The sequence below is a fragment of the Heterodontus francisci genome, chromosome 8, assembly GCF_036365525.1.
Source record: "Heterodontus francisci isolate sHetFra1 chromosome 8, sHetFra1.hap1, whole genome shotgun sequence".
NCBI classification, from domain to species: Eukaryota; Metazoa; Chordata; class Chondrichthyes; order Heterodontiformes; family Heterodontidae; genus Heterodontus; species Heterodontus francisci.
In genome coordinates, this window is record NC_090378.1 from 35,889,246 (window position 1) to 36,011,141 (window position 121,896).

Here is a 121,896-nt window from a genome sequence, read left to right on the forward strand (position 1 = left end):
TGTATGATAGTACATAGTTCCCCCTTTCCTCATATAATAACCAGCTGTTCCTATACACACTTTTGGTGCAATAACCCACAGTTTCTACAGCGATGCATCATAATAATAACCTGTTGCTCCTATCCCTCAAGAAAACATAATAATCTGTTTCTTCTTTACCCACAAGTGGCATGTTAACTTATTGCTCCTTTTCCCAAATGTACCATAATAACTGATTGATCCTATACACACAAGTAGGCCAGAATTAACAATGAGGAAGTGGCCCCGCCCACCAGCATTGGAAGGCACGCTGCTATTTTACGTTAATAGCCTGCACTTCCACCCCTCTCAGGCAGGATGTCCCGCCTCCAAGAACAGCTGGCCAATCAGAGGTCTGGCAACTCTTCAGTCCTAGCAGCATCACCGCGAGCAGTGGCTAATGCTGGGACTGCACCCAGCGAGAAGAGCCACCATGGACATCTGCCTTGAAACAGGTAAGTGGGGTCTGGGCTCGCCAGGGACAATCGGCCAGGCCCCTGGGAGTGGGGAGTGGGGGGTTCCATTGAGAGAGCAAGGGGGTGTTCCAGCCAGGGTGATCCTTGCTGCGAGGGAGACCTTCCATGGCCCACAGGATGCCCAATCAGGAGGCCCGCCCGGTCCGCAAGGAGGCTGCCAGGTATTACTGAGCTGGCTCCTCAGGTGGCAAAGTGCCCATCCTGCACTGATAAAATACTAGTGGTGGCGGGATGGGGCCCTTAAGTGCCCATTAACTGGGACACACATAAGGGCCTCAATTGGCCTAAGAGTGGGCAGGTTGCCTGTCACCTCCCCCACCTCTGATAAAATACCAGCAGAGGCAGGTAGGCAATGGGCATGGAACCTGTGCCATCCTACACAATTTCATGCCCCCTCCCCACCTCCGAGCCCACTCCTGGGGTGTGGGGTTGGGGGGTGGTGGTTAAATTCTGGCAGTAGTTTAATAATCTGCCACTCCTATGCTCAGATGTGGTACATGTATTGCTGAATCATTAGTGAATCTCTATTGGATTTTTGTATCTTTCTAAACTGAAAATGTTCCATTTGAAAATAATTAACACAATTCAGTTTGGTATTTAATTCATGAGTGTGTACCAGTCACACAAGTGCCTATCACCAGAACATATGTCTTGTGTCTTGTTATTTTTACCAAGCTAATGGACTAAGCTCAAATGCTAACTGTCTTCACTGACAAGTTTATGAGAATTTAATAAGGCGCGAATGGATGAAATGAGGTGGCAGACAGAGCTCAATATTGCGAGCTGGCTTATTTTGTCGAATACCAAAAGTCTAGTTCCAACCAGTTTACATGACCGTTGAACAGGCAGTATCTACACACCCCCTATTCATGCTCTCACAAAATATACACAAGGATTTTTGTGTTTCATCTAGATTCGTTGTTCGACAGGTACTGATTGAATTCTTTGGGACCTTTTTGTTATCACAATTAGTGTTCGCAAATTAAATTGAGTGACCCTCAAAAACTCGGTACATTTCCCTCAGCATTGCTTGCAGGCAGAAGAGTGAGGCTTAGGAATGAGTGGGTGGGTAGGAAGGAGGTACAACAAAGTGACAAGGGCAAAGATTTGGCAGCGATCAAACTGTAGTCATGAGCAGGAGGGAGACAGGATGGAAAGCAATTGGCAGGCAAGGTCTGAGGTTCAACAAGGAGCATAGAAAGGATTGAGCGTGAGATTCCAATATACTGAAGGGAGCAAGCACCAACCTAAGGCTAAGAATTGTGACAGCTCAGAAGGCCCAGGGACTGTGTGGTAAGACATGGGAAAAACAATGGGCAGGGGCTGTAAGTAGGGAACTGTGATGGCAATTAGCAGAGAACTCTTCGGCCAACGTCCTCCAATCTGTTTTTTTGGTTAGCTCATAAACAACACTAAGAAAGGGCAGCCCCGATATGCTAACATCTTCTTTACCCTGTTAGGAGCATACAGCTGCCTTTGCATCACAATATGCCTGCTATGTGCTTCTACTGATAATACCTACAGTTAATTTTTTTAAAAATTAATATTAAATAAACTATTCATAGAGTTATACTCATAGAGTCATACAGCACAGAAACAGGCCCTTCGGCCCATCTTGTCTGTGCTGACCATCAAGCATCTAATTATTCTAATCCCATTTTTCAGCACTTGGCCTGTAGCCCTGTATGCTATGGCGTTTCAAGTGCTCATCTAAATACTTCTTAAATGTTGAGAGGGTTCCTGCCTCTACCACCTCTTCAGGCAGTGCGTTCCAGATTCCAACCACCCTCTGGGTGAAAAAATCTTCCCTCAAATCCCCTCTAAACCTTCTGCACTTTACCTTAAATCTATGCCCCCTGGTTATTGACCCCTCCGCTGAGGGAAAAAGTTTCTTCCAATCTAACCTATCAATGCCCCTCATAATTTTGTATACCTCAATCAAATCTCCCCTCAGCCTTCTCCGCTCTAAGGAAAACAACCCCAGCCTTTTCAGTCTCTCTTCATTAGCTGAAATGCTCCAGCCCAGGCAACATCCTGGTGAATCTCCTCTGCACCCTCTCCAGTGCAATCACATCCTTACTATAGTGTGGTGACCAGAACTGTACACAGTGCTCCAGCTGTGGCCTAACTAGCATTTTATACAGCTCCATCATAACCTCCCTGCTGTTATATTCTATGCCTCGGCTAATAAAGGCAAGTATCCCATATGCTTTCCTAACCACCTTATCTACCTATGCTGCTGCCTTCAGTGATCTATGGACAAGTACACCAAGGTCCCTCTGACCCTCTGTACTTCCTAGGGTCCTACCACCCATTGTATATTCCCTTGCCTTGTTAGTCCTCCCAAAATGCATCACCTCACACTTCTCAGGATTAAATTCCATTTGCCATAACTCCGCCCATCTTACCAGCCCATTTATATCTCCCTGTAATCTAAGGCTTTCCTCCTCACTATTTATGACACCACCAGTTTTCGTGTCATCTGCGAACTTACTGATCATACCTCCTCTATTCACGTCTAAATCATTAATGTACACTACAAATAGCAATGGTCCCAGCACTGATCCCTGTGGTACACCACTGGTCACAGGCTTCCACTCGCAAAAGCAACCCTCGACCATTACCCTCCGCCTCCTGCCACTAAGCCAATTTTGGATCCAATTTGCCAAATTGCCCTGGATACCATAGACTCTTACCTTCTTAACCAATCTCCCATGCGGGACCTGATCAAAAGCCTGACTGAAGTCCATATAGACTGCATCAACTGCTTTACCCTCATCTACACATTTCGTCACCACCTCAAAAATTCAATCAAGTTAGTCAGACACTATCTCTCCCTGACAAAGCCATGCTGACTATCCCTGATTAATCCCTGCCTCTCCAAGTGGAGATTAATCCTGTCCCTCAGAATTTTTTTCAATATTTTCCCTACCACTGATGTTAGACTCACCGGCCTGTAATTACTTGGTTCATCCCTGATACCCTTCTTAAATAATGGTACCACATTCGCTGTCCTCCAGTCCTCTGGTACCTCTCCAATGGCCAGAGTGGATTTGAAAAAAGATCACAAAGATTAAATGTTTGCAAGTGAGTTAAAAGCTATGATGTTATCCCAATGTTCCTCTGCTGTTCATAAACGTTGGTAGCTCACTATTTATAATGTTGCCTGCAGCTCTCATTTGAATTCTGGTCTTGTACAGCCCCACTAGCCATCTGTGATCTGTATATGGACTAAACAGTTGGAATTTTGCCTTAGAAATATTCTTTTCATTGTTTTTCCTTCTCTAGTTTGGCAACTGAACAGGGTTCCGTTATTCGACTACTGCAACTACTAAACAGTTCCATCCTTTGATTCTTCCTTGGTGTCTCACAGCTTCCTGGACTCTCCTTCTTGTCATGCAGGCCCCTAGCTGCCAAGAATGAGGCACATTAAATTCGCCACATGGACATTAAATTTCAAATTGTTGCTGGGAAGCAGCAAAGGCCTGATAGAAGGGGTTGCCAAGTCCCTGGCTGGAAAGATATTTTTGTATATTAACAGACAGTATTTATAGACAAAGGACCATTCCTTGCCCACCCAATACACAAAGCCAGAAGTGGTTATACCAGTCATGTGACTACCCTGCTGGCCAATTTGGGGAGTTTTAAATTGTAGAGACAGTGTTTGAACTGGCAGAAAGCAGAATGTTCCTGGACTAAAGAAGACCTCCTGTCTGCCTGTCTGCTCCCATCTCTTTCTCACGGAACTCCTAAAACCCACTGAAGACACATGAACCCCCAAGAGAGAAAAGTCTCCTGTAGTGAACAAGGTTTAAGAAGAATACTGGGCCCCAAAAAAAAGCAAGAACCAACTTTAATCAAGGACTCTACAGTGAGCTCGAAGAACCGTAACAACAACTCTGCAGATATTGCCTCAAACCTTTCCACTTTATTTTTCTTCTACTCCTTTCTGTCTCTATTTGCATGTGTGTATCACGTATGCATGCTAGCGTGGGCGCGTTGTGTATCTGTAGGCGTTAACCGAATTAGAGTTTAAGTTTAAAAAAATTTCACCTTTCTTCTTTAAACCTAAGAAAGCCTTTCTTTGGTTTCTTTGCCTTATAATTGGAAAGCGGTGAACAAGGATTCACCAAGGGGGAGCTAAAATAAGTATGTTTAAAAATAAAACCCTGTTACAGTAAGACCAGGTGAACCCTAGCCCTCTTTCTCACCTGGTCATAACACACACCTATGCTTCTGATAGAGCAGCATAAACGAGGAGTTCAGCAAAAAGCACAAATCATATAGATAAATACAGATGAGGGAGGCCATTGGAGCCCACCTTAGCTCATCCGCCAGGGGGAAAAAAGACTTAATTCCAGAATCACACCATCTAAGGATATTTTGAATGAATCATTTTTTTTTAATCCACTGCACTATCCAGAAAACAATTTGCTCTTTGCATGAAGACCTTCTTCCTGACATCTGACCCAAATTGTCCCTTCATCAGTTTTAACCCATCACAGAAAGAAACATATATAATCATTGTCCCATCTCTCTTTGGGACACCACATTTCAACATCAATATTTTGCATCAGCACAGCACATTACGAAATATTTTATTAAACACTTATTTTTAAAATTAAAAGTATATAAATTGATCCTATTTACCATTCATTGTAGTGCATGCTGATGTACAACACAGGGGAAAGAGAATGTTAATTTTAATCTCTGACCTGAAGGAATGCAGCATTATGTTACAAATAATGTAACACATGGGCCTGCACTTTTTGCAATTTTTTTTTCCGTTTATATAATGCTGACTATAGTACGTATATTCTAATAGTGATAACATGATTTTGTTCAATCATTATGGTCATTACCAGCCCCGAGGTGTTTCCTACACCCCAGTGAGCACCTCAGGGCCAGTAATGATGGCCAGAACGCCTGAATAAACTGAGGTTTGTGCAGAATTAACCCTCAAAGCACTCAGTCAGCTTTTACTCTGCTATCATTCTCTCATGTGTGTAAATTGAAATTGTTCTTCTCCATCCTTCCCCTTTGAATTGTAAAATGTAAACTAAGCAAGAGGTTCGGGGAAAGCTGTCTGTAATCTTGAGGGATCCGTATCTGTGTGGTACTATAAAATTGTTATAAATTATACAACACTATTTAAAAAAAAACATTATGAAAGATTTTGGAAACTGTTTGGTATTTGGTTGAAAGCATACATTCTAGGCACATCACAGCCAGCTCAGGGGGTCTTCAAAGGTTCATTGCAAATGGAACCTAAATTGTTTCAGCAATTTCCAAAGATAACAGCTGTAATATTTCTGTAAAATTCTAATAGTGATAACATGATTTTGTTCAAGTGATTTAACAAAGAGATAGATCAGTCAAAAAGAAAAATATGGATGGTTTCAACCCTACTAGCCTGATGGGACCTGGGAAGCAAGCAACTGAAATGCCTGGGTTACTTACTGTCCATATTTTCAGTGTTGACAAATGTTTCTGGATAGGCGTCTAGGCCACCTACCAAAAGCTGTACTATATACTGTGTGTGGCATGACCAAATGTTAAGTTAGGTTAGGTTATGCATTCAGGATCAATAAACACCACTCTAGTGTCACCTGAAATGGTTACAAGCCACAAGAAACACGAAGGAATCTCCCTGGCAGCCAGAGTAATTCAGTGAAATCTCTATTCTGGTGGCCAAAATAGGAAAATAAGAGAAAAACAAAACCAAAATCAAAACTAAAAACAAACCAAACAAAGCCAAAAGCAGAACCAAAGGAAACTCTAGGCCGTTAACTATAATACCTGGACCTAAATCCCTCTGTCACAACTCCACCTCACTCTGCCAAAGCTTTGCTCTGCCTTAACTCTTTACAATTATACAATCTATGTATTAAATTTGAGTAGGACTGATAAAGCTGGAGCAATGGTGTAATCACCCTCAATACCCATTCCCCTCTGGAAGTACCTATCCATACAAGCACAGGAGATGCAACAATTGCCCTTTCACTTCCTCCCTTCCCTTGGGGAAACCAAATGCAGATTGGGTGATTGCTTTGCTGAACACTTCCATTCAATCTGCAAGCATGACGTGTAGCTTCCGACTGCTTGCCATTTTAATTCTCCATCCCACTCCCATTCTGATTCCTCTGGCTTCGGCCTCCTGGCTGGTCTAATGAAGCTTAATGTAAATTCAAGGAACTGCTCCTCATCTTTCGATTAGGCGCTTTGCTGCCTTCCGGCCTCAACAATGAATTCAACAACTTTTGATCATAACCACTGCTCCCATTTTCTTGGCTAGCAAGTGCTGGTAATGGTTCTACCTTAACCATTTACAGCTGAGAGTTAATGTTTCAGATCGATGGTCTTTCGTCAGAACTGACAAAATCTTTTGTTTCCTTACTTGTCTTATTACCACCCACTTTTTCTTTCCACCATCATTCCTTTTGTCATTTAATCTCTCCTGCCTTCCACCCTATCACAGACCTTCCCTTTTGCTCTTTCCTTCCCTTACCCCCATCCCTGCCTCTGTACTGGCTTATAAACTGTGAAATCTCTAACTTCTTCCAGTCCTGATGAAAGGTCACTGACCTGAAGCATGAACTCTTTCTTTCTCCACAGATGCTGCCTGATCTGCTGAGTGTTTCCAGCATTTTCTCCAGCCAATGGAACATGGTGTTAAGTACTCCATGGAACATGAAAAATAATTTGTGGAAACAACATGATCATGTACGGGTAGAAAAGTAGTTTGTATGGAAAATAACATATGCTGAGAATAGATTTCAAGCCTGTGATATAATCAGTCTTCATCTTATTCAAGCAGTCCAGCTGATGAGCCACAAGAGTAAGGTGACCAGCCCAAAGGCCTGTGCACCACCATGTGGCTAATTACAGGTATTGCTGGAGACATGCTGGAGTAGGCCGAATGTTAGGAGTGCGCCGCAAATCGCGGCGGCGCACTTTGATTTTGGCGGTCATCACGTGCTGATGCGCCGTCACTGAGCCCCCCATGATATTTTGTGCGGGGCTCATTTAAATGGAAGGGACGGAGCAGCCACCGCCGATGACGTAGAGGGGGCAGTTGCTCCATCCCCGCAACAGCATCTGGGGCAACCGCGCAGGCACTGGTGCCATTTTCAAAGGGCTTCAAGCCCTTCGAAGAGATTTGAGAATTTAAAGTAGTATGATGGTGACTTGTGTTTAAAAAAAAAATTAACTGAAAGCTGGAGGCCCTTTCCCAACCCCACCCATGTTTTTGGGCCTATATCACCAAAAGTAACTTTATTCCCAACCCAAACTTTTCCCCCCAACCTCGTAACATTTGCCCTTCAACCGCCTCCCATCATCCCCACAGCCAATAAAAAGTGTTTTCCCCTTCCCCCCTCCCACCCTGATAATTTCACTCCATCCGCCTCCCCACCAGTGTCATGCCTTGGAACTCCAAATGGAGTTCCGAAGGTGTGGGAGTTCCAGCCAGCGGCCGGAATATCAGCGTGAGACAGCCGCCGGGACAAGGTAAGTTAATTTGCATGCATTAGCCTTCATTAACGTATTGAAATGAAGGCTCCACCATCGGTGGTGGCAGGGCCTTCTCAGCGTCTGGGGTTGTGGTGGACCTTTCCCAGAAGAATTTTCTGGGCCCCCCCCCCCGCCACGATCCCCGATGCCAGAGGGCTTGAGAAATTCAGCCCACTACTGGCTTGTACAGTTCAAGAGGTCAGGTCTGGATACCCTACTGCTAACACTATTCATATATGATTTGGAGGAGCCTGATGCTTGAAATATAAGTTAACTTGATAGCGTTCAAAGGGATTTGGACCAAAGAGCCGCAAGGACTAAGGAGTGGGGAACCGATTTTAATTTGGATAAATGTGATGTAACACTTGAGAAGTACTGAGGGAGTGCTGCACTGTCAGAGGGTGCTGTCTTGAGTATGAGACTCTAAACTGAGGCCCTGTCTTTCTCTCTCAGGTGAATGTAAAAAAGATCCCAGAGCAACGGAGTTATCCTAGTGTTCTGATCATTGTTTATCCCTCAACCAAGATCACTATAAAAACTGATTACCTGGTCATTATCACATTGCTGATTGTAGGATCTCGCTGTGTGCAGATTGGCTGCCACATTTCCTACATTGCAAACAGTAACTACACTTTTAAAAGTACTTAATTGGTTGTAAAGCACTTTGGAATGTCCTGAGAATATGAAAGGTGCTTTAGAGATACAAGTCTTTATTTTTTCATGTTAAAGCAAATAACATGACAAAATTGTTATATTTTGGAAACCTAGCTCTCTACATCTGGAGAATTGAATCTGCTGCCTTTTTCACATATTCAACTCAAAAACACGCCAACCCATAAAGGAAACTTAATAATTCTGCATACACCGGGGTTAGAATCTGGGGCCTGCTGTATCTATTGAGCTCAAGAAAATAGCTACACTTACATTCAAGTCCATCAGCATTCTATGAAATGTGACCTATTTTAACTTGTCCGGATGATTCAAACTAATTCAGAATACCTTGGGAATCGAACCTCAGTCCTTCAAAAGCTACTTAGCCTACCACTTCACTCAGGCAAAGCTTTTTATTGACAAATAGTGAAAATGGAAAAGGAAAAGAACTTGGTTCTTCACTTAACGTTTTCAGTCATTGTAAAACTGTTATTGCCAGAAATAATCAGATATTATAGTGCTTCTTGTGCGCATTTAAATTTAAATCAAATAAATTATTGTAACCATATGTAGATCATTTGTCAGACAATATTTGGAATACTGTGTGTAATTTTGGACACCCACCCTCTAAATGGACATTGAAGTTTTGTAGATGGCTACAAGAAGAGCAACAAAATTAATTCCAAGACATGGGACTAGATTCTGGGAAAAGATGAACAGGTAAACTTGTTTCCATTAAAACATAATTAAGAGGAACATAGTCCAGGTCTTTTAAACTTTAACAGGCATAGATAATGCAAACCTAAGCAGCATATTTAACTGTTAGCTTAGTTAGAAACACAAGGACAAGATTAATAAACCTCAAACAAGGCAGAAGTAGTCCCCCAGCCACTCCATTCTCCACTATGGAGTAGTGGATATGTGGAGCAAGTGATCAGCAAAAGTATTTGACCTTTAGGCTGTGGGTAGATCCATGGAAATTTCAATATTCCTTGGCCAGCCTATTTTTTTTGGAAGTTTTCATGTGGCACACTGCAATAAGACAAATTATGTATTAACTTCAATTAAATTTCACAGGTCGATTTATTATTGAGATATTAATCCTCTGCAGTAAAAAGTACACTTAAAATTGAAGAAAATTTAGGTGGGTACTGAGTAATTTCAATTCATATCATGAAAAATTACCTTTGATCTTTTTATTTAGATTGGCAAATTGTTACCTGAAGGAAGATCCACTATGCAGCTCCATTTTGTCAATGATGGTGAAGCACGCAGAGTGTCTCCATTGAAAGCAGTACTGATCATCTCAGATCAGCCTGACAACTGATTGAGCGAATGAATGTTGGGAAATCCAGCTATTAGGTGGACATTCAGAATAATACTTATACATACTTATTCGAGGTAAGTCATTTAGGAGTGAAATCAGGAAGCACTTTTTCACATAAAGGGTAGTGAAAATCTGGAACTCTCTCCTCCAAAAGGCTCTGGATTTACATCAATTAAAGTTTTCAAGCCGGAGATCTATAGATTTTTGTTAGGCAAGGATAAGAAGAGAAATGGAGCAAGGGTGGGTAAGCAGATCAGCTAGGATCTAATGACGCAATAGGTTCGACGTACTGAATGGCCTTGTCCTGCTTCAATATATAGGCATGTATACACATATTCATATTAAAACAATATGTATACATAAATTCCAGATGCAAAACAATCTTTAGAAATCCAATCATTTCTTGATGGACTCTTCAGATCTAGGGGAGGAGTCAGAGATTTACAGCCACTACCAAATCCATTAGAAGCAATGACCCTCTCATTGACTTCAGGATGTCTGCTAAAGGAATTGACTTCCAATTAACTTCAGAGCCTATTCGCAGCAATTAGACCTTATGGTGCTAAAAGACATGCAGCTTCACCTTAACAGCAGAATTATGCATTGAAATAATGCTTCTATCCTTATAAAACAGGATATCCTTTAATTTACTGGAGGATCCACTGGCATTATACAACATGAAAAATATTTATTCAATTGATTATCTGTGGGATCCATTGCCATTTCAATACAGCATCATGGGGACACATACAGAAAGAATTCTGCTTCATGTAAAGGTAATAATTACTGACCCTGTGGATGGCATGACCAGCAGGATTTCCAGGGAAGCCCAGGATCCACCAGAAGTGAACAGAATAAACCATTGAACCAAGTAGGATACGGATCCCAATTTCTCCCCAATGTTTGCTACCACAATATTGTATTTCCACCCCATTAATATCAGAATTTCTGTTCTATAGCAGTCATTTTAAAATATGGGACATGTTATAATACCAGGTATTTATATTGTATTTAATTACAGTGGCCATATAATTATATACTAGTAATTTTACACAGGATATTTATTCAGGTTTTAATCTTAGAATCACAAGATTGAGAGAAGAGAAGACATTCAGCCCATTAAAGGTCATCCACCCAGAAAGAACTGACAGGTCTCCCATCCACAGAAAATGATTCCAGGGTTTTTGCTTCCACTATCTATCCAGATATCTGTTCAATGTGTTGATCATATTTTATATGAAGAACTTCACCAGTTTGAATCTGTGCATTTTGTCTGGCTGGCATAGTTTAGATAGAAAGTTGTGTTTTGGATTTACCTCTTTTTTTCTCATTTACTATTGTAACTCATCCTTTGAGGTTTCTGATTTTGAGGTTGGAGCGCCACAAGTTGTTTCTGTCCTTATAATAATTCGGTCTTTGGGATTGGTACACTGGTGCTTCCTTACACCATTTCCAGAGCTTGAATGTCACTCTTGTGCCTTGGTGTTCAAAAGTTTATGGCCATTTACATATTTAATCTAACTTATCTTTGGGTGCCCCTTCAAATTTGACAGCTTTCCCTCCTGCCTAATAGTTTAGTACCATTTGTAACTTGAATAAGAATGCATCAAGCTTCTGAATCAAACTATTAATGTAAATTAGAAACAGTAGTCAGAAACGTACACCAATCCCTGGGGTACACCACGCAGCACATTCACACATCCTGACATCACTGCTCTAACAAGTACTTGTTGCCTCCAACTCCTTATCAACTTCTTTTTCATTCCTGGAATTTTCCTTGAATTTAAGCATAAATTTCTGTGTCAACACAGAACTTTGTTAAATAATTTTTGGAAGGCTGGGTACAGCAGGTTATAAGGCTTTCCACAATCAACTTGGGATCGCACTTTCTTATATCAAGGAGGTTGGTCAAGGTGCATCTTCCCTTTCTGAAGCTGGAGTAGTTTTTGTTCAGTAGGTTATTCTTTTTGTTCAGTAGGTTATTCTTTTTGTGCTGACAGTGGCTACCAACAATCTCAATAATTATTTACACAGGAGGTAATATTCACATTTTAGAATTAAACAAGCGGGATGCCATTACAAGTTATCAAAAATTGATTTGTAGCAGATTACTGGGAAATGACATGATAAATATAGAACTACAATTCCATTAATTAGATTATACAGATGCTGCTCTTCCATGAGAGACATTTTCAGAAGATTGATTGATTCCTGATTTATTTAGATCACAAATAATGGCTTTTACTCAATTTGGAACTATTTAATAAAGAGGAGATTCATTGCTACTAAAGCATCCCAATCAACTGAATTGAACAAAATGAAAATGGGTATGCAGTATATTTAAACACAGGACTCCTCAGGCGTTCAGCCTAAGTGCATTGTACGTGAGGCCTGCATCATCATCCTTCTCTGGAAGTAAATCCAGTCCCTGGACAACCAGCGTCACTGGTCTTTAAATATATATATATAAATTCCAAACTATACAATTGTTCATGCCAGAAAACATCTTAGTAACCTCAATAACAAATTATGGTTGGCTGCTGATACTGGAGGAAGATGACCAGCGCCACCCTGTGGCCATTGCCTATCTGCATTTCAGTTTATTTAATGGCAAGAGGCTGACTCAAATCTTGCTGGAGCAATCACTGTTAGACATTTTCCTGCACCCTTCAGTTTTTTTGTGTTGTAACTTACTGGAAGTGTAAGCTGATAACGGAGCAATGGGATATTTAGGACTTTAGTGATCTTTAGTGAATGATGGGACCAACATTGATTTAAAGATTGAGAAAGGAGCAGAGGAATGATGAGTTTTTTTATTCATTCGTGGAATGTGGGCATTGCTGGTTAGGCCAGCATTTATTGCCTATCCCTAATTGCTCTTGAGAAGGTGGTGGTGAGCTGCCTTCTTGAACCGCTGCAGTCCTGGGGTGTGGGTACACCCACCGTGCTGTTCGGAAGGGAGGTCCAAGATTTTGACCCAGCAACAGTGAAGGAATGACAATATGGTTCCAAGTCAGGATGGTGTGTGGCTTGGAGTGGAACTTGCAGGTGATGGTTTTCCCATTCATCTACTGCCCTTGTCCTTCTAGGTGGTAGAGGTCATGGGCTTGTAAGGTGCTGTCGAAGGACCCTTGGTAAAGAAAAGTCGATTCGAATGAATCAAATCAGGTACAAAAAATAAAGAGAGGAAAAGCAATTGGATTAATGGAGAGAGAAATAAAAGAGACAGAAAGGGAAAATAAGGAAAATTAGTTTCGAATACATAAATTTTTTAACAACTATTTGCTACATGCAGGAATGAGACTCAATAATTTAAATTGTTCCCTTTCTGAGCTGGAGTTACCCCTTATTCTAGCTTTAACTTTCTGACTAATTGAAATTCTGTTCCTATTAAGAGTGTCATCTGCATCTTCCCTCACCCTCCAGGCCCACATCTTTACAGAAGTGGTATCTGGTGACATTACTGCATTACTGCGTTAAAAGGAGTAGAGTTAATGTTTTGATAAACCATACATCTCATTACAGAATTTTGATACACTTCATATGCCTTGGTGTAACAACTGCTGATATACTCTGATATACATTCAAAGTAATATTCTACACAAAATATCAAACAACACTGAATTGTTACCACTAAAATTCCATCCCTTGGACATGGGAATTAAGAGAAGGCACCAAGTAAAATTTAAAGAGAAGCAGTATATTCCTTTTAATGGTATTTACAGATGTGGATGTGCTCCCGAGCGCTGTACAGCCAATGAAGTACTTTTGAAGCCAAGTCACTGTTATAATGTAGGCAACAAAGCATCCAATTCATGCACAGCAAGCTCCCACAAACAACAATGAGATAATGACCAGCTCTAAATAAATCAGCATTAAATTCAGTGCTAGTTGTGGGCAATCAGCCCAAATCGACGAACTACGGGTCCCTGCCACTTTAAAAAACAGCCCATTAAAGCACACCACAACATGCAGTTTCCGGCACAAGTGCAATCGCCAGAAGTTGAGCTACCATTCCGATTCTCAGAAACGCGAACGTCTCAGTGTTCGCCACTATTGGCACCACAAAATTGGGCCATTCTCTGTTACAATCCAACCTTTCACTATTGTCTGATGTAACAGACTCATCACTGTAACAGATTGTTACAACCGACCGCTCCAGTCAAAGCCCCCAATCAAAATATACGATTCTGATTGTGGTGGGAGAAACGCACTGATAATTCAATCCTGTCGCTCCACAGATCGCCTATTTAAAACTTTCCAAATTAAAGAAAGACCCAGCCAGATTGTACCATCTATTAACTCCCTGAATGAGGCTAACCAAACCATGTGTCTTTAAATCAACAAATTAACTCTTTTTAAAAATTTATTCATAGGATGTGGGCATCACTGGCTATGCCAGCATTTATTGCCCATTCCTAATTGCCCATGAGAAGGTGGTGGTGAGCTGCCTTCTTGAACCGCTGCAGTCATGTGAGGTAGGTACACCCACAGTGCTGTTAGGAAGGGAGTTCCAGGATTTTGACCCAGCGACAGTGAAGGAACGGCGATATAGTTCCAGTCAGGATGGTGTGTGACTTGGAGGGGAACTTGCAGGTGGTGATGTTCTCATGCATCTGCTGCTCTTGTTCCTCTAGGTGGTAGAGGTCGTGGGTTTGGAAGGTGCTGTCTGAGGAGCCTTGGTGCATTGCTGCAGTGCATCTTCTAGATGGTACACACTGCTGCCACTGTGCATCGGTGGTGGAGGGAGTGAATGTCAGTGCATGGTATGCCAATCAAGCGGGCTGCTTTGTTCTGGATGGTGTCGAGCTTCCTGAGTGTTGTTGGAGCTGCACCCATCCAGGCAAGTGGACAGTATTCCATCACACTCCTGACTTGTGCCTTGTAGATGGTGGACAGGCTTTGGGGAGTCAGGAGGTGAGTTACTCACTGAAGGATTCCTAGCCTCTGACCTGCTCTTGTAGCCACGGTATTTATATGGCTACTCCAGTTCAGTTTCTGGTCAATGGTAGCCCCTAGGATGTTGATAGCAGGGGATTCAGTGATGGTAATCCCATTGAATGTCAAGGGGAGATGGTTAGATTCTCTCTTGTTGGAGATGGTCATTGCCTGGCACTTGTGTGGCGCAAATGTTACTTAATTAGAAGAACTAAATTCTTAAACACTATGAAGATATAAACAACATTTAAAATAGAAAAAATTAGAGTCCTTGCAAACTTACAATCCAATGTTGCTTGAAGTCCTCACGGAACGTTGCTTGAAGTCCTCATAGCCATCCGATGGGGATAAAAGTTTCTTCCACAGTAGAACAGTCCATAGTCTAACTCCAGCAGTAGGTGATGCTTTCCTTCTTCGCCGATGGATTTCTTACTATAGAGGGAGTGCAGCGAAGGTTTACCAGGCTGATTCCTGGGATGGCGGGACTGACATATGGGGAGAGATTGAGTCAGTTAGGATTATATTCGCTGGAGTTCAGAAGAGTAAGGGGGAATCTCATAGAAACCTATAAAATTCTAACAGGACTTGACAGGGTAGATGCAGAAAGGATGTTCCCGATGGTGGGGGAGTCCAGAACCAGGGGCCATAGTCGAAGGATACCGGGTAAATCTTTCAGGACTGAAATGAGGAGAAATTTCTTCACCCGGAGAGTGGTGAGCCTGTGGAATTCGCTACCACAGAAAGCAGTTGAGACCAAAACATTGAATGTTTTCAAAAAGGAGTTAGATATAGCTCTTGGGTCTAAAGGGATCAAAGGGTATGGGGCGAAAGCCAGAACAGGCCACTGAGTTGGATGATCAGCCATGATCATAATGAATGGTGGAGCAAGCTCGAAGGGCCAAATGGCCTACTCCTGCTCCTATTTTCTATGTTTCTATGTTTGAACAATTAACAACTTGCGACCACTTTCAAAAGAATCAATCTGACTTTAGAGTTTTTGAGGGATAAAAGATTGTCACATTCTAACTTCCTTTCCTTCAGTTTAAATTACCAGAAATCTCTGTTTTGGTTTGACTTTCTTAGAATTTTGAGAGATAATAATAATTAAACAGACTAAAATCCTATTCCTTCAGTTTAAATGGTTGAGAGCTCTTTCTTCAAGTGCTAAACACCATAGCTGTCTGTCTGTGTCCTCTGTGTCTGTGTTGTTAGAACAAACTCTCTTCAACTAAAAAGCCAGTTCAAAATTGAATTGTAACAAATGTATCGCTTAATACTCACTCCCAGTGGCTGCATCTATGGTAACGAGAATGCACCCTTTGAATCGCAGTCTCCAAATGGCTGTTTCTAAGACAACAAAAATGCACCTTCCTGTAACTGCTGAGGCTTGCTGGTTCTTAAAGCAATACTGATCCTTTGCAAACCTTAAAGGCAAACTGCATATTCCTGGAAAAAACAACTACAGGACCATGACACAGATAAACAGATTATCTGGTCATTATCTCATTGCTGTTTGTGGGAGCTTGCTGTGCATGAATTAGCTGCTCTGTTTCCTACATTATAACAGTGACTTGGCTTCAAAAGTACTTAATTGGCTGTAAAGTGCTTTGGGACATCCTGAAGTTATGAATACAAGTCTTTCTTTACATTTCTATCATATTCTGTTATATGACTTCCATCACTATATAATGCTCGAATATAATATGCTCCATTAACATAGTACTGCATGATTTTAAGGAGAAGATTTTAATATTCCTGCCTGTGGAGGTATTGCACAATGAATACAGGAGGATTAGGTAAGGAGGAGATAATGCCCATATAGGAAGCTTTCTGACTTTCTTTCCATATAAATTGATGGACAGAAACTCCTCCCCATTGGATTACCCTGTATTTATAACACCAAGTTCAAAATGGGAAAATCTGTCCCAACATGCTCATCAATGTAAATTCTGTAGTATATCCCATACCTCTCTCAATAAAACTACACTACAGCTCAAACTATAATGCACCAATATATCTGCCCAGTAGTATAGTGCTCTCTTCCTCTAAGTCAGAAGGTTCAAGCCCAAGTCCAGAGACCTGAGCACATAATCTAGGCCGACACTTCAGTGCAATAATGAGGGGGTGTTGCACTGTCAGAGTGGCATCAATCTGAACAAGACATTAAACCAAGGCCCATGTACCTTCTCAGGTGGATGTAAAAGATTCCTAAGAACTACTTGAAAAGCAGAGAAGTTGTTTTAGTGTGCTGACCAACATTTATCCTTCAGCCAACACCACCAAAACATTTATTTCATTGCTGCTTGTGGGACCATCATGTGTGCAATTCATCTGCTACATTTCCCCCTGTTTCAATAGTGACTACATTTAAAAAGTACTTCATTGGATTTGAAGCACTTTGGGATGTAGTGAAGGATGCAATATGGTTGAAAGTTCTTCCTCTAACACAATAAATCCCTCACTACATCAAGCTCTTTATATGCTACCTGGATTATAGCACAATAACCCATATTTCGTAGTTGTAATGTTGGCAAAGCTGTCAGCATTTGTTATCATTACCCTGTGAAGCTAATAGTAATTTCTGGTGTCTGCAAATATGCAGTTAAATGCGGAGGTCCCAGGTGTTGTTTTCAGTAATTCCTTGCTCCTCCACAGGGTGCAGTGTTGCAGTCCCTGCAGATGACAATCTTTAGAAATCACTGAACTGACAAGAAATTCTCCTTTTATGCTGCAATATTACTGTTAAAAAAAACTGAAAAAGTTACACCTTGTTAGTGATGTGTTACTGTCGTTCCAATAGCATACTAAATTCATAATTACTGCTGAACAACCTCTCTGTCCCTGGGAAACTAATTTTGTATTTGTCAATGTTAAATTTTTCCATTATAATAAAAGTTCCATAGTTTTCTAATTTAATATGTGTTTTCTTTTTTACAAGTTTATGATATTTAAGCTTCTAATGTATATGTCCCAATCCTTACTTCCCTCTTGGTAAAATTGATAAAACGTCAAGGATAATCGGTGCATTTTACTTCCTGATTTACTGTCTGTGAAAAGTCTTCAATGTGATTGCCTGTTTACCCTGCTTGATGACAACATTGTTGCTGGGCATCTGGATATCCCCCTTCGCTTGACTCCAGATTCAAATTAATGTCAGGAAAAATGAAATCCACACCAAAGAGATCACTAGATCTTTGTGGGCAGCTTTATTCGAGGTCAGTGGTGACTGCTGTAACTTGGCTGCTGACCACAAGATCCAGGTAGGTGCGTAATCCTATTTTTACTACAATCCTTTGATATATCACAAGCTTGTTGTAGGGCTCCCATACACTACCGTTACAACATGCCTTTACTCTTTAGCTCTAATGTAACAGCCCTGGCTATATCCCTCAAATAACACTGGTCTAGGTATAGCATTCATTGATGTACCTAGTACCACTCACAGTAACACACTCTGACGGAACATAATCACCCACTGAAATAAGACATCTTTGAAATACTCTCTGTTATTGCATTTGCATTTCCATCGTGCTCTTCAAATACAGCTAAGCATCTCAAAGTTAAAAGATGAAGGAAATAGTGAACACCCAGCATAAGCAAAAGTGGAAAATTTAGCTAAATAGATGGCCAAGGTGCAATTAAAGAACAGTTTTTAAAGCAGGGAAGGAGAAGCAAGTTGGGAGGAAGTAGGAAGGGAGCTGCAGAGAGTAGGAATTTAGAGACTGAAAGAAAGGCCTCTCGTGCTGAAGCTCAGGAATATAACAGTCTCCTTACAACACTATCAGCACAAGAATTGCATTGGTTCGAGAAGGCAGCCCATCATTACCTTCTCAGGATTACTAGGAATAGGCAATAAATTTTAAAAATCAAGTTAAAAATCCAAAATCATTTAACCCTAATTCACAGATGACATTTCCTTGGTCTTAATAGGACTGAAACCATTGAACTCTCGAGCATATTTGATCAGCTACACAGAACAAAATGATTCCCTTTTGTTAAAGACACACAGAAATTTGGGCTGATAAGTGGCAAGTAACATTTGCACCACACAAGTGCCAGGCAATGACCATCTCCAACAAGAAAGGATCTAACCATCTTCCCTTGACATTCCATGGCATTACGATTGTTGAATCCCCCACTATCAACATCCTGGGGGTTACCATTGACCAGAAACTGAACTGGAGTAACCATATAAATATCGTGGCTACAAGAGCAGGTCAGGGGCTAGGAATCCTGCAGCGTATGACTCGCCTCCTGACTCCCCAAAGCCAGTCCACCACATACAAGGCACAAGTGAGAAGTGTGATGGAATACTCTCTACTTGTCTGGATGGGTGCAGCTCCAACAACACTAAAGAAGCTCAACACTATCCAGGAAAAAGCGTCCCGCTTGATTGTCACCCCATCCACAAACATTCACTCCCTTCACCACCGACGCACCGTGGCAGCATTGTGTACTATCTACAAGATGCACTGCAGCAATGCACCAAGGCTCTTTAGACAGCACCTTCCAAACCTGAGACCTCTACCATCTAGAAGGACAAAGGCAGCAAATGCATGGGAACACCAACACCTGCAAGTTCCCCTCCAAGCCTCCAAGCGGAATCATACCTTACAGACAATGTCCCAGACACTGCCATCACCATCCCCGGGTATGTCCTGTCCCACCGGCAGGACAGACCCACCAGAGGTGGTGGCACAGTGGTATACAGTAGGAAGGGCGTTATCCTGGGAGTCCTTAACATCGACTCTGGACCCCATGAAGTCTCATGGCATCAGGTCGAACATGGGCAAGGTAACCTCTACTGATTATCACCTACCGCCCTCCCTCAGCTGATGACTCAGTACTCCTCCATGTTGAACACCACTTGGAGGGAGCACTGAGGGTGACAAGGGCACAAAATGTACTCTGGGTGGGGGACTTCAATGTCCATCGCCAACAGTGGCTCGGTAGCACCACTACTGACCGAGCTGGCCGAGTCCTAAAGGACATAGCTGCTAGACTGGGTCTGCGGCAGGTGGTGGGGGAACCAACACGAGGGAAAAACATACTTGACCTTGTCCTCACCAATCTGCCTGCCGCAGATGCTTCTGTCCATGACTGTATGGTAGGAGTGACCACCGCACAGTCGTTGTGGAGACGAAGTCCCGCCTTCACATTGAGGATACCGTCCATCGTGTTGTGTGGCACTATCACCATGCTAAATGGGATTGATTTCGAACAGATCTAGCAATGCAAAACTGGGCATCCATGAGGCGCTGTGGGCCATCAGCAGCAGCAGAATTGTACTCAACCACAATCTGTAACCTCATGGCCCGGCATATCCCCACTCTACCATTACCATCAAGCCAGGAGACCAACCCTGGTTCAATGAAGAGTGCAGGAGGGCATGCCAGGAGCAGCACCAGGCATACCTCAAAATGAGGTGTCAACCTGGTGAAGCTACAACCCAGGACTACTTGCATGCCAAACTGTTTAAGCAGCATGCAATAGACAGAGCTAAACGATCCTATAACCAACGGATCAGATCTAAGCTCTGCAGTCCTGCCACAGCCAGTCGTGAATGGTGGTGGACAATTAAACAACTAACTGGAGGAAGTGGCTCCACAAATATCCCCATCCTCAATGATGGGGGAGCCCAGCACAGCAGTGCGAAAGATAAGGCTGAAGCATTTGCAACAATCTTCAGCCAGAAGTGCCGAGTTGATGATCCATCTCGGCCTCGTCCTGAAGTCCCCAGCATCACAGATGCCAGACTTCAGCCAATTCGATTCACTCCGCGTGATATCAAGAAACGACTGAAGGCACTGGATACTGCAAAAGCTATGGGCCCTGACAATATTCCGACAATAGTACTGAAGACCTGTGCTCCAGAACTTGCCACACCCCTAGCCAAGCTGTTCCAGTACAGCTATAACACTGGCATCCACACTGCAATGTGGAAAATTGCCCAGGTATGTCCTGTACACCAAAACCAGGACAGGTCCAACCCGGCCAATTACCGCCCCATCAGCCTACTCCCAATCATCAGTAAAGTGATGGAAGGTGTCATCAACAGTGCCATCAAGCGACACTTGCTTAGCAATAACCTGCTCAGTGACACTCAGTTTGGGTTCCACCAGGGCCACTCAGCTCCTGACCTCATTACAGCCTTGGTTCAAACATGGACAAAAGAGCTGAACTCAAGAGGTGAGGTGAGAGTGACTGCCCTTGACATCAAGGCAGCATTTGACCGAGTATGGCATCAAGGAGCCTTAGCAAAACTGAGGTCAATGGGAATCAGAGGGAAAACCCTCCGCTGGCTGGAGTCATACCTAGCTCAAAGGAAGATGGTTGTGGTTGTTGGAGGTCAATCATCTGAGCTCCAGGACATCACTGCAGGAGTTTCTCAGGGTAGTTTCCTAGGCCCAACCATCTTCAGCTGCTTCATCAATGACCTTCCTTCAATCATAAGGTCAGAAGTGGGGATGTTTGCTGATGATTGCACAATGTTCAGCACCATTCATGACCCCTCAGATACTGAAGCAGTCCGTGTAGAAATGCAGCAAGACCTGGACAATATCCAGGCTTGGACTGATAAGTGGCAAGTAACATTCGCGCCACACAAGTGCCAGGCAATGACCATCTCCAACAAGAGAGAATCAAACCATCTCCCCTTGACATTCAACGGCATTACCATCGCTGAATCCCCCACTATCAACATCCTAGGGGCTACCATTGATCAGAAACTGAACTGGAGTAGCCATATAAATACCATGGCTACAAGAGCAGGTCAGAGGCTAGGAATCCTGAGGCGAGTAACTCACCTCCTGACTCCCCAAAGCCTGTCCACCATCTACAAGGCACAAGTCAGGAGTGTGATGGAATACGCTCCACTTGCCTGGATGTGTGCAGCTCCAACAACACTCAAGAAGTGTGACACCATCCAGGACAAAGCAGCCCGCTTGATTGGCACCCCATCTACAAACATTCACTCCCTCCACCACTGACGCACAGTGGCAGCAGTGTGTACCATCTACAAGATGCACTGCAGCAATGCACCAAGGCTCCTTAGACAGCACCTTCCAAACCCGTGACCTCTACCAACTAGAAGGACAAGGGCAGCAAATACATGGGAACACCACCATCTGCAAGTTCCCCTCCAAGTCACACCCCATCCTGACTTGGAACTATATCGCCGTTCCTTCACTGTCGCTGGGTCAAAATCCTGGAACTCCCTTCCTAACAGCACTGTGGGTATACATACCCCACATGAACTGCAGCGGTTCAAGAAGGCAGCTCACCACCACCTTCTCAAGGGCAATTAGGGATGGGCAATAAATGCTGGCCTGGCCAGTGACGCCTACATCCCATGAATGAATTAAAAAAAAGCCGCTCACCATCCTGACTTGGAACTATATCGCTGTTCCTTCACTGTTGCTGGGCCAAAATCCTGGAACTCCCCTCCTCACAGCACTGTGTGTCTGCCTACCCCACATGGACTGCAGCTGTTCAAGAAGGCAGCACACCACCACCTTCTCAAGGGAAATTAGGGATGGGAAACAAATGCCGGCCTGGCCAGCGAGGCCCACATCCCATGAACCAATAAAAAAAATACTTTTAGTGAGCTATTTAAAAGAAGCTTGGAATGACTTTTAGGCATTGCTGAAAATGCCACTCCAAATGCCTATTTCCATTGTCTCTCGAGATAAGGAGGCCCAAAAGAAAGAAAGAAAGAATATTTTGCTATTTGAAAATTGAAATGCAGTTCAGCAAATAACCTCTCCAGACTGTTGGAGATGTAAGGAGGAAAATATAGGCACAAAATGACATTTATACCAGGGATCCTGAAGGTCAAATCCTTCAGTCTGCTCTATCACCAGCAAACACCTGTCCTCCCATGACTTTGTTTGTAACTGCTAGGAGAGAACTCTTACCATCTGTTCATTCCAAAATCAGCTAAAAGAAAAGAAAATACTTTTAAATTAGAAAAGTCATGTTTTACTAAAACCTAAGCACATTATACAGTGATATAATAACCCATTGACACTCCTGATTTGAATCAAATGTTCCTTAACAAATCAGACTGCAATGTGTGAACTTTCCTTCGCAAACGTCTGACCTTGTGTCTCTTTGCTATAACTACAATTATGCATTTCGAATGTGCTAACCCTTCACTTTCTGCTGCCACTTTGTGGTGAATGCTTAATATATATCAAGAGGAAACTAGAAATGTTGCGGTGATATCATTTATATTTATAACAAAGAAAATAAAGAATAAGAAAAGGCATTGGGCACATCAAACGCACTCCTTCCATACAGCATCGACAGCCTATCCGACCATGAAGTGTATCCCCTCAGTTTAGCATTCTGAGGTAAAGTTCTATAAAAATATTCCCTGATCACCTAAAGTATTTCAGCAACACTAAAAAAATTTTAATTTCCATTCCCATTTTTCTCACTATTAAAACTTTGAAATTACCAGTCGGCTTCCCCATTGTCTGTTCTCTACAGCTCCCGTCTCAGCCACATTGGGAATTGGGAAGGAACACCAGAATTTTATTTCTTTATTACTATAAGTTGTTTTCCTTTCCCCTAAAGTGCAGGTTAAACTAATATGGAGAACACTGTTAAATGCATATAATGGGAAAAAATTCAAAGAATACTTACACATTTCAATCCAGCCAGCTCAGCGTAGTAAAAACCCAAATAGTTTCATGTGTCATTAATTCTTCAGAGGTCCAAGCTACATTCTATTACTATAATAAGTACCGTAATCATTCACAGACATTAATATAATTATATTCACTGAGCCACAGCAGACCGTACCAAGGCTAGGTTACACATTTTATATTGTATGTTTTATCAAGTGCTGACAAAGTGAGAAACTACAAATAAAGAATGAATGGTGTCATTGAATTGGACATGATCCTTAATTCTCTGACAGTGACTAAAATAAAAATAAAATATAATTATCATCAGAAAGTTACACAGCTTGTTTTATTAGATCAGTAGTCAAGTGCACAACCTGTCCTAAATGAAGAGGACATGTTGTAAATGTTTTTATGATCAATCATGTTTGTGAGTGCACTTCTTTAATTGCTTTGATATTGGAAGAGTTGGGTTCTGCTGATTAATTCAATGTATGTTCTGAGGCAACAATACAGATGTAATACAATTAGATGGTGAAACATTGAGGCTACTCTCTATTTGGAAAAAAATGCATTTTTTTGTCTGCACAATAGGAAACACATATTAAATTATCATCTGAAAGTGAGACAAGAGGTACACTGATGTCAAAAGATGTAGACAATAGTTCAAAAGTCTCTCAACCCAGAACACAAGACCAGCAATGGGGAGTTTAATATCAAAGTAATATCATAGATTTTGCAGTCAGTGGTGAAGGAATAGCAGTCGCCATTCATCAGCTTACAGCTACCCATAGATTTTTCATGGGCTTTTGACCAGCGACTTATGGTATTTAGTGATCATGTTCAGCATACTGCCCTCTACAGGGAATCTATGACATGTGCATGCAGGACAAGTAACAGCATGGCTCATTAACCAATCAGATTGAAGAATCCTTACAGAGACACACAGAGTTTAAACCAGAAAGTAGAGATTAGAATATTTACTTCATTGTAAAATCCTGCACAGAAAGCAAAAGAAAAGAGGAAAAGAAAGATGGGATTAAGAGAGAGAGAGAGATAAAAGAGTCAAAGAAAAAGTAAAAACAAAACTATTTTAATTTTATTTTCTTTTAAAATCTCCAACAATAATTAAATTCTAATTCAATGTGTCTCCACACTTTTAAAAGTAAATTTGCAGGGCCAGAGATGTTGTATGGCAGTAATTAAACTTATTGTGCCATTTAAAATACACTTACATCTAATTACACTCAACCTGACTTTTTATGATGTGTTTATTGGGTAACTAACAGGTAAGTACAGCACCTTCATATTCGCACATGGATTTAAATGTCAAGTCTAATGGTAAGATCCCAGTGTAGCACAGTTTGTGGAGGAGCTGGGAAAATTGGACAGCAATCTTTGGATTCATGCATTTAGTTGTAAATGTCCAACTCTGAAAGTTGCTGTACAATTTACTCCATAATAACGGTGAGCGCTGATAACCTTGCATTACTCTTTATGCAAAATCCAAGCCATTGTGTTTAAGTTCAAGGATAAGAAAAAAAACGAATCTCCACCCAACACACTCCCACTACCACCAAATGGCAAAGCAATACTAATATCCCTCAAGATGTCAGACTTGTCTTCTCATGGTGGCAAAAAATTAGTGCAAAACAAATACGAGTTGGTTCCCTCAATTGCTTGGAAGGAAAGTACTGAGACTATTGTACTGGGGATTTGCCTTCATGAATTACAAGATTGGGTTAATCCTAATGTTATGCCTTGGCTCCCAGATCCTGATCAAATGTTTATCCCTTAATCTATAGAAACACTGAATTGTCACTATGTTCCTAAGTAGTCTCTTTTACCACACTAAGAAGATGTAGTTCACAGTAAATATGATTTATATACACTGTGAGTCACAGTAAATTCAGCTCCCAGCTACTCTGTTGTAGGAAATCATGCTAATGGATTATTTTAATGTTTAGATTAGATTAGAGATACAGCACTGAAACAGGCCCTTCGGCCCACCGAGTCTGTGCCGACCATCAACCACCCATTTATACTAATCCTACACTAATCCCATATTCCTACCAAACATCCCCACCTGTCCCTATACTTTCCTACCACCTACCTATACTAGTGACAATTTATAATGGTCAATTTACCTACCAACCTGCAAGTCTTTTGGCTTGTGGGAGGAAACCGGAGCACCCGGAGAAAACCCACGCAGACACAGGGAGAACTTGCAAACTCCACACAGGCAGTACCCAGAATCGAACCCGGGTCCCTGGAGCTGTGAGGCTGCGGTGCTAACCACTGCGCCACTGTGCCGCCCCTGTTGAAAAGGTAAATGAGATCAGCACCAGTTACCAAAAGAAATGCAGCATGCACAGCAGGGGAAAGTAGTGCAGGTCGCAAGTAGAGGCTGTTAGGAATGCAAGCAGGAAAGGTTTTATTAAAGAAACCATTTAAGGTTCAGGACTCCATTTTATGATTAAAAGACAGTTTTTGCAGAATCAGGTGATAACTGTAGCCACTCACAGAACAACTGAAATAGCCTTTGGAAGGCTGCATCAACTGTCATCATAGAAGATAGACTTTTGTAACTCTAACCTTCTAATAGACACATCTATCTGTTTGTGCATGTAAGGAAAGATTTAGTTATGTGATCCATTCTCTGCAATGCTGAGTTGATGTCAGCTGGTGTAAAGCAAGAGTAAAGGTCATGGAGCTGAGGCTAAAAGGTGAGACCATTTTCACCAAAGCTGGGAAGAACTGGGGACTAATCACCCTGCAACTGAGCTCAGCAATTGTAACACAAGGTCTCCCATAGCCTTCGTATCATTGTGTGTGTTGTCAGTGAGCACCAGTCTCTCTAATAAAGTCTATAAACAAGGACTGTGCAGCTAGAACTTTATTTCCGAGCACAGGGACAACAGTTCCAAGCTTGTATCTTTTGCAGTATTCATCAACATTTCAAGGTGCAGATGTGTGGAGACAGAAGATAGGAAGACTGAATGAATGAGAGGGAAGGCAACAATCAGAGACATGGCTGGATAGTTCATCACCATAACATTTCTCCAGATTTTATGAAAAATACACACATTTGAAGAGCAAAAAGACAGGATTGATTTTGTGTTTTCAAGTGTAATCTTCCTCCCATTACCCTCAGAAATATAGATCAGAAAAAAATGCAGGCTTCCCACATTATCAGCAAGAAAATAAAAGAAAACAATTGCCAACAGAAAAATAATGAAAACGATGCCAGAGCCTGGTCCTGGTAAGACCAGCAATTCTTGGATCAAACAGGCTGAACTAGATGAAATGTCCATGAAAAAATGTGTCAAACTTTTTCTGAATGTGTTTGCAAAATGCACAGCAAGACAACGCAAACTAGATTGATGCACATTGTGACAAAAATCCCACTACTTTCTAACAAGGTAGAGCAAATCTTGTGAACACTTTTTATTGAAGGCACTGCCTATTTAAAGGCAGAGTGTATGGTGTATATGACTAATTATCTGTCTAATGACCATAATGGAGAATTATCCAAAACTGATGGGTGGTTGATGGTCGGCACTGACTCGGTGGGCCGAAGGGCCTGTTTCAGTGCTGTATCTCTAATCTCTAATCTAATCTCTGATCAAGATAGCATTCCAGTTTTAAGTGGTTTCGAGGAAATACAAAAACACAAATATCAGACGTTAAGCTTGTTTCTGATTATTCAATATTAGAGATAAACAGACATCAAGGCCTGGATTCGCGCCTGGAGGCAAGTTGTGAGGTTGGGAAATGCAGAAGAACAGGTGGTCTGAATCTCCTGCAGATTTTAACTGCAGAGCTCCTTTAACTGACCCAAAAGCAGCCTGATTGCAATGATGAGGCTCTTTGAGTAGGAAGCCTGCTTCACAGCACCAAATTCTGAGAGCAGTTTGGTGTCTTGCGGGGAGTGAGAGAGCTTGTGTAGCCCCATGGTTGTTGGTGGGTGGGGGGCTCATGGAATCAGCCCCTCGCCTCCTTTAGGCTCCTAGGTTTCCAGAGGCCCGGGAAACCTGGCCACTTTTCGTTAAACATAGAATAACTGTTAAATCAAGCTACCTATCTGCATTTTATTATTTAAATGACCAACCCACACTTCCTGAGAGCAGATTGGTCCTCTGTCCTTCTCCTATTTCTGGTAAATCCAAAAGTGGACTAGTTCCAGTTCCTGCTTTTTTATTTAACCTATGGCATGATACCAATCCAACCATTTTGGGGAATTAAGGTTCATACCTAAGTATTTGCACAGGTTAATAATCAGCCTAAATTGACTATTTTAATAATTCCTATATACTCAAGGAAAAAGAATATTCAAGTGCTCAATGGGTTGGTGAGAAAAATGTCTTTACCAAGGAAGAAGATTCTGGAACATAGGAACATAGAAGCAGGAGTAGGCCAATCAGCCCATCGAGCCTGCTCCACCATTCAATGCAATCATGGGTGATCATCCACTTCAATGCCTTTTTCCCACACCATTCTCATATCCCTTTATGTCATTGGTATTTAGAAATCTGTCAATTAAACATACTCAATGACTCAGCTTCCACAGCCCTCTGGGGTAGAGAATTCCAAAGATTCACAACGCTCTGAGTAAAGAAATTTCTCCTCATCTCTGTCCTAAGTGGCTTCCCCCTTATTTTTCAATTGTTTCCCCTGGTTTTAGACTCCCCAACCAGGGGAAACATCTTACCTGCATCTACCCTTTCAGTATTTTGTAGGTTTCAACGAGATCACCTCTCATTCTTTGAAACGTTAGAAAATACAGGCCCAGTTTCCCCGCTCTCTCTTCATAGGACAGTCCCGCCATCCCAGAAATAAGTCTGGTGAATCTTCATTGCAATAATATCCTTCCTAAGGTAAGGGGACCAAAACTGCACACAGTACTCTAGGTGCAGTCTAACTAAGTTTCTATACAATTGAAGCAAGACTTCACTACTCAGGTACTCAAATCCTTTTGTGATAAAGGCTAACATACCATTAGTCTTCTTAATTGCTTGCTGCACCTGTATGTTAGCTTTCAATGACTTATTGATGAGGACACCCAGGTCCCTTTGTACATATACACTTTCTAATCTCTTACCATTTAAGAAATACTCTGCACATCTATTCCTCCTAGCAAAATGGATAAACTCATATTTTTCCACATTACTTTCCTTCTGTCACGTTCTTGCCCACTCACTGAGTCTGTCCAAATCCCCTTGAAGCCGCTTTGCATCTTCCTCACAATACACATTCCCACCTAGTTTTGTGTCATCCTTGAACTTGGAAATATTACATTTGGTTCCCACATCCAAATCATTGATATATATTGTGAACAGTTATCAGTTTCTTGGTCCTCCTTTGCTGTATTCTAAAATCCTCCCAATCCTCAGGTTTACTACTATTTATGGCAACTTTATAGGTCTTTTCTTTGAATCTTATACAATCCTTAACTTATTTTGTTAGCCACGGTTGACTGCCTTTATTTTTGGGGTTTTTGTGCCTTGAAGGAGTGTATAGTTGCTGTAAACTATGTAGCAATTCTTTGAAGGCTATCCATTGTCTATGCACTGTCATACCTTTTAATGTATTTTCCGAATCCACCTCAGCCAATTTGTCCCTCACACCTTCATAATTTCCTATGTTCAAATTTAACACCCTGTCTTCAGGAGGACAGCATGCCAGGGAATCTCCGAGATGCCATAATTGTGACCATCTTCATAAAAGGCAACAAGACCGACTGTGGTAACTACAGAGGGGTATCCCTGCTGTTTGCCACAGGGAGAGCCAGCATAGGAGTCCTTCTCAACCACCACCTCCCTGTGGCTGAAGAGCTCCTACCGGAATCACAATGTGGATTCCGTCCATCAAGAGGCACAGTGAATCCCCCACTATTAACATCCTGGGGGTTACCATGGACCAGAAACTGAACTGGAATAGCCATATAAATACCATGGCTACAAGAGCAGGTCAGAGGTTAGGAATCCTGCGGTGAGTAACTCACTTCCTGACTCCCCAAAGCCTGTCCATCATCTACAAGGCACAAGTCAGGAGTGTGATGGAATACTCTCCACTTGCCTGGATGGGTGCAGCTCCAACAACACTCAAGAAGCTCAACACCATCCAGAACAAAGCAGCCTGCTTGATTGACACCCCATCCACAAACATTCACTCTCTCCACCACTGACACACAGTGGCAGCATTGTGTACCATCTACAAGATGCACTGCAGCAACGCATCAAGGCTCCTTAGACAGCACCTTCCAAACCCGCAACCTCTACCAACTAGAAGGAGAAGGGCAGCAAATGCATGGGAACACCACCACCTGCAAGTTTACCTCCAAGTCACACACCATCCTGACTTGGAACTATATCGCCATTCCTTCACTGTCGCTGGGTCAAAATCCTGGAACTCCCTTCCTAACAGCACTGTGGGTGTACCTACCCCATATGGACTGCAGCGGTTCAAGAAGGCGGCTCACCACCACCTTCTCAAGGGCAATTAGGGATGGGCAATAAATGGTGGCCTAGCCAGCGATGCCCTCATCCCATGAATGAATAAAAATAAAACATGATCTTCACAGCAAGACAACTCTAAGAAAAACATAGGAAGCAGCCGCAACCTTAATACATGGCCTTCTTTGACCTCACAAAGGCCTTCGACTCTGTCAACCGGGAGGGTTTATGGAAGATCCTCTTCAAATTTGGCTGCCCGGAGAAATTCGTCACCATCCTCCATATGTTCCACGATAACATGCAAGCTGTACTCCTTGCCAACGGATCTGCTGCTGACCCAATCCGAGTAATAGTGAAAGAGGAGGTAGTTAAGACATTCGATGGGCTAAAATTGATAGACAGGAGGTATTAGATAGGCTGGCTGTTGATAGGTCACCAGGGCTGGATGAAATGCAGGGGCAAGTACGGGTGGAAATTGCTGAGGCACTGGCCATAATCTTCCAATCCTGCTTAGATACAGATGTGGTGCCAGAGGGCATAAAAATTGCAAATAGAGTCATATACAGCACAGGAGGCGACCATTTGGCCCATCCTTTCCAAGCCAGCTCTCCATGAGGCTATCCGGTCAGTTCCACTTCTCCTCCCAATCCTCGTAGCCTGCAAGTTTATTTCCTTCAAGTGGCTATCCAATTTCCTTTTGAAGTTATTGATTGTCTCCTCTTCCATCACACTTGTGGGCAGCAAGTTCCAGGTCATTACCACCCACTGCATAAAAAAGCTTTACCTCATATTCCCTCTGCATTTCTTGCCCAAAGCCTTAAATCTGTGTCCCCTAGTCCTTGTACCATTAGTTAATGGGAACGGTTTTTCTTTGTCTAACTTATCTAAGCCTGTCATAACCTTATACACTTCTATTCAATCTCCCCTCAATCTCCTTTGCTCTAGGGAAGACAACCCCAGCTTTTCCAAGCTAACCTTGTAACTGTGCCATTCAGTAAATATTGCCTTTCCCTATTCCTTCTGCCAAAATGCATCACCTCACAGTTGTCAACATTAAATTCCATCTGCCACCTGTCTGCCCATTCTGCTAGCCTATCTATGTCCTGTTGCAGGCGATTCGTATCATCCTCACTGTTTGCCACACCTCTCAGTTTGGTGTCATTGGCAAATTTTGAGATTCCACCCTGTATTCCAAGATCCAAGTCATTTATGTATAGCAAGAAAAACAGTAGTCCCAGCACTGATCCTAGGGGAACATCACTGTCTACCATCCTCCAGTCTGAAAAACAACCATTTACTACAACTCGCTGTTTTTTGTCCTTAAGTCATGTTACGACCAGGTGAGAAAGAGGTCTAGGGATTCCCTTTCAGCCTTCCCCTGGTCTTACTGTAACAGGATTTAATTTTAAACACGCCGTGTTTTTAGCTCCCGCTTGGTGAATCCTTGTTCACTGCTTTCCAATTATAAGGCAAAGAAACCAGCACAAACAGGCTTTCTTAGGTTTAAAGAAGAACAGTTGAAATTTATTAAACTTAAACTATAATTCGGTTAACACCTACAGATACATGCCACACCCCACGCTAGTATGCATACGCGATACACACATGCAAATAGAGACCGAAAAGAGCAGAAGAAAAATAAAGTGGAAAAGTTTGAGGCAATATCTGAAGAGTATTTGTTATGGTCCCTCAAGCTTACTGTAGAGTCCTTGATTGGGACTTTTGGGGCCCAGTATTCTTCTTAAACCTTGTTCACTGCAGGAGACTTTTCTCTCTTGGGGTTCATGTGTCTTCATTGGATTTAGAGGCTTGTGAGAAAGAGATGGGAGCAGAAAGGAGAGAGATCTTCTCAGTCCAGGAGCAAACAGACTTTCTGCCCAAACTGTTTGTACAAATTCAAAAAACTCAGGTTGCCGAGCAGGTTGGTCATGTGACTAGCTGGTTTGACCATGTCCGTTTGTGTATTCGGCCATCTTAGCAGTCAACCTGGAATATGAACTCACCCACCTTCAACGTCTGGTGATCAAAAGTCCATTGTAGGTTGAATGTCAGGGAATGGCTGCTTTGTCCTTCCAAACATCATCTGTTAATATGCAAATGTGTTTTCCAGCCACAGCTGATCTGTTCAACTCCCTCACTCCAGTAACAGTTTAAAATCAGTGTGCCTCATTCTTAGCAGGTGGGGGCCTAGTATAACACTTCCATACCCAGTGGAATGAAATGCGACTTGAGAAAAGTGCATTTCATTAAAAGGATCAAGAAAAATGTAAGATACAGAAAAAACTATGCATGTCTCTCATTCATTCCCATTCATTCATAAATCCTAAAACTTATTGCAGCCTGTCTTCGCTTGGTGCCAGTGCTGCTTCAATTGCCCCCTTTTTGGGATCCCAATAAGCATGTGGTTCTTTTTGTTTTGGGAAGTATCTCTTCCGTTTACCCATTTCCATGGCTGCCTTGGGTCTTTGTTCCTGCTGAGGTAATTTTTTTTTTAAAGAGTCAGTAATGGGCGGGTCTATCCTAAACTCTTGATCAGTGCTTTGCTGAGTCATGCAAAGGCTTTTGACTTCAGGGGATGGGTGGTTTGCTTTTTTTCTGACTGTGGGGGAGGATTCTTTGCTCATCTCCCTTTTGTCCCAGAGGACACTCCTGCCTGCAGGTATGTGTGCAGACTCTACTGCACTCCACTGTGGCACTTTGACCAGGTGAGGCATCACCTTTCCGGTTTCTCTGCCCCATAGAGGTCTTTTGTTGTCTCTGCAGGCTCCTGTAATTGCTGTTAGCAACTCTGGTGGGGTGCTTTTAGTGTCTGCATTTACATAGGAGGATGTTGGGTCTAACTTTTCGAATTTTTCGGGTTGGCTGAGCAGACAGTAGGGGTTTTCATCCGTCTTTCCTCCCGGACTTCCTTTAACCTGCCCTCTTGGTCATTTTTTTGCCCTTCTCTTTCTATCCTTTTGCCAGCCTTGTGACTGCCTGTCCTCTTTTGTTCTCGGCGGGGGTCCCTTACAGTTCACCAGTCCTCTGCTGGAGGGTCCTCCTAACACCATTTCAGGACTTAGGGGTGCAGGTTTCACTGTAGGTTGAGGTTTCCCCTTAACCTGGCACATGTGGCAACTCCTACTGCATCTTTGTGGAGTTTTGGCCAGTCAAATTGCTATCTTATGCGGGCTTTGGTCTTTCATATACCGGCATATACAGGCATGGTAGTCTCATGGGCCCTTCTTAATATTTCTGTCCGGTACCTCTGCGGCACCACTAACTGGTGAACTACTGTCCACTCCTGGCTCTCAGGTCCGTGAGGAGAGCTCCATTCCCTCATCAGTACCTCATTCTTTAAATAGTAGCAATCAGGGACTCCCTCTGCTTCACTGTCAGACTGGGCAGGCTGTGCTAACTCTCGCGATACTGGGTCAGCTCGCTGAGCCTCAGTTAGGGAAAATCCATTTAATTCATTCGCTGGGTCTCCTAACTTTCAAAAGAAAGTCTCAAACAGACAGACCTAGTCATCTGCCTGCAGTGCCAATGCAGTCTCATCTGGGGGAGCTGGTTTGGCCATGGACCGAGTTACGACACAATCAGGGAAGATGCCTCGGACCTTCTCCTGTAATTGCTTGGTCTCTCTGACCTTTTCTGGTCTTTCTAACACTACTGTGGAAGCTACTATCTTTGCCCCGCCAGATCATTACCCAGGAGCAGGTCCACCCCGTCCACACGCAAACTAAGGACAATCCCTACGGTCACTAGTCCCGAAACTAGATCACATTCTAAGTGCACCCGGTGTAAAGGTAAGGGCCGATACTGCCGTCCGCACCCGTTCACTAACACCCTGGCCTTCACGTTAGGTTCAAGGTTAGGCCTTTTCCCCATAGAAGGGATTGGGTTGCCCCTGTGTCCCAGAGTATAATTATGGGCTTGCTGGCCACATTCGAGGGGTATGGGGTTACCCTCCCTTTAGACACAAAACATTGATAACCTTCAAGGATTTTAGTACTTTTTCCCATACTCGCAGTAGCAGTTTCCCTGGGTCTGACTGCTGCTACAGTTCAAGCTGCAGCTTGTTCTGCTGTGCTTTCCATCAGGTTCACTTCTTCACTGAGCGGGTGTGCCCTGATTAACCCTACAGGTTTTCCCTTTAGTTTCCAGCATCAGCTCTTAAACGCCCTGCTTTATTACAATGGAAGCACACAGGTCTCCAAGTCTCACTCTTGCTCACAGCACCTTCCTTTTTGGCTAGAGGAGGGTCCCCTGTGTCTCCTGCTTTCCTTTCTCTTCCAAGACTGCTTGGGCTCCTATCACCTTTCCACCCTTTGGGATTTGTGGGGGTGACTAGGAAAGGTTCTCCCCGGGATGCCGACTTATAAAGCAAACTCATCGGCCAGGATGGCCGCTTTCCGGGTTCTCTGGACCACTGCTCCTCTACATGGATCTTTATGGAGAGTGGGAGAGAGTGTTTAAATTCCTCTAACAGAATTACTTCTGAGATTTCATAGCTGTACTTTGAAAGCTCTCAGCCACTGGTCAAAAGCTAGCTGCTTACTTCTTTCAAACTCCAGATAAGTTTGATTAGCTTGCTTCTTGAGGGTTCTAAACTTTTGGCGATAGGCTTCGGGTACTAATTCATATGCCCCGAGGATAGCATTTTTTGTCAGTTCATAATTTGATGAACTCTCATCTGGCAACAGGGAAAAAACCTCATTAGCTTTTCCAGTTAGCTTGCTTTGTAATAAAAGAGGCCAGGTCTCAGCTGGCCATTTTAGCTGCCTGCTAGTTTCTCAAAGGACACAAAAGAATTCTTCTACATCTTCGTCATTGAATTTTGGAATTAATTGAGCTAGTTTTAACAATTTTGTACCCAGCCCTGAATTACGCTTCTCCATATTGGCTATGCTTTCACTGGGGTTACTCTGTCACCCCCTAATCAACTCAAGCCACTTCAACTCTCTGCGCCTTCTTTCTGGAATATTATTTCTCTTTCCCCCTCTAGCTTTCTCTCTCTCCTCTCTTTTTCTTCACGTTCCTTCTGGAAGGTTGTTTAGGTATACAAAATTATGAGGGGTATTGATAGGATAGATAGGAAGAAACTTTTTCCCTTAGCGGAGGGATCAATAACCAGGGGGCATAGATTTAAGGTAAGGGGCAGGAGGTTTAGAGGGGATTTGAAGAAACATTTTTTCACCCAGAGGGTGGTTGGCATCTGGAACACACTGCCTGAAGGGCTGGTAGAGGCAGGAACCCTCACAACATTTAAGAAGTATTTGGATGAGCACTTGAAACGCCATAGCATACAAGGCTACGGGCCAAGTGCTGGAAAATGGGATTAGAATAGATAGGTGCTTGATGGTCGGCTCAGACACAATGGGCCAAAGGGCCTGTTTCAGTTCTGTATAACTCTATGACTCCTTCTCCCACTCCTGCCTCTCTCTCTCTTTTTCCTATCTCCCCCTTTCTCTTTCCCTGTCTTCTAATTCAAGTTTCCTTTGTACCAATTGTATCTTTGCTAACAATACCCTGTTGGAATCTGCTTCTAACCCTGTTTCTGCTTCTTCAGATTCAAGGGAAAAATGGTTGGCCATTAGCCTTAGGAGTTCAGGCTTCCTAGCCTTGCCACGTACAGTGATCCCACACTGCTCAGCCATTTTCCTCAACTCCTCCATAGACAGTGCTTTTAACTTATCCCAAGTTACTTCATCCTAGCTTGGAGAGCTACTAGTTTCAGTTGCAGACATGTTAGTATTCAAGCACACAGAACTACAAGAAAATCTGTATTGATATCTTGTTCTTTTTTGCTTGGGAACAATTTGGCTTCCCACTTCCAATTTCTCTTGTTTGTGGGTAAAAACCTGGATGAGCCCCCAAACCTGTTACACCCAGGTGAGAAATAGGGCTAGGGGTTCCCTTTCAGCCTGCACCTGGTCTTACTGTAACAGGATTTAATTTTAAATAGTGTTTTAGCTCCCCTTTGGTGAATCCTTGCTCACCGCTTTCCAATTATAAAGCAAATAAACCTGCACAAACAAGCTTTCTTAGGTTTAAAGAAAAGTTGAAATTTATTGAACTTAAATCTCAAACTCTGATTTGGTTGACACCTGCAGATACACGACATGCCCACACTAGCATGCATAAGCGATACACATATGTAAATAGAGACAGAAATGAGCAAAAGAAATATAAAGTGGAAAAGTTTGAGGCAATATCTGAAGAGTTGTTGTTACGTTTCTTCGAGCTCACTTGTAGAGTTCTTGATTGTAGGAAGATCTTGCTTTTTGTTGGGGCCCAGTATTATTCTTAAACCTTGTTCGCTGTAGCAGACTTTTCTCTCTTAGGGTTCATGTGTCTTCAGAGGCCTGTGAGAAAGAGATGGGAGCAGACACATAGGAGAGATCTTCTCAGTCAGGAGCAAACAGACTTTCTGCCCAAACTGTTTGTACAAATTCAAAAGACTCAGGTTGCTGAGCAGGTTAGTCATGTGACTAGCTGTTTTGACCATGTACATTTGTGTATTCAGCCATCTTAGCAGTCAACCTGGAATGTGACCTCCCCCCCCCCCACCTTCAACGTCTGATGATCAAAAGTCCATTGTGGGTTGAATGTCAAGGAATAGCTGCTTTGTCCTTCCAAACCGTCTGTTAATATGCAAATGTCTTTTCCAGCCATGGCTAATCTGTTCAACAAGTCCTCCCCTCACTCCAGTAACAGTTTAAAATCAATGTTCATGACAAAAGTAATGTGTCTCATTCTTGACGGGTGGGGGCCTCGTATGACAGCCAATTTTTTTTATCCAATTAGACATTCCATGAGCCTCAATTTAGTTAACCAGCCTTTTATGTGATACCATAAACAGTTTCTTAAAGTCCGCATAAACAACATCCACCGCATTCCCTTCATCAACCTTACATACGAACATACGAATTAGGAGCAGGAGTCGGCCACTCAGCCCTTCAAGCCTGCTCCGCCATTCGATAAATTCATGGCTGAACTGATTACTCCACATTTCCATCTACCCCCGATAATATTCCATCCCCATGCTGATCAAGAATCAGTTTCTTCATCAAAAAATTCAATTAGATTAGTCAAGCATGATCTGCCTTTTACAAATCCATACTGGCTATCCTTAACTAACTTGATTCGCTCCAGGTGTCTTGATTTTTTCCCCCTGATTATTGTTTCTAAAACCTTACCCACCACTGATGTCAAACTAACTGGCCTGTAGTTGCTAAAACTGTCCTTACTTGAATAAAAGTGTCACATTTGCCACTCTCCAATCATCTGGCACCTTACCCATATTCAGGGAAGATTGGAAGATTATGGCAAGCCCTTCTGCTATCTCCACCCCACTTCCTTTAGCAACCTGGGATGCAAGCCATCTGGATCAGATAAATTATCTACCCAAAGCAAAGCCAGCCTTTTTAGTACCTCCCCCCCTCAATTTTTACCCTATCCATTGGCTCAACTCTCTTCGCTTCTACAGATATTTTGTCAATTCCACTTCCTTAGAGACCACTGATACAAAGTACTCAGGGGTCGGTGTTAGGACCCCTCCTTTTCTTGATATACATTAATGACCGAGACTTGGGTGTAAAGGGCACAGTTTCAAAATTTGCAGATGACACAAAACTTGAAAGTATTATGAACTGTGAGGAGGGTAGTGATAAACTTCAAGAGGACACAGACAGGCTGGTGAAATGGGCGGACATTCGGCAGATGAAATTTAACGCAGAAAAGTGTGAAGTAATTCATTTTGGTAGGAAAAACGAGGAGAGGCAATATAAGTTAAAGGATACAATTCTAAAGGGGTTGTAGGAGCAGAGGAACCTGCACTTTAGGTGCACAAATCATTGAAAGTTGCAGGGTAGGTTGAGAAAGCAGTTAATAAGGCATATGGGATCCTGGACATTTATAAATAGCAGCATTGGGTACAAGAACAAGGAAGTTATGATAAACCTTTCTAAAACACTGGTTCGACCTCAATTGCAGTACTGTGGCCAGTTCTGGGCAAGACACTTTAGGAAGGATGTTAAGGCATTAGCGAGGGTACAGAAAAGATTCAGGAGAATGGTTCCAGGGTTGAGGAACTTCAGTTACATGGATAGACTGGAAAAGCGGAGGCTGTTCTCCTTGGAGGAGAGAAGATTAAGAGGAGATTTGACAGATCAAAATCATGAGGGGTCTGGACAGGGTAGTTAGGGGAAAAACTGTTCCCACTGGTGGAAGGATCCAGAACCAGAGGACACAGATTTAAAGTGATTGGCAGAAGAACGGCAGCACTAGGAAAATTTTTTCATTTACGCAGGCGATAGGTTAGGATCTGGAATGCACTGCCTGTGAGTGTGTGGTGGAGGCAGATTCAATCAAGGCATTCAGACAAGAACTGAATAATTATTTGAAAATAAAAAAATTGTAGGGCTACAGGGAAAAGGCAGGGGAGTGGAACTAGGTGAGCTTCTCTTGTAGAGAGCCAGCACAGACATGAAGGGCCGAATGGCCTCCTTCTGTGCTGTAACCATTCTATGATCACATCAGTAATTCAGTATTGTAACTTACTATTGTCAGTAGAAGGAAAATGTTAAAAAACAGAAACTGAAGGCTAATATTGTTGTAGAACCAAGTGTCAATTTACTTAGTGCATTATGATATTCCTGTCTTCAATAGTTTGAGAGATTTTTTTTCCTCATATGTCCCATTGTACCAACACAAAGTTTAGTGGAGATACCAGATTACAATAAATTTCCAATCTATTCAACAGACCGATGGGTTTTACAGTTTATAGTGAAAGGTGTGCTGGTGAACAGAGGGGTACAGCATAACCAAGATCTTTCGAACACATTAAGCACATCAGCACTTGACTTCAAGTTTTTAATCTTAAAATTAAACTATCAATTAATCCCATATTAAACAGATGCCACGCAATTCCAAATACTGGTGCTGTGTTCCAAGTAGAGCAGCATCTGCTTGGAAGGTTCAGCTGAAAGCAGCTATACTTGAAAGGCTGCTCCAATCACTGATGTAGTTAAATGGTCCTCTTCTTTTGAGTAACTCTTTCCACCTCTCTCATCAAACGCAGGCAGAGTTCATCGTGCCAAGGTAAGGCTACACACTGCACAGCTAACGGGAGACCAACAGCTCCTGATATGCCCTAAAATGCAGGAGATAAGAAAAAAACAGCAGCAAAATAAGATCATATGCACATGAGATAAATAATTTGTACAAATACTTATCTTAAATTGATTATACTGCTAATTCTGCTTTGGTTAGGAGAGGAGGAGATTCAATTCTGACAGAACTGTGCTTGTTTGTGAAGGAAAAACCAAATGTAAACATAAATCATATGGCATTAGCTTCCCCCATTCATTTTCACATTTGTTTAAGGCAATTCACCTTTTAAGTCTGGTTAGATGCAGGGTAATCTTGCGACTTTCCTCTCCAGCCTGATTAGAGAGCGGCGCAGTGGTTAGCACCGCAGGCTCACAGCTCCAGCAACCTGGGTTCAGTTCTGGGTACTGCCTATGCGGAGTTTGCAAGTTCTCACTGTGACTACGGGGTTTCTGCTGGGTGCTCCAGTTTCCTCCCACTGCCAAAGACTTGCAGGTTTATAGGTAAATTGGCCATTGTAAATTGTCCCTAGTGTAGGTAGGAGAATAGAGGGGATGTGGTAGGGAATATGGGATTAATGTAGGATTAGTATAAATGGGTGGTTGATGGTCGGCACAGACTCGGTGGGCTGAAGGGCCTGTTTCAGTGCTGTATCTCTCTATGAGGAGAGTAAAGTTGCCTATTCTGCCCCTTTGTTCACTCCAGTTCAGGGACAGTATAAATTAAATACAAGTTCCATTTATAAATTTCTCATCAAACACTCCAAGGGCTGGTATGCAACCCCCATCCTGTCTCAACTCAGATGAGCATCACTATACAAAGTTATTTCCTTTTTTGTTGAAAGTGATATGTTTTCCCCCCAAAAAGAAAATTATTGTCTCCCCATCCACCTTTTCCCAGAATAATCCTTCAATTTCCCACACCAGTCAATATTATGACCTTCATTCGAGACTGCCAATTTAGTCCCAAGTCACCCTCACTAGGAACCAAACCAAAATTGTAACAAAGTCAATTTATTGAGGAACTCAGGTCAGAAGTGAAACGAGTGTTCCTGCCAACTGTGCCAATTTATCTGACTCTCATCCACACAGACCTACAGCAGCAGAAGCTTCCCGACGTGGTACCAATATTGTGATTACGAGGATCTCAGACTTGCTTCAGGCACACCAGCAGCAAAAGGGTATTTTGGCCATTGTGAATTGTGCTGGCACAGAGTGAGCTCCCCAATGTTTTCTACAGTCCCTTCTTTTAAACGCAACACTGGAGGCAACTCCCCTGCTGTTCTTCAAAATAGTGCCTTGGTATTTTTTCACATCCACAGGAGAACAGAAGGGGCCTCGATTTAACATCTCATCTGAAAAACTAGCACCTCAGTACTGCACTGTAGTGTCAGTCTAGATTTTTGTGTTCAAGTCTCTGGAGCAGGACCTGAACCCACAAACTTCTGACTCAGAGGTGAGAGTGAGCTAGCAACTGCTAATGTACAGGAACGAGAGAAAGATTTTGTCAGGCAAGGAGTTCTAAATGGTGCAGTCAAATAGTAAAGTTGAAACCAAACAAAAGGGAACACATAAGTTTCCAATCCAAAGAAAGGAGCAACAGTACAATGGCAAGGAACCAACAATAGTAAGAAAAGGTGACAGCGCTCATCAAAAAGGTCAGTGCTGGCAGCTTTAAAACTTATGTTGTTGCTGTGCACCTGCAGAAATGTGCAAAGTTCCAATATTAAAAAGGTGCATCGTGCTGGCCTCCTGTTATTTGGCAAAACACAGGAATTCTCAAGAGCAGAAAGCAAATAACTCCAAATCAATGTAAAAGTGAAACTTTCACTGTGGAGCAATGCAAGCTGCCTGTAGACAGTTCAGCCCCATTGGAAAACCCAGGTCTACTAAAGTTCAGCAAAAACAGGTGCAAGACCAAAGATACCAAATTTCACCATTTCCGCCCCAGGTACATCAGCTCAAGAGCTGACACCAGAGAAACAAAGGTGTTTAAAAGTCTGCAGAGTACATGCTGATGGAAGGTTGTACTACAAACTAGCAGGATGTGACCTCCAAACCTTAAGGAGAGGAAAACAAAGATGAAATAGCAGATGAGGTATCCTGGACTACTTTCTGGATAGATGAGCTTTTAAATGCAGAGATTTTTGAATCAGGTCTTGCTTTTTCCAATCAGATGCACTCACCTTTTTGAAGGTCCTGTCCCAGAGGTCATTGCAGTAACCTACATAGCCTTTCAGTTCCTCTTCATCCTTTTTGGTTACTGTACTAACTGGCACAACACCAGCTGGGAAATTTAATAGGTTGAAAATAACCTTGTAGCTGGTTGTAGCTGTGGAAACAAGTACGGTATCTTTATCTTCAATATTTCAAATGAACGGTACACAAAATCAGGAGTGGTTAAAATAGAAGCCATCGTTGGACTGGGTTTTGCCCTTTTAATGACGGTAAAACTGTCAGTGTATGCTTTTGTTTCTCCACTAAAACTAACAGCAACTTTGGGAGTCTGCACATGCACAGAATAACAGAAATACAACAGTTGCTGTCAGTGATACTAAGGTATGCACAGGTTATGCTGCTGAGGCATCCCCAAACTGCAATCAATGGGATATCAGTAAATTGAGGAGAAATTTCACTGTTACGCTGTTGGTCTTGCAGTAAAACCCCTTGAAAAAGTTGCGCCTTGTTGAGTGTGGTGTAACTGTGTTTTTAAAAGGCATACTAACCTCGTAATTCAGCAAAACAACTTTACTGACCCTGAAAAGCTAAGTTTATATTTGTGGAATGTCAAATTTTCCCATTGTGATAAAAAAAATCCCACTAACATTTAAAATTATATTTTTAAGAGTTTGTTCACATTGGATTTAGATAGAAGCTAAAATATCATTAATTTCACTATCTAAAGTTTAAATTGGAAGTGAATGATAAAGTGCTTTTAACCTCTTGGTTTGCTGGTTGTGAGAACACTTCAATGTGGATTGGCTGCTTAGCCTGCCTGCTGACATCACTGCTGCACATCTGGAGATCCCCTTGACTTGGAAGTCAGAATTAAACTGCCCCGGGAAAGGGGATGTCGGCACTACAAACGTTGCTCAATCTTTGTGGGAAGCTATCTTCGAGATTAGCAAGGAGGAAACTCGAATGGAGCATAAATGCTGGCTGGTTGGGCCAAATGGCCTGTTTCTGTGCCATATACCCTTTGTAATTTACTGGTCTGAGGCTGCTATCTGTTTGTCCATTGCAGTTGGATACACCAGAGTTATACTGTTTCTTTTACTTGTCCCAACACCACTGCCTTTTGCTTGCACCATTATCCCTTTTGTCATTCTGCCTTCCAAACTATCACAGCCCTTCCCTTTGCTTCTTTCCTTCCCAACCACCCATTTCCTGCCTCTGTACTTGCTTCAAACTAGTTACGTCTCTAACTTTTGCCAGTTCTGAAGAAATGTCAATGACTTGGCACAGTGGTTAGCACCGCAGCCTCACAGCTCCAGCGACCCGGGTTTGGTTCTGGGTACTGCCTGTGCCGAGTTTGCAAGTTCTCCCTGTGACTGCGTGGGTTTCCTCCAGGTGCTCTGGTTTCCTCCCACATGCCAAAGACTTGCGGGTTGATAGGTAAATTGGCCATTGTAAATTGCCCCCAGTGTAGGTAGGTGGTATGATAATTGAGAGAAGGTGGGGATGTGAGAGGGAAATGGGATTAATGTAGGATTAGTATAAATGGGTCGCTCTGAACAGGCTCCAGAAGCTGGCCGAGCGCGTCTACCCTGAGGCACAGTGTGGCTTTCGTGCAGAGAGATCGACTATTGACATGCTGTTCTCCCTTCGTCAGATACAGGAGAAATGCCGTGAACAGCAGATGCCCCTCTACATTGCTTTCATTGATCTCACCAAAGCCTTTGACCTCGTCAGCAGACGTGGTCTCTTCAGACTACTAGAAAAGATCGGATGTCCACCAAAGCTACTAAGTATCATCACCTCATTCCATGACAATATGAAAGGCACAATTCAACATGGTGGCTCCTCATCAGAGCCCTTTCCTATCCTGAGTGGTGTGAAACAGGGCTGTGTTCTCGCACCCACACTTTTTGGGATTTTCTTCTCCCTGCTGCTTTCACATGCGTTCAAATCCTCTGAAGAAGGAATTTTCCTCCACACAAGATCAGGGGGCAGGTTGTTCAACCTTGCCCGTCTAAGAGCGAAGTCCAAAGTACGGAAAGTCCTCATCAGAGAACTCCTCTTTGCTGACGATGCTGCTTTAACATCTCACACTGAAGAATGCCTGCAGAGTCTCATCGACAGGTTTGCGTCTGCCTGCAATGAATTTGGCCTAACCATCAGCCTCAAGAAAACGAACATCATGGGGCAGGATGTCAGAAATGCTCCATCCATCAATATTGGCGACCACGCTCTGGAAGTGGTTCAAGAGTTCACCTACCTAGGCTCAACTATCACCAGTAACCTGTCTCTAGATGCAGAAATCAACAAGCGCATGGGTAAGGCTTCCACTGCTATGTTCAGACTGGCCAAGAGAGTGTGGGAAAATGGCGCACTGACACGGAACACAAAAGTCCGAGTGTATCAGGCCTGTGTCCTCAGTACCTTGCTCTACGGCAGCGAGGCCTGGACAACGTATGCCAGCCAAGAGCGACGTCTCAATTCATTCCATCTTCGCTGCCTTCGGAGAATACTTGGCATCAGGTGGCAGGACTATATCTCCAACACAGAAGTCCTTGAAGCGGCCAACATCCCCAGCTTATACACACTACTGAGTCAGCGGCGCTTGAGATGGCTTGGCCATGTGAGCCGCATGGAAGATGGCAGGATCCCCAAAGACACATTGTACAGCGAGCTCGCCACTGGTATCAGACCCACCGGCCGTCCATGTCTCCGTTATAAAGACGTCTGCAAACGCGACATGAAATCGTGTGACATTGATCACAAGTCGTGGGAGTCAGTTGCCAGCATTCGCCAGAGCTGGCGGGCAGCCATAAAGACAGGGCTAAATTGTGGCGAGTCGAAGAGACTTAGTAGTTGGCAGGAAAAAAGACAGAGGCGCAAGGGGAGAGCCAACTGTGCAACAGCCCCAACAAACAAATTTCTCTGCAGCACCTGTGGAAGAGCCTGTTACTCCAGAATTGGCCTTTATAGCCACTCCAGGCGCTGCTTCACAAACCACTGACCACCTCCAGGCGCGTATCCATTGTCTCTCGAGATAAGGAGGCCCAAAGAAAAAAAAAAAGAATGAGTATGAATGGGTGGTTGATGGTCTTGTTGGGCCAAAGGGCCTGTTTCGGTGGTGTATCTCTCTATGACTAACATTGTTGCTTTGCCATTAAACACATAATCCAGGCTATTATGTTGTATTAAAACACAAGAAAAACCAAGGACAAGAAAAGGACTATTAACATGTTAAAAGTTCATTTTCAGAGGTCTCCTTATTGTGTACATTTGTATTTGCAATCCTCCAATGTGTTGACATTAAGAATACTTTTTTCATCTAAAATATTCTAGAATCATTAAAGCTCCTGTTTCACAAGTTGTTACTACTGCAGGTGATTAGCTGTGGAAAGTAAATTATCAGTCAGATCCTTTGGAACTACTTGTGAAGCTAAAATGCATGCCAAATCACCTGCCCAACCTATTATCTCTTGTGCATCAGTGATTGTTACAACCAGGTGAGAAAGAGGTCTAGGGGTTCCCTTTCAGCCTTCACCTGGTCTTACTGTAACAGAATTTAATTTTAAACACACCGTGTTTTTAGCTCCCGCATGGTGAATCCTTGTTCACCACTTTCCAATTATAAAGCAAAGAAACCAGCACAAACAGGCTTTCTTAGGTTTAAAGAAGAAAAGTTGAAATTTATTAAATTTAAATTCAGTTAACACCGACAGATACATGCCACGCCCCACACTAGTATGCATACGCGATACACATATGCAAATAGAGACAGAAAAGAGAAGAAAAATAAAGTGGAAAAGTTTGAGCCAATACCTGAAGAGCATTTGTTGCGGTTCCTCGAGAGTCCTTGATTGTCGGTAGGTCTTGCTTTTCATTGGGGCCCAGTATTATTCTTAAACCTTGTTCACTGTAGAAGACTTTTCTCTCTTGGGGTTGATGCGTCTTTAATGGATTTAGAGGCTTGTGAGAAAGAGATGGGAGCAGACAGGAGAGATCTTCTCAGTCCAGGAGCAAACAGACACTCTCTGCCCAAACTGTTTGTATAAATTCAAAAGAACTCAGGTTGCCGAGCAGGTTAGTCATGTTACTAGTTGGTTTGACCATGTCAGTTTGTATATTCGGCCATCTTAGCAGTCAACCTGGAATGTGAGCTCCCCAACCTTCAACGTCTGGTGATCAAAAGTCCATTGCGGGTTGAATGTGTCAGGGAATGGCTGCTTTGTCCTTCCAAACACCGTCTGTTAATATGCAGATGTCTTTTCCAGCCATGGCTCATCTGTTTAACAAGTCATTTTTTAACTCCAGTAACAGTTTAAAAATCAATGTTCATGACAAAATTAATGTGCCTCATTCTTGGCAGGTGGGGTCTTAGCATGGCAGTGATTCAGGAAAAGTAAAAATGACTGCTATTCCTGATCACTATCTCCCAATCCTTATTGGTTTGGATTGCGTGTTGGGACTGAGCGAGGACAGATCAGGCTTGTCTGATATCCCACACTGAAAGAACAGCCTGCTGACATTCAATTTCACAAAGTCAAATTGTTGTTGTTGTTGTTAGGATCTTTAACATAAAGAAATGTCATAAAAAGTACTTCGCAAGTAGCTGTAAGGAAAAGGGCATTAGGGAAATGAGAGATTCAGAGGGATGACCAAAAGCTCACGATTAGTTCCGGAGATGCTTTTAAAGGTAGAGGAGAATTAAGATTTAGGGAGGGAATTCTAGAGAGAGTAGGATCAACGCAGCTGAATGCTTTGCCACTCATGCTGGGCAACATGATGGGGATTGCACACAAGGCCAGAAACAGAGAAGCAGTGTGTTTGGAAAAGAATGTGTGTCTGGAAGAGATTTGTTGGGCAAGGCCATGGAGGTGCCGCCACTGGAGAACCAGAGTGCTGGGTGACCAGGACTTAGCGCAGGACAGGATACATGTGGCAATGTTTCAAGCAAGATGGAGTTTAAAGAGAGTGGAGGATGCAAGGCAAGAAATGAAAGCATTACAGCAACTGAGCCTAGGGGTAAGAAAGGCATGTACAGGGGGTAACACAGGGATACAACAACAACAACTTGTAGTTATATAGCACCTTTAACATAATAAAACACTTAAGGCACTTCACAGGGGCAAGAAATGCAAAGATTACACCAATTACAACTCATGCAACAAGGTATAACTTTTTCAAGGGTATTCACTGTCAGACATCAATGCAAGATTGAAATTTCTCCTCAATTCACAGATTTCCCATTGTTTGCAGTCTGGGGATGCCTCAACCGCATAATCTATGGAGCTGTACTATCACTGACAGAAAGAAATGTGGACTTTTTATATTGTGAATTTTATGTAGTTTGATACATGTTTCGTATAAGCTCTCTGTAAACAAAGAGTTAACTGCCGGTATGTGTTCTCTGATTGTAACTGTGTTGTACTGCCAAAAGAACAGTTTAAACTGATCAAGTTGCTTGCATATTGTAAAGCTGGCTGTAATTCAGTTTAAGAACAGGCTGTGATCGAATTATATGTCTGATGGGCTTTTACCAAATACAGTAATAGAGGTACTAGGGCAGGAATTGAAGATAAGGATAAAAGACCAGTTCTGAAGAGGTTCCTTCACAGCCTCACAGAAGACACCAAGAGACAGAACACAATATCACCTGTGCCCGAAAGGTTCCAGAGGCCAAGGGCTGTGAGCAGCTTGTCAGCTAAATCTGTTTTATAAATTCATTTGCTTAATAAACTCTTGATCTGTTACACAAGTACTGCTGTTTGCAGCATATTTTGTCTTGTCCAAGAACCCTCCATTTTAGTTATAAAGTAAACGTTGACACTGAGCCATATAAGGTGATATTTGGGCAGATGGCAAAAAGCTTAGTCAAAGAGGTAAGTTTTAAGGAGCATCTTAAAGGAGGAAAGTGAGGTAGAAAGGCAGAGAGGTTAAGGGAGGGAAGTCCAGAGCTTAGGGCCTAGGCAACTAAAGACACAGCCATCAATGGCAGAGATGCTCAAGAAGCCAGAATTAGATGAGAGCAGATATTTCAGAGGGGTTGTGGGGCTGGAGGAGATTACAGAAAAAGGGAGGGGCAAGGCCATGGAGGGTCTTAAAAATAATACTGAGAATTTTAAAATTGAGGCATTGTTTGACCAGGAGCCAATGTAGGTCAGCAAGCACAGGGGTGATGGGTGAACAGGACTTGGACAGCTGAGTTTTGGCTGACTTCACATTTATGGAGGGTAGAATGCAAGATATGAGATAGAGGCTGAAATCACTGAGGATGAGAAGTCGTAAAAAGCAGTGAAGATACTAAGTAAGCAAATGTTTTATCATGCAGATGATGCAATGCTGTGATTATGGAAGTAAGTAGCCTTGATGCTGGAAAAAGTTTGGGTTTTAAAGCTACACTCACGGTTGAACAACATGCCAAGGTTGTAAATGGTATGGTTCAGCCTAAGAGAATGGCAGAGGAGGAATGGTATTGGAGACAAGGGAGTGAAATAGATGGCGATGGTCAAGTTATGTTTCATTACAGAGAACTTGAAGTTTTAAAGAACCATCACCACTTTGGGAGAGGAACTATAGTTTATATAGTTTTGTAATCTAGTGAAATATGCCTTGTTTTCTCATGCTTCGAATAATTCCACTTCTTAATAAATCTGATTCATAGTTTATAGCCTGAGACATACATGGTCTGTAGGAGTGTTATTTACCCATCTGTCAGAAAGCTCCAAAAGCTTTGGGAAATTTTGTCCTGTGTTGAATGAGATCATCAGCAGCATAATGGCTTCATTGTTCATCCCAGGATACTGCCTCCCTGATTACTTTGTGTATTGTGCTTTAGTTCATAAGAAATGTGCATTAGCCCATGGAAAAGACTTTGAAACTGGGCATATTAAATCATATCCATTTGAATCACAGAAATAAGCCTAGTATTCCTGTTCCAGTGATTCAGGTAGATGTTAAATATTCCAAAACCGTATTCAAAGAAAAAAGGAACAAATTCTCCAAGTGCCTCAGCCACTGAGTCTTCTCTCAACCAGTACTATCAACAGGTTAACTAGTCTTTCACCTGATTGTTGTTGAACGACATTGCTTTGTATAAAATGGTTGCTGTCCAGTTTACCTAAACACATTGGCTGCAATTCAAAAAGCAAAAAGGCCCAGTATTAATAACTATGTCAAGATGAATTCAGCTCTTTTATTTCACTGAGCAATGCCTCGCAGTCACTTCTGCAAAGAGGGTCTCAGTATTCAGCAAGTGACCAAAAATATGTAAACTAATAGAAACAAAAACAAAATTAATCAGAATTACATTAGATTGCAGTTATACTGCTCAGAAGTAAATCTAACTCATGCAGCATTGTTGCTCAACATGCATGTGCAAAACTCTGCTCCAGGCAGTTTAATTTTAAATGGTTTTAGAGCAGTTCCCAAAACAATGAAGTAAAGCTCCGCTTCCATTCACAAGTGCCCAGAAGGGCCAACAGACTTGCTAGGCCTGACACCTTGACAGAATTATCCTTCTCACCAAAGGATGTGGCAGTAAATGTGAACTATTGCATTTGACTTTGGATACCATAGAGCAAATTAGTTGCCTTTACCACAGATACTTAGTGATAAGATTTTATCTCTGTGCATCACCAGCCTGACAAAGTAAAATTATTCTATTATTCGAGGGAAACCACATTATTCTGATAAAGGGCTTATTCCTGAATCGTTACCTACCTGTTAGTTTTCCTGCAGATCCGATAGCGAAAGCTGGACCTAGTGCTGGGCAGAGTAAGACATCAAGGTTCGCGCTTTTCCAAGTGCCAATGTACTCCTCACAATAGGCCTAGACAAAATACCAAAACTTATTTTCCTTCATGGTGACAGTTTATTTTATGGATGTTTTATGCTACATCATGCAAACAACTGCGAACATGTGGCCCTGATCTTAGCCAAAATGAATCCACCCAGCGATAAAGGGGCAAATAAGTGATTAAAGTTGGGAAAATCCACTTATTGGCTGCCATTTTTACTGTGAAGCAGGTTTAGGTCACAAACGCATCTGCTGGAAAGATCCAGTTGGCTCATCAATTAATTCAAATAGGGGTCCGAATGTGTCATTTCAATCCTGATGCAATTTTAACTAGGCCGGTCAGAAACACAGCGACATTTGCTTCACAAACTGACTAGATGAAGAATTTAAAGGAGCATTCACCAGCAGGCACTTAGGTCATAAGGATCTGTATGCCATTGTGAGCAGTGCATTTCCAAGCCAGTTTTACACTTCCAATTTGCTTCCTTCTGATTTTCCCTTTCTTACCTACCCTCATTAAGCACTCACTGGTCATCATGGGCACTGTTTTTGCATCATTTGTGTGAATGGATGAGGAGCAACAGCCTGAAGAATAAAGTTCAGACAGCAACTGGGCCTGTTAGAAAACAGCAGGTGAAGCAAGTGGGGAGGGAGGGGCAGGGGCTGCTCCTTAAAGGCCTTATCCAGCTCACAGGGGTTATTGGTCAATACACACTTTTGAGGTAATTTGACCCTTGCTGCCCAGGTATCATTCTGGTAAAAATACGCTGCACTCCCTCCAAAGGCCAATATATCCTTCCTATAGTGTGGTGCTCACAGTATGGGCCCCCGAAACGGGAGTGGAGGCAGGGGGGTAGGGAGAATCACAACTGTGGCGGGTGTTGAGGGCCCGACACCTCCCCGTTGCCAAGCGATCTTACCGGGGGTGGGATAGGCCAATGACAGCCTTCCCGTCCAAAGGCCAATTGAGGTCCTTATGTGGCCTATTATTGGCCAATTAAGAGCCTCTTCCCGTCGCCGCTGGGATCTTACCAGCGGCGGGGGTGCCTCTGCCAGGTGGGGAGGGCACTTTGTAAAATGATGTGCACTCGCTGCGGGCTTTGGTGGGGGAGGAGGAACTCCCTCCCCCGTGGGCAATCCATGGCCTAGAGGACCCCCATCGGGAAACTCCCCCTAGGATCCCCCTCCCCCGGACTACATGATCTCCCCCTCACTGGGGCCTTCCATAGTGGCCCCAGCGACCCTGCCTCACCTATCCCTTCTCCGGGGTTCCAGCACTGGGCCTGGGGCTGAGGACTCTGCAGTACCGGCACTGGCTCGGTGGCACTGCTGATAGTGCTGAGCTGCCGGCCCTGATTGGGAAGCTCATGGAGGCGGGATCCCCATCTTTAAAAGGGATGGGGATGCCAGCTCCTGAAACTTTGATTTAAAAAAAGACCAGAGGATTGTTTCGACAGGGGTGGGGGTGGGTTGTTGGTGAGCAGGAAAAGGCCAAGGCAGGGCTCCCCCCACCCTTTCAGCCTGGCGCCAGGAGCCCCACCTCCTACACCAAATCCCGCCCAACCTCTCGATATCTCAATAATTTTATGATTCCATTCACACTGCTTACAACGTCGCCTATAGTTTTGTTATTGGCAAATTTGGATACTTGGCTTTCTAAGTCATTAATAAACATGATGAATAGTTGAGGCCCCAATACAGATCCTTGTGGGACGCCAGTAGACACACCCAACCATTTATAGTACCTGCCCATTATCTCTACTCAGTCTCCTGCCACTCCAATTTCCCAACCAAGTCCATAATTTGCCTTCAATTCCATGAACTTCAATTTCAGTTAAACAGGTTCTTGTAGGGACTTTGTCAAATGCCTTCTGGTAGTCCATATAAATAACATCCCTAGACATTGTCCTGTCCACTACTTTAGTCACCTCTTCAAAAAATTCAATAAGATTCATCAAGCATGACCTATCTTTACAAATTCATGCTCACTCTCACTTCAACTGAAAATTTTCAAAAAGGCGTTCATTCACACTGCCCTCAATTATAAACACTAGCAATTTCCTGACAATAGATGTTAGGCTAACAAGTCTAAATTCTCTTGTTCCGCTCTCTCTTTTCTTATATAGTGGAGTGGCATGCCCAACCATCCAATCTAAAGGAACAGTTCCTGAATAGGAGAGAATTTTGAGAGCATCTGCAATGTTCTCACCTACTTCCATTAAAACCATGAGATAGAAACCAGCTGGTCTTCGGAATGTTATTCTTTAGTGTCATTATTTTCTTCATTACTCTTATTTTGCTTATGTTAATTTTGGTGAGTCCCTGTCCCTGTTATGTTCGTTTCTTTGGGATTTCCAAATCCTGTCTGATCTCTTAATATTGCCTGTCCCCTTATTGGTTCCAGGACATTTAGTCATAGAAAACTATCCTGAATGCACGAAATTCACTACCTTTCTGACATGTGTGAGTCTGCTTTTCCCATTCTGCATAAAAGCTAATAAAATCTTCCTAAATTGCCAGCATTTATTGCCCATCCTTAATTGCCCTTGAGAAGTTGGTGGTGAGCCATCTTCTTGAACCACTGCAGTCCATGTGGTGTAGATACACCCACAGTGCTGTTAGGGAGGTAGTTCCAGGATTTTGACCCAGCGACAGTGAAGGAATGACAATATAGTTCAAAGTCAAGATATTGTGTGACTTGCAGGGGAACTTGCAGGTGGTGGTGTTCCCATGCATCTGCTGCCTTTGTTCTTCTAGGTGGCAGAGGTTGTGGGTTTGGAAGGTGCTGTTGAAGAAGACTTGGCGAGTTGCTGCAGTGCAACTTGTATCTACACTGCTGTCACTGTGCGCCAGTGGTGGAAGGAGTGAATGTTTAAGGTGTTGGATGGTGTTGAGCTTCTTGAGTGTTGTTGGAGCTGCACTCATCCAGGCAAGTGGAGAGTATTCATCACACTCCTGACTTGTACCTTGTAGATGATGGACAGGCTTTGGGGAGTCAGGAGATGAGTTACTCGCCACAGAATTCCTAGCTCTTGTAGCCACAGTATTTATGTAGCTGGTCCAGTTGAACTGGAGAGTTTAAAGACAAATACATTTATTTATCTACTTTTTAAGTTTGTGGATTTTTTTTTTCTTTTTCTACACACTAACTTGCACTAAGCATTAAAACACTGGACAAAAATTTAAATGCTTTCTGCTTCAAGCTTACATGAGCCATTACAAGTATGGGAGGCAAAAAGCAGCTTCTCCTTCCTCCTGTGCACCAAATTTCCAACTCTAGCACTGTGCTCTGCAATCAATTGTGATATATATGAATGATTTGGATGTAAATGTAGGGGGCATGATCAAGAAGTTTGCAGACGACACAAAGATTGGCCATGTGGTAGATAGCGAGGAGGATAGCTGTAGGCTGCAGGAAGATATTGATGATCTGGTCAGATTGGCAAAAAAGTGGCAAATGGAATTCAACCTGGAGAAGTGTGAGGTGATGCATTTGGGGAGGTCAAACAAGGCGAAGGAATACATGATTAATGGGAAAATACTGAGAAGTGTAGAGGAAGTGAGTGAATATCCACAGATCCCTGAAGGTATCAAGACAGGTCGATAAGATGGTTAAGAAGGCATAGGGAATCTTTTCCTTTATTAGCCAAGGTATAGAATATAAGAGCAGGGAGGTTATGCTGGAGCTGTATAAATCATTGGTTAGGCCACAACTTGAGTACTGTGTGTAGTTCTGGTCACCTCATTACAGAAAGGATGTAATTACACTAGAGAGGGTACAGAGGAAATTTATGAGGATGTTGCCAGGACTGGAAAAATGCAGCTATGAGGAAAGATGGGATAGGCTGGGGTTGTTCTCCTTGGAACAGAGAAGGCTGAGGGGAGATCTGATTGAAGTGTACAAAATGTTGAGAGGCCTGGATAGAGTGGAGGTGAAGGGCCTATTCACCTTAGCAGAGAGGTCAGTGACTAGGGGGCATAGATTTAAAGTGATTGGTAGAAAAATTAGAGGGGAGATGAGGAAAAGATTTTTCACCCAGAGCGTGGTGGGGGTCTGCCTGAAAAGGGTAGCTGAGGCACAGACCCTCAATTCATTCAAAAGGAGTCTGGATATGCACCTCAACTGCCGTAATCTGCAGGACTAGGAGCCAAATGCTGGAAGGTGGGATGGAATAGGTGAATTATTTCAGCTGGCACAGACACGATGGGCCAAGTGGTGTCTTTGTGATTCTATCACTTTGTGCCAACCACTCAATCACACTGTTGAGTGGCTGGACTCCTGAGCAGGGGATGCAAAAAAAATCAAGAGAGAGCTGGCACGAGTTCAAGCTAGCCTTAAAGCCAGACTGCACCTCTTAAAAGGGTGGTACATTTTGGTGGAGCAGGTGTTGGAAGCCATTCTAAACACAGTCTGACCTGGGAAAAACAGAAGAATGGGACAACATGGCAGAGAATGGGCTCCAACATTTTCTGATGCTGCACTGGAAGCCTTGGTGCAGCATGTAGAGAGAAGAAATTAGAATTAGAACATTACAGCGCAGTACAGGCCCTTCGGCCCTCGATGTTGCGCCGATCATCTGACCTACACTATTCCACTTTCATCCATATGTCTATCCAATGACCACTTAAATGCCCTTAAAGCTGGCGAGTCTACTACTGTTGCAGGCAGGGCGTTCCACGCCCCTACTACTCTCTGCGTAAAGAAACTACCTCTGACATCTGTCCTATATCTTTCACCCCTCAACTTAAAGCTATGTCCCCTCGTGTTTGCCATCACCATCCGAGGAAAAAGACTCTCACTATCCACCCTATCTAACCCTCTGATTATCTTGTATGTCTCTATTAAGTCACCTCTCCTCCTCCTTCTCTCCAACGAAAACAACCCCAAGTCCCTCAGCCTTTTCTCGTAAGACCTTCCTTCCATACCAGGCAACATCCTAGTAAATCTCCTCTGCACCCTTTCCAAAGCTTCCACATCCTTCCTATAATGCGGTGACCAGAACTGCACGCAATACTCAAGGTGCGGCCTCACCAGAGTTTTGTACAGCTGCATCATGACCTCGTGGCTCCGAAACTCGATCCCCCTACTAATAAAAGCTAACACACCATATGCCTTCTTAACAGCTCTATTAACCTGGGTAGCAACTTTCAGGGATTTATGTACCTGGACACCAAGATCTCTCTGCTCATCTACACTACCAAGAATCTTCCCATTAGCCCAGTACTCTGCATTGCTGTTACTCCTTCCAAAGTGAATCACCTCACACTTCTCCGCATTAAACTCCATTTGCCATCTCTCAGCCCAGCTCTGCAGCCTATCTATGTCCCTCTGTAACCTACAACATCCTTCGGCACTATCCACAACTCCACCGACCTTCGTGTCATCCGCAAATTTACTAACCCACCCTTCTACACCTTCATCCAGGTCATTTATAAAAATGACAAACAGCAGTGGCCCCAAAACAGAACCTTGCGGTACACCACTAGTAACTAAACTCCAGGATGAACATTTGCCATCAACCACCACCCTCTGTCTTCTTTCAGCTAGCCAATTCCTGATCCAAAGCTCTAAATGTCATCTATACACAGAGAGCCAGGAGCACTCTAGACAAACTGCGAAGGCAGTGGGCCCAGATAGCTGAGGCGGTCAATGCCAGCAGACCAGCCCCGAGGACCTGGATGGAGTGCTGCAAGAACTTCAATAAACTCACACGAGTGGTCAAGATCAGTGAATGTACCTTCAAATGCCATATCCCACCAACTGCACACCTCTACCCTCAGACACTGCTCAATTTACTACACCCACCTACCAACAATCTCTATCAACCATGACTTATACCTCACATTCATAGCTTCACTTCCCCCTCACATACTTAGCATTGCTGCAAGCCTCACACCCACACCTCACAGCTCGCACACACAGTCAGCTATTCAACAATGACAACTACATCATCCAAATGTATTGCACAAAACTCACTGGCACATTTTCCTCTCTCTTGCAGGAAAAAGTAGTGTATAACCAGAGGCAGCAGGAGCTAGCTGGCAGGGGACAGGCACAGCTACATATCCTGACTGGCATGGAGCAGACAATGTTTGCCCTCATTGAAATGACCATGATTGAGCCAGTGGTTGGGCTGAAACCATTGAAGATGTCAGTATTCTCATACGGAGTCCTTTTTCTCAAATCCCCTCCCCTAACTGCAACCCTATTCTTGTGCCTTTCTCCTTTCAGATACCCAAGAACTGCAACCTGGCAACCTGAAAGAGCAGGATGACAGTGAAGAAAAAGCACTATCACTCGCTCTCACAATTGCAGACACCAGCTCAGGTACTGACCCTGCACATAGTTTAGAGGATAACATAGGGGCAGAATCTGCACAGTGAACCACCAGTCAAGGCAGGGGACACATGCAGTACAGGCACCAGCTCACTGGAGGGAGAGGTCAGACATGAGTTCTGCTGTAGAGGATTCAGATGAAGACTGATGGTGTAGCCTACAGAAGACGACTGATGGGAAAGGACAATGAAACGCTTGGTGCATTCTGCCAGAAAACCTGCGGTTAATGTCAAGGACCCTGGAGGAGTCTGGCATCAACTTGACATAGGGCTTTGTACATATCTTGGAGCCCATCCTCTCCAGAGTGGAAGTGGTGGCCAAAACCTCCTCTCTTCCTTAGCTGGTTGGCATGTCGTTGCTGGCAAGAACTGTGCCCTCATGATGCGGAGGTTGTGCAGCATGTAACAGACCACCACACTCTGCTGGACACCTTCAGTGTAGTGCAGGAAGTAGAAGTCTCATTTAAGCCCTCAAGTGGTTGACTATCACATTTTGAGTGGCAGCATAGCTTTTGCTATATGCATGTTGCCCACGTGTGCATGGGTTGCACACCAGAGTCAGAAACATGACATCAGAGAACGTTCCTGGTCAACCAGTAGCCACCCTCTAGTTTGTCGTGGCAGCTCATACAGCAGAGTGGACTGCTGCAGAATGAAGGCATCATGACTGTTACCAGGATACCAGGCACTGACTTGCACCAAAAGCTGTGTATAGTCACACACCAGCTGAGGGAGTGGAATCCCTTTCAGAGTTAATATACGGCGTCTGCAATGTAATGTGTGTGCAGTCAATGTCAACTTGCACCATGGGGTAGCCAGCAATCCTCAAGAAGCTGCACGCTTGCTCTGCCGGAGAGAGAGTGAGCGAATGAAAAGTAGATGGCAAACTGGGAGAAGGAGCCAGACGCATAAAGGTTTGTGGCCTTGGTCACTGTCACAGCCACTGGCGATGCAGTCTTTGCCCTATGAGGCCGCAGCAGGTGGCAGATTTAATTGAGGGCATCCTTAATGAAGCAGAGGTGTCTCACAAACTGTTCCGCATTGATGTTCAAGTTGGCAAATTGCTTCTTGAACACCCTGGGTGCATATGACGTCCTGCTAAGAGCTCTTCTCCCCCTCTTCCAGCAGCTTTTCCCTCCTCCGTGTCATTTCTGCTCATTTTCCCGGTCATTCTGTAGACCAAGGTGGATGCAAATTGCGGCACCCATAGCTGAAAGCAAGTGCAAAATCCTTGAAGTTAGGGCAAAATCCTTCAGCATGTGCCACTCCACTCCCTGTGGACTTGAGCCCTGGGACACAGCAAAAACTTCTAAAATTGCAATAAGAGCCAGTAGCTAGTAATTAGCAACTAACCTAAAATAGTTGATGATCCCTTGAAATAGCACTGGTGGGTGGGTCTTTCCTGCTGCCGAATTCATTCAGCTGTGCACGTTTAAGTAACGGCATTTTCTGGAGCATTGGGCTCCAAAATGGTAGCACTGGCATCAAATCAGCATTGCATGCTGATAGACGTCACCATCTTCCTACTCTGCATTCATCTGGCAGATGCTCTCTGTGCACAGGTGCTGACACCCTCAACAAAATGGCATCCAGTGTGGCTAGCAACACAGATGTGTACACGTGCCTCAGACATCATTTTGGAGGCAAAACTGCATCCATACAGCATTCAATTTCATGGCCACAGTATATGAAATATTAAATGGCATAAATAAATTAACTTTGTTCTTATTTTCTAAAGAGTAACCAGATGAATGGAAATTACTGAGAAGGTAAATTTAGAACAAATGTCAGGATGAAGTTCTCTGTTCAAAGAATGACCTTCCAAGCAGGGTGTTGAGGCTAAACATCGATTGGAGTTAATATCTATAGACATTTTTGCTTATGTTAAGATCGCTAGACTGGAAATAGATACAGTTTACGCTTACAGGTCACTGCCCCAGAAGACAAATAATCCGGGTTGGGATAGACTCTAGCACCTGGCATACAAGTTTCCGCAAAACTAGTCCTACCATCAACTTGAGTGATACTTACTCTTCCCCTGCAGATAACTAGCACCAAAGTAAAGCAATACCTAAACCATTGAGTCTAACACCATTATCCCCCAATGATCTGTGTCATTATTGATCTCCACAGGCAAAAGTACTGAACAACCTACCACCTTCTTAGGTGATTTTTCCTTCCTGCATGGGGAGAAGTACAAGGTTTCCATTCATCAGGTACTTCTAATAGCCTGGTTGAGAGCAAGAACACACCACCTAAGAGAGATTTCTGGGTGGGCACCTTCATCACATCACTCTTTGTCACAGTACCTTGGTGCTTACAGTCACCATACTTATAGATAACAAAAGAAATCAAGTTACATGTGTTTCCAGATAAAGTCACAGATCTTCTTGGACTCCTTACTCAATCACATTTTAAAAATATGTAAAATATAAGCCGAGACAGTGTTACAAAATGGAAAGCAGATTGATCAGTATCTGAAAGATGCAAAAATGGATCTCACCTCCACTGCAACACGTAGCTTCCACTGCTCACTAACTGACCTGTAAGAACATAACAAGACACAGAGTACACAAAGCAGAAAGACACAAGAAAATAGAATTAATCTAAACATTTCATTCTCTTAAGTATAGAAGTCTGGAATGCTCCAACATTACCAAAAATACAACAACGTTTAAAAAAAAGTGAGCTTAATTTTAAATCAATAGATACGTTCAGAATCAAAATGATCTACATTGTAACTCTTTGACTTTAACAATTATGTATCCCAGAGCTACATGAAAATGCGTTTCTTTAGTTTAGTGTGACAGAGCGACTGATAATTGATGACAGGCGCTTCCCATATTATCAGGCAAAGAGGCACATGACTTGCAACATACAAGGCACATAAATCTGGAGCCATTCCACAGAGTGCCAGTGGTTTCTGGAAAAATGTTGTTTCCCAAAGAAATATTACCGAACTCAAAGACAATTTACTGAACAAGTTCAGACAGAATACAAAATAAAAAAAATAAGGAATGAACGAGGGTGTTCAAGGCCTTACCCTGCTTCACCCAGGTACTTGCAGGTCTCTGCTATTCTAGGACTCTAAAACAAGTAAAGGAAGGTTATAGTTATTATGAGAAAAGTACTGATACCAGCTAAGCAGTGAAACCAAACAATAATTAATCAGGTACACTTCACTGCAAACTAACAGCTGATTATTTGAACAGCACTCAGATTGAAATCAAATGATTGACACGCGAGGTGGGGTGGGGTAAATACAGCCTAGACAGAGGCGATATGGATTGAGATTAATAACAAAAAAGGGGCAATCACACTGCTGGGAGTGTACTATAGACCTCCAAACAGTCAGAGGGAGATAGAAGAGCATATATATAGGCAAATCCCTGAGATGTGCAAAAACAATAGGGCAGTAATAGTAGGGGATTTTAACTACCCCAATATTAACTGGGATAGTTTTAGTGTGAAAAGAATTGAGGGAACAGAATTCTTGAGGGGCATTCAGGAGAATTTTTTTTGCCCAGTATGTAGCAAGTCCACCAAGAGAGGGGGCAGTTTTGGACTTAGTTTTAGGAAATAAAGATGGGCAGGTGGAGGGAGTGGCAGTGGGAGAGCATTTTGATAGTAGTGATCATAATTCAATCAGTTTTAACATAATTATGGAAAAGGACAAGGATAGAACAGGAGTGGAGTTCTCAATTGGGGAAAGGCCAATTTTATCAAGCTGAGGAGTGATTTTGCGAAGTGGACTGGAAACAGGTACTTGAAAGTAAATCAGTGTCAGAGCAGTGGGAGGCTTTCAAAGGAGAGATTCAAGGGGTTAGAAGTAAAATATTCCCACAAAGAAAAAGGGTGGGATGGCCAAATCTAGAACCCCATGGATGTCAAGGAGCTTACATGGCAAGATAAGGCAGAAAAGGAAAGCTTATGTCCGACACTGAGAACTCAATACTACAGAAAGCCAAGAGGAGTATTGAAAGTGGAAGGGTCAATATCAAAAAGGAAATTAGGAAAGCTAAGAGAGGGCACGAAAGAATATCGGCAAGCAATATCAAAGTGAACCCAAAGATATTTTATCAATACATTAAGAGTAAGAGGATAATTAAGGAAAGAATATTGTCCATAAAAGACTAAAAAGGTAACCTATGTGTAGGGGCGGAAGATATGGGTATTGTTCTTAATGAATACTTTGCGTCTGTCTTCACAAAAGAGGGGGACAATGCAGATATTGTAGTTGTTAAGGAAGAGGGGTGTGAAGTATTGGATGTGATAAACATAGGGAAAGAGGAAGTATTAATGGAATTGGCATCCTTGAAAATTGATAAATCACCAGGGCCAGATGAAATGTATCCAAGACTGTTAAAAAGCAGGAGAGGAAATAGCAGAAGGTCTAACCATCATTTCCCAGTCCTCACTGGATACAGGGGTGGTGCCGGAGGATAGACCGAATAACAAGTCAGTCTAACCTCAGTAGTGGGCAAATTATTGGAATCTATTCTGAGAGACAGGATAAACTCTCACTTAGAAGGGCAAAGATTAATCAAGGATAGTCAGCATGGATTTGTTAAGGGACGATCTTGTCTGATCAACTTGATTGAATATTTGAAGTAGTAACAAGGAGGATTGATGAGGGTACTGCAGTTGATGTGGTCTACATGGATTTTAGCAAGGCTTTTGACAAGGTCCCACATGGCAGACTGGTTAAAAAAAATAAAAGCCCATGGGATCCAGGAAAATGTAGCGTTAGGTTCAAAATTGGCTCAGTGGTAGGAAACAAAGTGTAATTGTTGACAGCTGTTTTAATGACTGGAGGGCTGTTTCCATTGGCGTTCCACAGGGCACAGCACTGGGGCCCCTGCTTTTTGTGGTATATATTAACGATTTGGATGTAAATGTAGGGGACATGATCAAGAGTTTTGCAGACTCAAAGATTGGCTGTATGGTAGATAGTGAGGAGGATAGCTGTAGACTGCAGGAAGATATTGATGGACTGATCAGGTGGGCAGAAAAGTGGCAAATAGAATTTAAACCGGAAAAGTGTGAGGTGATATATTTGGGGAGGTCAAACAAGGCAACAGAATACACGATCAATGGGATAATACTGAGAGGTATAGAGGAAGTTAATGTCTAAAGATCCCTGAAGGTAGCAGGACAGATCAATAAGGTGGTTTAGAAGGCATATGGAATCCTTTCCTTTATTAGCCGAGGTACAGAATATAAGAAACAAAAACAAGAAATGCTGGAATCACTCAGCAGGTCTGGCAGCATCTGTGGAAAGAGAAGCAGAGTTAACGTTTCGGGTCAGTGACCCTTCTTCGGAACTGACAAATATTAGAAAAGTCACAGATTATAAACAAGTGAGATGGGGGTGGGGCAAGAGATAACAAAGGAGAAGGTGCAGGCTGCACCTTCTCCTTTGTTATCTCTTGCCCCACCCCCACCTCACTTGTTTATAATCTGTGACTTTTCTAATATTTGTCAGTTCCGAAGAAGGGTCACTGACCCGAAACGTTAACTCTGCTTCTCTTTCCACAGATGCTGCCAGACCTGCTGAGTGATTCCAGCATTTCTTGTTTTTGTTTCAGATTTCCAGCATCCGCAGTATTTTGCTTTTATTACAGAATATAAGAGCAGGGAAGTTATGCTGGAACTGTGTAAATCATTGGTTAGGCCACAACTTGAGTACTGTGTGCAGTTCTGCTCACCTCATTACAGAAAGGATGTAATTGCACTAGAGAGGGTACAGAGGAGTTTTATAAGTGTTATGACCGAGGCAGGAGGAGTGCATTGTTAATCGAGTCTCACTTCTCCACAGGTCACAGCATATCAATAAAATTTTCCTACCTCCCCAAAAATAGCCAATTACATAATCTTTGTCCCCCAGAATAAAGCACACCAACCAGGTTTCTTTAATCAATGAAAAAATTATCAGTATATTATAAAATCAAGTCTTAACCAGTGATGAGATAAATCTATATACACGAAAAGCTCCTTATTTCCCTAGCCCTCTTGCATAGACACACATATACATTCAAAAAACTGGTTAACTGATGAAAAAGGATATTTGTTTACAGCTGTTTTATAGGAATAAAAGGAATAATAAAATAACTTAGTTTGTCACGTTCTGGTCGGAGGTTCTTCAGTTTGGTGAGGTGTCCAAGAGTCAAATATTCGGATACCACTCGAAGTCTCGCCAGGCGAGGTTGATGAACAGTCTGTGATGGGTAAGCACTCAAGGCAATTCAACTGCAGCAGACTTCATATATTCATCAGGGGTGTAGCAACATGTCTTCTTAGGTCTTACAGCAACAGGATAGCAGTAGAAAATTTCTTCAGATTTCAGGATTTCTTAAAACACAGGAGGCAACAGGAACCACACTTGACACAGGAATTCTTCAGAGACAGGAGGCAATAGGAATCTGCCACTTTAAATAGAGGGTTTCTTCTCAAGAGATGCAGGATTCCTTTCCAGAGGGAGGCAACACTTTTCTAGGTCTCGGGTTTGGAAGGTGCTGTCTAAGGAGCCTTGGTGCATTGCTGCAGTACATCTTCTAGATGGTACACACAGCTGCCACGGTACGTCGGTGGTGGAGAGAGTGAATGTTTGTAGATGGGGTGCCAATCAAGCGGGCTGTTTTGTCCTGGATGGTGTCGAGCGTCTTGAGTGTTGTTGGAGCTGCCCCCATCCAGGCAAGTGGAGAGTATTCCATCACACTCCTGACTTGTGCCTTGTAGATGGTGGACATGCTTTGGGGAGTCAGGAGGGGAGTTACTCACCTCAGGATTCCTAGCCTCTGACCTGCTCTTGTAGCCACGGTATTTTTATGGCTACTCCAGTTCAGTTTCTGGTCCATGGTAGCCCCTAGGATGTTGATAGTGGGGGATTCAGCGATGGTAATGCCGTTGAATGTCAAGGGGAGATGGTTAGATTCTCTCTTGTTGGAGATTGGTGATGGAGATGGAGATGGTCATTGCCTGGCACTTGTGTGGCGCAAATGTTACTTGCCACTTATCAGCCCATGCCTGGATATTGTCCAGGTCTTGCTGCATTTCTACACAGACTGCTTCAGTATCTGAGGAGATATGAAGGGTGCTGAAAATTGTGCAATCAGCAAATATCCCCACTTCTGACATATGATTGAAGGAAGGTCATTGATGAAGCAGCTGAAGATGCTTGGGTCTAAGACACTACCCTGAGGAACTCCTGCAGTGATGTCCTGGAGCTCAGATGATTGACCTCCAACAACCACAACCATCTTCCTTTGCGCTAGGTATGACTCCAGCCAGCAGAGGGTTTTCCCCGATTCCCATTGAACTCAGTTTTACTTGAGCTCCTTGATGCCATAATTGGTCAAATGATGCCTTGATGTCAAGGGCAGTGACTCTCACCTCACCTGTTGAATTCAGCTCTTTTGTCCATGTTTGAACCAAGGCTGCAATGAGGTCAAGAGCTGAGTGGCCCTGGCAGAACCCAAACTGAGCGTCACTGAGCAGGTTATTGCTAAACAAGTGCTGCTTGATGGCACTGTTGATGACACCTTCCATCACTTTACTGATGATTGAGAGTAGGCTGATGGGGCGGTAATTGGCCGGGTTAGATTTGTCCTGCTTTTGGTGTACAGGACATACCTGGGCAATTTTCCACATTGCAGTGTGGATGCCAGTGTTGTAGCTGTACTGGAACAGCTTGGCTAGGGATGCGGCAAGTTCTGGAGCACAGGTCTTCAGTACTATTGTCGGAATATTGTCAGGGCCCATAGCCTTCGCAGTATCCAGTGCCTTCAGTCGTTTCTTGATATCACGCGGAGTGAATCGAATTGGCTGAAGTCTGGCATCTGTGATGCTGTGGACTTCAGGAGGAGGCCGAGATGGATCATCAACTCAGCACTTCTGGCTGAAGATTGTTGCAAATGCTTCTGCCTTATCTTTCGCATTGATGTGCTGGGCTCCCCCATCATTGAGGATGGGGATATTTGTGGAACCACTTCCTCCAGTTAGTTGTTTAATTGTCCACCACCATTCACGGCTGGATGTGGCAGGACTGCAGAGCTTAGATCTGATCCGTTGGTTATGGGATCGCTTAGCTCTGTCTATTGCATGCTGCTTATGCAGTTTGGCATGCAAGTAGTCCTGTGTTGTAGCTTCACCAGGTTGACACCTCATTTTGAGGTATGCCTGGTGCTGCTCCTGGCATGCCCTCCTGCATTCTTCATTGAACAGGGTTGGTCTCCTGGCTTGATGGTAATGGTAGAGTAGGGGATATGCCGGGCCATGAGTTTACAGATTGTGGTTGAGTCCAATTCTGTTGTTGCTGATGGCCCACAGCGCCTCATGGATGCCCAGTTTTGCATTGCTAGATCTGTTCGAAATCTATCCCATTTAGCACGGTGGTAGTGCCACACAACACAATGGAGGGCATCATCAATGTGAAGGCGGGACTTCATCTCCACAAGGACTGTGCAGCGGTCACTCCTACCAATACTATCATGGACAGATGCATCTGCAGCAGGCAGAATGGGGAGGACAAGGTCAAGTATGTTTTCCCCTCTTGTTGGTTCCCTCACCACCTGCCGCAGACCCAGTCTAGCAGCTATGTCCCTTAGGACTCGGCCAGCTCGGACAGTAGTGGTGCTACTGAGCCACTCTTGGTGATGGACATTGAAGTCCCCCACCCAGAGTACATATTGTGCCCTCACCACCCTCAGTGCTTCCTCCAAGTGCTGTTCAACATGGAGGAGTACTGAGTCATCAGCTGAGGGAGGGCGGTAGGTGGTAATCAGCAGGAGGTTTCCTTGTCCATGTTTGATCTGATGCCATGAGACTTCATGGGATCCAGAGTCGATGTTGAGGACTCCCAGGGCAACTCCCTCCCTACTGTATACCACTGTGCCACCACCTCTGGTGGATCTGTCCTGCCGGTGGGACAGGACATACCCGGGGTTAGTGATGGCAGTGTCTGGGACATTGTCTGTAAGGTATGATTCCGTGAGTATCACTATGTCAGGCTGTTGCTTGACTAGTCTGTGGGACAGCTCTCCCAACTTTGGCACAAGCCCCCAGATGTTAGTAAGGAGGACTTTGCAGGGTCGACAGGGCTGGGTTTTCCGTTGTCGTTTCCGGTGCCTGGGTGGTCCGTCCAGTTTCATTCCTTTTTATTGACTTCGTAGCGGTTAGATACAACTGAGTGGCTTGCTAGGCCATTTCAGAGGGCATGTAAGAGTTAACCACGTTGCTGTGGGTCTGGAGTCACGTGTGGGCTAAACCAGTTAAGGACAGCAGATTTCCTTCCCTAAAGGACATTAGTGAACCTCAAGTGCCATAACCTGCAGGGCTACGGACCAAATGCTGGAAGGTGGCATGAGACCGGGTGGCTTGTTTTTCGGCCGTCGCAGACACGATGGGCCGAGTAGTTTCTTTCTGTGCCGTAAACATTGTATGATTCTATGATAGAAGTGGTGTATCATTAAAAACTAAAAATGCTTACACTGTGGTAACGTTCCAAAAAGGAAGAGTTCGAGTTCCCAACAGCCTGCTAAGCAGGCCTGAGAATCTCCCCCCTTCCCCCCACCCTGCTCTTTCTCTAGCCATCTACTTGTCTCTATCCCATCAGCACAAAACACTTTCCTAAATTTACTCAAAGTTGAATAGCAACCTTTCGATATTGCTGGTTATTAACATATGCACCTAAATGTTTGGCAAAGTTTTGTGCAGCCGGAGTGGGGGAGGGGGTGTGGCCCGACACTCGGGTCCCCATCCCTTTAAGGACGGGAAGCCCACCTCCAAGAGCTGCCGGAAGCTCAGCAGTCCCAGCACCACCAGCAGCAGTGGCCACTTGAAGAGGAGCAGCCATGGAGCCTGAACTTAAGCTAAGTGGGGCCAGTCAGGCTGCCCCGGCAGGAGTGGGGGTGGTGGAATACTGAGGTCAGGGTAGTGGGTGATGTTAGAAGGGCAGCCTTTGTCGCCGATGGCCCTCCAATGGGCCAAAGATTGCCTATGGAGGAGAGGCCCTCCCCAAGCGCACACTGAGGCTGCCTTGAGTTACTGGGCAGGCTCCTCACATGGTGGAGGCACCCTCCACCACTGGTAAAATGGGAAAAGGCCATTAAATGGCCACATGATGGGCCTCAATTGGCCTCTGTGCAGGAAGGCCATCCTGGGCCTTCTCTGCCCTGGACCAAATTGGATGGCGTCGGGAAGGTGATTGGCACTCCGCTCACCTGCCTTCGTATGCAATTTTATGGGCCCCCCCACCCCCCCATCTCCATTTCCATCCCTAGCGGGCCCATAGAATTCAGCCCGTTGTCCCACATAGCTTAAGTAAACACAGCCATGCACTATCCGGTGAGTTTCTCCAAACAGGTCCTGCTATATTGTGAGATTCTAAAAATTGGAATAAAAACTTCACAATTCAGGAAATTCCTAGGAACGGTTCAATCTCAACATACTTGTTGAAAATTCTCACTTTAAACAATTCACTGTAACTTGTCCTCAGATACTGAAGCAGCACATGTCCATATGCAGCAAGACATAACATACAGGCGTGGGCTGATTGGTGGCAAGTAACATTCATGCCATACAAGTGCCAGGCAATGACCATCTCAAACAAGAGACAATCTAACCATCCCCCCTTGATGTTCAATGGCATTACCATTGCTGAATCCCCGATTATCAACATTCTAGGAGTTACCATTGACCAGAAACCAGTGACATAAATGCTGTGGCTACAAGAGCAGGTCAAAGACTGGGAACTTTGCAGCGAGTAACTCACCTCCTGTCTCCCCAGTGCCTGTCCACCATCTACAAGGTATAAGTCAGGTGTGTAATGGAATACTCTCCACTGCTTTGAGGGCAGCTCCAACACTCAAGAAGCTCGACACCATACAGGACAAAGCAGCCCGCTTGATTGGCACCCCATTCCACAGCTGCAATCCCTTCACGACTGACGCACAGTGGCAGCAGTGTGTACCATCTACAAGATGCACTACAGCAACTCACCAAGGCTCCTTCGACAGCACTTTCCAAACCTGCGCCCTTTATCACCTAGAAGGACAAGGGCAGCAGACCCATGGGGATACCACCACCTGCAAGTTCCCCTCCAAGCTACATACCATCCTGACTTGGAACTATATCATCTTTCCTTCACTGTTGCTGGGTCGAAATCCTGGAACTCCCTTCTTAACAGCACTGTAGGCCGACCTACACTAAAAGGACTGCAGCGGTTCAAGAAGGCAGCTCATCACCACCTTCTCAAGAGCAATTAGGGATGGGCAATAAATGCTGGCCTTGCCAGCAACACCCACATTCCCCAAACGAATAAAAAAATGCAACCAGTAAATGACAGCATGATTGCACAACAGTGAGTGCTGAGTCAGAAGTCATAAATATGGAGTAATCAAACTGCAACAATTTCACAATTATTTCTGCAGCCAAGATAGTGGGTTGTGGTGGGGTTGGGATGGTAATTATTGAATATATTATTGAAACTGTGAGGACAACAACTTAACTGTTTACTGATAGCAATACCAAGCTGGTAAATGGCACTCTTGACAAAAGCACCACCAGTTGATTAGCTATACCGTAGCTCTGAAGAAGTAGTGATCAGACTGACTGTCAAATTCCATTTTTACAAGATAATTACAAATCCAGAAGGCCCATCTTAATTCACTTATCAAGAAAGATCCTAAAGCTCCCCTCTTCACCATTATATTGTTTCTTAAAATTTTCCCAGGTTCTGCCTCTACTTCTCCTCCAGGAAGTCTATTCCAGATGTTGATCTCTCATGGTTTAAAGAATTTCCTGACATTAGTCCTGCATTTTCCTTTTATTATCTTGAACCTGTGTCCCCTCGTCTTACTATCACAATTTAAAGTCAAATTCTGGATTTACTTTTTCCATTCCCATGACTATCTATATACATCTGGAGGATCACCTCACAAATGCCTCCTTTATAGGCTAAAAAGCCCAAAACCTCTCCAGTCTTCCCTCATAACTCAGCCCTTTGACGCTACGGATCAGCCACGTGGATCGTCTCTGAACTGCTCGAAAGGCGGCCTTAATGGACACAGTGCACAAGTGTGGTCTGATCAAAGCTCCATACGGTTTAGTCATGACATCCCCAGACTTGGATTGGACTGTCCTGACTGTGCTGTTCAATGTTCTATTGGAAATGAGTTAAGCAGAAAAAAAAAAAACTTACAGCAGAGTTAGGGAAATGGTTATGTGTAGTAAAGAGGGTGATTTGTGCTTCTGCCCCAATAGTTCAAAAAAAAATTTAGATGACTAGTCAGGAAGATCCCAAATTGTACCCCTCCAATATGTTGAGCTACTGTGATGCCTCAATTCCTAGTCCTGATTTACTGCAAAATAAGAAAGTTTTCACGTTGGAGAAGGAGCTAATCTTACAAAAAAGTCAGTGGCCTTCAAGTGATACATAATGTAGATTTAGATTTAGAGATACAGCACTGAAACAGGCCCTTCGGCCGACCATCAACCACCCATTTATATTAATCCTACACTAATTCCATATTCCGACCACATCCCCACCAGTCCCTATATTTCCCTACCACCTACCTATACTAGGGGCAATTTATAATGGCCAATTTACCTATCAACCTGCAAGTCTTTGGCATGTGGGAGGAAACCAGAGCACCCGGTGTAGTGTTTAGCACACTTTGTAACTAGATGTAGCAGTTCTCTATACACTAAATAATACATTCTAGTCCTGAAATGATGCTCCGCAAAGATTCACAGGCGAGCATGTCTATCTAGTATTTTAATTAAGGGAATAAGCCTTTTATTTAAAGTAAGCTAGTGCTTTAAAGTAAGCTAGTTTTGGTGACTGCAGCTTGACAGTAGCGGAGGTGCGGGAGCCAACTTACAGCTGGGAAGTCAATTTCAGTGTAAGTTTAAAAGTTAATTCCCTTTTGTTTTCGGAGGACCAGGGGACTGCTGGGTAAGTAAAAACTATATATTTGGGTGGTGGCTCTACCCGAGACACTACACGTGTAGTGTCTCTCACCCACCCTCTTCCTCTAACCAAAAAAAAGGACTCTGTTGTGTTGATAAGGTAAGCTTTTTATTCAAGAAGTTCTGTCCGTTGGATTGCTAACCTAACATGTTTTGACTTTTTTTTTTGGTTTTTCAGTACATTTGTTGGGAATTTAGAATAGAGGGAATGGAAGTTAAGGCAGTTGTATGCTCCTCCTGCAGAATGTGGGAGGTAAGGGTCGCCAAGACTGTCCCTGCTGACTGCATCTGCGGGAAGTGCACCCAACTCCAGCTCCTCGAGAACCGCGTTAGGGAGCTGGAGCTGGATGAACTTCGGATCATTCGGGAGGCGGAGGGGGTTATTGAGGAGTTATGGGGAGGTAGTCACACCTCAGGTAAAAGAAGTAGGTAGATGGGTTACCGTCAGGGGAAGGAGAGGGAACCAGCAGGCAGTGCAGGGATCCCCTGTGGCTGTTTCCCTCAACAACAGGTATACTGTTTTGGATACTGTTGGGGGGGACGACTTACCAGGGGTAAGCATTGGGGTACAGGTCTCTGGCACAGAGTCTGTCCCTGATGCTCAGAAGGGAAGGGGGAAGAGGAGCAGAGCATTAGTCATTGGGGACTCCATAGTTAGGGGAACAGATAGGAGGTTCTGTGGGAACGAGAGAGACTCACGGTTGGTATGTTGCCTCCCAGGTGCCAGGGTTCGTGATCTCTTGGATCGTGTTTTTGGGATCCTTAAGGGGGAGGGGGAGCAGCCCCAAGTCGTGGTCCACATAGGCACCAACGACATAGGTAGGAAGAGAGATGGGGATTTAAGGCAGAAATTCAGGGAGCTAGGGTGGAAGCTTAGAGCGAGAACAAACAGAGTTGTTATCTCTGGGTTGTTGCCAGTGCCACGTGATAGCGAAGCGAGGAATAGGGAAAGAGAGGAGTTGAACACGTGGCTTCAGGGATGGTGCAGGAGGGAGGGTTTTGGTTTCCTGGATAATTGGGGCTATTTCTGGGGTAGGTGGGATCTCTACAAACAGGATGGTCTTCACCTGAACCAGAGGGGTACCAATATCCTGGGGGGGCGGGGGGGGGGGGGGGGGAGATTTACTAGTGCTCTTCGGGGGGGTTTAAACTAATTCAGCAGGGGAATGGGAACCTAAATTGTAGTGCCAGTGTACAGGATGTTGAGAGTTGCGAGGTCAGGGATAAGGTTACAAGGACGCAAGAGGGCACTGGCAAGCAAGAACCTGGTTTAAAGTGTGTCTACTTCAACGCCAGGAGCATCCGGAATAAGGTGGGTGAGCTTGCAGCATGGGTTGGTACCTGGGATCTCGATGTAGTGGCCATTTCGGAGACATGGGTAGAGCAGGGGCAGGAATGGATGTTGCAGGTTCCGGGTTTTAGATGTTTCACTAAGAACAGAGAAGATGGTAAAAGAGGGGGGGGTGTGGCATTGTTAATCAAGGAGAGTATTACAGCGACAGAAAGGACGCTTGAGGACTCGTCTACTGAGGTAGTATGGGCCGAGGTTAGAAACAGGAGAGGTGAGGTCACCCTGTTGGGAGTCTTTTATAGACCTCCAAATAGTTCCAGAGATGTAGAGGAAAGGATAGCGAAGATGATTCTCGACAGGGGCGAGAGTAACAGGGTAGTTGTTATGGGGGACTTTAACTTTCCAAATATCGACTGGAAATACTATAGTTCGAGTACTTTAGATGGGTCAGTTTTTGTCCAGTGTGTGCAGGAGGGTTTTCTGACACAGTATGTAGACAGGCCAACCAGGGGTGATGCCACATTGGATTTGGTACTGGGTAATGATCCCAGCCAGGTGTTAGATTTAGATGTAGGTGAGCACTTTGGTGACAGTGATCACAATTCGGTTAGGTTTACCTTAGCGATGGGCAGGGACAGGTATATACCGCAGGGCAAAAATTATAGCTGGATGAAAGGAAATTATGATGCGATTAGGCAAGATTTGGGATGCGTAGGATGGGGAAGGAAACTGCAGGGGATGGGAACAATCGAAATGTGGAGCTTATTCAAGGAGCAGCTACTGCGTGTCCTTGATAAGTATGTACCTGTCAGGCAGGGAGGAAGTTGTCGAGCGAGGGAGCCGTTGTTTACTAAAGAAGTTGAAGCGCTTGTCTAGAGGAAGAAGGCGGCTTATGTTAGGATGAGACGTGAAGGCTCAGTTAGGGCGCTTGAGAGTTACAAGCTGGCCAGGAAGGATCTAAAGGGAGAGCTAAGAAGAGCAAGGAGAGGACACGAGAAGTCATTGGCGGATAGGATCAGGGAAAACCCTAAGGCTTTCTATAGGTATATCAGGAATAAAAGAATGACTAGAGTTAGATTAGGGCCAATCAAGGATAGTAGTGGGAAGTTGTGTGTGGAATCAGAGGAGATAGGGGAAGTGTTAAATGAATATTTTGCGTCAGTATTTACAGTAGAGAAAGAAAATGTTGTCGAGGAGAATACTGAGATTCAGGCTACTAGGCTAGATGGGATTGAGGTTCGCAAGGAGGAGGTGTTATCAATTTTGGAAAGTGTGAAAATAGATAAGTCCCCTGGGCCAGATGGGATTTATCCTAGGATTCTCTGGGAAGCCAGGGAGGAGATTGCAGAGCCTTTGTCCTTGATCTTTATGTCGTCATTGTCGACAGGAATAGTGCTGGAAGACTGGGTGATAGCAAATGTTGTCCCCTTGTTCAAGAAGGGGAGTAGAGACAGCCCTGGTAATTATAGACCTGTGAGCCTTACTTCAGTTGTGGGTAAAATGTTGGAAAAAGTTATAAGAGACAGGATTTATAATCATCTTGAAAAGAATAAGTTCATTAGCGATAGTCAGCACGGTTTTGGGACGGGTAGGTCGTGCCTCACAAACCTTATTGAGTTTTTCGAGAAGGTGACCAAACAGGTGGATGAGGGTAAAGCAGTGGATGTGGTGTATATGGATTTCAGTAAGGCGTTTGATAAGGTTCCCCACGGTAGGCTATTGCAGAAAATACGGAAGTATGGGGTTGAAGGTGATTTAGAGCTTTGGATCAGAAATTGGCTAGCTGAAAGAAGACAGAGGGTGGTGCTTGATGGTAAATGTTCATCCTGGAGTTTAGTTACTAGTGGTGTACGGCAAGGATCTGTTTTGGGGCCACTGCTGTTAGTCATTTTTATAAATGACCTGGAAGAGGGTGTAGAAGGGTGGGTTAGTAAATTTGCGGATGACACTAAGGTCGGTGGAGTTGTGGATAGTGCCGAAGGATGTTGCAGGGTACAGAGGGACATAGATAGGCTGCAGAGCTGGGCTGAGAGATGGCAAATGGAGTTTAATGCGGATAAGTGCGAGGTGATTCACTTTGGAAGGAGTAACAGGAATGCAGAGTACTGGGCTCATGGGAAGATTCTTGGTAGTGTAGATGAACAGAGAGATCTTGGTGTCCAGGTGCATAAATCCCTGAAGGTTGCTACCCAGGTTAATAGGGCTGTTAAGAAGGCATATGGTGTGTTAGCTTTTATTAGTAGGGGGATCGAGTTTCGGAGCCACGAAGTCATGCTGCAGCTGTACAAAACTCTGGTGAAACCGCACCTGGAGTATTGCGTGCAGTTCTGGTCACCGCATTATAGGAAGGATGTGGAAGCTATGGAAAGGGTGCAGAGGAGATTTACTAGGATGTTGCCTGGTATGGAGGGAAAGTCCGACGAGGAAAGGCTGAGGGACTTGAGGTTGTTTTCGTTGGAGAGAAGGAGGAGGAGAGGTGACTTAATAGAGACATATAAGATAATCAGAGGGTTAGATAGGGTGGATAGTGAGAGTCTTTTTCCTCGGACGGTGATGGCAAACACGAGGGGACATAGCTTTAAGTTGAGGGGTGATAGATATAGGACAGATGTCAGAGGTAGTTTCTTTACTCAGAGAGTAGTAGGAGCGTGGAACGCCCTGCCTGCAACAGTAGTAGACCCGCCAGCTTTAAGGGCATTTAAGTGGTCATTGGATAGACATATGGATGAAAATGGAATAGTGTAGGTCAGATGGTTTCACAGGTCGGCGCAACATCGAGGGCCGAAGGGCCTGTACTGCGCTGTAATCTAATTCTATTATAGAAATTTCATAGGAATGAACACAATGCCTTCTTAATATTTGAAAAGTGTAATCTGAAACCCTGTTTTTCATGTATCTAACTATGTTTATATTTATATATGTTTCCTGTTATATTGGATCATTTGTAAATGCCTCGCATATTTTCCAGGGATGTTTTACTTACAAAAGGCTTCAGAAGGAAATACAGGATCTTCTTTAGTATTCGAGGTGTCTTTTGCACGAAAAACAGATCCTTCAAATTAGGATCATATATGTCGCCTTTTCTAGAAAATACAAAGTAGAATTAGTCGCATTCATGTTTAAAAAATGTGTGGACAGTCAGAACATCTGATATGATACAAAGCAAAATTCTACAGATGCTGGAAATCTGAAATAACAGAAAATGCTGGAAATACTCAGCAGGTCGGTCATCATCTGTGGTGGGAGAAACAGATTAACGTTCCAGGTCTGTGACCTTTCCTGAAAAGTAGTGCTAGATTTTTAAAGGCTGCTGGGGCAGGGTGGGTTTGAAGTTCTAGTTCTTGGAAGTCAGCACTGGATCCTGCCACCTCCGGAACACAAAGCTATTTTTAAATAGGACACAGGGAGGGAGGGAGGGGATGGCAACCCCACACGACTCCAATTAAGTATCTGTTGAGCCATTAACAGGCTTGTCAGAAGCAGTCAACAATTTTTAAAGAGAACGGGGAGAACATCATGTCTGGAACATGGCACGGTGTACAAAAGTTGGTGGACAGAGACATAGAAATGTGGTCGAAGCTTATGGACTAGGAATACCTGAGGGAAACACCTGGTACAGTTCTGTGAAGAAAATTACTTGGTCTTCTTGAATACAATCTTCAAAACAACACCTATGAAGACTGTACACCTGGAAGAGTCCAGTGGATGTTCACATAAATCAAATAGATTTTCTGATGATCAATGAGAGGCAAAAGAACAGTAACAAAAAAAAAAAAAGGGTCAATGACCCGAAACGTTAACTCTGCTTCTCTTTCCACAGATGCTGCCAGACCTGCTGAGTGATTCCAGCATTTCTTGTTTTTATTTCAGATTTCCAGCATCCACAGTATTTTGCTTTTATTTTAGTATCAAAAATACCTTCACTTACCCAGGTGCAGATATCAATTCAGATCACTGCCTGCTTGTAATAAAGATGAAAATCCCAAAAAGGAATCCCATGAAAGATCAAGCCAACTTAAGGACGGATGGACAGACAGACAGGAAGATGTGAAGTAGTATGCTGCGACAGTTACTATCAAGTATGAAACTTTACTTCAGGAAGGGACAGTGCAAGATCTTGGGTGAGGAGAAAACAACAGAAAGGCATTGGGAAAGGTTGAAACAGAGCATGAAATACTCAGTAACTGAGATGGCCCCTAAGAAAGAGAGGAGGAAATATCAAGAGTGGATGACTGAAATACTAGATATGATGGAGAAAAGGAGATAGAATAATAAAAGAAAAATATGACAAAACGGAAAGTCAGATAAGAAAAGCAGGATCCAGGGTGGCCAAGGAAAAGTGGTATGAAGACCAGAGTGAAGAAATAGAAGAACTGGAGAAAAAAAGCATAATATGAAAGCAGTGCATGGGAAAGTGAAAGCACTGACAGACAAGACGAAAATAACCACAAATAGTGGCTATTTAAAGAGCAAGGAAGATGAACTTCTCTTTGAAAAAGTGTAGAGAAACGACAGATGAAGTACATCAGTGAGCTGTATGATGATGAAGACACAAGTGAATTGCTACCCATCAGAGAGAAGGACCAGGAGATAATCGAGGCAGAAGTCAGTGCAGTGATCAAAAAGATGAAAGCAAAGAAAGCACCTGGAATCAATGAGATACCAGCGGAATGCCTGAAAGCTCTTAATGATGTTAACATTGGGGTACTGACAGACCTCTTCAACAAAATTTACAGAACAGGATTCATACCTGAAGATCTTACACAGTCAGTGTTCATTAAGGTCCCAAAGAAACCAAAGGTCTTAAGAGTGTTCAGAGCAGAGGACAATAAGCCTCATGAGTCATGTGATGAAAATTATTTTAATAATCATTTTGGAAAGAAATGACCAGTCAATAGAAGCAGAGATAAGTGACAGTCAGTCAGAATTCAGACCAAAGAAAGGAACAAGAGAGGGCATCTTTAACTTGAGAGTTGTGCTCGAAAGATACCTGGAAATGCAAAAACCTGTTTGTGTGTGCCTTATAGACGATGAGAAGGCATTTGAGAGTCTACCATCAGAAAATAATGGCTTGCTTAAACAAACTAGAAATTGACAGAAATGATAATTCAGAATCTATATTGGAATCAATCAGCAGTGATGAGACTTGATAGCGGCTTGTCAGACAATTTCCCAAACAAAAAGGAGTGCGCCAGCGATGTGTTATGTCCCCAAAACTATTCAACCTGTACACTGAAGTGATCTTCAGAGACATAGAAGATTTACCATCATTGGTGGATTGAACATTAACAACTTTAGGGCGGCACAGTGGCGCAGTGGTTAGCACCGCAGCCTCAGCTCCAGCGACCCGGGTTCAATTCTGGGTACTGCCTGTGTGGAGTTTGCAAGTTCTCCCTGTGTCTGCGTGGGTTTCCTCCGGGTGCTCCGGTTTCCTCCCACATGCCAAAGACTTGCAGGTTGATAAGTTAATTGGCCATTATAAATTGCTCCTAGTATAGGTAGGTGGTAGGGAAATATAGGGACAGGTGGGGATGTGGTAGGAATATGGGATTAGTGTGGGATTAGTGTGAATGGGTGGTTGATGGTCGGCACAGACTCGGTGGGCCGAAGGGCCTGTTTCAGTGCTGTATCTCTAAAACTAAAAACACAGATCACGCTAAACTGATTGCAGAATTAGAAGAGGCACTACAGAAAACTGTGAACAAAGTGAATGCAAGGAATGTGGAATGTGGATTAAGAATGATTGCAAAGAAAACTAAGAAAATGGTGACAAGCAGGGATCTAACCCAGGAAGTGAAAACTGAAGTAAATGAACAAGTCCTGGAACAAGTGAAAAGGTTCACATGCCTTAGGCAGGTTATCACAGATGACGGGAGATCTGATTGTGATATGTGAAGGAGAACAGAGATAGACAAGACCAGCTTTGTCAGAATGAAGGACTTGTTATCAAAAGAAAGTGACCCTGAATCTTAGGAAAAGAATGCTGAGGTGCTACATTTTGTCATCTATGTTACATGCCTCACAGACATGGACAGCAAACAAAGAGACTATTGAAAAGCTGAATGCATTCGAGATGTGGACATATTGGAGGATATTCCACATATCCTACACAGACAGAAAGACTGATGAGGAAGTGTCTTAAATGGCTGGAGAAAAGAGGAAATTAGACAGCATAATAAAGAGAGAAAGATGCAATACTTCAGTCACATCATTAGACCAGAAGGTAGACAGAGACAATTATCGGAAGGAAAATATTTCAATGGAAAGCGTAGGTGAGGGAAGCAGAGAAGAAAATGGATGGCAGATATAATGAACTGGATGCAATTGACCTATGAAGAATGTGTAAGGACAGCACAGAACAGGGAGAGGTGGAGATCTATGAGTCAACCGTCTGGTAAGATGATGACACCAACGAATGAACAAGTTGTGAACAGTGCGGAGCATCATGAAGGATATGGGAAGGGCTGATTAAAATAATACTGAGGCACAAAATAAAGATGAGCTGTTCTAAAACTGCTACAGAGGACCTATGCATTCTAGATTTCCCAACCAGTGGAAACGATCTCTCAGCTTCTACCCTATCAAGGCCTTTCAGAATCTTGTATGTCTCAATTAGATCGCCCCTCATTCTTCTAAACTCCAGAGAATATAGTTCCAATTAATCAGCCTCTCACCATAGGACAACCCCCTCATTCCAGGGACTAATTTAGTAAATCTTCATTGCACCGCCTCCAGTGCAAATATATCCTTTCTTAAATGTGGAGCCCAAAACTTCACACATTATTCCAGGTGCAGTCTCACCAAAGCCCTGCACAATTTTAGTAAGACTTCTTTATTCCTGTACTCTAATCCCCTTGCAATAAAGGCCAACATGCCACTTGCCTTCCTAATAGCCTGCTGCACCTGCACGTTAGCTTTCTGCGTTCCTTGTACAAGTACCCCACCCCCCCCCACCCCCCAAAGTGTGTCTGAACATCAACACTTACCAGTTTCACATCTTTTTAAAAAAATTCTGCTTTTCTATTTTTACGACCAAATTGAACAGCTTCACACTTCCCTACATTATACTTCATTTGCCGTCTTGTTGCCCATTTAACCTGTCTATATCTCTTTGCAGCCTCTCTACATCCTCCCTGCAGTTTACCTTTCCACCAAGCTTTGTATCATCAGCAAACTTAGATACATTACTCTCTGTTGCTACACCCAAGTCATTAATGTACAGCCTAAATAGCTGAGGCCCCAGCATTGATCCTTGCGGCACCCCACTATTCACTATCTGCCAACTTGAAAACACCCCATTTACGCACACTCTGTTTCCTGTCTGTTAACGAATCATCTATCCATGCTAATATATTACCGCCAATACTATGAGCCCTTACCTTGCCTATTAATCTTTTTATGTGGAACTTTATCGAATGCCTTTTGGAAATCCAGGTATATTACATCTACTGGTTCCCCTTTATCTACCCTACTAGTTACATCCTCAAAAAAACTTGAATAAATTTGTATTGACTTGTTCTAATCATACTCTGCTTTTCCAAGCGCATTGTTAAAATTTCCAAATGACTGATGTTAGGCTAAATGGCCTGTAGCTCCCTGTTTTCTCTCTATCTCTTTTCTTGAAAAGTGGTGTAACATTTTCCAACTTCCAATCTGATGGGACCATTCCTGAATCTAAGGAATTCTGGAAAATCATAGCTCGTGTATCCACTATCTCTGCTGTTATCTCTTTTAGAACCCTAGGGTGTAGGCCATCTGGTCCTGGGGACTTGTCAGATTTTAGTCCCTCTATTTTCTCCAGTACTTTTTCTTGGTGGATATCAAGGGGAGGCAGTGGTGAAGTAGTATTGTCACTGGACTAATAACCCAGAGACCCAAGGTATTTCTCTGGGGACATGGGTTCGAATCCCACCACAGCAGAAGGTGGAATTTGAATTCAATTAATAAATCTGGAATTAAAAGCTTGTCTAATGATGGCCATGAAACTATTATTGATTGTTGTAAAAACCCATCTGGTTCACTAATGTCCTTTAAGGGAGAAAATCTGCTGGTCTGGCCTACATGTGACTCCAAACCCACAGAAATGTGGTTGAGTCTTAAATGCCCTCTGAATTGGCCTAGCAAGCCACTCAGTTGCATCAAACTGCTACAAAATCAATAAAACAGAATGAAACCAGATGGACCACCCGGCATCAACCTAGGCACCGGACAACAGCAAACCCAACCCTGCAAAATCCTCCTTACAAACATATGGGGGCTTGTGCCAAAGGTGGGAGAACTGTCCCACAGACTAGTCAAGCAACAACCTGACAATCATACTCATGGAATCACAGAGGGATCTGGATGTCGTGCATAAAACACATGCAGGTGCAGCAAGTAATTAAGACAACTGGAATTTTGGCCTTTATTGCTAGTGGGTTGGAGTTTAAAAATAGGGAAGTCTTGTTACCTGTACCTGGAGTACTGTGTACAGTTTTGGTCCCTGTATTTAAGAAAGGATATACTGGCATTAGAGGCAGTTCAAAAGAGATTTACTAGGATGATTCCTGGGATGAAGGGGTTGACTTATCAAGAATGGCTAAACAGGTTAAGCCTTTATTCATTAGAGTTTAGAAGAATGAGGAGTGCTCTTATTGAAACATACAAGATTCTGAGGGGGCTTGACAGGGTAGATGTTGAGAAGATGTTCCCACTAGTGGGGGAATCATGAACTAGGGGACATAGTTACAGAATAAGGGGACACTCATTTAAAACTGAGATGCGAAGGAATTTCTTCTGAGAGGGTAGTGAATGTCTGGAATTCTCCAACCCAGAGAGTTGTGGAGGCTAGATCACTGAAAGTATTTAAAAAGGAGGTAGATAGATTTTTGAAATACAGGAGAGTTGAGTGCTATGAGGAGCTGGCACGAAAAAAGAGTTGAGGTCTGGGGCAGATCAGCCATGATCTTATTGAATGGCGGGGCAGGCTTGAGGGGCCGAATGGCCTATTCCTGCTTCTATTTCTTACGTTCTTATGAATCATACCTTACAGACAATGTCCCAGACACTGCCAACACCATCCCGGGTATGTCCTGTCCCACCAGTAGGACAAATGCAGAAGAGGTGGCGGCACAGTGGTATACAAATTAGGAGTGAGTTGTCTTAGGAGTCCTCAACATGGGGTCTGGACTCTGTAAAGTCTCATGGCATCAGGCCAAACATGGGCAAGGAAACCTCCTGCTGATTACCACTTACCACCCTCCTTCAGCTGATGAATCAGTACTCCATGTTGATCATCCCTTGGAAGGAGCACTGAGGGTGGCAAGGGTGCAGAATGTACTCTGGGTGGGAGACTTCAATGTCTATCACTAAGAGTGGGTCGGTGGCAACACTACTGGCAGAGTCCTAATTTACATAGCTGCTAGATTGGGTCTGCGACAGGTGGTGAGGGAACCAAGAGGGAAAAACATACTTGACCTCATCCTCACCAATCTGCCAGATGCATCTGTCCATGACTGTATTATTAGGAGTGACCTCCGCACAGTCCTTGTGGAGACAAAGTCCCACCTTCACATGGAGGATACCCTCCATCGTGTTGTGTGGCACTACCACCGTGCTAAATGGGATAGATTTCGAACAGATTTAGCCATGCAAAACTGGGCATCCATGAGGCGCTGTGGGCCAACAGCAACAGAATTGTACTCAACCACAAGCTGTAAACTCATAGCCTGGCATATTCCCCACTCTACCATTACCATCAAGCCAGGAGACCAACCCTGGTTCGATGAAGAGTGCAGGAGGGCATGCCAGGAACAGCACCAGGCATACCTCAAAATGAGGTGTCAACCTGGTGAAGCTACAACACAGGACTACTTGCATGCCAAACTGCATAAGCAGCACGCAATAGACAGAGCTAAGTGATCCCATAACCAACGGATCAGATCGAAGCTCTGCAGTCCTGCCACATCCAGCCGTGAATGGTGGTGAACAATTAAACAACTAACTAGAGGAAGTGGCTCCACAAATATCCCCATCCTCAATGATGGGGGAGCCCAGCACATCAGTGTGAAAGATAAGGCTGAATCATTTGCAACAATCTTTAGCCAGAAGTGTCGAGTTGATGATCCATCTCGGTCTCCTCCTGAAGTCCCCAGCATCACAAATGCCAGACTTCAGCCAATTCGATTCACTCCGCGTGATATCAAGAAACGACTGAAGGCACTGGATACTGCAAAAGTTTATGGGCCCTGACAATATTCTGGCAATAGTACTGAAGACCTGTGCTCCAGAACTTGCCACGCCCCTAGCCAAGCTGTTCCAGTACAGCTACAAAGCTATCATCTACCCAGCAATGTGGAAGATTGCCCAGGCGTGTCCTGTACACAAAAAGCTGGATGAGTCCAACCTGGCCAATTGCTGCCCCATCAGTCTACTCTCAATCATCAATAAAGTGATGGAAGGTGTCATTGACAGTGCTATCCAGCAGCGCTTGCACAGCAATAACCTGCTCAGTGACACTCAGTTTGGGTTCCACCAGGGCCATTCTGCTCCTGACCTCATTACAGCCTTGGACAAAAGAACTGAACTCAAGAGGGGAGGTGAGAGTGACTGCCCGTGACATCAAGACAGCATTTGACCGAGTATGGCATCAAGGAGCCCGAGCAAAGCTGAAGTCAATGGGAATCAGGGGGAAAACTCTCTGCTGGTTAGAGTCATACCTAGCGCAAAGGAAGATGGCTGTGGTTGTTGGAGGTCAATCATCTGAGCTCCAGGACATCACTGGATGAGTTCCTCAGGGTAGTATCCTAGGCCCAAGCATCTTCAACTACTTCATCAATGACTTTCCTTCAAATCATAAGGTCAGAAGTGGGGATGTTCACTGATAATTACACTGTGTTCAGCACCATTCGTGACTCCTCAGATACTTCAGCAGTCCATGTAGAAATACAGCAAGACCTGAACAATATCCAGGCTTGGGCTGATAAGTGGCAAGTAACATTCGCACCACACAAATGCCAGGCAATGACCATCTCCAACAAGAGAGGATCTAACCATCTCCCCTTGACATTCAATGGAATCAATGGAATTACCATCACTGAAGCCCCCACTATCAACATCCTGGGGGTCAACATTGACCAGAAACTGAACTGGAGTAGCCATATAAATACCGTGGCTACAAGAGCAGGTCAGAAGCTAGAAATTCTGCAGTGAGTAACTCACCTCTTGACTCCCCAAAGCCTGTCCACCATCTACAAGACACAATCCAGGAGCGTGATGAAATACTCTCCACTTGTCTGGATGGGTGCAGCTCTAGCACTCAAGATGCTCGACACCATCCAGGACAAAGCAGCCCGCCTGATTGGCACCCCATCCACAAATATTCATTCCCTCCAGTGAACTGCACAGTGGCAGCAGTGTGTACCATCTACAAGATGCACTGCAGCAACGCACCAAGGCTCATTCAACAGCACCTTCCCAACCCAAGACCTCTACCACCTAGAAGGACAAGGGCAGCAAATGCATGGGATCACCGCCTGCAAGTTCCCCTCCAAGCCACAAGCCATCCTGACTTGGAACTATATCGCTGGGTTAAAATCCTGGAATTGCCTTCCAAACAGCACTGTTGGTGTACCTACACCACATGGACTGCAGCGGTTCAAGAAGGCAGCTCACCTTCTCAAGGGCAAATCAGGAATGGGCAATAAATGCTGGCCTAGCCAGCGATGACCATGTCCCCATGAATGAATAGATTTATTTATTTTTTTTAAATAAAAGCTCTTTCAATCTGTTTTTAGTATTGCTGGCTAGTTTACTCTCATTCTATTTTTTCCCTTATCAACTTTTTGGTATCCCTTTGCTGGTTTCTAAAACACTCCCAATCCTCAGAATTGCTACTATTTTTAGCAACATTGTAAGCCTCTTCTTTTAGTCCAATACTCTCCTTTACTTCCTGAGTGAGCCACGGATGGGTCTTTCCTGAAGAGTTTGTTTTTGGAACAGAATGTACTTATGATGAACCCTTTGAATTGTTTCTTTAAATTTTTTCCACTGTTCATTTACCGCCATAACTTCCAGTCTATTTACCCAATTAACCTTAGCCAGTTCTCCCCTCATACCTCTAATTTTTTTTTAAGATTCTGGTTTGTGATTGAAATGTGTTACTTTCAAACTTAACATGAAATTCAGCATATTATGATCACTATTTCCCAGTGGATAAAGGAACATAGGTGCAGGAGCAGGTCATTCAGCCCATCGAGCCTGCCCTGCCATTCAATACAATCATGGCTGATCATCCACTTCAATGCCTTTTTCCCCACACTATTCTCATATCCCCTTATATCACTGGTATTTAGAAAGCTGTCATTTAAGAAGTATCTAGATGTGCACTTGAAACGCTGAAACGTACAAGGGTATGGGTCAAGTGTTGGAAAATGGGATTAGAATAGATAGACTTGATGGCCGGCACGAACACAGTGGGCCGAAGGGCCTGTTTCTGTGCTCTATAACTCTTATGACTCTAAAGAAATTTCTCCTCATCTCTATCCTAAGTGGCTTCCCCCTTATTTTGAAATTGTGTCCCCCAGTTCTAGACTCCCCAACCAGGGGAAACTTCTTAGCTGCATCTACCCTGTCTATCCCTTTCAGTATTCTGTAGGTTTCAATGAGATCACCTGTCATTCTTCAAAACTCTGGAGAATACAGGCCCAGTTTACTATGACATTGCTAATTAACCTTGTTTCATTACACAATATGAGATCGAAGATAGCTTTATCCCTAGTCGCTTCTACAACTTATTGCTCCAAGAAACTGCCACAAAAATCTTTCTAACAGTACATCTTCTAGATCACTGTTGCCAATTTGATTGTCCCAGTCTATATGCAGATTAAAGCCCCCACAATTAATACATCACCCATGTTACAAGCTCCAATAATTTACTGTTTAATGTTCTGCCCAATAATATAACTTAGGTTAGGGGGCCTGTAAATTCCTCCCACCAGTGTTTTCTGACTCCTGCTATTGCTAATTTCCACCCAAACTAATTCAACTTCATTATCTTCTGAGGCCAGATCCCTTCTTATTAATGTCCTTATGCCATCCTTTACCATCAGGGCTACCCCTTCCTTTGCCATTTTGTCTGTCTCTCCGAAATATTGTGTACCCCGGAATATTCTTTTCCCACCCTTGATCTCCTTGTAACTATGTCTCAGTAATGGCAATTAGATTGAGATTATTTACCTCTATTCGTGCCACTAGTTCATCCATCTTATTACAAATGCTTCATGCATTCAGATAAAAGGAACTTTAATTTCATTTTTTTAACCTTTATTCCCTGATGTACAATTTTTGTTAAACTCTCTGTCCCTTCCTGTCCCATTCTGCTGGCCTTTACCTATATCACTTTCCTGCTCAAACACCCTGACCTCCCTCTTTGGAATTCTAAGTTTCTCTTTACCCAAACCCTCCCCTGCACCCGTCGTCCCCCCTGCCCCCACCCCACCACCCGTTAGTTTAAAGCCCTGTCCACAGTCCTCGTTATGCAATTGGCCAGGACACTGGTCCCAGCCGGTTGAAGTGAAGACAATCCCAACGTAATAGCTCCCTCTTCCCTGAGTACTGATGCCAGTGTCCCAAGAATCGAACTCCCTTCTTCCCTCATCACTCTTTGAGCCATACATTTAGTTCTCTAACCTGCTTGACCCAGTGCCAATTTGCACGTGGCTCAGGTAACAATCTGGAAATAATTACGTTTGATGTTCTACGTTTTAGTTTGGACCCTAACTCCTGAAATTCTCTAAGCAGATTATTTCTGGTTGTACCTATGTCATTGGTTCCCACGTGGATCATGACAACTGGATCCCACACCTCCCCATCCCCCCATTCCAGGTTTCTCTCCAGTTGCGAGGAGATGTCCTTAACCCTGTCAACGGGCAGGCAATACAGCCGTCAGATCTCCCGGTTGCGACTGCAGAGAACAGTATCTATCCCTCTGACTATACTGTCTCCTATCACTACCACATTCCTCTTCATTCCCCCCACTGGAATGGCATTTTTCACCATGGTGCCATGGTCAGTCTGCTCATCCACCTTGCAGTCCTTCTCTTCATCCACACAGGTAGCAAGGACCTCTTGCCTGTTGGAAAAGTTCAGGGGTTGAGGATTCTCCATCACTACATGCTGATTCTCGCTACCTGCCTCACTCACAGTCACACCCTCCTGTCCCTGACCATTGACCATCCCTAATGTTCTCCCTATTCCAAGAGGTGTGACTGCATCCTGGAACAAAGTGTCCAGGTAACTCTCCCCCTCCCTGATGCTCTGCAATGTCTGCAACTCAGTCTCCAGCTCAGCAATTCTGAGATGAAGTTGTGCAGACACTTACTACAGACATAGTTGTCTGGGATTGCAGTGAAAACCATCCATGCAGCCGTCAAGGTCACTGCCGCCCTAAACTTCTATGCAACCAGCTCATTCCAGGGATCATCTGTAGACCTGGGTGGCATCTCACAGTCAGCTGCTCATCACACTATCAGGCAGGTCACAGATGCCATATTCTAGAGGGTAGGGGACGACATCCACTATGACACAGATGGGCCAGCGCAGGCACAGAGGCCTTTGGGCTTTGCTGCCCTGGATGGATTCAGGGAGTCATCAATTGCACTCACCCAGCCATTTAGTCAGCAACAGACCACCCAGTCAGATTCCTCAGCAGAAAAGGCCATCACTCACTGAATGTCCAGCTGGTCTCTGACCACAGGAAGTCAATCTTGTAGGTCTGCGCCCAGTTCCCGGGCAGCTGTCATGGCTCCTTCAGCTCCAGAGTCCCAGGTGCTGCACCTCTTCAGGCCCACAATCAGACTCCATGGGAGGCTACTGGGGGGAAAATAAGGGTTATCCCCCAAGGTGGCGGCTGATGATTGATGGAGAGGTGCTACAATCAGAGCCGCCATCTAACCCGGACCTCAATTGAACAGACCATTGGCCTCTTGAAGATACACTTCTGTTGTCTTGACTGGTCGGGCGGTGCCCTCCAGTACAAACCAGCTAGTGTCTCCTGCATCATGGTCATCTGCTGTGCCCTGCAGAACATGACACTGGCAAGAGGCCTGGTGATGGATGAAGAGGAGGAGCTGGAAAGCCACTCCACTTCGGGGGAGGAAGTACTTGCTTCAGAATCAGCCAGCACCTCGGCAGTGGAGGACCCCCAATCATGCCATCGCAGACCTCAGGGTGAACTGGAGGCTGGCATGACAGCAAGAGCCACACTGATTCAGCAGTGCTACACTTGATCTCCCTTGAGCCCTTGCAGCTGAAAACCCCTTCCAGCATATAGAGCTATCTCACCACTATAACCCTGAACTGTGAGGTCCCTTTGGCAGCCATGAACATGCAAATGGAGGGTTCCTCCATCCAATGTTACAAGGCATGGTACATAACATTCTCAGGGCCCAACGACCCCACCATCCGCCCCACTATGAGACATTCCCCTTTTGAGGGGAGATGATGACGAAACACACCTGTCAGTGTGGTGAAATAAAGAAGTTATATTCTAAGGCAAACAAAATAATACAGATATGGACAATATCACCCAGGTGACACATTAAGTGAATTCAACACCCTGGCGCTTTCCTCCCCCAAAACTTCGATGGGGTGCTCCCCCTGTGGCAGTGGATGAGGTGGAGGCAGCCTGCTTCCTAGTCTCTGCCTCTGACTGAGATGACTTTGGCTTCTGTCCTTGTCTTGGATGTGCCCTAGGGGACTCCTCCACAGACTGCCCTGCCTGCATCATGGCAAGGGCTGCCTCTGTCACAGGGCTGTAATACATAGATGGCTTCTGTGTCAGAGGGGATGAAGGGCGACACCGGTGCCCCGAGGGATGGCCCTTTCATTTGCCATAACAGCCCTTTGCTGAACCCTGTGGATGCTGGAAACGGCCACCGAATGGGTGCAACTAGCATCCACTCCCAGCACCTTGGCACCAGCGACACTGAGCAGTCAATGCTACAGAAAGTTTAATTACTTGTGTGTGTATCAACATGCTGCTCCCGCACCCACTCGGAATGGTGCTGCATTTGACTCTCCAAGAGGTTGCCCAATCTCTCAATGAAGGAGTCATGACAGAGCACATGCGCTGCATGGACCCCTCCATTGCATGCCCATGGCTCCTCAAGGCCTCAGGGAACTCAGACAGGAACATATCTGCCTCTGGTTGTCCTGAGTCTCACCATCTTCACCCAGCGAAGCATTGCTGTGTCTATCCTCCGAGGGGGACTGCCCACAGGTGACTCTGCCTCACCCTCCTTCACCTGCTCACACGTGCTGAGAAGTTCATCCAGTGCTCCCCTTTCTACGCTAATCTGTGGCCCAACCAAGGTGAGTGTTTCTGCACTGGTGGTAGGTGCCAAGGTATGATGTGACAGTGCAGATTCCATGGACACCCCCACCTCCCCCCACACCGCCGAGGATATTAGTGCCAATACAGCAGGTCCACTTTGGTCCCACTCTGCGATTGGCCCTATGGGAAACATAACAAAGTAGTGATGAGAACTGGTCCTATATACAAAAATGAGTTGGTTTGTCTTAATATGACTTAATCAACTTATGCTACTGCTTTCTTTTAATCAGTATATATGCACAATAAGATCCCTTAGCTCCTCTAAAATATTAGAACTTTAACAATTCAAATTGTATTTCCTTTCTCTTCTTTTCAAAACACATTTTATTTTGCACTAAACTCTATGAGCTACCTCTGTGCCCATCGTGCTTAATCTATATCCTCCCGGTCAAGTTTGCCATATTTCCCATGCACAATTTTGGTGTGATCAACAAAGTACAGTGCAGGGCCCTGTGGAAAATCACTCACCACATCTTTCCAGTTCAAGAAACATCCTTTTGCCCTTACCCTTTGCTTTCTGTCCTCCAACCATCTCTCTATGCATGTAGTCATAGACCCCTTCATTCAATTTTCCATTATCTTTGCTATAAACCTATTATCAAATTAAGCCTCTTATTTAATCAAATGCATCTTGAAAATCCATACATCATCCACTGCAGTCGGAATTTTACATGGAGGCTGGGGACGAACATGTCTCTGCCGAGCTGGGAAGCTACGCTGCTTTTGGCATGACTCCGGGCCTTAACTGGCTCCAGACGGGGTTTCTGTCCCTCTGAGGAAGGAAGTCATGCCTCCAAAAGGTCAGAGGGTCGGCAGCTCTTCAGTCTCAGCAGCGCCACTAGGAGCAGTGGCCACTCCTGGGACTGCACCCAACCAGAAGAGGTACATGGACGTAAGCTTTCGAAAAAGTAAGCTGGTGAGGGTGGGATGAGGTCAATTGGCTAGGCCCCAGTGAGGTGGGGCCAGTTTGAGTATAGGACACGGGAGTTATTTCAGCAGAGGAGCCTTTGCTGCTGGGGGGACCCTCCATGTGGCACTGCTTGTCTGATCATGAGGGGCACCCCCCCCCCCCCCGCCAGCTGGAGGCACCAGGTATTACTAGGTGGCCTCCTCAGCTGCCAAGGTGCCCATCCGCCGCTGGTAAGATACCAGTGATAATGGGAAGAGGCCCTTAAGTGGCCATTAATTGGCTTCTTAAGGGCCTCAATCAGTCTATGGGTGGGCAGGCTGCCAGCTACCTCCCTTGCCACTGGTAAAATAGCAGTGGGGGTGGGTAGACAATGGGCATGGCAACCACCCAAAATCCCACCCCCACCCTTCTAGCCTGCTCCCAGGAGTTGTGGTGGGAGTGCATAAAATTCAGGCCTAATTTCCCTCATCTACTCTTTACTTTGTTTCTCCAAATAACTCTACAATGGTTAATCAAGCCTTTTAGAATTCAACTTTGCCCAGTCATGATTAACTCATGTTTCTCCAAGTGTTGAATAATTTTACGTCATATTACATGTTCTGGTAGTTTGCCAACAACAGAAATAATGCTAACAACTGATATTTCCTAGCCTTTCTCGGTCTCCTTTATTGAAGAGAAGTATATTTGCCACCCACTGGGGCATCCTCTGCCACAATATTGGAATTTTTAAAAAAATTTTTTTAGAGTCAGAGCCACTGACCATATTCTTTACCTTTGACCCCTGTAGCTATGTAACTTTTACATTTCTCACTCAACCTGTCCTTGTACTATTTCTGAGTCTGAGTACCAACTAAAGTTGAATCATGGTCAGTTGGGTGCTATGAATTCATAACTACTCGGAAACTACTGTCACAAAAGTTGTTTGTGTGCCTTTAAGACTAAGAAAAAGGATTTCTCTGAGAACAGTGAATGTTGAACTGGGTGGGACAATAGCAAGGCAATCTGTTTTTCCAAGCCACTCAGCAGAGAAAAATGAATGTCACGTGACTGGCTGCTGGGAGTTGTTAAGTTTCTATTTGCAAGAAAAAAAAAACTGTTTGGGCTGGAACCTCTTGGAGACCAGAGAAAGAGAGACGTCTCTCTGAAAGAAAGAAAAAAACGACCAGTTTGCTGCTATAAACGGGGTAGGAATACAGCCCAGAAACTCTTTCTCTTGAGGAACAATGCCTGTATTAAGTGAAATTTGAATTTCATCATGAAGTTAAAAGATTTGCACTTCCTTCAAAGTTCTAAGGTATGGGAGCCAATACCCTTGTTGCTGTTTATGTCTGAAGAGAGAAGGGGGACCCAGGAAGAGGACATGCAACACTCTGTGGAGAATCACTGCTTTGGAGAAAGGCTCCTTCACTGATAGGAAACATTGCATTGTTAAGGGTGGAAAGATTCCTATTGTCTCCAATCTCTGGAAACTCTTTGCCTCAAAAGCAAGTCCGGTTGCCTTTTTGTGTGTTTGAAAGATCCTGAAACTTCAGGAAAGTTTCTGCTGTTGGACTGCTTAGAAATCCAAGTAGACTGGTCACTACAACTTTTGCTGGGAGAGCTGTGTGACACCTGCTGCAGGTGAATTGCCTTGATCGCCTACCCACCACAGACTGTTCATTAATTTCACCTGGAGACTTTGAGTGGTATCTGACTATTTGACTCTGGGACACCTCACTGAACCAGAAATAACCCACCAGGACTTACAACCCAGTTATTTTATTATTCCTAAGGAACAGCTCTAATTTAAAAACATCATTTTTAACCCAGTTAACCATTGGTTTTTGAATGTGTGCGTGCATGCGCGCGCACGAGGGATAGGAAGAATAAGTTAGAAAATCTGTTCTTACATATAGGTTTATCTCTATCGTTTAAAATTGGTTTATTAATAGTTAATTTGTTGTTGTTTAAAGAAACCTGGTTTTGTGCGGTTTATTCTGGGGAATAAGTGCAGTATTTAATTAGGCTAATTTTCCGATAGGTGGGAAACTTTACTAATATGCTATGACCTGTGGAGTAGTGGGACTAAATTAACAATGTATTATTCCCGCCTTGGTCATAACACTACAAACAGACTGTGCCAGATAGCACCCAAGGTGGTTGGCATCATCTAGTTTCTTAAAATCTGAAGATAATTGCTGACAAAGTTAAGTGTTTAAAATTGCACTGAAAAAAAATGAAAAATGGAAAAATGAAAAAAAAATTATTTCACTAAAATGAGACTTACAATCTTTCCAGCAGCGTAACACCACCATCTGCCACAAAACCCTTTGTAACAAACTTGTTAAGTGCATCTTGAGTTCTCAGAGGTGTAAAGGGAACCAACTGAAAAGACAAAAGAGAAAAGTTAGCGAGTTGGTGGTGATCAATAAAAATTGAGAACAGCAATTCAATCTGCTATACAGCAGCTGTCATTCCTCTCACCAACCAAAATTATTTAATACTACAGTTGAGGTTTGTTATTTGAAATTTAGATTTTTAGATTTTAGATTTAGAGATACAGCACTGAAACAGGCCCTTCGCCCCACCAAGTCTGTACCGACCATCAACCACCCATTTATACTAATCCTACACTAATTCCATATTCCTACCACATCCCCACCTGTCCCTATATTTCCCTACCACCTACCTATACTAGGGGCAATTTATAATGGCCAATTTACCTATCAACCTGCAAGTCTTTGGCATGTGGGAGGAAACCGGAGCACCCGGTGTAGTGTTTAGCACACTTTGTAACTAGATGTAGCAGTTGTCTATACACTAAAGAATACATTCTAGTCCTGAAATGATGCTCTGCAAAGATTCGCAGGCGAGCATGTCTATCTAGTATTTTAATTAAGGGAATAAGCCTTTTATTTAAAGTAAGCTAGCGCTTCTATTATAGAAATTTCATAGGAATGAACACAATGCCTTCTTAATATTTGAAAAGTGTAATCTGAAACCCTGTTTTTCATGTATCTAACTATGTTTATATTTATATATGTTTCCTGTTATATTGGATCATTTGTAAATGCCTCGCATATTTTCCAGGGATGTTTTACTTACAAAAGGCTTCAGAAGGAAATACAGGATCTTCTTTAGTATTCGAGGTGTCTTTTGCACGAAAAACAGATCCTTCAAATTAGGATCATATATGTCACCTTTTCTAGAAAAAATTCTTGAAACTAGTCCCATTTACTGTCATATCTTAGGAAATAAAATCAATTATTACAGACCTTAATACATTAATAAAAAACTGAACTAATTTTAGGCAAACTGCCAAGATCCTATTCTTGACTCGATGTGGTGTCTAATGAGGACTCCATCTTAATTGGGCGACACGGTTCTTCAAAGTGAAAACTGAATTTGCTCCCCATTCCTCTGCTGCTTCTCTTCCAGCCAGACATGAGTAGTAATGAGCAGTGCCTGAATTCACTCTGCATCGTCTGTGCAAGGTCTTGGTCACATCACAACACAGGCCGCAATTTTACCCTGGACGGACGGGAGCCGGCCACTGACTGAAAAGCTGTTGGCGAACCCACTCCCGCCTCGCCTGGGGATCCGACCCATATTTTGTGGATCCCCGGGTTTCAATTGACATGAGGCAGGACTTCCACCCACTTGAGCTAATAGAGCTGCCAGCCAATCAGCAGCGCTACTGGGAGCGATGGCCACTTCTGGGACTGCAGCCTAGCAGGACGACAAGATATCTGGGAGCTGGGAAGGAAGGCAAGTTTTGGTTGCCTCGACGGGGCCCGACCGGTTACCCCAGTGGTCGTGGGAAGTGTTGGGTCGTGGGTGTGAGTGGGGTAGTGGGAATGGCCCTCCATTGGGCACAGGGTGCCCAATCATGAGGGTCACCTCAGGATGCTGAGAAGCCACTTGGTTTCCTAAGGTGGCTTCTCCCGGTTCCAGGACGCCTACTTGCTACACATAAAATCCATGTGGAGTGGGCAAAGGTCACTTTAAGTGGCCACTTAAAGGCCTTGATTGGTCTAGGGCGGGCCATTTTTCACCATAATAACCAGAGATTTATCTTCATTATTAGTTACAAATAATTATAAATTTGAAAATGTTTTAAAATAAATATTGACCTTTTTGGCTCCAAGAAGGACTAGGATTACAGCAGTTTATCCAAGCTACTCCCACTCCTCAAATTTATGTGGGTCCAATTTTTGACCTGCATTGCAATATCCTCCTCACATACATCCCCCAATGCTGTTGCATCCTCAGAGAATAGTAATAAGTTTTTAAAATGACTTTCATGAACCCATTTTGGCTTTTATTTACTGCTTTTCCACGTAGTAAAAGACAACAGAAAAACAATAGGAGAATCAGCTATGATTTTATTGCAATGCTTGCAGCTTAATCAATTAGGATTCTCACACACTTGTGCATATCACAGGGCTGTAACAGGTGGCTGTCCACAACCTGGGGGGAAAGTGGGAACAGGTTACGGAGTTGGATGATCAGCCATGATCATAATGAATGGTGGAGCAGGCTCGAAGGGCTGAATGGTTTCCTCCTGCTCCTATTTTCTATGTTTCTATCCCATGTTTGGAATTAAGCAGGGGGTTTTTTTTTTAAGCAGTTTACTTAAATAGTATTTTGTACCAGGTATCCTTAACCTCGTGCTGTCATGTTGAAATCCAGGTAATACCATCAATATAGTTTCTTCATGAAATGCGTTATTGGATAGATTCCTTCATTGGTGTCTTCTGTAGCTATGTTATGGAAAACAGCTACAGAAGATTTGACAAACAAACATAGATTTATGTTCTAGGCAAACTTAGAAATTACTTTTGCCAATTGTTTCCCTTTATTTCTTTAAGGCACTGCTTCCGACTGAGGTATGTTTCTATCAGTACTGGTAGCCTCCTAGTGCCACTTTTCATGTGTGACTTTTGACAGCAAATGGCAGAAAGCTATCTAACTTAAGCATAACTCTACCCTGACCTGTCACTCATAAGTACAAAGTTTATAGCAGGGCTTCTGGATTGTAATCAAAGAGTGGTAACCTGAAGAGCTTGTATTTACACTCCCCTGGTCTAGAAGTGCTGATGCCGATTGTGGTGCCCAGATCTGGCCTAGCTGAGATCAGTTAACACAAACACAGACTAGGAATTGAACCAGTGTTTTTCTAGCATATATAACTAAGTACAATTACACATCATGGTAGATAACAATCTTCCCAGAAAAGATTGCATGAAGAATAAGGTCCACTGTGAAAAAAAAATCCTCGTCAAAAGGTGGGTTTCTCCACACAACGGCACCAGTTAGTTCAGAATGCTCGGATGATGAGGATTGTACCTAAATAAACCTACTGAAAATGTACAATTTAAAAACAAAACTAGAATCATAAAAAAGTATTCATTAAAAAAAAACAAAGGCACTTTCTGGCAAAAATGAGACAAAATTGAATAAATAATTGAAGAAAAACATTGCAGGGATAGGGGGAATGAGCGAGGGAGCGGGACTAACTAGACTGTTCTTTGAAACAGCCGGACAGACTTGACAGGCCGAATGACCTTCTATGCTGTACCATTCTAATGCTAAAATACACTTCCTGTAAAGGTAGAATCAAAGACTTGTTTTCTTCTATCACAAAAACATTTAGTGTGTCTCTATTCCGTTAGACTACTGCCAATCCTCAGCCATAAATCTGTAAACCCACCGTGTGTCCAGCCTCCTCCAGCAACTGTTTGGTTTCCAGAACTGCACGTTTCATGCTGGCACTGGGGATCCAAAACCCATCACTCTCATAATAACCTATCCTCAGTGGTTTGGAGCTGGAAAACACCTAAAATGAAAGTATATACATTAAAGAGAAGCTTGAGATTTAGATACTGAGCAGAACCGTTTCAAGCAGCACAAGCATTCAAATAGACCTGTTACAATGTATTTTAATAGAATTTCAGTCAGAAATGGGTCAATGATTCTGGATTCTGAGGAAACCGGAGATAGAAAGGCTGAAGGAAATATCTCCCACTGGCAGTTTACTTGCAACTTAAGCCCAGGGATGGGCTGAATATCCATCATCAGGAATGCTGTCAGGAGGCTGAGGAATGAGAGAGGAATGATAACATATTCAATGATCCCTGCTTTTACCTATACCATTTCATGTTTCAACAACACTCTCTCTAAGAAACCGCTCCTTGTGTTTATTTGAAAATTAATGACCCCTCATCACTTAATCACAATTTCTCATCCCCTTCATTATCCTGCTGGATCTACTATAACAACAACTTGCATTTATATAGCACCTTTAACATATTAAAATGTCCTAGGGCACTTCACAGGAGCGCTATCATGAAAATAATCTATGTTGTAAGGTATCTACATCTTTAATGCCCTTTCAATAATGGCTTACCCAAATTGTATGTGGTATAACTGTGGCTTAACCAATGTTTTGTATAAATTCATCATTACGTTATTGCTCTTGAACTCTATTTACAAAATCTATAGATTCCACTGGTATTTTTTTTAATGGTTTTATCTACCTGCACTCTCACTTCCAGAGAATGGCATATCCAAACTTCTGGGCTCTGCTAATTCACACCCTTCAGTGTATTTTCATGAAATGTATGTTCCCATTTTTTTAATCTATTGTATTTATTTACAATTATCTAAGGCAAATTGCTTTTACCATCTGACTATTGATTCTGTTAATGTGTTTATGCCATTCTGAATTCTTTTACAGTCCTCTTCGCTGATTACAAAACTTCACAACCAAAAGTAACATCTCCGTGCAGGAATGTATTAAAAAGGTACATGTTCTGAAGCAGACATGTTAAATAAATCAGTTCGAACACATAATCCAGAGGTTGTGGAGGAAGGAAGAGTAATCACTCTGTTTTTTTGTTTATAAAATGCATTCTGGTCTGATTACATAATTGAAGCAGCCATCTAAAAATCAACTTGACAAAAGAAAAAGAGCTAGAATTCAACACAAAAAGTTATAGAGAACCAGCCCAGACATTGGGTGAAATACCAGAAAACTACAAATGAAAACTACAAACTCACAATGAATTTGGCCTAACCATCAGCCTCAAGAAAACGAACATCATGGGGCAGGATGTCAGAAATGCTCCATCCATCAATATTGGCGACCACGCTCTGGAAGTGGTTCAAGAGTTCACCTACCTAGGCTCAACTATCACCAGTAACCTGTCTCTAGATGCAGAAATCAACAAGCGCATGGGTAAGGCTTCCACTGCTATGTTCAGACTGGCCAAGAGAGTGTGGGAAAATGGCGCACTGACACGGAACACAAAAGTCCGAGTGTATCAGGCCTGTGTCCTCAGTACCTTGCTCTACGGCAGCGAGGCCTGGACAACGTATGCCAGCCAAGAGCGACGTCTCAATTCATTCCATCTTCGCTGCCTTCGGAGAATACTTGGCATCAGGTGGCAGGACTATATCTCCAACACAGAAGTCCTTGAAGCGGCCAACATCCCCAGCTTATACACACTACTGAGTCAGCGGCGCTTGAGATGGCTTGGCCATGTGAGCCGCATGGAAGATGGCAGGATCCCCAAAGACACATTGTACAGCGAGCTCGCCACTGGTATCAGACCCACCGGCCGTCCATGTCTCCGTTATAAAGACGTCTGCAAACGCGACATGAAATCGTGTGACATTGATCACAAGTCGTGGGAGTCAGTTGCCAGCATTCGCCAGAGCTGGCGGGCAGCCATAAAGACAGGGCTAAATTGTGGCGAGTCGAAGAGACTTAGTAGTTGGCAGGAAAAAAGACAGAGGCGCAAGGGGAGAGCCAACTGTGCAACAGCCCCAACAAACAAATTTCTCTGCAGCACCTGTGGAAGAGCCTGTCACTCCAGAATTGGCCTTTATAGCCACTCCAGGCGCTGCTTCACAAACCACTGACCACCTCCAGGCGCGTATCCATTGTCTCTCGAGATAAGGAGGCCCAAAAGAAAAGAACTTTCAGCTCTGAAATCCAAACTAAAATCAATGGAACGAAGGTCTTTTTTTCTTCACAAATATAAGCTGCCTGCATGTAAATCAGCAAAGAAATTAAAAGTCTGAGGTAGAGACTGCTGTTACACGACAATACAAAATAATCCATTATTCGGTTCTAATTAGCCCACGCACCAACACAAGCAAAACTTCTCATCCACAGCTGTTACAAAAATTTGTAAATTCACTTGTAACAGCCCTTCAAAACACTTCCACAGGGGACGCTGAGACCAAGTGGGCCCACATCAGAGACACCATCTATGAGTCAGCTTTGACCACCTACGGCAAAAGTGCGAAGAGAAATGCAGACTGGTTTCAATCTCACAATGAAGAGCTGGAATCTGTCATAGCCACTAAGCGCATTGCACTGTTGAACGACAAGAAAGCCCCCAGCGAGTTAACATCCGTAGCTCTTAAACAGCCAGAAGCACTGCACAAAGAACAGCCAGGCGCTGTGCAAAAGACTACTGGCAACACCTATGCAGTCATATTCAGCTGGCCTCAGACACTGGAAACATCAGAGGAATGTATGATGGCATTAAGAGAGCCCTTGGGCCAACCATCAAGAAGATCGCCCCCCTCAAATCTAAATCAGGGGACATAATCACTGACCAACGCAAACAAATGGACCGCTGGGTTGAGCACTACCTAGAACTGTACTCCAGGGAGAATGTCGTCACTGAGACTGCCCTCAACGCAGCCCGGCCTCTACCGGTCATGGATGAGCTGGACGTACAGCCAACAAAATCGGAACTCAGTGATGCCATTGATTCTCTAGCCAGTGGAAAAGCCCCTGGGAAGGACAGCATTACCCCTGAAATAATCAAGAGTGCCAAGCCTGCTATACTCTCAGCACTACATGAGCTGCTATGCCTGTGCTGGGACGAGGGAGCAGTACCTCAGGACATGCGCGATGCCAATATCATCACCCTCTACAAAAACAAAGGTGACCGCAGTGACTGCAACAACTACCGTGGAATCTCCCTGCTCAGCATAGTGGGGAAAGTCTTTGCTCGAGTCACTCTAAACAGGCTCCAGAAGCTGGCAGAGCGTGTCTACCCTGAGGCACAGTGTGGCTTTCATGCAGAGAGATCGACCGTCGACATGCTGTTCTCCCTTCGTTAGATACAGTAGAAATGCCGTGAACAACAGATACCCCTCTACATTGCTTTCATTGATGTCACTAAAGCCTTTGACCTCGTCAGCAGACGTGGTCTCTTCAGACTACTAGAAAAGATTGGCTGTCCACCAAAGCTACTAAGCACCATCACCTCATTCCATGACAATATGAAAGGCACAATTCAACATAGCGGCACCTCATCAGACCCCTTTCCTATCCTGAGTGGCATGAAACAGGGCTGTGTTCTCGCACCCAAACTTTTTGGGATTTTTTTCTCCCTGCTGCTCTCACATGCGTTCAAGTCCTCTGAAGAAGGAATTTTCCTCCACACAAGATCAGGGGGCAGGTTGTTCAACCTTGCCCGTCTAAGAGCGAAGTCCAAAGTACGGAAAGTCCTCATCAGGGAACTCCTCTTTGCTGACGATGCTGCTTTAACATCTCACACTGAAGAATGCCTGCAGAGTCTCATCGACAGGTTTGCGGCTGCCTGCAATGAATTTGGTCTAACCATCAGCCTCAAGAAAATGAACATCATGGGGCCTGACGTCAGAAATGCTCCATCCATCAATATTGGCGACCACGCTCTGGAAGTGGTTCAAGAGTTCACCTACCTAGGCTCAACTATCACCAGTAACCTGTCTCTCGATGCAGAAATCAACAAGCGCATGGGAAAGGCTTCTACTGCTATGTCCAGACTGGCCAACAGAATGTGGGAAAATGGCGCACTGACACGGAACACAAAAGTCCGAGTGTATCAAGCCTGTGTCCTCAGTACCTTGCTCTATGGCAGCGAGGCCTGGACAACATATGTCAGCCAAGAGCGACGTCTAAATTCATTCCATCTTGGCTGCCTCCGGAGAATACTTGGCATCAGGTGGCAGGACCATATCTCCAACACAGTAGTCCTCGAGGCCGCCAACATCCCCAGCTTATACACACTACTGAGTCAGCAGCGCTTGAGATGGCTTGGCCATGTGAGCCGCATGGAAGATGGCAGGATCCCCAAAGACACATTGTACAGCGAGCTTGCCACTGGTATCAGACCCACCGGCCGTCCATGTCTCCACTTTAAAGACGTCTGCAAACGCGACATGAAGTCCTGTGACACTGATCACAAGTCGTGGGAGTCAGTTGCCAGCATTCGCCAGAGCTGGCGGACAGCCATAAAGGCGGGGCTAAAGTGTGGCGAGTCGAAGAGACTTAGCAGTTGGCAGGAAAAAAAGAGAGGCGCAAGGAGAGAGCCAACTGTGTAACAGCCCCGACAAACAAATTTTTCTGCAGCACCTGTGGAAGAGCCTGTCACTCTAGAATTGGCCTTTTTAGCCACTCCAGGCGCTGCTCCACACACCACTGACCACCTCTAGGCACTTACCCATTGTCTCTCGAGACAAGGAGGCCAAAGAGAATTAGTAAACCCACTCAGGTAAATGCAGATGTCTAGCGATACACTAAGGGATGATTTTGTAAGGTGGTGACAAAGATGATTTCATTAGAGCAGTATAAAGCAAAATTTACAAGAATAATTTTACACTGGGAGCATGTATAAGGAATTCAGGTGTGCACTTCCCATGATTTTCTGCCCATTGAAATGAATGGACACAAGATGTAAATGTAATACCTTTATTCAAGAAAGAAGGGAGACAGAACACGGTGGCGCAGTGGTTAGCACCGCAGACTCACAGCTCCAGGGACCTGGGTTCAATTCTGGGTACTGCCTGTGCAGAGTTTGCAAGTTCTCCCTGTGACCATGTGGGTTTTTGCCGGGTGCTCTAGTTTCTTCCCACCGCCAAAGGCTTGCAGGGGCTAGGAAAATTGGCCATTGTAAATTGCCCCTAGTGTAGATAGGTGGTAGGGAATATGGGATTACTGTAGGGTTAGTATGAATGGGTGGTTCTTGGTCGGCACAGACTCGGTGGGCCGAAGGGCCTGTTTCAGTGCTGTATCTCTAAATAAATAAAGAAAGCAGGAAACTATAGGTCAGTTAGCCTAACAGGTCATAGGGAAATTACTAGAATACAGTATAAAAAGGTTATAGCAGGTTACTTAGAAAATCATAATGGTATCAGACAGAGTCAACATGGTTTTTTGAAAGGGAAATCATGTTTAACTAATTTATTAGAGTTCTTTGAGGATGTAACAAGTAAGGTGGCTAAAGGGGAACCTGTAAATGTGGAGTACTTGGATTTCCAAAAAGGCATTTGATAAAGTGCCACAAAAGTTACTACACAAGATAAGAGCGCATGGTGTAGGGGTAACATATTTGCACGGATAAAGGACTGGTTAGCCAACAGGAACCAGAGAGAGTAGAGATAAATGGGTCTTTTCAGGTTGGCAAGCTGTAATTAATGGAGTGTCACAGGGATCAGTGCTGGGGCCTCAGCTATTTTCAATCTATATCAATGACTTGCATGAAGAGACTGAATGTAGGGTAGTTAAATTTGCTGATGGCACCAAGATAGGAAGGAAAGTAAGTTGTCAAGAGGAAGAAAAGGATATAAATAGGTTAAGTGAATGGGCAAAAATTTGGCAGCTGGAGTATAATGTGGAAAAATGTGAATTTGTCCACTTTGGCAGGAAGAATAGAAAAGCTGTATACTATTTAAACGGAGAGAGATTACAGAACTCAGTGGTACAGAGGGATCTGGGCGTCCTCGTACACGAGTCACAAAAGGTTAGTATGCGGGTCCAGCAAGTGATTGGAATGTTGGCGTTTATTGCAAGGGGAATAGAGTATAAAAATAGGGAAGTTTTACTGCAGCTGTGCAGGACCTTGGTGAAACCTCATCTGGAGTACTGTGTATAGTTTTGGTCCCCTTATTTGTAAAAGGATACAATTGCATAAGAAGCAGTTCAGAGAAGGTTCACTCGACTAATTCCAGGGATGAAGGGCTTATCTTATGAAGGTGGCCTATACCCATTGGAGTTTAGAAGAATGAGAGGTGATCTCATTGAAACATATAAGATCCTGAGGGGACTTGAAAGAGCGGATAGATGTTTTCTCTTGTGGGGGAGACTAGAACTAGGAGGACACTGGCCGGGAGGCCCCACCCACCAGCTGAAATATCGGTGGCAAATCTGCCTCCACCAGGCCTAGAGAGCCACGCCAGGATTTTTCATCCCCCAGGCCCTTAATTGGTCTTTGGTGGGACTTCCACCTCCTTGAGGTAGGAAGTCCCGTCTAATGGAACTGCTGGCCAGTGAGATATGTTGTACTGTGCATTGGGGCTTCATCTGTGGGGAACAGGGTGCCCAATATGGAGTCCCCCCCCACCCCATCTGCCTGCAAGAAGTTCGCCTGGTTTTACCAGGCGGGGTTCTTGGGCTCTTTGCCATCTGGCCACTGAGGGTAAAATACCCGTGGTGCTGGGAGGAGGCCCTGAAGTGGCAGTTAATTGGCTACTTAAGGGCCTTGATTGGCCTGGGGCAGGCAGGTCATTTATCCCTGCTGCCGCCCCATGCAGCAGGGTTGGGGGGGTGGGGGGTGGTGGTGTTGGAAAATTTGTAAAATTCCGGTCACGGTTTAAAGAATAAGAAGTCTCCTTTTTAAGATAGAGATGAGGAGGAATTTTTTTCTCAAAGGGTCATTAGACCCCAGACAGCAGTGGAGGCTGGGTCATTGAATTTATTCAAGGTGGAGTTAGATAGATTTTTGATAGACAAGGAAGTCAAGGGTTATAGGGGGCACACAGGAAAATGGAGTTGAGACCACAACCAGATCAGCTATGGATCTTATTGAAGAGCAGACCTGAAGGGCTGAATGGCCTATTCCTGCTCCTAAGTCCAGTGTTCCTATGCTCCTAGATCATGGGGAGTATATGCCTGAATTCTGAGTAAATGTTCCTGAGAGAATGAAACCCTATGCTGTGATCACAAATTCATAAAATTCCCTTATATCTGTTAGATAATGTCACTAATTTGGAGGTGTCTGACACTAAAAACAAAAGTCAAAAGATGTTCCATTCTTAACAGTGACATCCCTCACCTTGAGCAACATAATATCATTATTGGGAGAAGGAAAGCGTACACAAGCCCACCACAATAATCCTCCACCACTTCTACAGAAATCAGAAGTTTTGGAGATCCCCTCTGATATAGTGGGAGGCAGGAGAGAGGAGAGCAGGATGAAAGATAAAAAATACAAGATAAAAATCTAGTTCACTTTACACATTACCTTCTCATTGAAGGGAATAGGTGGCACTGTGGGATCCAACTCGAACATGTCTTCACATAACAGAGCTTTCATGCACAATGCCAAGCTATCCACGTCTCTGGCCAGTGGACCAACCGCCGGCTCAACTAGAAGACATTGAAGATTGCAATATTCTAAAACACCTTCTGGAGTTCTGTCATGACACAACTTTCTTATAGCTAGGTCCGGAGTGCACAAGTAACTAACCATTCTAGTGGGAGACTGCATACCATTTTAGGACATGCACTTTCCTCCAATTTAGATAATAAAAATGAAAGTTGTACAGTATTGGACACACCTAGTTTATTATGATAAAGCCTGAAGTGAACAAGAACCAACCTATTCTTTCCTAACACCATGCTTCCTCTGAATGATTGCACTTGCCTTATTTCTCTTCCTTTCTTTCCCCTCTCCATCTTTATTGCTTTATTATTGGCTTTGCATTTTTCCTACCCAATTTATCCTTTGACATTTTATTTGCCTTCTTTCCTTATCCTTCTATTGTCCATTCACCATTTTGGAAGGGGAATAATTTTCCAAAAAGCTAGGTTTTCAGTGGCTGAAGTGTTAGAAGAGGAATGGCTTTCCCGGAGTTGACTTAGTTAGAGAAGGAGCAAATTGAAACTCAATAAACATTCACTACAATCAGGAATGTGTGACTCCATGCCAGAGAAATACAAGAAGATCATATGCACAGATACAAGCTGGCATAGGCATGCTGGGTCAATGGCCTCCTGCTGAGCTGTGTGATTCTATGGGTGGAATTTTAAATGAAAAAAAAAGGGCAGGTTTGGGTCAGGTGGTTTAAACTGTCCGAAATCTGTTTCCCGGTCCAAACCATTTCCAGCTTTAACTGTTCCAAGAAGGCAGGTTGCAGCTTTAAATATGATAATGAGACTACAAGCCTCATCTCAATGCAGCTTTGAACTTTTCACTTTGGTCAGCTGGGTTTACCGAGCATCAGGAAACCCAGCGGCTTCATCAAGGCAAGGACTTGGGGGATTCAGGAGGCAAACACCTTCACACCCACCTCCTGGATCCAGGGGTCTGTCTGACGAGCCTCCGTGATTGGCTCCCCCCACAACCGCCATCCCACCAAGGCTTCCGACCTCCCCACTAACAGGCACTGATCACCCCGTCCAACAGGCCGAATCCCTCCCCACTTCCCAAGACCTTTGGCCTTCCACCCCCTACCTTAGGACTGGACCTTCCATCTCCTCCAACAACCACCCCCCACAAAATCCCATAGGGCCTGACCTTCCCCCAGCCCCTGTCGACCCCCTCCCTAGACTCACACAGACTTATCTGTTGCTTTGGCTGCCAGTGACCAGCTCCCCACCCAACTGGAGGCCCAGCTGTCAATCAAGCAGGGTCTCCAAGCAAGGAACCAATCACTGGCATCACAAACACATGGTGGAGTTAAAGCTCCACAGCACAAGGGAGAATCCCAAATGGTGGGTACCCAACTTTCTGACTGAACCCCAATCCCTGCAGGTCAGGTCAGTAAAAGTTCTGTCCTGTGATTCTGTGTAGATTGCCCCTTTTTGCTAACAATTTCAATGGGACCATAAACTAGGTTTTCCACCTATTCATAATTAATTGGCATATCGCTTATCAAAGCGGTTTCTAGTGCAGAGTCTGTGGTGGTGAGGAAGCTCAAATATCTCAAGATGTCTAAATGCTGACTGATTCATTTTCTAAAACTATCTTCCTTCACTGTGTCGGGTTTCCAAAAAATGTTAATGTGTAACAAAATCGGAATCCCACTTCTAAAGAATGTTATGATTTTGTTACACATAATCTGCAGAGGAAATCTCCCTCATTCGGGTGATTTGGAAACAATTTATCCCCTTGACAGACCAGTTCTAGAGTTAGTTAACAACCGTAGAAAATGGGCTTGCTCAGAAAAGTAATTCTGGATATAAACGTTTCTCGTTCCAGGCACCCGACAAGCTTCATCAATTTGCAAGAAAGAAAAATCATTTTTTTCCTGAGGTATATCTGCCACGCCTCAGCTGAATTCCCAACATTTTCCTACATACTTTGCTGCCTTAGCAACAGAGACCGAGGAAATGCAGTCACAGCAAGGATACCCCGTTGCTCCCATCACTCATTCCCTGTAGTGGGAATACGTTTGTTTCAAAGTGCTACATTGTACATTGAGATTGCTCGGCTTCCTCATTCTTTTTTACTGAGAGGCCAAAAGCAGCAAGGATCAGAACACTTGTGTATGCCCTAGTGTGCAGCCAATGTCAAAGATGGTAGCCTGGATAGGAAACATGCATGGAGCTTCACACCATCCAAAATCTGACACGAAGGGTTGGATTTTCCCAGCCCAGTGGAGACACATTGGAGGCGGGGAACCGGGAAAATAGCTGAGAGCTACATCGGGACAGCTCCCAGACATGTTACCACCTTAGGGGGACCTTTCCTGGGGCAGACTGGTAACTGGATTGGATGCCCACTCCACGGAGGCAGGCAGACAATTAGGGGCCATTTTGAGCCAGCGCTGTTATTTTATCAATGTCAGAACGGCCTCTGGCGCATGCTGAGGCTGCCAGCTCAATCAAGGCAGCCTCCCAGCGGCAGGCCAGGGGGCCATTGGAACCAGAGGCTCCCTGTCCCAATGACAGGGCTGTGGGGATGAAAAGCCACCATTAAGGTGTTTCCCTTCTGTTCCAATGTCCCTACCAGCTTAGGGAGTCAGTGGTGCAACCCTTGTGTGCTGGCCAGTGAGGGTGCATACTTGTGGTCCCAGACCTGCCTCAGCAGCACCCCCTTCTCCTGGTGGGGCTGCTGAGGCTCCAGAGTAGCTGGCCCCATCCTTACTAGGACAGCAAACACAGAGACGGCCCATTACGAGGCCAACTCCCAGAAGTTTGTGGTCCCGCTGCCGGCACCTGCAGATTCAGGACCCCCATTTGGTCTCGATGTTGGGATCCCAAACCCATGAGAAAATCCAGCCCCAATTTACCCACTTCACTGAACGATGCTGAATGCGAAAAATAGACACTGGTTTAATAGGTGATGCCTGTTTAAGAATCTGGATAAAGTGCAAAGTAGACAAAGCTTTCAGACACGTGGCAGAGTATAATGTTAAAGTAAAAGAGGCGATAAAATGTACTGGCATTTGTTAGTGGAGGCATAACATACAAATAAAAAGATGGTAAGTATCAGCTGTACAAGATTCTCAACAGTCCTGGGTGTAGTTCTGGTTAACTATTCATGGGACTATTCCTTGACTGAGTACAGAGACACGGAAGTGAGAAGATTCCAGGTATCCGAAATCAAAATGATGAAAGGTCAAGGAAGTTGACCTTGTTCTCTTTGGAAGGGATGAAACTTTGAGGCGAGTTACTGGAAATGTTGAACGGGAATTAAAATTGTTTCAGGCAAATTGTTCACTGTAATGAAGGGCTCAAATATCAGGTAACAAAAAGAAAAACAGAAGGTCAGTTTTAAATTTCCATAAACTCACCAATTCTCTGTCCAGGCATAGAGGCTCGGAATCCTTTAGAGCTATATAACATAACAACAAAAATGTTACTAAAAGAGCCAGATTCCTCTTCATAAACATTAACAGTGCTTGAATGTAATGGTTCAAAGCAGGGAAATTAAATTAATGCCAAAGCTAATCTGTGCAAAAAAAAACTATAAACAGAAAAACAGTGGAGCATCCTCCACTAACTGAACTAGTCACTGAATCTTAACTCCCAAAGACGTGTGGGTTGGGATCAGGCCAGAGATTAAAAATGTTTTAAAATCTCAAACAGGAAGCCAACCCACCTCAAACCCGTCCACTTCCAATTTCAGTAGAGGTGGGATGAGGGGCAGGCAACCAATCCATTCACAGGAGGCAGATTGGTCATTTAAATATTATAATGAGACTTCATGCCATCATTTTAATGTCATTGTATTTTTTAAACTCATGTTGACCAGGTTTCCCAACCCTTGGGAAACCCAACAGGTGAGAGTCAAGGGTTGAATCCATGAGGTAAATGCCTTTACAGCACTGCTTGTGGGCCAGGAGAAGCAGCAGTGTTTCCTCCAGGTCCAACAAGCTACCCAGTAAACATCCTACAACCCCTGCAATCAGTCTGCTCCCTCCCACCATCTACCCATCTCCCTGCCCCTCCCCAGACCAGCCAACTCCCATGCCAGCCTTTGCAGGCTTGTGCTATAGGCCTCCAGTCTTTCAATCAAGCTGGCTGCTAGCAGGAAACCAGGAGAAAGAAATTGAAATTTGTCCTGCAATTTTTTTTTAAAAACTGCAGGGCATTTGGGAAATGCCCGCTTCTGGATTTCTCAAAACAGCACCCTGCCACCACACAAAAATGTGCCTCACGGCTTAAATCTATAGCCACAGACAGACTGTTCTATCCTCCTGTAGCAAATTAAAGATAGTCTAGAACTTAATTACATAGTGAAGAATAATTCGGCTCGCTGTGTTTCAAAGAATGTAATGATTAAAAAGATAAATGTATAAATTGTCATGTGATCTTCCCCTTTCCAAATGTGTTATTACTGTCTTGTAAAATATTACATCCTGTTATCCCTATAGATTGAAAAAACAATGCCAACATTACAGTTAAAGATCTTTTCAATTGATAAACCTAAAGACATTTTTTTTTTAAAGCAGGTCTGTTGTGGGTGCGACAAATATGAAAACAGACATGTCAATAGAAGAGCATATCTCCATCCACAGCTGTGCAAAAGAGACAGAAAGCAGCAGAGTAGTAATACACCCCATCTTGAAGTGGTGAAATATGGGCCGGTATGCATTATTTTCCACAAGCTCTTTCCTGTTCCAGTCACAAAGAAGCACCTTCCCAAGCCTTCTCCTGCATATCATTCCTCACACCAACTTACTTTAAGAGCAGCCATCCATCTCTCCCGAGGCACCTCCTCACATCCCCAAAATGACCAGCCACCACTGACACTCACCCTCAACTTAATAGAATGTCACACCTATCCCCGAATGACCCTCCACAAATGTTGCCCATCCATCCACTCAACACATTCCACATCCTCACTCGTAGGGATCTTCTCTCCCACCTTGCAGAAGGTAGCACAGAACATTAGGGAGAGGCACAGAACCGGAGGTGGCCCTCCAATCATCTCCATACCGACAGCTACAGAGGAGGAGGCACTAGAGATAAGCCGAATCTCAGCATGCCTGACCATTGGAGATGAAGAGATGGAGGTGTCCCAGCTACCTGGTGACAGAATTAAATATCACACAGCCACAAGGGACACAACACTCACTCATGTTGACTTGATATCAGCAGTGAAATATGATCACCTGCACAATGATGACTTGACACTTTATCTTGACAGTTCTAAATCACATCGTTAATCACCCACAGGCTCATCATGCGTCCCGTAGGAGGAGGATGAAATCTCCTCAGAGGCGGTAACTTATTCTGAGGATGCACTGTCACAGGACTCATGCAAACCATCCACCAGCTCAGATGAAATGAAAGTAGGAGGGAATGTAAGTTGCAAGGAGGATGCAAGGAGGCTTCAAAAGGGATTTGGACAGGCTAAGGTGAGTGGACAAGAACAGGGCAGATGGAATATGATGTGAATAAGTGTGAAGGGATCCACTTTGATTAAAAAAAAACAAAAAGGCAGAGTACTTCTTAAATGGTGAGGTTGGGAAGTGTTGCTGTCCAAAGAGACCTGGGTGTCCTTGTTCATGAGTTACTAAAAGTGGGTATGCAGGTGCAGCAAGCAATTAAGGCAGAAAATAAATGGTATGTTGGTCTTCAGTGCAAGGGGATTTGAGTATAGGAGTAAAAGATGTATTGCTTCAATTGTATAAAGCATTACTGAGACCGCATCTGGAGTACTGTGTACAGTTTTGGTCTCCTTATCTAAGGAAGGATATACTTGCCATATAGGGAGTGCAACGGAGGCACCAGACTAATCTCTGGGATGGCAGGATTGTCTTATAAGGAGGGATAGCAGAAACTGGGCCTGTATTCTCTAGTGTTTCGAAGAATGAGAGGTGATCACATTGAAACTTACAAAATTCTTACAGGGCGGGACAGGGTGTTTGTGGATAGGATGTTTCCTCTGACCGGTGGGTCTAGAACAAGGGGACACAGTCTCAGAATAACCGGCAGGCCATTTATGACTGAGATGAGGAGGAATTTCTTTACTCAGAGGGTATGAATCTGTGGCATTCTCTACTCCAGAGGGCTGTGGAAGCTCAATCATTGAGCATGTTCAAGACAGAAAATCGATAGATTTCTGAATACTACCAACATCAAGGGATATGGGGATAGTGGGAAAAAAATGGCAGAGATTGAGGGTCAGCCATAATCTATTTGAATGGGGGAGCAGGCTCGACAGGCCAAATGGCCTACTCCTATGATCTTATGATCCTATATCCACACCTCGGTTAGACTGGAAAGTCAGATGTGTCTCACACATCACAAGTGAGCAAGAACAGGTGGTGGAGACAGACAGTAGTATAGAGTCCCTGTCGGAGGGCGCAGGACACTCCATGCTCTGCTCCAAAGGATGTAAATGCTGAGCCTCAGGGGCCGTCAATGAAAAGGACATTTCTGGAGCAGCAGCAGAAAATGTGTAAGGTTCTGCCAGCCTTTCCGGCCGCACTGCACATGACTGGAGAGAGATTGGAGGTGTCCATCTCGAACATGAGTGCCATGATGTCTCAGGCCTTTGCGATGGATGTCTCAGTTGATGGAAAGAATGGCCACCTGCAAAGAGCATCAGACGCAGCAGTCAAACGCGTGTATGCTGGCCCTTACCAATGGCTTGCACACTCAGAATGCCACCTTAAGCAGGATGGATGGAAGCCTATCCTTGGCCATTCAGCACCTTACTGATGTGCAGCCAACTGCTCTCTAGCTCATTGCTTGCATGGAATTGGAGGTGAGCCAAGAGAGGGAAGATGGAGAAAGGGGACGTGGAAGTGGATATTCTGCTCAATGTGCTGTCCCCCCTCCACGGGTCCCATTCAGAGTCCCACAGGCTGAGACTGTCCCTGCAGTGCAGCAGTTCAAGAAGGCAGCTCACCACCATCTTCAAGGCCAGTTAGGGATGGGCAATAAATGCTGGCCTAGCCAGCGATGCCCACATTCCACGATCGAACAAAGAAAAAAAAATGGTGGGCGTCTTTGCTGGAGCCCTCACGGTCTTCAAGACCTGGAGGATATCACACAAGAGCATCTGAGCAGGGATATGAGCAGCCCGCTTCAACCTTTGCTGAAACCACAGGGGTTGCACCTCATTACGTTAGTAGAAAAAAAGTAAAGAATTGTAGTTGCAGAATGATTATGCACAAGGATGCACAATACTATGTTAGACTGTCAAGTTCCTGTAAGATTAAAATAATTTGTTTGCATCATGTTCCTGCATTGTCCATTTTTACCTGCTGCCTGACAAGTGGCCTTTTCACTTGTGATGGATGGTAAGACAAGAGTTAAAGATGAGCAATGGATGCCTGTGACAGATGATTTGTTGATTTTAGCACTTGTATTGGGGATGGGGGTGGCAAGTGGGTTCAATCTTTGGTTGCAAGATGGGTGCACTGTTTCCATCGAAATGAGCCATGCCAGATTTAAGCATCCCAGACATCATCTGTTTGCCAATTCTGATGCCTTCACGACATCAAAAGTTACTCCTCATCCTCCGGCTCTTCTGAAGAGGCAGCGCATTCAGCACCACCTTCCTCCTGGAGCTGCAGTCCTCGCTGCTGTGCAATGTTGCACAAGGTGCAGCAAACGGCTTCATTCTGCATACCCGAGCTGGTGCATACTGAAGGGCAACCCCAGATCTATCTACGCACCTAAAGTGCATCTTCAGCATCCTGATTGCTTGCTCACTGACTGCTCTCATTGGCTTCAATTGTATCTGTCCTGGGCTCTCCTCCATTGTCTGTGCTCCTCCCAGGTTTCATCAGCCAGGCCTTCAGTGGGTAGTTCTGGTCTCCAAGGACCCAGCCACTAACTCTGCCTAGGGAGGTCAAAAGCATCATGGCAGCACCCTGGGGCTCTTACACAAACATGCATAAAGTCTTATTGTGGTTTCACACGAGCTGAACTTTGGTGGAATGGAAGCCCTTGCGGTTGACAAAGACTCCCAGATCATCTGGGGGCACCTTGATTGACATATGTGCAGTCGATAACCCCCTGGAGCTATGTGAAGCCAGTCAGAGCAGCAAACTCAAGTGCCCACTCATTCTGACTGGTCTCATTGTTTGCAAAGTGCAAATCATTCAAACATGGCATCAGACACCTGAAAGATGCATTTGTGGGCCACAGATTGTGAGATTTTGCAAATATCACCTGCTGATCCCAGGAAGGAGCCAGAGGTGAAGAAATTAAGGGTTGTAGTGCATTTCATACTACAGGCAATGTGTGCCCACCTGGTCCACTTGGCAGGTGGTTTTCTTTCAGGAGGCTTCAAGTGTCAGCGACCACTTGACAGTAAACCCTGAGCCACTAATGCTTGGACATATCCAGAAAGTTTATCCTCTGCTTCTTAACCCTACGTTGGGGGTATCACCTCCTGCGAGCTGCACGTCTGTCCTCATCTAAGGCCCAAGGTAAAGCTGCATATGCAGCACCCATCCTGAACTGAATGTTTCGTGGATGAGAGATATAGATGCACATGACTCCAAGGTAATAGAAATCACCTCCAAAGTAGGGAAGGCACAGTCTGAGAACAAGTCCTATGAGCAAAAGCCTTTCACTCAGGCAAGGAAGCAGGTGTGATGTAAGAGTACTTATTGGATTTTTTTGTTTGCCATTTGCTCAGCTCCCTCAAACCCTGCTGTCCACTTGTCTTGCATTTACTGGCAAGCTCCAAGAAGCTGGAGAAACCCGTGTACTCCAAGTTAAATTTGAAAAGTCCAGATAGAACAGTTGCTAATTGTCTTTTACCATATTAAAATTGACCATCCGCCTCTCCTGCAGGGATCTCACATGTGCAGTCACGCATGCTGATGTCAAAGTCAAAAGTTGGTGCGTTGCTACAGCTTCCCAATGCATTAGCAATTTCAGTTCTTTTAACCAGCCACCCGCTCCCAAAACCACTCACTTTTTTTTTAAAGATTTAAACTCCAGCACCCCCCCCCCCCAATGTATTTCAAACCACAAGAGATTTAAAGATCCTAGCGATGACAGGATTATTAGGAAATCACCTATATTGAGAGCAAAAGTTTGGTTTCTCAAAAAAGGAAAAATAATTGATTTGATTTTACCTTAGTCGTTTTCCAGTTGGTTTGATGCCGCAGATTCCACAAAATGCAGCTGGCACCCGGATACTGCCACCAATATCACTTCCAATGCCAAGGATGGAACCGCCAGCTGCGATCAGGGCGGCCTCTCCACCAGATGACCCGCCTGGCGTGCGCTTGTTATCATGTGGGTTGACAGTTTGCCCAAATATAGGGTTACAGCATCCATAGCTTTAGCAAAGAACAAATCATTATTCTTATTATGAATTGCTTTACATTTCCCTGCCTTTCCCCTATTTTGGTCTCTTACAAAATAGAGTCTACCACAGCTGAGAAGGTGGGCCCTTTCAAGGCTTCTGTCAATGTCATTAAATAACCAGGGCAAGGAGGCAATTCCCCCACACATTTTGCTCCCTCCATGAAAACACTGAGCCTGTCTAGCTCATATTCCAACAGCATAGGTAAGATTAGGAACTCCCTATGTGTAAAAGATAATTTGCACTAGTAAAGAAGATTGGGAAGGAATGTTTATGCTCAAGTTAAGGGATATCAGCAATGAGGAATGGAATTTTTGGCACTCAATGTCAGCATCAAGGATTCTCAGATAAGGAACAACATAGGGATCAAGGGCACAGTTTTTCCACAATGTCCCAAACAGGGCGGCACAGTGGCGCAGTGGTTAGCACCGCAGCCTCACAGCTCCAGGGACCCGGGTTCGAGTCCGGGTACTGCCTGTGTGGAGTTTGCAAGTTCTCCCTGTGTCTGCGTGGGTTTTTCTCCGGGTGCTCCGGTTTCCTCCCACAAGCCAAAAGACTTGCAGGTTGATAGGTAAATTGGCCATTATAAATTGTCACTAGTGTAGGGAGGTGGTAGGGAAATATAGGGACAGGTGGGGATGTTTGGTAGGAATGTAGGATTAGTATAAATGGGTGGTTGATGTTCGGCACAGACTCGGTGGGCCGAAGGGCCTGTTTCAGTGCTGTATCTCTAATCTAAAGCCATTCCAAGTCAGGTAGAGCACAAGTTCAATGCAGAGAAAAGTTCCCTATGTTCTAACCCAACACTAAAACACAATTAGGTTTGGATGAAGAACATCCTTCAATCCATTTGATTTCACCCTCCCAGAATACTTCCCATTACATCTTCCCCAAAAGTTGTGTGTGTGTGTGTGTGTGTGTGTGTGTAGTTTGTGGATGCACAAAGTGGCTTGTAAAGACCAGTGAGGTGTGAGGAAATGGATGTTGGGTGGGCAAAATTGAGGCAAGGGAAGTAGGAAAGTGAATGCCATCTATTTCCCTCTTTCAGGGCTAATGAAGAGGAGGGGAAATATGAGGAGTGGAATAGGGGTATGCCAGCATGAACCCTGAGAAAAGAGGGAATACTAATGATGGAATATTAGGTGTAGATACAATCATAGCTTAAGTCATGACAAGTTCACGCCACACTACCTCCCATTGAGATACATGAAGCATTTCAGTTTTCACACAAAAAGTTGAAATGCAGAATTTGATCAAGATATTAAAGTAAATTCTGAAATTCAATATAATAAAAAGGAATTTAACTTATTCCACCACCATAAAAGAAATGGCTTTAGTTGGCTGATTTTAAGTTGCACTTTATTTCCTGCGTTTTAACTTCTTTGAAGCGGTTAGCCAGGTTTTCAAATTATTGAGAGTTTTTAATGCATATCTGTTAGATCTATGTTACTGGTGCACAGGCCCATCAGAGCCAGATTTGGTTGTACAGATAGATTCAAAATTGAACATAAAAACTTCAGTTTTTTTTTTAAAAACGACATTGCCCAGGCCACTTCAAGGCAAACACTTTTCTTGCATGTGACATTTTACGTCTTGAAGCCAAGTTGCCTGACAGCCATTATCATCTTTCCAATAATTTGCTACATTATATATTTGCATAAGCAGAGAAGGATTTTCACTGCTCTACTTCATTCACAGCATACTTTGAACGGTGTTAAAACATGGATTTCCTGTCGCTGTTGAGCAATCGTTCAGTTGTTAAAAGTGTCAGTAGCCTCTAACTGCAGCTCAACAGTATATTACCTTAGCAAGGACTGAGGGACATTCGTTTTCACAAAAGGAATAGCCCCTTGTTTCTTCAGCACTTGCACTATGACACTGTCCTCAGTTGCAGGCTGGTTTAAGAATTTCCTAAGCCCACAAGTTGAATCATGACCCTGTGTTAAAAAAAAAAATGCTTTTTGACAAAATGTTTTTTTTTTCTATTTTACTTATACAATAGCAAAAATTACTAAAAATTGTGACTGAACGTATGGATGATTTTTCTTCCCCAACCCACTCGGCCTGTGCAGATCTCTGGTGAAACACACACTGCTTGAGAAAACATGAAACTGTCTGCATTTTCAGGTTCAGGTCTTTAGCATTGGCCCAACATTCCTAGACACAGACACATCCCATCTGAGGAATCTACATGCAGCAAAAGTCTACCCACAGCTGCAGGCCCAAGAGGCCTGTATGCTTCAGAGTCTACTGGTTTCAGTCCAATAATAGCAGTCAGAAGGCATACACCCTGAGAATCCACTGGGATCTTTTTCGCATAACCCCATTTTTAATCAGCTCCATCATTGACTGCTGTGCTCTCAGCTGTGGGCCCTAAGCTCTGTAATTCCCTCCCTAAACCTCTCCACTTCTCCTCATTTAAGACACTCCTTAAAACCTACCTCCACTTGCCCGAATATCTCATATAGCTCAATGTCAAATACTGATTGATAATTGCTCCTGTGAAGCTCCTTAAAATGTTTTACTATGTTAAGACACTATATAAATGCAAGTTGTGGTTGCTTAAGGCTTCCTAGGCCTTGATGCTGGTGGCTGTCAATTCACCAGTCTGATGAACCAGGCACAAGTGTGACCAACAGCTTCTTTGGGCACCCCCACGGCAGTGAACCCACTGGGGCCCTACCACCTCACTTATATGGCTGCCCAAGCTTGAATCTTGTCTACGCATAAACATTCTGCTCAGTCACTTTGGAGGATCCCCAGGAAATCCCTGAGGAACATAAAAGGGGAAGGGAACCAGTCATGTGGATCTCTGCCTCTTTTTAACTCTTCTTTGCACCAAGGAACTGTACATTTCCAAGAACGAGGGAAAGGCATATCAGGGCCATAATAATCCAATACTTCAGTCATTATAATCATTGGTATTGTCACTGAACACCTAGGATACAAATCACTTCCACAACAGTATTAGTGCATCTCATGGGAAGGAACAAACATAACTCTTCTCAGCTGTCTACGAGCATGTCTTCCTCCAAGTATCATGGAGCCTTTAGACCATTCCAATCAATCACAGACATAACATTTTCAGACGGGGTGGGCAAGTGGAAGGGGTGGTGAAAATGTGCTCCCACCCAAAAATGGGCATGCAAGGTACGACTGTATGCACCTGAATGGAGGCCCCCTGGCACACCTAATATTGGACCATATTACCTTCGAACCATTGAGCTGTGGATACCTAATGGGCATCCCAAGCAGCTCACCAGAGAAGAGGCCTCACAGATTGGATTATTGTACAGCTGGCAGTAGCCCTCAGCTAAGACCTTGGGTTTGGGAAAGAGGGAAACCAAGAGTAGAGAGAATGGTAGTCAATATCTGGGTGGGTGGCATTGATGATCGGGGTGGGGTGGGGGGGCGGGAAGTGGTTGAAGTCAGAGTCTCCATTGGAAGTGGGGTGGGTGGGGGGGGGGGGGGCGGGGTGGTCATTAAAGGGGAGAAGTGGTGGCCCACTGTTTTAACTTGAGGTTGGGAGAAGCATTTCAGTTCCTCTTGGTCTCACATTCAAGTAAATATTTCTAACAAACTTGCCTTTTTGGTGGCAGCCTGCAGCAGTACCTTTAAGTTCTGCTGGTTAGGTCGCATGTAGACCCACCCACCTTATTGCAAACTTAAATACCTATTCATGCCTGTAAACAGGTACAGCCACCACAAATTTCTAGGCCATTTCTTTTCTATACACGAGGACCAGACAAATTGTCACCTCCCCAATGATTCGCCACTCCCTGTGAACTCCATTCAGGGCCTTGCCAAGCTATCACCTCATTGTCATGCACATGACAGGAGCAACCTATCATCTTGCCATCAATGGAGCTTAATATTTTATATCAAGTTGCACAATGGGGTTCCGCCAGATTAAAGTTAGAGCAGAGTACTGTTATCAGAAATGCTAAGAGTGCATAAATATGTCTGTTTACATTGCATTATTTTGTATAGGACTAAAATAGGTTGAACCAAAGAGAGATATCATTAACTGTGTAAAGATGCAAATCATAGAGCAGAACATGTAACTCAATGGGAGCAACCCCCGCAAGCCAGAACTTGCTTTACCATTTAACATAATGGCAGAAAATTAGTTTTTTTCACTTGTTGTAAACATCAGGTCAAGTCAGGTCAGATCAGGGTCCTCCTGTAAACGGACAACACCCAGCTCGAACTGATCTTGACCACTCCACTCTCTGATTTGTTACATTGCTTATCTAACATCCAGTATTGGATGAACAGAAATTTTCTCCAACTAAATATTGGCAAAACTGAAGCCATTGTCTTTGGTCTCCCTAGCCACTGACTCCTTCCCTCACTTTTGCAAATGTCTGAGGCTGAACCTTGGGGTATTATTTGAAATGAGCTTCCAACCACGTGCCCAGACAGTTCCGAAGAAGGGTCACTGACCCGAAACGTTAACTCTGCTTCTCTTTCTACAGATGCTGCCAGACCTGCTGAGTGATTCCAGCATTTCTTGTTTTTGTTCCTGACCAATACTAGCTGCTTCTACCTCCATTATATCGCCTGACTCCACCCCTGCCTCAGTTTACCTGCTGCTGAAACCCTCATCCATGCCTTTGTTACCTCTAGGCTTGACTATTGCAATGCACTCCTGGTCAGTCTCCCATCTTTCACCTTACATAAACTTGAGCTCATCCAAAACTCTTCTGCCTATGTCCTTACTCGCATCAAGAAGCGTTCATCCATTACCCTTGTGCTCACCGACCTAACATGAAAAAGCAGTCTTGCAACACTTCAATTTTAAAATTCTCATCCTTGTTCTCACCCCTCGTCCCTCCTTATTTCTGTAATCTTCTCCAGCCTTACATCTATTTGAAATCTCTGCACTCCTCCAATTCTGGATCTTGTGCATCCCTGATTTTAATTCCATTGCCACTGATTTGGCCTCAAGTTCGGAAATTCCCACTCTAAACCTCTCCACCTCCTCCTTAACACCTACTTCTTTATCCAACCTTTAGTCACCTATCATCTTAAGTGGCTCAGTGTCAAATTTTATTTGATAAAGCTCCTATGAAGTGCCTGGGAAGTTTTATTATTGGGATAGGCTACACAAATGCAAGTTGTAAAAAAAAAAACACTTCTCATAGTGATTGTCATTACATTTAATAGCAAACCCCTACTCAACCACTATAATTGCAAATGGACAAACTCCTGCAATGCCTGATGCTCCCAATTCGGCTGATGTGAATTTTTTTCTGCCCCCTTCTCTCTCAGCAGCCTGCTCCATCGCCATTGCAGCTCTACCATTCCCCCAACACACATTCAGACCAATTTATTTCCTCTATCAGGTGAATCTGTACCTTGTAGTCAACGTTATCCTTAATGCTGACCGGGATCCCATATAGAAGTCTTTTCTCCTCCTCACTGAGATTCTGAAGTTGTGTTTGACATTCTGGAAGAAAATCGGTGACGCAGTTCAGCTGCTTAGTCACTTCCAAGGCCTTCAAAAAGAATAAATGTGTAAATTTAGAATGACAAAAAGGAAGTATAAAATCATTTGTTTCCCTTTTTTATTCGCTCATGGATGTCAGTATAGCTGGCAAAGTCAGCAGTTATTGCCCATCCCTAATTGCCCTGGAGAAAGTGGTGGTGATGACCTCCTTGAACCATTGCAGCCCCTGTGCTATAGGTACACCCACACTGCTGTTAGGTGGGAAGTTCCAGGATTTTGATCCAGCAGTGAAGGAATGGTGATATAGTTCCAAGTCAGGATGGTGTGTGACTTGGACAGGAATTTGCATGTGGTGATGTTCCTATGTGCCTGCTGTCATGTTCTTCTAGATGGTACAGGTCACGGGTTCAGAAGGTGCTGTCAAAGAAGTTTTGGCAAGTTGCTGCAGTGCATCTTGTATATAGTACACACCGCTGACACTGTGCATCAGTGGTGGACGGACTGGATGTTTCAGGTGGTGGATGGAATGTCAATCAAGCGGGTAGCTTTGTCCTGTTTGGTGTCAAGATTCTAGAGTGTTGCTGGAGCTGCACTCATCCAGGCAAGTGGAGAAAATGGAGAGTATTCCATCACACTCCTGACTTGTGCCTTGTAGATGGTGGACAGGCTTTGGCAAGTTACTCACCACAGAATTTCCATCCTCTGAACTGTTTGTGTACCTACACTATGTGTGTGTCTGGTCTAGTTAAGCTTCTAGTCAATTGTGACCCCAGGATGTTAATGGTGGGGGAGCCAGCAATGGCATTCCCATTTAAAAAATCTCTCTTGTTGGACATGGTTATTGCTTGGCACGTGTGTGGCATGAGTGGTACTTGCCACTTATCAGCCCAAGCCTAAATGCTGTCAAAATCCTGTTGCAAGCAGGCAGGAACTTCTTGATTTTTGAGCAGTTGCAAGTGGTACTGAACACTGTGCAATCATCAGTGAACATCCCACTTCTGACTTTATGATGGAGGGAAGATCATTGATGAAACAGCTGAAGATGGTTGGGCCTAGGACACTGCCCCGAGAAACTTCTGCAGCAATGGCCTTTGAATAAGATGTTTGGCCTGCAACAACCTCAATCATCTTCCTTTGTGCTAGGTATGACTCTAGCCAGCAGAGAGTTTTACCCCAATTCCCACTGACTTCAATTTCACCAGGGCTCCTTGATGCTACACTCAGTCAAGGGCAGTTACTCTCACCACACCTCCGGAATTCAGCTCTTTTGTCCTTATTGGAACAAGGTTGTAATGAGGTCTGGATATGAATGGTTCTGGCAGAACCTAAACGGAGCATCGTTAAGCAAGTTATTGGTAAGTAAGTGCCACTTGATAGCACTGTCCCCAACACCTTGCATCACTTCACTGATAATTGAGAGCAGACTGATGGGGTGATAAATGACCAGATTGGGTTTGTCCTGCTTTTTGTGGACAGGACATACCTGGGCAATTTTCCCTTTTGTCAGGTAGATGCCAGTGTACTGGAACAGCTTGGCTAGAAATGTGACTGGTTCTGGAGAAGTCTTCAGCGGTATAGCCAGGATACTGTCAGGGCCCACAGCCTTTGCTGCATACAGGGCACTCAGCTATTTCTTGATATCACATGGAGTGAATCAAATTGGCTGAAGACTGTCATCTGTGACAGTGGGGATCTCAAGAGGAGGCCGAGATGGATTATCCACTTGCCACTTCTGGCTGAAGACAGTTACAAATACTTCAGCCTTGTCTTTTGCACTGACGTGCTGAGATCTCCCAATATTGAGGACGGGGATATTTGTGGAACTTCCTCCTCCAGTTAGTTGTTTACTTGCTCACCCCCATTCACAACTGGATGTTGCAAGAAGCAGAATGTTGATCTGATCCCATTAGTTGTGGGATCGCTTAGCTCTGTCTATAGCACACTGCTTCTGCTTTTTAGCATGTATGTAGTCCTGTGTTGAAGCTTCACCAGGTTAGCACTTCATTTTTAGGTGGTCACGCTTACCAGCGCCATCATGGAGATATGCACTGCAGCAGGTAAATTGCCAAGGATGAGGTCAGGTAGGTTTCCCCTCGTGTTGGTTCTCTCATTACCTGCCGCAGACCCAGTCTAGCAGCTATGTCCTTTAGGACTCGGCTGGCTTGGTCTGTAGTGGTGCTACTAAGCCACTCTTAGTAATGGGCATTGAAGTCCCGCCAACCAGAGTACATTCTGTACCCTTGCCACCCTCTGCTTCTTCCAAGTGGTGTTCAACATGGAGGAGTACCAATTCATCAGCTAAGGGAGGGCACAGTAGGAGGTAATCAGTAGGAGGTTTCTTTGCCCATGTTCGGCCTGATGCCGGGTGACTTTATGGGTTCCAGAGTCAATGTTGAGGACCCCCAAGGCCCTTCCTTCCCACCTGTTTACCATTGTGCCGCCACTGTTGGTGGGACAGGACATACCCAGGGATGCTGTTGGAGGCTTCTGAAACATTGGTTGTCAGGTATGATTCGGTGCGTATGACTATGTCAGGCTGTTGCTTGACGAGTCTGTAGGACAAGCTCTGCAAAATTGGCACAAATTCCTAGATGTTAGCAAGGAGGTCTTTGCAGGGTTGACTGGACTGGGTGTGCCTTTGTTATATCTAGTGATTAGGTCAATGCTGGGAGGTCCACCTGGTTTTATTCTTACTGGACTTTTCTGCAGCAGTCAGCTTGCTAGGCCATTTCAGAGGCAGATTAGAGTCAAGTACCTTGCCGTGGGTCTAGCGTCATATGTAGGCCAGACCAGGTACGGACAGCAGATTGCTTTCCCTGCTCTGGTGGGATTTGAACTCATGTCTCTGGATCATTAGTCCAAGTCTCTGTATTGCTAGTCCATTATGATAATGAAACTGCTATCATTCCCTACAAAATAGTGGCTGCTTTAATTAAACAAAGGAGGCAGAGTTTACATTGGGAATCAAGCTTTGTGAAAAATATATCATACATGGTTTGCAAGCATTACAAGGGGTTTCACAGATGTTCACTGCATTAGAAGAAATCAATGAATATCATACTCTGTGAAGGAACCCTAATAAAGATTAGTAAAACTATTAGATCATCAAATTGAATATAACTAAAGTGAATTATATGGTATTTAGATCTGCCCAAGGATTTACCTAGTCTGTAATAGAAGTTACCATCCAGCTTGAAGATTGCTTTGAAAGGCAAGGGGAAAATACAAGTCCCTTTTTGGATTTGTAGGATTGCCAGGGGTGGGGGTGCGGTGGTTAGAGGTTGTGTTCTTTATTTTGTAATCATATTTATTCTCTCCACCTCCAATTTTCTCCTATCCACTTAGCACCAGGTGATTCAAATATGGCAGCACAGCTTGGTCCTGGTCTCAGGTGACCTTATATTTTTTGGACACAATGGGATGCGGACAGTAATCTTGATTCATTTTGGCCCTCTCTAACCCAAAAACACGCATCTTCCCACCCCCCAAAACACATTCCTGCCCCAACTGAGATCAGCTTACTCAGAGCAAATTAAAGGAACCAACTTGGAACCATGCTGATTGGTATGATTCAGCACAGCTCCCAGATGACCCTCTGTACTGTCTTCCCCTTCGCCACCTAACCCTGGATAAACGCACCCAGCTACGCTAAGCCACTGAGCTACTGGGGGGGGGGGGGGGGTGGGGGGGGGGGGTTGCTGAAAGTTAAATATAATCAAACCAGCACATTTTCCAACCAAAGAATATATGAAGCTAGCTCTGAAATAAATTAAAGCCAATCACAGATACTGCAGCAATTATATTAGATGCTGACAGAAGAAAATGGAAAAGTTTGAGAAAAACAAATGACTGCCACATTCAACTGGCGCCTTTTTTTGGGATACAGATCAACATGACCATGAAACCTGTTCAATAGCCGTCAGAGAGGAACTTCAGGCTCAATGCATTTTGAATACCAAAAATAAGTTCTCAGCAGGGGCGGCACAGTGGCTAGCACCGCAGCCTCACAGCTCCAGCGACCCGGGTTCAATTCTGAGTACTGCCTGTGTGGAGTTTGCAAGTTCTCCCTGTGTCTGCGTGGGTTTCCTCCGGGTGCTCCGGTTTCCTCCCACATGCCAAAGACTTGCAGGTTGATAGGTTAATTGGCCATTATAAATTGCCCCTAGTATAGGTAGGTGGTAGGGAAATATAGGGACAGGTGGGGATGTGGTAGGAAGATGGGATTAGTGTAGGATTAGTATAAATGGGTGGTTGATGGTCGGCACAGACTCGGTGGGCCAAAGGGCCTGTTTCAGTGCTGTATCTCTAAAATAAAAAAAAATAAAAGCATATGATTGCAAGGCAAACTATAGTTTTCATACCTTCCCCATATAAGCATGCAGCACGTCATCAGGAGAAAGAGAGTCTGCCTGCAATCGTTCACAAAGCTCCAAAAGGGATAGAGACAGAATAGATTCAGCACCTCCAGACCTGCCCTAAGAGGAGAAATTTTGGTTACATTTTGAATAAAAGCATCAGAAAGCAATATGAAACACTATTTATCTCACTCTCCCTGTAATTCAAGTTACTTGCTACATTAAGTGAAGAACTTGCTTGAAAAATGCATGAAGAGGTCCCAAGTTCAATTCCTGGTCTTATCTCAGCTAGGATGTTATTGTTGTCCCAAGAGTGCCTTAGCTAGGAAGAGGGAAAGAAATCATCACATTTTTCTTACCCCTGATTACTGGAAACTACATGCATGTAGATGCTGGCGAGGATAAGGCTGTGTTAGTTTGCAATGCTCTTCATGACAGAATAGCAGACTCACACCTGACACTGTAGGGACCCCAATGCCCAGGAAGATACCATCCCTCAGGTATAGTTCTTAATTGCAAAACCATAATGACCCCCTTCCTCAAAAACCCTACACTTAACCCCTCTGTCTTTACAAACTATTGGACCATCTCCAACCTCCCTTTCCTCTCAAGTTCATGGGTCGACTCTAATCCTATATACCCAAACAGGTGGGCAAGTAAACTCACTCAAGTTAGCTATCTGCCCTGGAGGCATCCAAAGCTGATTATGTTAAAGTTATAACACACTACAAAAACTAACCAAAGCCAACAGGGTACTTTACATATGAATGGCAGGTGTATGACATCATTGGGACCCGATTGCAATTTTAACTGCGTAGGTGGAAAAAACAAGCAACATTAGGCAGTGCCTGCTGAGTCCCAAAGTTAGCTTTTTTTCCCCACCCTTTGTGCAGCCAGCAGAGGAGCACTTTATGTAATGTCCAATTTGAATTCTTATGTAATATATTTTAACAAAATTTATAAATAAAATATTTCTGGAAAAAATCTAGACTTTGCTCGATAGTGTAAAACGGTTGATAGCAAGTCAGCAGCCCATTTAACACCCCTCTCAACTTTTATTCCCATTGACTTCAGGGGCTGCTAAGTCACTATCACCCATTGCCACTATCGCTCAAAGTCAAGGTTTACTCCAGAGACCTCCGGGAATCGGTAGATGGCAATACCCTTCAGACAGCAAAATCAAGGTTCAGAATGTGACAGCAGAATCAATACAAATCTGCTGGGACAGACTGGAGAGACATTTTTCTGTTGTCCCTAATTCCGTTCACCGATTCAGCAAGACTCACCAACCTACCAACAAATGTTGTATAATGTTTGGCCTAACACTTGGTTAAAATCGCTCTTTGGTAACCCATCTTCCGAAACAAATCAGCACTTACCGACTCTTCAAACTCGAGCACAGCTCTTTCCATCGCCCGCAAGGCTCTCTGCCTGTTTACGCGAGCTTTCTCTATTTCCGCACGACAGCTCCTTCTTTCCATCCATTTCAACAGTTTAAACAACACAGCACTACAGCAGATTAAACCAGGGATTACTTGATAAATTTGGGGCGTGACAACAAGCTCTTTTCCCAACCAAGGCATAATAACACTAGCTAAACTCACAAATACAAAAGCGGATGTTAATAAAACACCAGCCCCCCGCCATCCGCAAACACTGCTGAACTGCTCTTAAATCCAGACATGGATTAATGCAACAGATGGATTGTGGGAATCCACCGGAATGCAAATCTTCTCATCCTTTGAGAATTAGTGTGGGAATGCACCACACTGTCCCTGTCATTTGGAGTAGACTAACACACGGAGCTATGTGTTCAGCAGCCACAGCCATATATGGTAAAAGTCTCCGTAAGAACTGCATCCTATTGCTGGATCAGATTAATTTAACCATAGTATATTTTGATATGATATTCTTTATTATTGCTAAACATAGAATACAGGCACATAGGGAATGTATGAGTTTATTTTTGTGTCCATTCTGTAATGACATAATTTATAAAATTTAATTGGAATGTGTATTGTCTGATGGTTTTTATTTTTGTGCTGTTAGAAAGAGGACAATGTGATAGAGGAAAGGTAAAGACTGTGGGGCTGTTGGTGAATTGAGAGGTGTGGTTGAGATTCCTGGTATCAGTCTTTAATTGTTTGATGGCATAGAGCCCAGACAGAAAGGGGCTGTCCCTTCCTTTTCCTGTTCCTCCGCTTCTCGTTGTACCTCCTCCTCCTAGTCCCCTGCTCCTGTTACTGAACTTCTCACTATATAGCTTGCGACAGCTAGTCTAAAGAAAGCATTGTCGATTGTTGTAAAAACCTATCTGATTCACTTATGGCAAGGCGATGGCATACTGGTATTGTCACTGGACTAGTA

General features: G+C 44.0%; 1 protein-coding gene across 2 annotated transcripts; it reads right to left on the minus strand.

Annotated features, from left to right (window-relative positions):
- Window positions 1-38,600: 38,600 nt before the first annotated feature.
- faah (fatty acid amide hydrolase) lies at window positions 38,601-121,280 on the minus strand. Of its 2 annotated transcripts, XM_068036943.1 has the most exons (15): window positions 120,909-121,276; window positions 119,536-119,649; window positions 115,083-115,223; window positions 111,526-111,659; window positions 109,490-109,696; window positions 103,733-103,773; window positions 100,237-100,361; window positions 92,640-92,765; window positions 89,214-89,311; window positions 72,649-72,748; window positions 58,449-58,492; window positions 57,909-57,948; window positions 48,994-49,102; window positions 41,286-41,431; window positions 38,601-39,143 (listed from the first exon to the last, which is right to left on the minus strand). In XM_068036943.1, the coding sequence occupies exons 1-15, from the start codon at window positions 121,110-121,112 to the stop codon at window positions 39,018-39,020; spliced, it is 1,755 nt and encodes a 584-aa protein (XP_067893044.1). In that variant the 5' UTR covers window positions 121,113-121,276; the 3' UTR covers window positions 38,601-39,017. The 2 variants fall into 2 exon arrangements, with proteins under 2 accessions (XP_067893044.1, XP_067893045.1); XM_068036944.1 differs by lacking the exons at window positions 38,601-39,143; window positions 41,286-41,431 and adding an exon at window positions 45,097-45,556 and having other exon boundaries at window positions 120,909-121,280.
- Window positions 121,281-121,896: the final 616 nt, after the last annotated feature.

What these genes read in the sequence shown, in the direction of transcription:
- faah (XM_068036943.1), bottom strand. Translation starts at nt 121,112, where the DNA reads ATGCCTTGGTTGGGAAAAGAGCTTGTTGTCACGCCCCAAATTTATCAA. An exon ending in AGGATAACGTTGACTACAAG is followed by an intron (nt 111,660 to 115,082) that starts GTACAGATTCAC and finishes TTTTTAACACAG; the next exon opens with GGTCATGATTCAACTTGTGG. An exon ending in CTATTCCCTTCAATGAGAAG is followed by an intron (nt 92,766 to 100,236) that starts GTAATGTGTAAA and finishes CTTTCATTTTAG; the next exon opens with GTGTTTTCCAGCTCCAAACC.